Source organism: Neoarius graeffei, chromosome 25 (genome assembly GCF_027579695.1).
Source record: "Neoarius graeffei isolate fNeoGra1 chromosome 25, fNeoGra1.pri, whole genome shotgun sequence".
NCBI classification, from domain to species: Eukaryota; Metazoa; Chordata; class Actinopteri; order Siluriformes; family Ariidae; genus Neoarius; species Neoarius graeffei.
In genome coordinates this window covers 13,881,219-14,025,397 of record NC_083593.1, presented here as the reverse complement: position 1 = coordinate 14,025,397, position 144,179 = coordinate 13,881,219, and the positions used below count along the sequence as shown (strand labels likewise).

The 144,179-nt window shown below is 41.7% G+C and overlaps 4 protein-coding genes across 6 annotated transcripts in view; 2 read left to right on the top strand and 2 right to left on the bottom strand.

Annotated features, from left to right (window-relative positions):
- Positions 1–4,930: 4,930 nt before the first annotated feature.
- ankrd34ba (ankyrin repeat domain 34Ba) lies at positions 4,931–17,710 on the bottom strand. The gene is made up of 2 exons (XM_060908520.1): positions 17,685–17,710; positions 4,931–6,629 (listed from the first exon to the last, which is right to left on the bottom strand). The coding sequence occupies exon 2, from the start codon at positions 6,563–6,565 to the stop codon at positions 4,931–4,933; it is 1,635 nt and encodes a 544-aa protein (XP_060764503.1). The 5' UTR covers positions 6,566–6,629; positions 17,685–17,710.
- A 15,351-nt stretch (positions 17,711–33,061) lies between these two features.
- On the top strand, positions 33,062–104,371 carry rasgrf2a (Ras protein-specific guanine nucleotide-releasing factor 2a). Its single transcript, XM_060909263.1, has 27 exons — positions 33,062–33,340; positions 45,633–45,739; positions 47,139–47,286; positions 47,489–47,578; positions 53,276–53,529; positions 53,688–53,767; positions 55,939–56,132; positions 56,224–56,333; positions 57,901–58,019; positions 58,279–58,439; positions 58,801–58,867; positions 60,490–60,626; positions 62,275–62,357; positions 68,317–68,565; positions 70,519–70,922; positions 76,959–77,084; positions 77,281–77,370; positions 78,212–78,318; positions 83,901–84,013; positions 87,258–87,318; positions 87,629–87,732; positions 98,625–98,709; positions 98,804–99,001; positions 99,186–99,265; positions 99,366–99,483; positions 101,517–101,585; positions 104,240–104,371. Exons 1-27 carry the CDS (start codon positions 33,062–33,064, stop codon positions 104,336–104,338), a joined length of 3,732 nt encoding a protein of 1,243 aa, XP_060765246.1. The 3' UTR covers positions 104,339–104,371.
- A 12,122-nt stretch (positions 104,372–116,493) lies between these two features.
- Positions 116,494–122,942, bottom strand: ube2l3a (ubiquitin-conjugating enzyme E2L 3a). Of its 2 annotated transcripts, none has more exons than XM_060908186.1 (4): positions 122,858–122,942; positions 121,645–121,749; positions 120,792–120,978; positions 116,494–120,669 (listed from the first exon to the last, which is right to left on the bottom strand). In XM_060908186.1, the coding sequence occupies exons 1-4, from the start codon at positions 122,882–122,884 to the stop codon at positions 120,515–120,517; spliced, it is 474 nt and encodes a 157-aa protein (XP_060764169.1). In that variant the 5' UTR covers positions 122,885–122,942; the 3' UTR covers positions 116,494–120,514. The 2 variants fall into 2 exon arrangements, with proteins under 2 accessions (XP_060764169.1, XP_060764170.1); XM_060908187.1 differs by having other exon boundaries at positions 121,654–121,749.
- Positions 122,943–136,423: 13,481 nt separating this feature from the next.
- The window catches only part of hic2 (hypermethylated in cancer 2), a 12,079-nt gene continuing 4,323 nt past the window's right edge, over positions 136,424–144,179 (top strand). The window contains exon 1 of one of the 2 annotated variants that reach the window (XM_060909457.1): positions 136,424–136,490. The gene's annotated coding sequence lies outside the window, so the exon portion shown is untranslated. Of the gene's footprint in view, positions 136,491–136,626; positions 136,801–144,179 lie in introns of those variants that run through there. The other variant, XM_060909455.1, reaches the window with a different exon arrangement.

Sequence of the window (144,179 nt, the reverse complement as noted above, 5' to 3'; positions counted from 1 at the left end):
AGGCCGGTGTCAGTGCATCAAGAACCATCACCATCACGCACAGACGTCTTCAGGAAAGGGGCTACAACTGTAGCATTCCTAATATCAAGCCACTTCTGAACCAGAGACAACGTCAAAAGCGTCTTACTTGGGCTAAGGAGAGAAAGAACTGGACTGTTGCTCAGTGGTCCAAAGTCCTCTTTTCAGATGAAAGTAAATTTTGCATTTCATTTGGAATTCAAGGTCCTACAGTCCGGAGGAAGATTGGAGAGGCACAGAATCCAAGGTGTTTGAAGTCCAAGTGGAGTTTTAAATAAATGTATTTTAAAATTAATTATATTTTTTATTAAAATTAATCATTTTTATTTATTTATTATAAATTAATTATTTATACATTTATCCCAATTTATGTGGGATAAATAAATTTATTAGGGATAAAATTAGCTTATATGTTTGAAGTCTTTATTTTTCTGTGAAGCTGCTTTGTGACAATGTCTCTTGTTAAAACACTATCCAAATGAACTGACATGACTTTATCAAGTCCAAAGTCAATGCAGCCATCTATCAGGAGATTTTAGAGCACTTCATGCTTCCATCTGCTGACAAACTTTATGGAGATGCCGATTTCTTTTTCCAACAGGACTTAGCACCTGCCCACAGTGCCAAAACTACAACCAAATGGTTTGCTGACCATGATATTACTGTGTTTGATTGGCCAGCCAACTTGCCTGACCTGAACCCCATAGAGAATCTATGGGGTATTGTCAAGAGGAAGATGAGAAACACCCTACCCAAAAATACAGATGAGCTGAAGGCCGTTATCAAAGCAACCTGGGCTTCAATGACACCTCAGCAGTGCCACAGGCTAATTGCATCCATGCTATGCTGCATTGATGCAGTAATTTGTGGTGAAGGAGCCCCAACCAAGTACTGAGTGTATGTTCATATATACTGTATACTCATACAGCTCATCTGTATTTTTGGGTTGGGTGTTTCTCATCTTCCTCTTGACAATACCCCATAGATTCTGGTCTTATTGCAAGAGGATTGTGATAACCACAGCAGTAAGAGCAACAAGAGCAATAAGATCAGTTTGGATGGCAAAAACAGTGCTAGTAGTACCGTAAATTTAATTGGAATACAAAAATCTATTCAGCACACCAAAAGAGTAAAAAAAGAAAAAGCTCTGAGTAAGAAAAAGAAAGGTTCAATTCTGGCTTTACTGGCAGAGGGATACAGTGAGCGTCAGGTTGCTTCCATCCTCAAAATTTAAAAGACGGCAGTTTATAAGAACAAAGTCAAGCAGCAGAAATTGGGGACAATAAAGTTACAGACTGGCAGAAGGCAAAAATGACTCTCCATGGACCAGAATGATTGTCAACTCCTTCGAATCTCACTCAACAACCATAGGATGACATCAAGTGACTTACATAAAGAATGGCAAATGGCAGCTGGGGTTACGTGCACTGCAAGGACAGTTTGAAACTGGCTCCTCTGGGCAAGGTTGAAGTCATGCAAAGCTAGAAAAAGCCCTTCATCAATGAGAAGCAAAGAAGAGCCAGGCTGAGGTTTGCTAAAGACCATAAAGATTGGACCATAGAGGACTGGAGTAAAGTCATCTTCTCTGATGAGTCCAATTTTCAGATTTTCCCATCATCTGCTTGTCTCATGGTTAGACGGAGACATGGAGAGGCCTACAAGCCACAGTGTCTCACACTCATTGTGAAATTTGGTGAAGGATCAGTGATGATCTGGGGGTGTTTCAGCAAGGCTGGAATGGGGCAGATTTTTGTTTGAGAAAGACACATGAATCAAGCCATATACAAGGTTATCCTGGAAGAAAACTTGCTTCCTTCTACTCTGACAATGTTCCCTAACTCTGAGCATTGAGCTTTCTAGCAGGACAATGCTCCATGCCACACAACCAGGTCAATCAAGGTGTGGATGGAGGACCACAAGATCAAGACCCTGTCATGGCCGCCCAATCTCCAGACCTGAACCCCATTGAAATCCTCTGGAATGTGATCAAGAGGAAGCCGGATGGCCATAAGCCATCAAGCAAAGTTGAGCTGATTAAATTTTTGTGCCAGGAGTGGCATAAAGTCACCCAAGAGCAAGGTGAAAGACTGGTGGAGAGCATGCCATGATGCATGAAAGCTGTGATTAAATGTCAGGGTTATTCCACCAAATATTGATTTCTGAACTCATCCTAAGTTCAAATATTAGTAGTGTGTTGTTTAAAACTGAATATGATCTTGATTTCTATGCATTATTCAAGGTCTTTTTTGTTATTTTGACCAGTTGTCATTTTCTGCAATTAAATGCTCTAAGTGACAAGATTTTTATGTGGAATTTGGTGGAAATGTTGTCAGTAGTTTATGAAATAAAACAAAAATGTTCATGTTCCTCAAATACATACCTACTGTATAAATAGTAAAACCAGAGAAACTGATAATTTTGTAGTGGTCTCTTAATTTTTTTTTTTTCAGAGCTGTACTTTTCAGAAGTTGGACATTTCTGTATTGTAAATCCTTTTTTGATTGATCTCAGGAAATATTCTAATAATTTGAGAAACTGGATTTCTGATTTTCATGAGCTATAAGCCATAATCATCAACGTTAAAGCAAAAAAGGCTTGAAATATTTACATGTAATGAATATAGAATATATGAAAGTTTGCCTTTTTGAATTAAATTACAAAAAAAATTAACTTTTTCATGATATTCTAATTGTTTGAAATGCACTGGTATAAAAACGACAACATGTCAGTAAAAGTGTGTATGGTTAGTGGACCACTGTGACATTTTATGTTAGCTCCACTTTATCCATGGTTCAAACTTGAATTTACCCCAAGTTGTATATTGATTAATACTTAAACAGTAAGCATTGCTTTATTGAGCAATTTTCAAGAAAACTATGTATTACATACATTTAACAGCTAGAAGTATAGAGACAAAAATTCACTTTTGAATAGTAAAATGAAAAATGAAAATCTTACTTCCATTATCTTAAATGTATGGTGGACATGAAACTCCTACAAGTTTCCCCTCTTCCACATATCCCAATTTATTATGATACCTTAGTACTGTGCATACATTTTAAAAAAATCAAATGCCTGAACCTTTATGATGATTTCATATACAAACCCCATTTCCAGAAAAGTTGGGATCTCATCTCATCTCATTATCTCTAGCCGCTTTATCCTGTTCTACAGGGTCGCAGGCAAGCTGGAGCCTATTCCAGCTGACTACGGGTGAAAGGCGGGATACACCCTGGACAAGTCGCCAGGTCATCACAGGGCTGACACATAGACACAGACAACCATTCACACTCACATTCACACCTACGGTCAATTTAGAGTCACCAGTTAACCTAACCTGCATGTCTTTGGACTGTGGGGGAAACCGGAGCACCCGGAGGAAACCCACACGGTCACAGGGAGAACATGCAAACTCCACACAGAAAGGCCCTCGTCGGCCATGGGGCTCGAACCCGGACCTTCTTGCTGTGAGGCGACAGCACTAACCACTACACCACCGTGCCGCCCACCAACTTAATTATATTTTGCAAATATAAACAAAGTTAAAATTTGATGCCTGTAACACACTCAAAAAAAGTTGGGACAGAGGCAAAAAACATCTGAAAAGTTTCTAAGATATTCAAATAACACCATTTTGGAAGATTCCACAATAAGCAGCTTAGCTGGTAACAGCTGATTGGCTATAAAAGGAGTAGCGCCAAAGGCTCAGTCTTTGCAAGCAAGGATGGGTCGTGGCTCACTCCTTTGTGCCAAAATTCATGAGAGAATTGTTAGTCAATTCAGAAAGAACATTTCTCAATGCAAAATTGCAGAGAATTTAGGTCTTTCAAAATCTACAGTACATAACATTGTGAAAAGATTCAGGGAATTCTGAGACATCTGAGTGCATAAAGGGCAAGATTGGAAACCACTGTTGAATGTGTATAACCTTCAAGCCTTCAGGTGCCATCATGCTAATGTGACAAATATTGTCACAGGGGCTTGGGAGTACTTCAGAAAACTGATGCTTCTGCCACTGCATCCAGAAATGCAACCTGAAACTGTATTATGCAAGGAGGAAGCCATTCATCAATTCTATGCAGAAACACCACCAATTTCTCTGCACCTGAACTCATCTCAGATGGACCAAAAGACAGTGGAAACATGTGGTGTGGTCAGGTTTTCAGCTTGTTTTCGGGAAAACTGGACGTCGAGTTCTCCGTGCCAAAGGTGAACATGACCATCCAGTTTGTTATCAGAGAAAGGTTCAAAAACCAGCATCTGTGATGGCATGGGTGAGTTGCATGTGTGTGAAGGTACCATTGGCATGGAGGCATATAGGATTTTAAAGAGACACATGTTGCCATCAAGCTGATGTCTCTCCATGCTTATTTCATTAGGACAATGCCAGGCTTCATTCTGTACGGGCTATAGCAGTGTGGCTTCATAAACACAGAGTGTGTGTGCTTGACTGGCCTGCTGCCAGTCCAGATCTGTCTCCTATTGAGAATGTATGACACATCATGAAGAGGAGAATCAGACAACAGCGACCATGGACTGTTGAGCATGTCTTGTATGAAGCAAGAATGGACAAAAATTCCAACTGGAAAACTGCAACAATTAGTATCCTCAGTTCCTGTACAATTAACAAGCATTATTAAAAGGAAAGGTGATGTAACACAATGGTAATAATGCCTCTGTCCCAACTTTTTTTTGAGTGTGTTGCAGGTATCAAATTCTAACTTTGTGTATATGTTTGTCAGTAAAACTATTGAAAATATTTCTTTGTACTTTTGTCAGTTAAATAAAGGTTCGTGTGAATTAGTACATCACAAAATTTTGTTTTTATTGTATTTTTGAAAATATCCCAACTTTTCTGGAAACGGGGTTAGTATATGGTTTATATTCCCAATACACTGCATTTTCAACATCATTAGCCAAAGATCCCCTTAAAGTTACCTAGCTGTTTGGTTTGTTCAGGCTGCATGGAGTGCCTTCTCATCAGCATTCTTCTGGTCTTGAGATCCTTTGGCAAGCCAGCAGGAGCTGAAGGGAGATACTGTCTTATCCCTGTCACTAAACCACATGTTGGCTTGTTGCTGGAGCAGACAGCACTAGAACTGCTTGCTCCAGTAATTTGTGGGATTAAGGTGTTATGATTCAGTGGTGGTAGAAAGCCTGGCCGAGGGTTTAAAGGTAGATCTGCAAGAAGAGCCCCTGATCCCCTCCTCTCTAGGTTGCTTGGATGCCTCTTGTGTACATTTCCTAGTAAAGTGCTCTCAGTGGACTCTTGTGAGCTTATCAAAGTGGATGACCGCGAAGTCAGTAGTTGCCTATTGTCAAGTTGTTTTTTACCTTCTGCTGGGGAGTTCCCTGAGACTGAAAGCTGTGAATCAGAACTGTAATGATCCATTCCAAGCTTTCGATGCTGGATGATGTTGATGAGACTGGACACTGCCATGTTAGGGAAAAACTTTGAGTCATTCTCTGATGTTAAGGATTCACTGCTTTTGGAGTGAAGATCTGGGTGGGAGAGAGAGTATAGTGAAGATAAACCATTAAAGGATATGTTGTGAGGCAGTGCTCCCTCTGGTCTTAAATGTCCATGGTTACTTGTGTTGTTTTCTTGATGCTGAGACTGGCTCAAGCTTGTTGTTTCTTTGAGACCAGTACTGACCTGACATGAAAGAGGGTCAAAAGCCAGTCGTCTGTCAATGCTAAAAGCAAGTTCTTCCTCAGGTGTTATATCAGGCAGTTCTTCCATTTGAGAGTTACCTTTGGCTTGTTGTTGTGATAGAAAGGATTGAGGGATCTTCAGCCATGGTTCTGAGTGTAGTCTTTGCAGATGGTGGACCTTGTTCAGTATCTTATTGACTAAAGGGGGCTGCTGAGAAGGGGTTGTCTGAGAGTTGGCCGTGGTCTGTAGGTCCTGGAAAGAAAACTGGAGGCTGGAGGAATGTGTCTCCTGGGGAGATGTGCTGAGGTGAATCTCAGAAGGAGAAGCACAGGGCATCGAGGAGGAATCCAACTTATCCCACTGGTCTAGTTCTGGCAGTGAAGGAACTTTAAGATACTGTTTGACCATCTGCCTTCCACAAACAAGTCTGTCTGTGGTAATGATGATGACCTCTTTACCTTTGGCCTTGAAAGCATCCATTAGCAGCTTCAATGTTTCCTCATCACTGGAATTAATGGCATGGATCAGAGCAGATGAGCCTATGTGGTCCTCCAGACAGGGATCAGCCCCATTATCCAGGAGTAGGGATATCACCTCAGGTCCTGCTTGCTCTAGGCAGGCATGCATCAGTGCAGTCTTGCCACTTTTGTCCTGCATGTTTGGATCAGCACCACTCTCCAGAAGATATCCCACCATCTTTGCCTTTGGAACCCCCTGGGTGTCAGAGTATTTGCTTTTACAGGCAATCATCAGGGGTGTCTCCCCATGCTCATTGCTCTCATTTATGTAAGCCCCACCCTCTAGGAGGAGGCGTGTGAGGCGGAGACGGCCCAGATAGACTGCTTTGAGCAGAGAGTTACTGTCTGTGTAAACGCTCTGCACACCATTCATCCTTGCTTCTTTTACTGTTTTTATTTTCACCTGCCACCAAACAACAATGTTGCCATTGCAAAACCTGTGAGAAGATAGATAGTTTATTTACAGATATTTGCATTACTTCCATTTTCATCATTTGGTCCCAATACATTAATTTTGACCTGCAATTTTGTTACTAAATGAATGCAATTGTTTTCACCAATCCAGACTGACAGGAGCTTTCTACATTTGATTGGAGTTGAGTAATAGTTGCTGTTTTCTTCTGAAAGACCACATATACTGTAGATATGAAAGTTCATTTTTAATAAGCCAAGAAAAATAGCTACACTATGATGAAATCAGGGAGATTGTTGTTGTGGTTGTGATCGACTGGTGTCCAGTCTAGGGTAGGTTCTTGCCTGGAGCAGGACATGCACTAAAATATTTTATTTTTATTGGCTGCTTGGTGGTCAGTGAAATCTAATCTTCAGACTTCTGTATATGCTGGATAATAATTGCTGTTCTGATACCAGCCCTCTTCAGATCTTGCTCTATTCCAGCTGTGTTAGGGGGATATGTACAGAATGGCACTGTCCAGTTTATCACACTATATGCAGTAGGCTACAAGATAGTGGTTCTGTTCCATATTCATTACAGAAATTAAAAATGGGTGATTACGACCTGAACTGAGCAAATGTCAGTCCTGACTGCACAAAGAGCCTAACACAGAGACATCTAGACATTACTCTGATGTGTGAGTAAACGCAGGGAAAGCACCAGATTCTAATGATTTTTAGTACAGTTTTATAAGACAGAAACCTGACAAACATAGCCTTTAAACAGATTCAGCCTGATTTAGGACTGCTAATCCACATTTCTCTTTGAGTCCAGAAAGCATCTTTTCACTCTAAATCTATTGTGCTCGTTGGCCTTACAGTTACTCTCGCACGTCTGCATGCAGTGCTTGCATAACATCATGTTTAAGATCACCACAAATCATGTAGAAGGTGATGAATCTTTTGTCAAATTTGTAAAGGTGGTCATTAATTTGTGAATTAATCACAAAGTCTTAGCTATAACCATGTTGCAGAAAAGATACTATAATGAGATTCTTTGAGCGTTCCACAGAAATAGCCTTGATGAGAAATTTTTGAATTGCAATTAGGCATTGTTGAACAAATAGGAATTTAAATAAATGGAAATAGAGAAGAAGAATATAAAAAGCATGATTTGCAAATGTGTGAAAGGCTTCTCATGTGTACAACTATGCAACTCAAGCACCTGGTTCACCGCTTGGTCTGTTTCTAATGCCTATTTATAATAATAAAACAGCATATTGTCATGTTGTAATTGTCTGCTTGGTGAACATGGCCCTGCATTCTCATTACATGGGACCCATATTTTTGCCAGACAGGCTATTTCAGTTGTTTCACTATAATTTCACTATAATGAGCAGGCTTGTAGTACTCAAGTCCGACTCATGCACTAATTTTAAGGACTCGTGACTCGACTTGGACTTGAACATTGATGACTCAGACTTGGACTCAGACTTGTGTATTAACTGCATTCGGACATATATTGGAGACCAGGACTCAGATTTTTTTCTTTATTTTTTGTAACATGCCATAATAATTTGGCATATTTATACAGCGCCCTCCACAATTATTGGCACCCCTCGTTAAGATGTGTTCTTAGGCTTCTAATAAATTCTTTTTTTTTTTTAAATAATATAGGACAACAATGCAAAAAAAAGAGAAAAATCCAACCTTTAATTCAAGTGCATTTCTTCAGTGGGAAAAAAATCCCACATTAAGAAATAACTCCTTTACATGAAATCATGTGTGCCACAATTATTGGCACCCCTGATGTTAATACTTTGTACAACTCAAGTCAAGTCAAGTCAAGTTTGCTTGTATAGTGCTTTTAACAATAGACATTGTCCCAAAGCAGCTTTACAGAATCTGAATGACCCAAGACATGAGCCAATTTTATCCCTAATCTATCCCCAATGAGCAAACCCGTGGCAACGATGGCAAGGAAAAACTCCCTCAGATGACACGAGGAAGAAACCTCGAGAGGAACCAGACCCAAAAGGGAACCAATCCTCACCTGGACAACGACAGACAACATGACTATAACATTAACAGTTTTAACATGAAGTCAGTTTCACAACTCCCTTTTGCCAACAAGACAGCACTTAATATTCTCCTATAACATTTCACAAGATGGGAGAATACAGAGAGAGGGATATTCGACCATTCCTTTTTGCACAATCTCTCTAAATCATCCAGAGTCCTGGGTCCTCTCCTATGCACTGTCCTCTTCAGCTCACCCCACAGGTTTTCAATTGGGTTGAGGTCTGGGGACTGAGATGGCCATGGGAGGAGCTTGATTTTGTGTCTGGTGAACCATTTTTGTGTGGATTTGGCCACATGTTTAGGGTCATTATCTTGCTGAAAGACCCAGTGACGACCCTTCTTCAGCTTTTGAGCAGAGGCCAACAGATTTTGATTTAAAATGTCCTGGTATTTCAAAGAGTTCATGAAATACCAGGACATTTTAACCTAACAAGGTTCCCGGGGCCTTTGGAAGAGAAACAGGCCCACAGGATCACCGATCCTCCCCTATACCTCACAGTGGGCATGAGGTGCTTTTCCGCATACTCATCTTTTGTGATGTATTAGAGTGTTTGTTATCAAAAAGCTCTATCTTGGTCTCATCTGACCAAAGCACACAGTCCCAGTTGAAGTCCCAGTACTGCTTAGCGAACTCCAGACGTTTACGTTTATGCTTGTAAGTGAGAAAAGGTTTTTTCCATGCATGCCTCCCAAACAGCTTGTTGGCATGTAGATAGCACCTGATGGTTGTTATGGAGACTTTGTGACCCCAAGATGCTACTCTTTGATGCAATTCTCTAACAGTGAGATTTGGAGAACTTTTTACTTCTCTTACCATCCTCCTCACTGTGCGTGGTGGCAAGATAAACTTGCATCCTCGTCCAGGCTTGTTTGCCACTGTTCCAGTTGTTTTAAACGTCTTGATTCCTCTGACTGTAGATATGGCCAGGTGTAGGCGAGTGGCTATTTTCGACACACATCTGTCCTACTTGAATGGTGTGTTCTCTTGTCTTTCCCATGTTGAAGAGTGGATAAGAGAAATAGGCCTCTGTGTCACATCATATTTATACCCCAGGGAAACAGGATGTGATGAATTACTAATTAAAGGTTCCTAGATATTCTGATCAACTTTATAAACTACAGTAGAAATGACAGAAATGCTTCAATTGCATTTATTTTCTAGGAATTGTTACGCATGCCAATAATTGTGGAACAGGTGATTTTATGAAAAAGAATTATTTCTTAGTCAGGGATGTTTTTTTTTTTTTTTAATTCACTTGAGTTAAGGGTTACATTTTTCTACAATTTTCAGTGTGAGATTATGCTTCTGCAATAAAAATTGAATTTATTTTAAGGCTTTTAACACATCTTAACCAGGGGTGCCAATAATTGTGGAGGGCGCTGTATCTACATTAATTTTTGTACGAATTTCGTGCAAGAGTGTCACACCTGTGCACCTTGGCGCGTGCATCAGATAGATTCTCAGGCGCGCTCCAGACAGCATGCGCGCCAAGTGGACTCTCGCGCATGCACCATAAATGACTCGCGCCTGCACAGGATTAAGGCGCAATCAGCACGCCTATATAAAAACTGTGAAAACACACTTACTTTGCGAAGTATTGAGTTGCGTTGCTGACACATTACTGAGCCTTATTTCCTTGTTTGGTTTCCTGACCCCTGATCTCCTGTTTCTCGTCTTTGATTCTGCCAAGTTTATGACAGCCTGTTTGTACCTCACTCGACTTATTGCCTGTTTCACCATTTTACAATTTTGCCTGCTGTTCTGGATTGTTTATGTCTTCACTTGTATTAATAAACACATGTTCTGCACTTACATCTGTCTCCCAACCATCTCTGACAGAATACTTCACGCTCCCTGACAAAGAGAAGCACATTCACCTGTTCATACATCATGTTCAGGAACAAACTAATGTTAACGACGCTAAAACAGTCAGCGTCAAATGGCACGGTTGGAATCTTGGACTAGGACTCGGCTCGGATCAATAGTGGATTCGACTTGGACTCGACTTGATTTTTTTTTTTAATGACTTGGACTTGATTCGGATTTGAACACTGAGGACTCAAGACTGGACCTGGACTCAAGGTTTAGTGATAAAGACTAAAGTATAGAATAGAATAACAAAAAGGTATAACCTTATAGACCGTTTGCACTTACGTCACAAATCTATCATGATGCTCTCCGATTTTGTTGTGTCCGCCATCTTTGTGGGATGACCAAGGAGAGTACATTGGCGAACTGTAATTTTGCGCAAATATATCACGAATTGAGTAATAGTGACAAGGTCAGGTACAGGCAAAAGATAAACGAATGTTCAGGGGTGGATCCGTACAGCAATGTTGTAGAGTATGAAGATGATGTACGGATGTGGCTGAGTGTGAATTACACAGACATCGTGAATTGCCTGGTGTTGACTACAAGCTTCGTCACTGGGAAGCAGATGAAAGCATATAAAAGTTTAGTGCAAGCTTACTGTAAGGATCTAGTAGGTTCCTGATGTGGGCAAATGTTATACAAAACACAAACCAAAAAACAAAACCCTAATTATTGATGTCTTCTAAGGCAACATTTTACCAAGCTCAACTGCCTACATTTTACTGGGCCTTTGTGCTATGCATTTGTAACTGCAATATAAATTGGAGTAGCGCTTACATGTATATCACTTACAGTATGTTGCATATATTTTGTCTATGGTTCACATAAATAGTAGAAATATAAACTTACCCTTTACAAAATGATCTGCGCATACTTGGACATATTTGTAGCTGCTCTCTTTTATGTCCAATCTGTTCAGATTTGCAAGCCGCTGTCTCTGTCATCTACGGGTTAGCTCTTCCATTTGGGGTCTTTCTCGCATTAGTGGGTAAACTAAACAATCTGACTCCAGCCTTAGCAGAATTGTTTGAGCAGCCGATAACTGTGCAAATTTGCGGCATTTCATATTAAGGTAATTGTTGCTATGCATATGTTATTCCACGAAAATGGTGAACGCAGCTACAGTGGTGCTTGAAAGTTTGTGAACCCTTTAGAATTTTCTATATTTCTGCATAAATATGACCGAAAACATCATCAGATTTTCACACAAGTCCTAAAAGTAGATAAAGAGGACCCAGTTAAACAAATGAGACAAAAATATTATACTTGGTCATTTATTTATTGAGGAAAATGATCCAATATTACGTATCTGTGAGTGGCAAAAGTATGTGAACCTTTGCTTTCAGTATCTGGTGTGACCCCCTTGTGCATCAATAACTGCAACTAAACGTTTCTGGTAACTGTTGATCAGTCCTGCACACCGGCTTGGAGGAATTTTAGCCCATTCCTCCATACAGAACAGCTTCAACTCTGGGATGTTGGTGGGTTTCCTCACATGAACTGCTCGCTTCAGGTCCTTCCACAACATTTCGATTGGATTAAGGTCAGGACTTTGACTTGGGCCCTGTCCACACGGCAACGGATTCAGGTGACTCCGATACAATTGTTTATCGTTTAGGCCTGGCGTCCACACGGCACCGGCGTTTTGGGTGCCCAAAACGCAATCTTTTTGAGAACGGGTTCCAGAGTGGAAAGATCTGGCAACGTTGCCGTTGCGAAGTCATCTGGATGAGTAGAACGGATTTGTTTATGATGACGTCACAACCACATGACTGTGAGTGCTTCACACTGGGTAGAAGTGTAACAAACTCGATGCGAGTTGTCAACAAATCCTATAACTTGGTTCATGAAACGCGCTTACAAAATATTTTCACTGTGAATATTTATTGTGTAATGGTGCAAAGTGAGAGAGAGAGAGAGAGAGAGAGAGAGAGAGAGAGAGAGAGTGAATAACCCTTAGGGCAGAGTCAATCCCGCCAGCAAAAATAGGGAAAAAAAGGAGCGATCTCACCTCTTCAGATGTTGATTTAAGTCCTACAATACATTCCTCAAAAAGGGCGTAGAAGAGCAAATTAATCTATCAACGTGTAGCATTCAATTTATTCCGGACCATTAAAGACGCTGCCTTCCGCGTAGAATCATACGTCTTCCTCGCCGCCATATTGGATAGGTCAAAGCGGAGAATAAAGATTCATGTGCTGCATTTAACTGTACCAACAGGTTTACCGTCCAAACGAGATCACATGGGATTACCTTTCACAGGTGAGAAACAACAAATTAATCCATCAACGTGTAGCATTCAATTTATTCCGGACCATTAAAGACGCCGCCTTCCGCATAGAATCATACGTCATCCTCGCCGCCATATTGGATAGGTCAAAGCGGAGAATAAAGATTAGCTGCGTTTAACTGTACCAACAGGTTTGCCGTCCAAACGAGATCACATGGGATTACCTTTCACAGGTGAGACTGGAAAAATACTTTTCATTGTATTTGGTCGTTATAATGTAATTTTACAAACAGATTTTCCTGACTTTGTGGCTAATATGAAGTCTCGCGCATAATAGTTTATGCGCATGCGTCCTTACTTCTTCTATTGTTCTGGTGTCTCCGAAGGGACCGTCTTACAGCGCCCCTAGAGGTGTGGCATGTGTATTGCATCGTTTTCAGCAAGCGTTGCGTTGCCATATGGAGCTGATATTTTACTGATCATTGCCCATTTGGACGCGATATATTTTTAAATAACATCTCGTTGCCGTTGTCGTGTGGATGTAGCCTTGGCCATTGCAAAACATTAACTTTATTCTTCTTTAACCATTCTTTGGTAGAACGACTTGTGTGCTTAGGGTCGTTGTCTTGCTGCATGACCCACCTTCTCTTGAGATTCAGTTCATGGACAGATGTCCTGACATTTTCCTTTAGAATTCGCTGGTATAATTCAGAATTCGTTGTTCCAACAATGATGGCAAGCCGTCCTGGCCCAGATGCAGCAAAACAGGCCCAAATCATGATACTACCACCACCATGTTTCACAGATGGGATAAAGTTCTTAATGCTGGAATGCAGTGTTTTCCCTTCTCCAAACATAACACTTCTCATTTAAACCAAAAAGTTCTATTTTGGTCTCATCCGTCCCCAAAACATTTTTCCAGTAGCCTTCTGGCTTGTCCACATGATCTTTAGTAAACTGCAGATGAGCAGCAGTGTTCTTTTTGGAGAGCAGTGGCTTTCTCCTTGCAACCCTGCCATGCACACCATTGTTGTTCAGTGTTCTCCTGATGGTGGATTCATGAACATGAACATTAGCCAATGTGAGAGAGGCCTTCGATTGCTTAGAAGTTACCCTGGGGTCCTTTGTGACCTCACCAACTATTACACGCCTTGCTCTTGGAGTGATCTCTGTTGGTCGACCACTCCTGGGGAGGGTAACAATGGTCTTGAATTTCCTCCATTTGTACACAATCTGTCTGACTGTGGATTGGTGGTGTCCAAACTCTTTAGAGATGGTTTTGTAACCTTTTCCAGCCTGATGAGCATCAGCAACGGTTTTTCTAAGGTCCTTAGAAATCTCCTTTGTTCGTGCCATGATACACTTCCACGAACGTGTTGTGAAGATCAGACTTTGATAGATCCCTGTTCTTTAAATAAAACAGGGTGCCCACTCACACCTGATTGTCATCCCATTGATTGAAAACACCTGACTCTAATTTCACCTTCAAATTAACTGCTAATCCTAGAGGTTCACATACTTTTGCCACTCTCAGATATGTAATATTGGATCATTTTCCTCAATAAATAAATGACCAAGTATAATGTTTTTGTCTCATTTGTTTAACTGGGTTCTCTTTATCTACTTTTAGGACTTGTGTGAAAATATGATGATGTTTTAGGTCATATTTATGCAGAAATATAGAAAATTCTACAACCCCGATTCCAAAAAAAGTTGGGACAAAGTACAAATTGCAAATAAAAATGGAATGCAATGATGTGGAAGTTTCAAAATTCCATATTTTATTCAGAATAGAACATAGATGACATATCAAATGTTTAAACTGAGAAAATGTATCATTTAAAGAGAAAAATTAGGTGATTTTAAATTTCATGACAACAACACATCTCAAAAAAGTTGGGATAAGGCCATGTTTACCACTGTGAGACATCCCCTTTTCTCTTTACAACAGTCTGTAAACGTCTGGGGACTGAGGAGACAAGTTGCTCAAGTTTAGGGATAGGAATGTTAGCCCATTCTTGTCTAATGTAGGATTCTAGTTGCTCAACGGTCTTAGGTCTTACCTTGTCGTATCTTCCGTTTTATGATGCGCCAAATGTTTTCTCTGGGTGAAAGATCTGGACTGCAGGCTGGCCAGTTCAGTACCCGGACCCTTCTTCTACACAGCCATGATGCTGTAATTGATGCAGTATGTGGTTTGGCATTGTCATGTTGGAAAATGCAAGGTCTTCCCTGAAAGAGACGTCGTCTGGATGGGAGCATATGTTGCTCTAGAACCTGGATATACCTTTCAGCATTGATGGTGTCTTTCCAGATGTGTAAGCTGCCCATGCCACACGCACTAATGCAACCCCATACCATCAGAGATGCAGGCTTCTGAACTGAGCGCTGATAACAACTTGGGTCGTCCTTCTCCTCTTTAGTCTGAATGACACGGCGTCCTTGATTTCCATAAAGAACTTCAAATTTTGATTCGTCTGACCACAGAACAGTTTTCCACTTTGCCACAGTCCATTTTAAATGAGCCTTGGCCCAGAGAAGACGTCTGCGCTTCTGGATCATGTTTAGATACGGCTTCTTCTTTGAACTATAGAGTTTTAGCTGGCAACGGCAGATGGCATGGTGAATTGTGTTCACAGATAATGTTCTCTGGAAATATTCCTGAGCCCATTTTGTGATTTCCAATACAGAAGCATGCCTGTATGTGATGCAGTGCCGTATAAGGGCCCGAAGATCACGGGCACCCAGTATGGTTTTCCGGCCTTGACCCTTACGCACAGAGATTCTTCCAGATTCTCTGAATCTTTTGATGATATTATGCACTGTAGATGATGATATGTTCAAACTCTTTGCAATTTTACACTGTCAAACTCCTTTCTGATATTGCTCCACTATTTGTCGGCGCAGAATTAGGGGGATTGGTGATCCTCTTCCCATCTTTACTTCTGAGAGCCGCTGCCACTCCAAGATGCTCTTTTTATACCCAGTCATGTTAATGACCTATTGCCAATTGACCTAATGAGTTGCAATTTGGTCCTCCAGCTGTTCCTTTTTTGTACCTTTAACTTTTCCAGCCTCTTATTGCCCCGTCCCAACTTTTTTGAGATGTGTTGCTGTCATGAAATTTCAAATGAGCCAATATTTGGCATGAAATTTCAAAATGTCCCACTTTCGACATTTGATATGTTGTCTATGTTCTACTGTGAATACAATATCAGTTTTTCATCTCATCTCATCTCATTATCTCTAGCCGCTTTATCCTTCTACAGGGTCGCAGGCAAGCTGGAGCCCATCCCAGCTGACCACGGGCGAAAGGCAGGGCACACCCCGGACAAGTCGCCAGGTCATCACAGGGCTGACACATAGACACAGACAACCATTCACACTCACATTCACACCTACGGTCAATTTAGAGTCACCAGTTAACCTAACCTGCATGTCTTTGGACTGTGGGGGAAACCGGAGCACCCGGAGGAAACCCACGCGGACACGGGGAGAACATGCAAACTCCACACAGAAAGGCCCTCGCCGGCCACGGGGCTCGAACCCGGACCTTCTTGCTGTGAGGCGACAGCGCTAACCACTACACCACCATGCCGCCCCCTCAGTTTTTGAGATTTGTAAATTATTGCATTCTGTTTTTATTTACAATTTGTACTTTGTCCCAACTTTTTTGGAATCGGGGTTGTAAAGGGTTCACAAACTTTCAAGCACCACTGTAAATCAGAGAGGGTCATGGGACATGTGACATCATGTGCAAATGGTCTATTCTTTCTACACACATTCAAGCGTTGCTTCTTCTGTAAAGCAAGCTTAAGAAAGAAAGTGATGTTTCAGTCTTTTTCGTGCAGCTGCCCTTATCAAAGAAGCAGTAATGGCTGTCTTCTTTCACATGACAAACAGGGCTGAGGGCTTTTGTTGGTTTTCCTGCAACCAGCCTTAATTCAGGAAGAGGGATGTGTATAATCCCAGTGCATGATTATCCACTGAAAACAGTTTCCATGCTTGAGAATAATTTTCAACAATTTACTTTAAATAATCTGATTCTAACTCCAGGTTTACAAAAAACACTAAAGCCCTTTATTTTTAAGTGGGATTATCAAAGATTCAGTCATGAGATATATGAGAGGCATGCAGATGTAGAATATTAACGTACATACATTAGCATGTATGTATGTACGTTTGTACATAGAATATTTTGTATGTCGTTAGATAGAACAAGCAGTAAATTAGATGTGTGAAGTACTAAGTGGATAGCCATTCATGGTGTCACAAGATCCTATTATTGTGAAATGCAATGGAAAAGCAGGAGGCATGACAGCTATAGAAAAGCATTGCTGTTATCAGGGAGCGCACAGTTACCATGGAGCACATGTGTATTGCATGACTGTAGCAGCAACTTCTCCCCGTCAGCAATGTTCTGCTGTGCTCCAAGGGATAAGGCTTTGTTTGCAGGCTTCATTCTTGTGGGAAGTCGGAGAATCACGTAGGAAAGTGGTCCATGATTAAAGAGTCAAGTGGTGTTGTGCAACCCTCCCCAGTTGGAACAAATTTTCAGGTAGAATGTAAAGAATTTGGCAGCATCATGCTGTAGACAGGACGACAGTCCTCAGGCAAGACTGGATGTAGAGAAACATGTACTAGGTATTCATAATATGTTAAAAGCCATCATCGTTTTGCACTGGAGGTTCTGAAGAGGTTGTTGAGTGTTTCTATTCTCATCAAGTCACAGCTTTTCAAAATGCTCTCTCAACATGCTCAGCTAGAGGACAATTAACATGTTTGATTGCACAGAATGTTTTGTTTTTAATACAGTTTCTAACATTCTAAGAAGGAAAAAAGGGGGAAATATACTTCTGACAGAAAATTACAACAAATATGGGGGGGAAAGGCATGCAGTAGAGTAGCACTCACCCTGAAATCTTGTGAAGAAATGCAGTCCTGTTGATGCTGTATTAGTTGCGTTAATGTCAGTTAGCCAGGCTGGTTGTCTGACTGTCGAGTTAATGTAAGTGTGGGTGCGTAGATAGCAGGTGTGACGTTGGTCAGATCTGAGTGACAATGTAGAGATTACTCATAGAGAGGAGAACTGTTTGGGAGGGAGAGATGAAAAAGAACAGAGAAAGAAAGGACCATGATGCACAATTTTATGGATTAAATGTACAATTAATTTACCTGATGTTTTTCCTTTGTTGCATAGTTGTAAATATCATGTTCCTACACTCCCTCTAGAACATCCTGTTAAAATAATACATGCATTAGCTTAAAAAGACAATGTTGCTCTCGAATGCAATGTGGGATTAGCTTCGAAATTAGACTGAAAATTATTTCCCTGTCTCAGTAAGTAGCGTTCATAAGTGTGGGTGCTCTTCATAATGGTCTGGGTCCAAAAATATTATGGTAGCTCAGTCATTAAGATTCTGTGCTAGTTACTGAATGGCTGGGAGTTCAAATCCCAGGAGTACCAAAGAGCCAGAGAGCCCCTGCTGAGTCCTTCAACAAGGCACTTAACCCTCAACTACTCAGTTTTGCGCTTTGATTTTGTCTCATTTGCCATCTGTCACTTTGGATAAGAGTCTTCCAAATATAAGCATCCAAACATTCATGAACCAAACAGATAATAATACCATCAAATATAGGTTTGTGCACTGACTAAATAACAAAACACTATTTAGTTCTTTCTATTTATTTATTAATTATAATTTATGTGCCTTTATTTGTCTCAAAAAGGAAGGAATGGTTCACATTTATTCATCACACGCTGATGGGAAGGTGAGCTGTAGTTTTGATGAACTTTGCAATGCCATCACTATGACAACCACCCATAGCAATTCTGCTTTTTATTGTAGGTTGTGCACAAAGAACCCAGAGACATAATAAGACATAATCAACTAAATTTTAGAGCAGCGTTTGGTTTCAGGGCCATTTTAAAATAAGTTTCACTTATTATGAACGCAATACTTTCGTAGGGGACTGTACTGATCGATATATTCTTCATGAATGTATGAAGAAGAAGGAAAAAATAGATGATACAAATTTACAGCCGACACTAACAGTTTTAACAAAAAACATTACACCCTGAGTAGATTGCCAAGGTTTAAGGGTTTTTGTTTGTGGATGGTTGTATCAATGTAAATATGTCCATTTCTTTCAGAAAAACTTTAAAATTAGATTAGATTAGATGCAACTTTATTGTCATTGCACATGTCACAGGTACAAGGCAACGAAATGCAGGTTGCATCGAACCAGAAGTGCATAGCAGTAAATCACATAAGTGTAATATACAAATATAAATGTACAGGAATTACAGGGTATGGAATGATATAATATGATAGATATTTACAGTATGTACAAATGTGCAATATGAATGTACTATAGTGCAATGGTATGATATAGATATTTGCAGTATATACAAAAGACGGTATGAATAAACAGTAGTGCAAATGGTGATAGTGCAAAATTAGGTTTGCAAATTTGCATTGATGGATATAAAATATACTCAAGAATAGAATCAAATTTATAGACTTGGTTACTGACATTTTGTAACATGTGGCATTGACGCATGCATAGTACAGAGTGGGTGGCATCATCTTTATCCAATGTGCTGTGCCTGTGCAAAATTGGGCAGCAACAGCTCTCCTCACTGTTTTTGGCTCAAAATGCACTCTAATGTCATGCAATGGGATGTATACGTGAAGATGTAGATTAGCCAGTGCCATAAAATACCATTTAAAAAAAAAAAAAGTGTACATGTACAATGATGGTGCATGGTGGAAATTGGGAAGGGGACATTAATCAGATAGCAACAGTGAGTAGACCGGTGGCACAGATTGATGATGTGGGCATACTCGCCTTCGTGGTGGACAGAAGTCAACTGCAAAAGGAGAAAAGTACTGCAAAATAAAAGACCCAACTCGAGAAGAAACTTAAATAAATGCAAAAACGTGTAACACCTGACTGGAAATGGTAGAATGTGTCATACATCACATGCTTTCAGTAACCCCTTTAGCCTCATCAGGGTGGCAGTGGATCTGGAGCCCATCCAGGGAACACAGAGTTTGAGGCAAGAACATGCCCTGGGTGGGATGCCAGTCCATCACAGGGCACCATTTACACACGCATTTACAATCGGGGCAATTTACTGTAGTCAATACATGTACTAGGTAGGAGGAAACCAGAGAACCCTAAGGAAACCCAAGGTGACAAAGGAAGAACAAAGACAGAAACTACACACAAACAGCAACCTTAGCTCAGGATTGAACTGGGGACTCGTATATTAATCAAATATACCATGCACTGAGAGGCTCCGGTTGAAATTATGGATTGTCTGAGATGACTGGCATAGTACTATTTTCTGAGGGGTGCAGCCCGGAAGAAAATAGTTCTATGCCAGTCACTGAAGAGGATCCATAATTATCAGTGCCTCTCAGTGCATGGTATATTAGATTTATATCACTCGTCAAAAAATTCCAAACTAAAAGTGTTAAGATTGCATCTCGGCATAAACTCACTGGAGGCAGCCATGTTTGTTATTTACGGTGGAGTGACTTTCGACCTGTACATGTCCAACGTACCATACTATCGCCTGCCTTACTAGGCATGATCATGATGGGTAGATCTACACACAGAAATGCTCGCAGAGCCACAGATGTGACTTGAGTCAGCCGTATAGCTTGAAATTGTGACGTCAGTTCATTGTATATCCAGGATGTACCATGACTGACTCACACCATATCCTTTCTTTTTTTATTTTTGATGTCAGGAGATACATTGCTTAATCAATGGTGGAACTATTTTATGTCACGTGAGCCATCCTTGGCCAATCCCTCCACTGGAATATTTTGATGAGGGATATAAAGTCATAATATAGTTTTATTTATATTGAGATTTTATTGATTTTTATGCTGTCTGAATCACTGTCACAAGTGTTTAGGGTAGAGGAAGATTATTCTGTTTCAAGATGTACAATTAAAATGACACCATTCATTGATTCCTTTGTCATTTGCATGATCTACCAGAAGATGGCAGTGTATGACCATCCATCCATGTGCAACCATGTACATCCATGTGGGGGTTTAGCACTGTTGCCTCACAACAAGAAGGTTCTGGGTTCGAATCCAGTGGCTTTTCTGTGTGGAGTTTGCATATTCTCCCCGTGTCTGTGTGGGTTTCCTCCGGGTGCTCCGGTTTCCCCTACAGTCCAAAGACATGCAGGTTAGGCTAATTGGTGGCTCTAAATTGACTGTAGGTGTGAATGTGAGTGGTTGTTTGTCTCTATGTGTCGGCCCTGTGATGATCTGGCGGCTTGTCCAGGGTGTACCCCGCCTTTTGCCCATAGCTGGGATAGGCTCCAGCTTGCCCATGACCCTGTACAGGATAAGCGGTTACAGATAATGGATGGATGGACAGCTGGACTACAGTGACGTGGCCACTCTGGCAGTTTCAGCCATCAAAGTATTTAAGGAACATTACAGTAGTGGTTTCCCGTTGCCTTCTACTGGATTAGAATAGAGGTTTTCTCCTCTCAACCATGCACACCTATGGACAATTTAGAGCCACCAATTAGCCTAACCTTCATGTCTTTGGACTGTGGGGGAAACCAGTGCACCCGGGAGAACATGCAAACTCTACACAGAAAGGCCCCCATCAGCCGCTGGGCTTGAACCCAGAACCTTCTTGTTGTGAGGCAACAGTGCTAACCACTTACACCATCGTCAATTTGTCTTTGAAAGGAATTAAATAAGGAAAATGAAACAAAGCCTTTTTGCTCTATGTAAACCATAGTTCCCTTTCATACAATATCATTGAATTTCAGTTCACTGGAAGAGAAAAGAACTTTATATATTATGGTTAGAAATGGATTCAGCAGGGTCATAAGGTAAAAATTTAATTTGTGGCAAAATACTCAATTAGTGACAAAGAAAAACCTAGATGTTAGTTACATATTCATCTTTCAAAAAAGATGGACCGTTTCTTTCACCAGCAACAACAGACGCATGACTATGATTATGCACATTAGTGCATTTTCATAAGTTGCATATTGTTGCTAGTATGTTATGCTAACTAGTCCATTGCACAATTGTCCTCCTGTGGCCCCTCTCACCCCACTGGATCTGCCTGATTGATCCTAATGCTCTACTCCTCCCCTGTTCATTCTGCATTTGTGACTCATCTCATCTCATCTCATCATCTCTAGCCGCTTTATCCTGTTCTACAGGGTCGCAGGCAAGCTGGAGCCTATCCCAGCTGACTACGGGCGAAAGGCGGGGTACACCCTGGACAAGTCGTCAGGTCATCACAGGGCTGACACATAGACACAGACAACCATTCACACTCACATTCACACCTACGGTCAATTTAGAGTCACCAGTTAACCTAACCTGCATGTCTTTGGACTGTGGGGGAAACCAGAGCACCCGGAGGAAACCCACACAGACACGGGGAGAACATGCAAACTCCGCACAGAAAGGCCCTCGCCGGCCACGGGGCTAGAACCCGGACCTTCTTGCTGTGAGGCGACAGCGCTAACCACTACACCACCGTGCCGCCCATTTGTGACTCACTTCCTTTAAATTTGGATAATATCGCATGGATGCCCCCAAAGACTTGCACTTCCCAAAAACAGTTTCATAAACGCTGTCTTATATTCATCCCAAGACATCTATGAACAATATAATCATACACACATCAGGTATCCTTTTGATGCACCTGTGTACATGTGTATGATGAAATGATTTATAATCCCACTGTCTCGTGTCACCCAGACGAGGATGGGTTCCTTTTAAGTCTGGTTCCTTCTTTGGGATCGAGAGCTACATTTGGATTTCCGATAGGCCACAAACCTAACTGGTCTAATGTGGTGTACAGAACACTGCAACATCTGTAAAAGACAAAGTATCAACACAATAAACTATTAGCTAATAAGAATGCTACTTATCACTTATTACTTTAACATTTTAAAAAATAGCTAGCTACACAGAAATGCAGACTAGACTAATGCCACAATCAGGCTTGTAGTACTGGAGTCCAGGACTCGGACTCGAGTTTGACTCGTGCCCTAATTTTAAGGACTCGTGACTCGACTTGGACTTGAGCACTGATGACTTGGACTCATGCATTAACTGCATTCGGATTCGTAAACTGGAGACGAGGACTCGGATTATTTCTTTATTTTTGTAACATGCCATAATTTAGCATAAGATATTTATATCTACATTAATTTTTGGACTAATTTCGTGCAAGAGTGTCACACCTGCGCACCTTGGCACATGCATCAGATAGACTCTCGGGCGTGCTTCGGACAGCACGCGCGCCAAGTGGACTCTCGCGCGTGCACACCATAAATGACTCGCACCTGCACAGGATTAAGGCACAATCAGCGCACCTATATAAAAACTGTGAAAACACACTTACTTTGCAAAGTATTGAATTGCGTTACTGACACATTACCAAGCCTTATTTCCTTGTTTGGTTTCCTGATCCCTGATTTCCTGTTTCTCATCTTTGATTCTGCCGAGTCTACGATAGTCTGTGCGTCTCTCGACCTATTGCCTGTTTCACCGTTTTACGATTTTGCCTGCCATTCTGGATTGTTTACGTGTCTTCACTTGTATTAATAAACACACCTTCTGCACTTACATCTGTCTCCCAACCATCTCTGACAGAATACTTCACATTCCCTAATAAAGAGAATGCACATTCATCTGTTCATACATCATGTTCAGGAACAAAGTAATGTTAACGGCACTAAAACAGCCACTGTCAAATGGTGCGGTTGGAGACTTGTTCTCGGACTCAATTCGAAATTTTTTTTTAATGACTTGGGCTTGACTCGGACTTGAACACTGGGGACTCGAGACTGGACTCGGACACGAGGTTTAGTGACTCGACTATAACATTGGTCACAATTCCAAGAACTACACTGTGTGCAGTTCTTGGAGACTACATTGTGTGCGTTTCATGTTTATTTTTGTTTGTAAGGTGATTTTAAATGTTTACTCTTTAAAAAACTACTGCAATTCACTGTAATTTTACATACAATGTAACAGAATATAAATTCACAGCGACACCACATAAATTTCCCACAGTACAACACATATCATGATGACGTTGTGGTATTGTCATGCCAGTTAAATAGTTTGTAAGTGTATAAAATAGAGCAAGGGTTAACAGTGTAGTTATTTTTGGGATTGACAGACATTGCAGTAATCCACCATAATCCCCCTGGAACTGCTACTGCTTTCAGTACAAACACTTTCTAAAAGAGTGTTGCCACAGTTCTATTTTGTATTTTATATATATATTTATATACACACAAACACACACACGAAATATGACCTAAAACATCATCAGATTTTCACACAAGTCCTAAGAGTAGATGAAGAGAATCCACTTAACAAATGAGACAAAAATATTATACTTGGTCATTTATTTATTGAGGAAAATGATCCAATATTACATATCTGTGAGTGACAAAAGTATGTGAACCTCTAGGATTAGCAGTTAATTTGAAGGTGAAATTAGAGTCAGGTGTTTTCGATCAATGGGATGACAATCAGGTGTTAGGGTTAGCCTAACCCTAACCCTGTTTTATTTAAAGAACAGGGATCTATCAAAGTCTGATCTTCACAACACATGTTTGTGGAAGTGTATCATGGCACGAACAAAGGAGATTTCTGAGGACCTCAGAAAAAGCGTTGTTGATGCTCGTCAGGCTGGAAAAGGTTACAAAACCATCTGTAAAGAGTTTGGACTCCACCAATCCACAGTCAGACAGATTGTGTACAAATGGAGGAAATTCAAGACCATTGTTACCCTCCTCAGGAGTGGTTGACCAACAAAGATCACTCCAAGAGCAAGGCGTGTAATAGTCGGCGAGGTCACAAAGGACCCCAGGGTAACTTCTAAGCAACTGAAGGCCTCTCTCACATTGGCTAATGTTAATGTTCATGAGTCCACCATCAGGAGAACACTGAACAATGGTGTGCATGGCAGGGTTGCAAGGAAAAAGCCACTGCTGTCCAAAAAGAACATTGCTGCTCATTTGCAGTTTGCTAAAGATCACGTGGACAAGCCAGAAGGCTATTGGAAAAATGTTTTGTGGATGGATGAGACCAAAATAGAACTTTTTGGTTTAAATGAGAAGCGTTATATTTGGAGAAAGGAAAACACTGCATTCTGGCATAAGAACCTTATCCCATCTGTGAAACATGGTGGTGGTAGTATCATGGTTTTCATTTTGTCTCATTTCATTTTGTTTCGGAGATCATGAGAAAGGAATGCAGTTCCAAATCTAAAATATGATTATATCTACTATATAAACCACCCTGCAACATTTTACCCTTATTTGGTGGGTAATTCACTCAGTATAAGCTGTTTATATCCTGAATTTAGATTAATGTCTGGGTGGAGTTTCACATAGGGGAGAGCGGGGAGACTTGGTACAAGTTTTCAGCTTTGTGAAATTCTTTGCAGATAGTGTCACATTCATATTACATTAGAGAGTATTTACTATACTGTGGCAGCGGGGGCGTGGCCAAGCATTGGTCTGTGACAGGAGGGCGGAGTCAGGGAAGGTAAGTGGCAGAATCACTACACCTGATGTCAATTAACCTGTGTTTGTGTGTCTTCCCAGTGACCGCGCCCTGTATATAGAGAGAGAGAGCAGAGGAAGTGAGCTCTCTCCTGAACCAGATGACTTGTGTGTGTATGACTGGGAGATTTATTTTGTGTCTGAAAAGAACAAATAAACCAACAATTATGGAACTTTATTCTGGCCTGCCGTCTTTCTGTGCTCCTCCCCCTCCTACGAACTGCCACAGTGGTGCCGAAACCCAGGACGGAGCACAGGAAAAGAACAGCCCCATGGAGTCCTTCCCCTTCGTGGACCTGGTCCACGCCCTCGCCACGGCCCAGCAGAGCCAGCACCAGGCGCTAATCACCCTCCGGAAGGAGCAAGAGCCCAAGGTTCGAGGCCCTGGTGCTGGTGCAGCAGGAAGATCGTCAGGCGTTCCGGCACCTCCTCGCGTCGGCGGGGTCCACCAGCGCTCCCACCACGGGCCCGTCCCCCCTCACCCTAACCAAGATGGGCCCGCAGGATGACCCCGAGGCATTCATCACGCTCTTCGAGCAAGTCGCGGAGACCTTGGGGTGGCCGATGGAGCAGCGCGCGGCGCGCCTTCTCCCCCTGCTAATGGGAGAGGCGCAGCTGGCCGCGCTACAGCTCCCCGCCGACCACCGGCTGGCCTACGCAGACCTTCGCCGGGCCGTCCTCCAGCGGGTGGGGCGCACCCCCGAACAACAGCGACAGCGCTTCCGCGCTCTGCGGCTGGAGGAAGTCGGCCGGCCGTTCGCGTTTGGCCAGCAGCTCCTGGATGCCTGCTGGCGGTGGTTGAGGGCCAACAACCGCGACGCCGAGGGAATCCTCGATCAGGTGGTGGTGGAGCAGTTCATCGGCCACCTGCCAGAGGGAACTGCGGAGTGGGTCCAGTGCCACCGCCCGGTGTCGCTGGATCAGGCCATCGAGTTGGCGGAGGACCATTTGGCAGCTGTTCTGACGGCAGGACAGTGGACATCCTCTTCTCTCTCTCTCTCTCCCCCTCTCTCCTCCTGTGTCTCATCCTCGCCCCGTTCCCCCACCGTGGAGGCGGGGGCCGGCCCCACCCCAGCCGGCCCATCGCACCCGCGGTGTCCTCCCGTTTTTCCCTTCTGTGTCTGTCTCTTCCCCCCCTCAGGTGAGTGAGCCCCAGGGCACCGGCGCAGAGAGGAAGCCCGGGCCGGTTTGCTGGCGCTGCGGGGAGCCGGGCCACCTCCAACAGCAATGTTCGGCAATGGAAGTGGGCGCAGTGGTTCGGATCCCCGACGCGCCAGGAGCTGCCCTCGATCGGGCCAGAGCGTATCGCATACCGGTGAGTATCCAAGGGGATACATATCAGGCATTGGTGGATTCCGGTTGTAATCAGACCTCAATTCACCAAAGCCTGGTGCAAGACGAGGCATTGGGGGAGCACAGGGGGTGAAGGTGTTGTGTGTGCACGGGGATGTTCACAGCTACCCGTTGGTGTCGGTCCACATTTTGTTCCGAGGGGAAAAATTTATAGTAAAGGCGGCGGTCGATGGTCAAACGCTCCCGCCGAACGCCACCCCGTCCTTCCCCTATTTTTCTATTATGAAGGATAGATTATACCGAGTGACGCAGGACACTCAGACGAAAGAGCAAATCACCCAGCTTTTGATTCCAAAAAGCCGCCGGGAATTGGTGTTCCAGGCAGCTCACTTTAATCCCATGGCTGGACACTTAGGGCAGGATAAGACACTAGCCCGAATAATGGCCCGATTCTATTGGCTGGGGATTCGCGGCGATGTCCGTAGGTGGTGTACAGCGTGCCGCGAATGCCAGTTAGTAAATCCAGCGGCCATTCCAAAAGCGCCTTTGCACCCCCTACCATTAATCGAGACCCCGTTCGAAAGAATTGGGATGGATCTCGTCGGGCCATTAGATTGGTCAACACGAGGGTACCGCTTTATATTAGTTCTGGTGGACTATGCAATGCGATACCCGGAAGCGGTGCCTCTTCGCAATATCTCAGCACGCAGTATTGTGGAGGCACTCTTCCGCGTCATCTCCCGAGTTGGAATCCCGAAAGAGATTCTGACTGACCAAGGCACCTCGTTTATGTCACAAACACTGAGCGAACTGTATGGGCTATTAGGTATTAAACCGATCCGCACCAGCATTTATCACCCACAAACGGACAGTTTAGTTGAACGGTTCAATCGCACCCTCAAGAATATAATTAAAAAATTCATAAGTGAGGACGCACATAACTGGGATAAATGTCTCAAACCCTTGTTATTTGCAGTGCGAGAGGTCCCCCAAGCCTCCACGGGGTTCTCCCCGTTTGAATTGTTATACGGGTGTAAGCCGCGCAGCATTTTAGATGTGCTGCGAGAAAATTGGGACCTTCACCAAGTAAAAATGAAATTCAATACGTTATTGACCTGTGCGCGAAACTCCACACGCTCACACACCTAACCCAGGAGAATTTGCAGCAGGCCCAAGAACGGCAAACCCGCCTGTACAACAGGGGTACGCGCCTTAGGGAGTTCACACCAGGAGATAAAGTACTAGTACTGTTGCCCACATCGAGCTCCAAATTAATCGCCAGGTGGCAAGGACCCTTTGAGGTCACACGGCAAGTCGGGGACGTCAACTATGAGGTGAGGCGAACAGACAGGGGTGGGGTGCTACAGATTTACCACCTCAATCTACTCAAACTCTGGAATGAGGAGGTCCCTGTAGCGTTGGTGTCGGTGGTTCCGGAGAAGGCGGAGCTGAGGCCGGAGGTTCAAAAGAGCACATTGGCATTGCCTACCTCTCCGGTCCCCTGTGGAGACCACCTCTCCCCGACCCAACTCGCAGAGGTCGCCCAGTTGCAGACCGAGTTTTCGGACGTGTTCTCGCCCCTGCCCGGCCGCACCAACCTCATAGAGCACCACATTGAGACGCCCCCGGGGGTGGTAGTGCGTAGCCGCCCTTACAGGCTGCCCGAACACAAGAAAAAAGTGGTTCGGGAAGAACTCGAGGCCATGCTCGAGATGGGCATCGTCGAGGAGTCCCACAGTGACTGGAGCAGCCCAGTGGTCTTGGTTCCCAAGGCCGACAGGTCAGTCTGGTTCTGTGTGGACTACAGAAAAGTCAACGCGGTGTCTAAATTCGACGCGTACCCAATGCCTCGTATTGATGAGTTGCTCGATCGACTAGGCACGGCTTGCTTTTACTCGACACTGGATTTGACAAAGGGTTATTGGCAGATCCCCTTGACTCCATTATCCCGAGAAAAAATAGCCTTTTCCACACCGTTCGGCTTACACCAGTTTGGCACACTTCCTTTTGGGCTGTTTGGGGCGCCCGCTACGTTTCAGCGGCTGATGGACAGGGTCCTCCGCCCCCATGCCACCTATGCGGCCGCATACCTTGACGATATCATTATTTATAGTAATGACTGGCAGCGGCACTTACAACACCTGAGGGCCATCCTTAAGTCGCTGAGGCGAGCGGGTCTCACAGCCAACCCAAAGAAGTGTGCGATTGGGTAGGTGGAAGTACGGTATCTGGGCTTCCACTTGGGCAACGGGCAGGTGCGTCCCCAAATTAACAAGACAGCAGCAATTGCGGCCTGCCCGAGGCCCAAGACCAAAAAGGGGGTGAGACAGTTCCTGGGGCTGGCTGGCTACTATCGTAGGTTTATACCTAATTATTCAGACGTCACCAGCCCGCTGACTGATCTCACTAAAAAGGGGGCACCAGATCCGGTCCAGTGGACGGAGCAATGCCAGCGGGCTTTCTCTGAGGTAAAGGCTGCACTGTGCGGGGGGCCACTATTACACTCCCCTGACTTTTCTCTCCCTTTTATGTTATAGACAGATGCGTTGGACATAGGGCTGGGGGCCGTGTTGTCCCAGGAGGTGGAGGGGGAGGATCGTCCCGTGCTGTACATCAGCAGAAAGCTGTCGGTACGCGAGGGGCGCTACAGCATGATAGAAAAGGAGTGCCTCGCGATCAAGTGGGCAGTCCTCGCCCTCCGCTACTACCTGCTGGGACGCCCTTTCACCCTCTGTTCGGACCATGCGCCCCTCCAGTGGCTCCACCGCATGAAGGATGCCAACGCGCGGATCACCCGTTGGTATCTGGCGCTCCAACCCTTTAATTTCAAGGTGATCCACAAGCCGGGGGCACAGATGGTTGTGGCGGACTTTCTCTCCCGTCAAGGGGGGGGGAGTCGGCTGCAGGCCGGACGGCTGCCCGTCGCAGGCAAGCTGGAGCCTATCCCAGCTGACTACGGGCGAAAGGCGGGGTACACCCTGGACAAGTCGCCAGGTCATCACAGGGCTGACACATAGACACAGACAACCATTCACACTCACATTCACACCTACGGTCAATTTAGAGTCACCAGTTAACCTAACCTGCATGTCTTTGGACTGTGGGGGAAACTGGAGCACCCGGAGGAAACCCACACGGAGAACATGCAAACTCTGCACAGAAAGGCCCTCACCAGCCACAGGGCTCGAATCCGGACCTTCTTGCTGTGAGGCGACGGCACTAACCACTACACCAGCATGCCACCCCCAATAAGCTATGTATAAATACAAAAACTATTACGCAAGTAAGTGTCTCATCTCATCTCATTATCTCTAGCCGCTTTATCCTTCTACAGGGTCGCAGGCAAGCTGGAGCCTATCCCAGCTGACTATGGGCGAAAGGCGGGGTACACCCTGGACAAGTCGCCAGGTCATCACAGGGCTGACACATAGACACAGACAACCATTCACACTCACATTCACACCTACGGTCAATTTAGAGTCACCAGTTAACCTAACCTGCATGTCTTTGGACTGTGGGGGAAACTGGAGCACCCGGAGGAAACCCACGCGGAGAACATGCAAACTCTGCACAGAAAGGCCCTCACCAGCCACAGGGCTCGAATCCGGACCTTCTTGCTGTGAGGCGACAGCACTAACCACTACACCACCCAATAAGCTATGTATAAATACAAAAACTATTACGCAAGTAAGTGAAATACAGTAAATAAACTAGAAGGGTATTACAGGCATTTAACAGCTGCTCTTATCCAGAGTGATGTACAAAGTATCCAGAGCAGCCCAGGAGTTAAGTACCTTGCTCAAGGGTACTTTGGCCATTCCTGCTGGTCCAGGGAATCAAACTGGCAACCTTTTGGTCCCAAAGCTGCTTCTCTAACCATTAAGCCATGGCTTCCCCCTTGGTAAAGTGCATATCTCCACCAAGCCACATATTATTAACATCAAAATCAAATCATTGGAACCTAGGATAATACAGGGTGTTTAAAAAAATTGATATTATTTGAGATGTACTCGTAAATATCCCAGAAACTACATAGTCTAGGCAAATGAAACTGAACAGGCTTAACGTTGAGCAATATAAGATTTATTCTTCAAAATTTGAATGAGAAATTCAAAAGGCATGCGGATTCCATGAACGATTTCACAAATTTTAATATGCGTGCCGCCTGAGACAGACATACACAGACAGCCTTCCTCTTTGAACTTTTTGTGCCATGTCCAAATCTGCATTGCAGTTGGTGCATTTTTAGAGAATTCTCTCATGAATGCATGCTGCACAGTCTTGTTCGACTGTGTTCAAGTGTACTCTAACACATAGAATGGCATTTCTATACCTAAAAAAGATAAAAACAAAAAACATTAAACATACAAGTTTGACCTGTTTCCACATATGCTGTTAAAATTTGAGGTCAATTGAATGAGAATTGGCAAAGTTATTAGATTGTGAAACGATATCACATTTTTTGAAACACCCTGTATTAAAGCTGGACACCAAATTTCACCAAAATCCATACACTACTTTAAGTTACGTTGGGATCAGACCAAAAAATAAATAAATCTTTGATCTGCATACATATCTTTGCATCAAAATCTAATCAATTGTTCCTTGGTCTAGCTTTTCTCAAAATTTCATCAAAATCCATTCACTACTTTTTGAGTTACATTGGGAACAGACAAACAAAAACAGAGGCAAAAACATACATATCCTCCTCCAACAAAATTGGCAGAGGTTAAAAAAAACAATAGAAAATAGTCTCATGTGGTGTTGCTTGACATCATTAAAGGAGAACTGAAGGCAATTTTTTTTATCAAAATTCTCTCATTTTATTAAATACAGGAATGCATTTTTAATAGCTATTTTGTCGCTGCTATAGCAAGTTCTGAGTGTTTGAAATATGCTCTGTAATATATCAGTCCATATGTCAAAGCAATGGCTGTAAACGAGATTCATCGAGACCTGTGCGAGACATCGTAGGATGGAAATAAAACGTACAGCGGAAATCAAAGCGACCAACATCTGCCAACGTTGTCAAAAGACGTACGCGCCCTCTTTCGAATGCTGACATAATCAAGCTGGAAGTTTTGTTTGTTTTGATAGCAATCGGGAAAGTTTGATAAAAGTAGGCAGTAATCGTCATTTAAACTCGTTTCTGTGCAATATTTAATTTGGGAAACAGTTTTCAAAATGGCGGCACTGACACCTGGCTAACACTTGACGTTTCGAAGTCTCGCACAAGTCTTGTGAAGATCGTGCAGATAAGTGATGCCTCCCATGGACCAAACAAGCTAAATTCAACATGGCTAAAAACCAAATAGGCTGATAAGTATAATATTTAATTGCAATTAGTTGCCAATATGAGTCACGATATAAGGTTACTAAAACGGAAAACGTAATTGAAGAACACGTGAATTAAGAAATAAAGCAAGTTTAAAAATGACTTCAGTTCTCCTTTAATAACAAATTGTTATGTGTTAGTAAATCCAAGACCTGTCTTAAGGAAGCATTTCGGTATAACATTGTTTGAGATAGGGCGGCACGGTGGTGTAGTGGTTAGCACTGTCGCCTCACAGCAAGAAGGTCCTGGATTCCGACGAAGGCCTTTCTGTGCAGAGTTTGCATGTTCTCCCCGTGTCCGCGTGGGTTTCCTCCGGGTGCTCCGGTTTCCCCTACAGTCCAAAGACATGCAGGTTAGGTTAACATGGTGGCTCTAAATTGACCGTAGGTGTGAATGTGAAGGTGTGTGAACGGTTGTCTGTGTCTATGTGTCAGCCCTGTAATGACCTGGCGACTTGTCCAGGGTGTACCCCGCCTTTCGCCCGTAGTCAGCTGGGATAGGCTCCAGCTTGCCTGCGACCCTGTAGAACAGGATAAAGCGGCTAGAGATAATGGATGGATGGATGGATGGCTTGTTTGAGATATTGTTTACAGATATTAAGAGTGTTGTTGAGCCTTTGGCTTTCCACAGTCAAGCCCCTTTCACTGTCTCTGGGGATCCAGTAGTAGCTGCATCTTCAGCAGCGCCCAGGAAACAGAGCTGTGTCTCTTTAAGTTGTGGTTAAAGCCGATTAGAGTCGATTCTGTTTTTAGCGTCTGTTCATTCAATCTGTTTCTTGCTTGATTTTTTTTTTTTTTGTGTGTGTGTGCGCACTAGTCGACCAGGCGTTTCACGAGATCTTTGTGGACTTAAGTGGGCTCTTCTGTCGCAGGGGATTGACTGTTGTGTTTGTTTGTGCGTTTCTCACAAGATGTCTAGATTATCTTTTTTTAAAATCGCTTCACTTTTCTTACTTTATTATTATTATTATTATTATTATTATTAATTTTTTTCTTTTTTTTCTTTTTAGCTCCGTGTCTGAAGATGATGGGCTCCTGCAAAGCGGTGTGAGGAATAAAGTCGGGGTGGAAAATGCAGAAGAGTGTGCGCTACAATGAGGGCCACGCACTTTACCTCTCTGTGATCGCGCGGAAAGAGGGAACCAGACGGGGCTACTTGAGCAAGAAAGCGACCGAGAACAGTCGATGGAACGAGAAATACTTTGCTCTCTACCAAAACATCTTGTTTTACTTTGAGAATGAGCAGAGCAGCAGGCCCACGGGGATTTACTTACTGGAAGGCTGCAGCTGTGAGCGCGTTTCAGCACCCAAACTGCCCGCAGTCAGCCGAGACAGTGCGGATAAGCAGCAGGTACTCTCTCTCTCTCTCTCTCTCCCTCTCTGTTTATATACTACTGGGGACCAGATTTCCCCGCAAGGATAGTAAAATCTGACACTTTCGATCTTGTGGGGACATTTGGATGGTCCCCATAAGCAAATTGCTGTTGTTTTAAACAAAAATAATTAAATAAATAAGCCAAAAAGTTTCCTTTTCATTACTGAGGTTAAGGTTAGGGTTAGGTTGAGATGCAGGCACAGCATTAATCAACTGCAGTCATAATTATGTCAATGGAAGGGCCTCACAGGGATAGTGAAACAAACGTGTGTGTGTGTGTGTGTGTGTGTGTGTGTATATATATATATATACACACACACACTACTGGGGACCAGATTTCTCCACAAGGATAGTAAAATCTGCCAATTTCAATCTTGTGGGGACATTTGGATGGTCCCCATAAGGAAATTGCTGTTGTTGTTGTTTTAAACAAAAATAAATAAGCCAAAAAGTTTCCTTTTCATTACTGAGGTTAAGGTTAGGGTTAGGTTGAGATGCAGGCACAGCATTAATCAACTGCAGTCATAATTATGTCAATGGAAGGGCCTCACAGGGATAGTGAAACAAACGTGTGTCTGTGTGTGTATATATATATATATATATATACACACACACACACACTACTGGGGACCAGATTTCTCCACAAGGATAGTAAAATCTGCCAATTTCGATCTTGTGGGGACATTTGGATGGTCCCCATAAGGAAATTGCTGTTGTTGTTGTTTTAAACAAAAATAAATAAGCCAAAAATTTTCCTTTTCATTACTGTGGTTAAGGTTAGGGTTAGGTTGAGATGCGGGCACAGCTTTAATTAACTGCAGTAATAATTACGTCAATGGAAGGTCCTTACAGGGATAGTGAAACAAACGTGTGTGTGTGTGTGTGTGTGTGTGTGTACACTACTGGGAACCAGATTTCCCCACAAGGATAGTAAAATCTGACACTTTCGATCTTGTGGGGACATTTGGATGGTCCCTATAAGGAAATTGCTGTTGTTGTTGTTGTTGTTGTTATTTTAAACAAAAATAAATAAGCCAAAAAGTTTCCTTTTCATTACTGAGGTTAAGGTTAGGGTTAGGTTGAGATGCAGGCACAGCATTAATCAACTGCAGTAATAGTTACGTCAATGGAAGGTCCTCACAGGGATAGTGAAACAAAAGTGTGTGTGTGTGTGTGTACACTACTGGGGACCAGATTTCCCCACAAGGATAGTAAAATCTGACAATTTCGATCTTGTGGGGACATTTGGATGGTCCCCATAAGGAAATTGCTGTTGCTGTTTTAAACAAAAATAAAAAAATAAAAAAGCCAAAAAGTTTCCTCTTAATTACTGAGGTTAAGGTTAGGGTTAGGTTGAGATGCAGGCACAGCATTAATCAACTGCAGTAATAATTATGTCAATGGAAGGGCCTCACAGGGATAGTGAAACAAACGTGTGTGTCTGTGTGTGTATACACACTTGTACTTCTGTCTTTGTGGGGACACTCACTGACAATCCATTCCCTAGCCCCTTACCCTGCTCTTAATCATCATAACTAAACGCTTTTTGAAGAAGTGAGGACCAGTCAAAATGTCCTCACTTCCCAAAAAATGTCCTCATTCTATTGGTTAAAAATGTGTTTCAGTCCTCAGTGTGTACTTGTACTTGCTCATACAGTGGGGCAAAAAAGTATTTAGTCAGTCACCAATTGTGCAAGTTCTCCCACTTAAAAAGATGAGAGAGGCCTGTAATTTTCATCATCGGTACACTTCAACTATGCGAGACAGAATGAGAAAAAAAAATCCAGAAAATCACATTGATTTTTAAAGAATTTATTTGCAAATTATGGTGGAAAATAAGTATTTGGTTAATAACAAAAGTTCATCTCAATACTTTATTATATACCCTTTGTTGGCAATGACAGAGGTCAAACGTTTTCTGTAAGTCTTCACAAGGTTTTCACACACTGTTGCTGATATTTTGGCCCATTCCTCCATGCAGATCTCCTCTAGAGCAGTGATGTTTTGGGGCTGTCGCTGGGCAACACGGACTTTCAACTCCCTCCAAAGATTTTCTATGGGGTTGAGATCTGGAGACTGGCTAGGCCACTCCAGGACCTTGAAATGCTTCTTACGAAGCCACTCCTTCGTTGCCCGGGCGGTGTGTTTGGGATCATTGTCATGCTGAAAGACCCAGCCACGTTTCATCTTCAATGCCCTTGCTGATGGAAGGAGGTTTTCACTCAAAATCTCACGATACATGGCCCCATTCATTCTTTCCTTTACATGGATCAGTCGTCCTGGTCCCTTTGCAGAAAAACAGCCCCAAAGCATGATGTTTCCACCCCCATGCTTCACAGTAGGTATGGTGTTCTTTGGATGCAACTCAGCATTCTTTCTCCTCCAAACACGACAAGTTGAGTTTTTACCAAAAAGTCCTATTTTGGTTTCATCTGACCATATGACATTCTCCCAATCCTCTTCTGGATCATCCAAATGCTCTCTAGCAAACTTCAGACGGGCCTGGACATGTACTGGCAGGAATGCAACACTGGATACCCAAAAGAAGAAGGAAAAGAAGATAAACCTGCGCATGCGCACACTGGACTTCCTTTGTCTGCTTGACTGCGCGAAGTGAGCGATTTTATGCATGTTATTTGCTCGGGAATCCCCTCAAATTAAATCACTTCTCAGCCACAGAATGGGCTTTTTTTTTTGAGATATTGCAGAAATAAACATATATCACAATGACCAAATTTCAGAGGGAACTACGTAAATTTCACCGATTTTATGAAATCGAAAGGCCGTATAGCTTTAACCAACAGAATGAGGACATTTTGGCTGGTTCTCACTTCTTTAAAGGACTGTTTGAGGGTTAAGACTTATTTTTGGGTGGTAAGAGTAGATATTAGTTAGGTATTTAGTTGTGATGGTCAAGGTTAGAGTAAGGGGTAGGGAATGCATTATGTCAGTGAGTGTCCCCACAATGATAGAAGTACGAGAATGTGTGTGTCACGTGGAGTGGTTAGGGTGACCATAGTATCACAATAATCATAATTAAATAGGAAAACTGAAATTTAAAAAAATAAATAAAATAAATATGAGGACACTGGCACTGAGTATAGTATTCTGATCTGCAGTTGTTGTTTAGTATTCCACTACAGACCTGTAAGTCCTCGTCTGACTGGAGCAGTGGTGTTTAACCTGCAGCCCGCAACACGCAATTCAATAGCTATCTTAATATTAAATATAGGTAAACACTTGCTTTATGACTAAGCAAAAACATTTCTGAGTACGACTGCTGTATCTGCATCACCGCACTGCCCGACCATCACTCACCCTCTGACCAACTCTGAGATTATTCACTGCGGATTGTATTGAGCAGAGTACTGTCTGTCAGGTTTGTACTGATCACAGTTGATACAGTTATTGCATGCTTCTTCCTTCCCAAATACTAGAGGACTTTGCTTAATAAAACCATATAAAAGTCACCTTTTGGTCTGATTTAGCACAGTGTCATTTTATTCATCCTAAAACTGCTCAAAATGACCTCTTGGACCTGTGTATGCTGGATGACTGTATCTTATCATCTCTCAACTGCCTATATGGAGTTGCTCTTTTTTTTTCATGTGACTTTAAAGTGGGCGGCACGGTGGTGTAGTGGTTAGCGCTGTCGCCTCACAGCAAGAAGGTCCGGGTTCGAGCCCCGTGGCCGGCGAGGGCCTTTCTGTGTGGAGTTTGCATGTTCTCCCCGTGTCCACGTGGGTTTCCTCCGGGTGCTCCGGTTTCCCCCACAGTCCAAAGACATGCAGGTTAGGTTAACTGGTGACTCTAAATTGACCGTAGGTGTGAATGTGAGTGTGAATGGTTGTCTGTGTCTATGTGTCAGCCCTGTGATGACCTGGCGACTTGTCCAGGGTGTACCCTGCCTTTCGCCCGTAGTCAGCTGGGATAGGCTCCAGCTTGCCTGCGACCCTGTAGAACAGGATAAAGCGGCTAGAGATAATGAGATGAGATGAGAGACTTTAAAGTGCTTGAATCTATGTCATGATTAATGTTGGCCTGCCCCACCAAAATATATAGTCACAAACAGTGTTGTAGTCAAGTCACTAAACCTCGAGTCCGAGTCCAGTCTTGAGTCCCCAGTGTTCAAGTCCAAGTCATTAAAAAAAATTTTGAGTCGAGTCCGAGAACAAGACTCCAACTGCACCATTTGACGGTGGCTGTTTCAGCACCATTAACATTAGTTTGTTCCTGAACATGACGTATGAACAGGTGAATGTGCATTTTCTTTGTCAGGGAGTGCAAAGTATTCTGTCAGAGATGGTTGGGAGACGGATGTAAGTGCAGAAGGTGTGTTTATTAATACAAGTGAAGACACGTAAACAATCCAGAATGGCAGGCAAAATCGTAAAACGGTGAAACAGGCAATAGGTCGAGTGATGCACAAACAGGCTATTGTAGACTCGGCAGAATCAAAGACGAGAAACAGAAAATCAGGGATCAGGAACCCAAACAAGGAAATAAGGCTTGGTAATGTGTCAGCAACGCAACTCAATACTTCGCAAAGCAAGTGTGTTTTCACAGTTTTTATATAGGCACACTTTTTGCACCATAATCCTGTGCAGGTGTGAGTCGTTTACGGCGTGTGCACTTGAGTCCACTTGGCATGTGCACTGTCCAGAGCGCCCGAGAGTCTATCTGATGGACACGCCAAGGCATGCAGGTGTGACACTCTTGCACGAAATTAGTACAAAAATGAATGTAGACATAAATATCTTATACCAAATTATTATGGCATACTACAAAAAAAAGAAAAAATCCAAGTCCTCGCCTCCAGTTTATGAATCTGAATGCAGTTAATGCATGATTCCGAGTCCAAGTCCGAGTCATCAGTGCTCAAGTCCAAGTCAAGTCACGAGTCCTTCAAATTAGGGCACGAGTCGGACTCGAGTACTACAAGCCTGCTATCAGGACTGAAACTCGGTGTGGTCTTCTGCTGTTGTCTGCCATTTACCCAAAGGTTTGATGTTTCATGCATTCTGAGAGCAGCAGTTTCTGAACTGTTCAAATCAGTTAGATTTGTATCTGTAGGATTTTATGCATTGCACTACTGCAGTATGATTGGCTGATAGGATAATAAACAAGAGTACAGGAGTTCTTGTTAAAGGAGAACTGAAGTCATTTTTAAACTTGCTTTATTTCTTAATTAACGCGTTATTCAATTACGTTTTCGGTTTTAGTAACCTTATATCGTGACTCGTATTGGCAACTAATTGCAATTAAATATTATACTTATCGGCCTATTCGGTTTTCAGCCATGTTGAATTTAGTTCGTTTGGTCCACGGGAGGTGTCAATTATCCACGTGATCTTCATGAGACTTGTGCGAGACTTCGAAACATCAAGTGTCAACCAGGTGTCAGCGCCGCCATTTTGAAAACTGTTTTCCAAACGAAGTATTGCACAAAAACGAGTTTAAATGACGATTACTGCCTACTTTTTTTCAAACTTTCCTGATTGCTATCAACACAAACAAAACTTCCGGCTTGATTACATCAGCATTCAAAAGAGGGCACGCGCGTCTTTTGACAACGTTGGCAGATGTTGGTCGCTTTGATTTCCGCTGTACATTTTACTTCCATCCTACAATGTCTCGCACAGGTCTCAACGAATCTCGTTTACGGCCATTGCTTTGACATATGGACTGATATATTACAGAGCATATTTCAAACACTCATAACTTGCTATAGCAGAGACAAAATAGCTATCAAAAATGCATTCCTATATTTAATAAAATGAGATAAATAGAATTTTGATAATAAAAAATTTGCCTTCAGTTCTCCTTTAAAGTGACAGGTGAGTGGATGTGTTCGAATCAAATCCATAGAATTTCTGCATGTTTTTACAGCAATAGAGACTCGACGGGCATTGTAATTAATACACAGACATAGGCTGTCTTTTCACCACCAAAAAAAAAAACTTGCTCATGAATGTATATATCAACCTTTGATAAAGAATAGTTATGACTATGAAGAGGAGTAATACCAGCCAGAAAATCAATACCACAACTGTCTTGATGATGTAGGGACAACCAAATAGCTTTCTATTTGCTGAATAGCTGATTAAGATTGTCATCATAGGCAGGAATAATAGTTTAATGCTTTTATACTGATATGGAAGTGCAAGAGACTTGTAGGCATGTCTTAAGGCATTTATGTGACCTCTTTACTGGTCCAATCTAAGGTCTCAAATACTTGTATGTGTAGAGGAGTTAATAATCAGAAATTAAATATTCTCATAGTGAACTGGGGCCAACTGTAAGCTGTATTGGCTCATTCACACTGAGCTGCTTTCTAGATATTTACAGAAATTGGTGATTCAAGGAGGGTGGCATGGTGGTGTAGTAGTTAGCACTGTTGCCTTACAGCAAGAAGGTTCTGGATTCGAGCCCAGTGGCCAATGGGGGCCTTTCTGTATGGAGTTTGCATGTTCTCCCCTTGTCCGCGTGGGTTTCCTCCGGGTGCTCCGGTTTCCCCCACAGTCCAAAGACATGCAGGTTAGGTTAACTGGTGGCTCTAAATTGACCGTAGGTGTGAATGTGAGTGTAAATGGTTGCTCGTCTCTATGTGTCAGCCCTGCGATGACCTGGCGACTTGTCCAGGGTGTACCCTGCCTCTCGCCCATAGTCAGCTGGGATAGGCTCCAGCTTGCCCGCAACCTGCACAGGATAAGCGGTTATGGATAATGGAAGGATGGATGGATGATGATTCAAGGAAATGTGTACTGGTCTTGAGATTGGTTAGAGCTTCATGCTGTTCCTAAATGTATAGAAGGACTAACTAACAGAAGAAATGGCCATGACATTGAACTATTCCTGATATCTGCAATTGTTTTCTGCCATAGAAAGCAGGAAGAAGATTCTGCAGAGTGGAGTGCAGTCCAATGGAACAAATGGTGGAAAATGTAAACTAAAATTTATCAAGGCCATCGTGACCCCTCTGTTAACCTTTAATAAAGCAGAAGGATTGGTGGGCGGTCATTGACTGACCTTTTCCTTTCCTGAAGAAAACTGAGATTTATTGACATATTTGAGTCCACCTAGCATGAGGTGTTCGTGTCTGCATGGTAGTACTTTTTATGGAGAATTTTTCATTCTAACCGATAGGCAGAGTAATCTTTCACTACTTTCATTGCTGTCTGGAAAATGGTCAAACTCTGATCAAAAGAGAGAAAGCGCTTGTAGAATGGAGCTTCTGTTTCCTGATAGCAGTTGTCAATTCTAATGCCCTTCCAGTGAGTAGTAAGATGTTGAAAAACCTCAGTGCTCATCTGTCCATCCATCCATTCATTCATCCATCCATTATCTATACTATCACTTATGCGTCAGGGTAGTGGGGGAAGCTGGAGCCAATCCCAGCTGACTTCAGGCGAGATTCGGGGTACACCCTTGGGAGGTCACCAATCTATCTCGGGGCTAATACAGACATGAACAACCAATTTAGAGTAGACAGTTGACCTAATCCACATGTCTTTGGACTGTGAGAGGAAACCAGAGCCCCTGAAGGAAACTCACCTGCAACATGCAAACTCAATATAGAAAGTCAAGGTTCAACCCAGAACCTTCTTGCTGTGAGGCAACAGTGCTAACCACTGCATTATGTACCGCCCCCTCAGTGCTCAAGGTGTGAGAAAAATATTCACTTGTTTGCTTTCATCACTCCTTCCAGCTTGTCCCACTTATATACTGTATGTGGGGTCACTGCCATGTGAACCCTGTTGATCCACATGTCATATTAATTGGAGCATAGTTTTATGCCTGATGCTCTTCCTGCCACAACCCTCCCATTTCCAGGCTTGGGAAACAACCATTCACACCTATGGACAATTTAGAGTAGTCAGTTAACCTAACTGCATGTCTTTGGACTGTGGGGTGAACTGGAGCACCACAGACACGGGGAGATCATGCAGACTCCACACAGAAAGGCCCCTGCCGGCCACTGGGCTCGAACCCAGAACCTTCTTGCTGTCAGGCACCAGTGCACCACCGTGCCGCTCACTTGTCTTGTCTCATCTCATTATCTCTAGCTGCTTTATCCTGTTCTACAGGGTCGCAGGCAACCTGGAGCCTATCCCAGCTGACCACGGGCAAAAGGCGGGGTACACCCTGGACAAGTCGCCAGGTCATCACAGGGCTGACACATAGACAACCATTCACACTCACATCTATGGTCAATTTAGAGTCACCAGTTAACCTAACCTGCATGTCTTTGGACTGTGGGGGAAATCGGAGCACCCAGAGGAAACCCACGCGGACAACATGCAAACTCCACACAGAAAGGCCCTCGCGGCCACGGGGCTCGAACCCAGACCTTCTTGCTGTGAGGTGACAGCGCTAACCACTACACCACCATGCTGCCCCGCTCACTAGTTTGCTTTCATAATTATTTTTTTTTAAAAAAGTCAAAGTCCCTACTGTGCCAGGACCTGATCTTCCCAGATAGTCTTCTGTTACAGTACTAACCAGGTATTAGTGCATTGGGCAGCGCTGCTGTCCATTTCTATAGCCCTTGACCTCTCACCTATTAGGTAGCTGGGGTTACAGTATAGAGGCCAGTCCTCTGATAACCACGAGAGTTTGACTCCCTGCTTGCATCTGTATTGTGGCATACCTCGCCAGATGGCAGTAGGTACCATTTTGATAATGGTCTTTGGTATGACCTGACCGTGAGTAGATTCATAATTATTCAGTATAACTAAACGGGTATCACATTAGGATATACTTGGGGATGCTAGTGTGGTTGATTGGCATACTGGTTAAATAGAAACCTTCATGGTGGGGGATGCCACTGTGAATGTGGCATGTATAGAGTGAAATAATTGCTGTGGAAGGCTAATGACCACCACTACCATAGGAGCTCTCACATGACAGTGTTGTAGTCGAGTCACTAAACCTTGAGTCTGAGTCCAGTCTCGAGTCCCCGGTGCTCAAGTCCGAGTCAAGTCCAAGTCATTAAAGAAATTTTTAAGTCCAGTCTGGGAACAAGACTCCAACCGCACCATTTGATGGTGGCTGTTGCTGCCTTTATGTGAAACCGTCTCTACTACTGTGTTGGACTAACATTCCTGCTTGACTGCCCCATTTTAGTTAATAGGCTACAGATAAAAAGCTTGTTCATCGCTCAACAAGCCCCGCCCATTATCAACAGGGCAAATAACATGAGAGAGGGTTAACACTAGCTAGTTCATCGCTCAGCAAGCAAGCCCCGCTATCAACAGAGCAATGAACATAGCGTGTCACTTACTTCTCTGGGTGGAGTCTTACCAAATGACGATTGAAGTTCAACGTTGTCCCCGTCGTCTCCACGATAGCAGTGCATTTTTTCCCACTGCATGAGAAGTCTGTATAAGCAAAGCGGACAATCCTAGGGGCTTCTCTCCAGGCATTTTAGCACCATTAACAGTAGTTTGTTCCTGAACATGACGTATGAACAGGTGAATGTGCATTCTCTTGCACGAAATTAGTATAAAAATTAATGTAGGTATAAATATCTTATGCCAAATTATTATGGCATGTGACAAAAAATAAAGAAAAAAATCAGTGCTCAAGTCCGAGTCAAGTCACGAGTCCTTAAAATTAGGGCACGAGTCGGACTCGAGTACTACAAGCCTGTCACATGAGCAAGTTTGTGTTTACTTTCTCCAACTGTGCAATATTGGCTTGATACTGTTACTTGCATTGATTTCGTGGTTCCTTTGGAATTTCTAGTTTTATTCATTTGAATGACAAAACTCTCTGTTCCAAACACAAAAAACGGCTACATTACATACATACATCCACATTAACGTTCAATTGCATTGTCAGAAACACGTGAATGATTAAAATATCAGTGAGTGTTCAAGTGATCCAAAAGGCAGAAACAGGAAAATGGACAAAAGGCTTGTGATGGTAGAAAGTAAGATGGAAACCTCAGCCAGAAGGTGAGATACTGTAAATTGGATATGACAGTAGTAAACATGTGACGCATCATCTTTATGGAAAATTATAAATGCCATTACATTGCACCCTATTTAACAAAGATCTCTGATACCCCTTTTCCATCAAATCAGTTCCAGGGCTGGTCCGGGGCCAGTGCTGGTGCTGGTTCACAACTCGTTCAACTTGCGAGCCAGCTGAGAACCAGTTTGCTTTTCCATAGCTCGCGGTGCTAAGGGAAGCCACGTCATTACGTCGCTGTATACGTCAGTTACGTCGCTACGTTTGCATAAACCTTGGCGCGAATATCGAACCAAAAACAACACGGAAGAAGCAGCAGCAGCAACAACAACAACAATAATAATAATGGATGACTTCGCGTTTGTACAGCTGCTATTTCTCGTCGCTTAAAAATGGCGATCATTCGTGGTCTTGTTATTGTTGTTGATCTTAACAACTCCGCCCCCCTGCTGACGTAAGCGGTTCTTTCCTCTGGCCCAGCAAAGAGTTGGTGCTAGCCTGGAACCGTTTTTTCTGGCCCCAGAGCCAGTTCTTTGTCAGTGGAAACAGAAAACCCGGTTCCAAACTAAGCACTGGCCCTGAACCAGCCCTGGAACTACTTTGGTGGAAAAGGGGCATGAGTGGACCAATCCAATTCACATTTTCCTCAACTGCATGTCTGCAATGAAGCTCCAAACTACTACAAAAGAACAGAGCTTCAAAGTAATCCGAGGCAGTCTAAAAGCAAATGGCTCATTGTAATCTGTTTTGTTGGCCAGCTGGAGCGAGGAGGCCTTTGATATGTGCGAACCGTTCTGCATATTCAAAGAACAGTTGTTTGCGGAGTCATTATAAGATTCATTATGGAGTCCATCAAGCTAGCATTATTCATTTGGAATACAAAAATCAGATCAGTGTATCTTGGGAGCATAGCTGACACGTTTTTACTTCCAAATGGAACTGATTAGAGCTTTTGATGACAAAAAATATATATATATCCCTGTTAAGCTTTTAGGGTGGTAGATCTGACCAAATCACAACTATGGTGGTCAGTTATTAAGACAGTTTATCTCTTTGGTTGTACCTGCTAAAGATTTAGATTTCAAATGAAACGTACTTGACAGAACGGCAAACAAGTGAAATGTCTCAGGTTACCATGGAAATCGGGTTTCGTGTGATGCTGAAGTGGTACTGTATTATTATTCCTGAAGCACTCGCCACAAAATGTTACACAAGATATCCTACCCCCCACCCCCACCCCATCCCACTAGTGAACTCTGGCCTCGGATGATAAATTATTTGCGTAGCGTTTGCATTAGATTGTTCTGTATCAGTTTGTTGATTCTAAGGACACAGCCCTCTGAAAATAAGGCTCCTTTACACAACGTTACAGCCTACTAAGCTCGAAGAGACAAGTGCACATGCAAATATATCCCTGCTACACAATGCGCCACTCGCTTACAAATAATAGAAGCCTCCCTGGTCGTATGTTGCTCTTGAGCACAGCCATTTTAATTTCTATAGATATAAGGTCTGTGTGCATTGTATATATTTATACATGCACAGGAAATACGAATATTAGTTCCCTCTTTCAGTGAGTATACAGTGGTAGTGAATATAATGAAGTAAGTTGATATAATTTAGTTAGGTTTACACACAAATAAGTGCTATCAGGAAACATGATGAGTTGGAATGGTGGATGTGAGGCAGATTGAGACGTGTGTGGAAGGAAACGGTGGTTCTATTGTTATCTTTCAGCTTAAACAAGGCCTGGGGCTGAGGAGAGTGCATTAAAAGCAGAGATGAGAAGCAAAGGCTGTTACATAAGTGCAGATATGTGTGTGTGTGTGTGTGTGTGTGTATGCTCACACACACACACACACACACACACACACACACACACACACACACACACACACACACCAGTGAGAGAAGACAAAAAGCCCTTAAGCTTAAGTCCTATAACATGCATGTGTACACACACACTCACACATTCACCCTCGACCTGTTGCATTAACACCCTTCTGGGTTTTTGGATTGCAAATCCTCTGCTGGAAAAGAAAATTCGAAATTAAACCTCTCCTGGTTTCATTCACCTGTGCTGCAAGTTTAGCATCACTTCCTTCAAACAACAATTCTACAGTACTTGGAGGGGGGGGGACCGTGAACAGTGGGCCGCCGCATGAACAGCATTAAAATATCTCAGTTTATGACATTTTATTGCCATTATAGTAAATACCACCTGCACAATCCTCATTGTATGACCAATGTGTCTTGCGATTACTGATGACTTCATTGTCTGTCCCTTATTAAGCACCATTTCCTGGTCATTTTCGGCCACGATGCGCAGAAACCTCTGGAGCTGCGGGCCGAAGAGGATACAGATTGTACTGAGTGGGTGGAAGCCATTCAGCAAGCCAGGTACGGCAGCGAACGAAGGCATTTAACTGATTTTTGTGAGAAAGAAGCACCTTCAGCTTATGTAAGTTGCAGGGGCTGAACGCAATAGTATATCAGATGTACTGCAGCAGTATCAGGAAAAGCTGAATGTTACCATCAAATGATGCGTCATTTCTGCAGTTGCGTAAAAAAAGAACAAACTTCAAGCTGTAAAATTTAAAAGCACAAAAAAAAAGAAAAAAGAAGCTTTGCTCAGGAGAGGCTATTTGATTCATACAAATCCCTGCTTTTTTGTCCATTTACCCAATTTTATCACCATGCAGACAGTGGTTCACTCTCAGTTCACCCATCAACACCCTCCATGTTTAATAGTCTGTATAGATGAATCCAGTGTTGTAGTCGAGTCACTAAACCTCGAGGCCGAGTCCAGTCTAGAATCCTCAGTGTTCAATTCCGAGCCAAGTCCAAGTCATTCAAAAAGTTTTCAAGTCGAGTCCACTATTGATCTGAGTCGAATCCGAGAACAAGACTCCAACCGCACCATTTGACGGTGGCTGTTTCAGCGCCGTTAACATTAGTTTGTTCCTGAACATGACGTATGAACAGGTGAATGTGCTTCTCTTTATCAGGGAGTGCGAAGTATTCTGTCAGAGATGGTTGGGAGACGGATGTAAATCCAGAAGGTGTGCTTATTAATACAAGTGAAGACACGTGAACAATCCAGAACGGCAGGCAAAATCGTAAAACGGTGAAACAGGCAATAGGTCGAGTGATGCACAAACAGGCTATCGTAGACTCGGCAGAATCAAAGACGAGAAACAGGAAATCAGGGATCAGGAACCCAAACAAGGAAATAAGGCTTGGTAATGTGTCAGCAACGCAACTCAATACTTCGCAAAGCAAGCGTGTTTTTATATAGGCACACTGATTGCACCATAATCCTGTGCAGATGTGAGTCATTTACGGCGTCCGCACTTGAGTCCACTTGGCACGTGCGCTGTCCAGAGCGCCCGAGAGTCTATCTGATGGATGCGCCAAGGCATGCAGGTGTGACACTCTTGCACGAAATTAGTACAAAAATGAATGTAGATATAAATATCTTGCACCAAATTATTATGGCATGTTAGAAAAAAATAAAGAAAAAATTTGAATCCTCGTCTCCAAATTACAAGTCCGAATGCAGTTAATGCACGAGTCCAAGTCCGAGTCATCAGTGCTCAAGTCCAAGTCAAGTCCTTAAACTTAGGGCACGAATCGGACTCGAGTCTGAGCCCTGGACTCGAATACTACAAGCCTGGATGAATCATTCATTTGTAATATTCAGTTGTAATGAAATGCTCACAACAAAGAAATAGCAGACTCGTGCTGTAGTTTGAATCACTGCTTTGTCTTCATCTCTCTCTCAACATCCCTTCTTCAGCTACTCTGAACTAATCATCGAGCGTGAGGTGCTCATGCAAAAGTACATCCACCTGGTGCAGATAACGGAGACGGAGAAGGTGGCTGCCAATCAGCTCCGCACACAGCTTGAAGACCAGGACACGGAGATCGAAAGGCTCAAGACTGAGGTCAAAATCAACATTATATTAACACATACTGTATAATGCATAAGTATTCACCCCTTCAAACCTTTTTTGTTGCCATCTGGAACTGAACTGGACTTTATTGGGATTATACAAACACCATCCGTTTTGATATTACTTCTGTATAAGCCAATTATTTTATCGCCCCTTATTTTAGTCTGTTGCGCTTGCTTGCATTTCACCTTAGGTTGTGGCCCTGAACAAAGCAAAGGAGAAAATGTTACCTTGTCATTCCAATCAAGAAGACGATGACCCTGATATAAAGAAAATAAAGAAGGTAAGTAGTTTGTATTCTCTGGAGATTTTATGACTGCACTACGGATCTATAATCAGTTAGTAGATGTAATTTTCATTTGGTGAACCTCGTATTAATGCTGCCACGAGTGAAATCCAAGTCCGAGACAACTCTATTGTCATTCTGCATATTGCACAACAAAATGAGGTAGTGAGCCTTTTCAGTGCTTAATAATAAAGAGACGCTTAAAATAAAACAAGGTACCTGAAAAATCTGGAAACATAAAGAAGAAAAAACCCAAATACAAACATTCAAAAGGACCATGATACACTAGTGCAAATGTCTTAAGGTGCAGAAAGCGGAAACATGCAAAGACTTACCCTGTGTCCGAAATCGTTCACTACTCCCTACTCCCTATATGGGGAATTACTATATAGAGGACTATGTAGTGAGCTCATTGGTAAAATGAAAAAAACGCGTTTAGACACTAGCCTGGGTGGCACGGTGGTGTAGTGGTTAGCACTGTCGCCTCACAGCAAGAAGGTCCTGGGTTCGAGCCCAGCGGCCGGCGAGGGCCTTTCTATGTGGAGTTTGCATGTTCTCCCCGTGTCTGCGTAGGTTTCCTCCAGGTACTCCTGTTTCCCCCACAGTCCAAAGACATTCAGGTTAGGCTAATTAGTGGCTCTAAATTGACCATGAGTCTGAATGGTTGTTTGTTTCTGTGTCAGCCCTGCAATAACCTGGCGACTTTTCCAGGGTGTACCCCACCTCTCGCTCATAGTTAGCTGGGATAGGCTCCAGCTTGCCTGCAACCCTGTAGAGCAGGATAAGCAGCTGCATAACGGATGGATGGACACTACTCTGTCGTGCTGGTATTTACGTCATTACTGTCGCACAATTAAAACGTGCCAGATCAGTCGGCTGGTGGGTTTTCAAAATAATAAATACATGCATGTATTTTTGTGATAAATCCATATTATACTGAACGTATTTCCCGTAAAGTACCTGCATCTTTCAGGGTTTTTTTTTTAATCAAGGCTGAATACTTTCTTCTTTGCCGCTGCCTTTTATTAAATCAAATTTGAGACTTTTAATTTGATTACTTTCAGCGTAACCACAATGCATGATGGGATATATTGCTTTGGTTAGTGACCATCGGTTGTACACTACTTTTCATGATGCATTGTGGGATACTTTGAGTGCACTATATAGGGTGTAAATAATCCTCACTAAGGTTTCGGACAGCACTACGAAATGGCGTCCCCACTATATAGCGCCCTATATAGTGAGTAGGGAGCGATTTCGGACACAGGGTTAGTTTCTGCTAGATGCAAAATTAAAAAGATTTATTTAGGTGCTGGTAATATTACTAAGCCATTTGTGCTTTTAAGAGATGTTTTCTGCTAGTGTGGGTGAACAGTGAACAATGCTAGTCTGACAATCAATGACTACACAATGACAACACAGTTAATAATGAAAGAAAATGAATAAAGTTAGCTATTTATGTCATACTAGGTTCTTTTTTTAGCCATTTAACCCTCCTCCCCCTCAATTTATTACAATTTTAATTTGAATTGAGTAAAGTTTATCATTACAGTTATTTGGAATGAAACCAGAAATAATGCTTAATAGTTGTTATTTACCTCAGAATAGCATCAGAGAGGTTAGGTATGAGAATAGCAGCGCTCCTCCTGGGTTCTGAAAAATATTCTCCACTTTTTTCCTTGAAAAATCATGTCAAACAAGTATTCTTTACTTTTTCTTATTTTTTTCTTCAATTACGCTGCATTTTTTCTTAGTTACTGACTTATCAAAGTGAACTTAATACAGGTTTATACCAACCAAACTGGCACAATTCAAATATTTGTACAGATACAGCTAGGTCTCTCCATTACATATAAAATTTGGGCTCCACTTCAGCATCTGATAAGGAAGACTTGATTTTGGGCTCCCTGTGAACCATCAAGCTACAGTGGTGCTTGAAAGTTTGTGAACCCTTTAGAATTTTCTATATTTCTGCATAAATATGACCTAAAACATCATCAGATTTTCACACAAGTCCTAAAGGTAGATAAAGAGAACCCAGTTAAACAAATGAGACAAAAATATTATACTTGGTCATTTATTTATTGAGGAAAATGATCCAATATTACATATCTGTGAGTGGCAAAAGTATGTGAACCTTTGCTTTCAGTATCTGGTGTGACCCCCTTGTGCAGCAATAACTGCAACTAAACGTTTCCGGTAACTGTTGATCAGTCCTGCACACCGGCTTGGAGGAATTTTAGCCCATTCCTCTCTGGGATGTTGGTGGGTTTCCTCACATGAACTGCTCGCTTCAGGTCCTTCCACAACATTTCGATTGGATTAAGGTCAGGACTTTGACTTGGCCATTCCAAAACATTAACTTTATTCTTCTTTAACCATTCTTTGGTAGAACAACTTGTGTGCTTAGGGTCGTTGTCTTGCTGCATGACCCACCTTCTCTTGAGATTCAGTTCATGGACAGATGTCCTGACATTTTCCTTTAGAATTTGCTGGTATAATTCAGAATTCATTGTTCCATCAATGATGGCAAGCCGTCCTGGCCCAGATGCAGCAAAACAGGCCCAAACCATGATACTACCACCACCATGTTTCACAGATGGGATAAGGTTCTTAATGCAGTGTTTTCCTTTCTCGAAACATAACGCTTCTCATTTAAACCAAAAGTTCTATTTTGGTCTCATCGGTCCAAAAAACATTTTTCCAATAGCCTTCTGGCTTGTCCACATGATTTTTAGCAAACTGCAGACGAGCAGCAATGTTCTTTTTGGAGAGCAGTGGCTTTTTCCTTGCAACCCTCCCATGCACACCGTTGTTGTTCAGTGTTCTCCTGATGGTGGACTCATGAACATTAACCAATGTGAGAGAGGCCTTCAGTTGCTTAGAATTTACCCTGGGGTCCTTTGTGACTTCGTCGATTATGACAGGCCTTGTTCTTGGAGTGATCTTTGTTGGTCGACCACTCCTGGGGAGGGTAACAATGGTCTTGAATTTCCTCCATTTGTACACAATCTGTCTGACTGTGGATTGGTGGAGTCCAAACTCTTTAGAGATGGTTTTGTAATCTTTTCCACCCTGATGAGCATCAACAACGCTTTTTCTAAGGTCCTCAGAAATCTCCTTTGTTCGTGCCATGATACACTTCCACAAACATGTGTTGTGAAGATCAGACTTTGATAGATCCCTGTTCTTTAAATAAAACAGGGTGCCCACTCACACCTGACTGTCATCCCATTGATTGAAAACACCTGACTGTAATAACACCTTCAAATTAACTGCTAATCCTCGAGGTTCACATACTTTTGCCACTCTCAGATATGTAATATTGGATCAATTTCCTCAATAAATAAATGACCAAGTAGAATATTTTTGTCTCATTTGTTTAACTGGGTTCTCTTTATCTACTTTTAGGACTTGTGTGAAAATCTGATGTTGTTTTAGGTCATATTTATACAGAAATATAGAAAATTCTAAAGGGTTCACAAACTTTCAAGCACCACTGTAAAGTAAACCTCTTTAGCTTGAGCTTACTGAAGGTTATTTTGGCAGGGAATTATTCAAAAGAGGTATTAGAACTCCCTTTAGCCTTTACTTCAACACAAAACTTGATTTACAATTGAACAAAGTCAAGAAGAGTCTTGGACCAACCAACAGTGAAGGAATCCGATTTCCCCGTCTGCCGCGGGGACTCAATACGCCCAGCCCATGAAACGTAGAGCCCTTCAGTCGCTTGCTGGCTGACAGCACTTTCACGTTGGCTTTTTTACCTCACCTGCTACGGAGTAAGCGGGGTGCGGTGTTGTTTTTGGTCAGGTTTCTTTGTTTTTTTGTGAGCAACATTACAGGAAAATGACTGGACCAATCTTCATGAAACCTTCAGGATAGATGGGCATTGGTCTCAAATAAAACCTCCAACATTTTGAGGGTCATCCAGTCAAGGTTAAGGTCACGGTGACCAAAAAGGTTAAAAAAAAAACTCTGAGCTCAGACTGCAGGAGCACTGCCTCGGAAAGACTCCCCCCACAAACACATTGATTAGATCACTACCTGCCTCATTTGCATACACTGTGCTGTCATTGGATGGTTTCTTGGTTCGTTTACATTCGCAAAGGAAGGGGTTTTGGCCACACCCACTTTTAAACCCCACTGATAAAAACTTCCCCACTCTGTTGATTTATTATTATTACCTCGCCCGCTACGGACTAGACTAAAGAAATGGCTTTCAGACATGTTTATGCTTATTACAGAGGAAAAGTGCGTTCCACTGAGCTCTAGCACCGGGCCATTTCCCGGAAATAAGAGCTTCAGTCATGGCGACAGCGTGTGTATGTCAGCCTCAGTTCGGAGGGTTCAGTTTCAAAAACTGTAAGAGGTAAGAGTAGAATAATATAAAAGTACAGGCACTTGGTATATTTTACTTCTATGATTTTTACATTGTTCATTTTTGGATTACGCTTCATTTTTGTAGCTACTGCCTCATAGAGTAAATATGCTATATTTACTGTATGGACATGGTATCAGAAAACAGTTTTATTTGTAAGCAGTAGCCACATGGACCCATAGGGTACCTATTTTTTTCATGATATCTCATCTCATTATCTCTAGCCACTTTATCCTGTTCTACAGGGTCGCAGGCAAGCTGGAGCCTATCCCAGCTGACTACGGGCGAAAGGCAGGGTACACCCTGGACAAGTCGCCAGGTCATCACAGGGCTGACACATAGACACAGACAACCATTCACACTCACATTCACACCTACGGTCAATTTAGAGTCACCAGTTAACCTAACCTGCATGTCTTTGGACTGTGGGGGAAACCGGAGCACCCGGAGGAAACCCATGCGGACACGGGGAGAACATGCAAACTCCGCACAGAAAGGCCCTCGCTGGCCACGGGGCTTGAACCCGGACCTTCTTGCTATGAGGCGACAGCGCTAACCACTACACCGCCGTGCTGCCCCTTTTTGCGATATCTTCCTTCATATTCATCATAAGCGCTATCGGGTGAGGTTTGTTTTGCCTGGCAACACTTGTTTGGTTTTTTTACACCAACTCCTGTATTACTGACACTCCGATGTGCTTGGGGACGGTCGGGGCTCTGAGTGTGCCTCTCCTGTGGCTGTTTCAGCCCTTAAATCATCTTCAGTGCTTGAAGAAGCTCAACCAAAAAAAACTTTGTCAGCTTAGACTGCGCCATTGTTTGGTTCACGCAAACAATTACACCACCACATCGGGCTGATTAAGACGCAGCGCGATTGGTCAAAAGCTTGGTGTTCATTTGGTCATCATGTGTTGTCGATTTTTATTGGTCACAAGCACGTGCTCATTGTTTACACTTGGCCTTCCCGCTGTCTCTTCACTGCGGTTGGATTTTGGCAAACGGAGGGATTTGTGGAGGGATTTCTATAAAAGATGACTTATGATAAATATGACAAATACATTCATCACTGTGACGACTGCTAGTAATTTTTTCTTCGTCACTGATGGATTGTATTCGTCACTGACGAGCATGACGAGCGCCAGCGAGAACTCTGGAATAGCATTCAGTTTTGGTGAAGAATTTCACTTTGATGAAATGTAGTATAGTTTAGTATAATATAGTAAATATTCATTATAGTGAGTCGAGTTTTAATTCATAATGAATTTAAGAGAGAATTAAGTTCATGGTGCTTAATGAAGTTTATGGTGCTTATAGATACAAAGCTTCATGCGTGGCTGGCTTTGCCGGAGAAAGTGGAAGATCATTGTTCAAGACTACATCTGCTCACCCCACGCTGAAAGCATGAGGAAGAGGAACCAGATTGTCTTCAACATGTTGGAGGCTGAGACCGAATATGTGCTCCAGCTGTCCATCCTGGTGAACTGCTTTCTGCGGCCACTCAGGATGGCCGCCAGTTCCAAAAAACCTCCAATCGGCCATGATGATGTTAGCAGCATTTTCCTCAATAGGTATATTTTATATATCTCCCCATCCACAATATATTGTATAGGTGTCCACAACCCAGCCATGGTAAAAATGATATTGTTCTTCCATTTATCAGAAGACACTGTTGACGGTTGATGTTCCTCTAAAACAACATTCTCATCTAACCTTTTTTCCCTCCAAGTGAAACTATAATGTTTCTTCATGAGATATTTCACCAAGGCCTAAAAGCAAGACTTGCCAACTGGCCGAGATTAGTTTTAGGTAAGTGCCATTTGCTACTTATTGATCTTTTTGCAGCCCAACACAACATTGAATGTTCACTACAGGCCAAAAGAATTAAAGCAAATTAAAAGTAACCATGAAATTAATGTTTTAAAGAGGACATATTATGGAAAAACTCACTATTTCAGTGATTGTGCACATACATTTGGGTATCTGGAGTCCTTACCAATTCATAAACTCTGAAATAAGACACCCAGTCAGTTTCTTTTGAGTTGCCTATTTCAGAAAACATGAGCTTCAACAAGCCGTTCAGATTTGCATCTCCTTTCTAAGTCACAAGGAACTGATTAGAATTATGCCGCCCCTCATCATGACCGAAATCGATCCCTACTCACTATATAGGGCACTATATAGTGAGGACGCCATTTTGTAGTGCTGTCCGAAACGATAGTGAGGATTATTTACACCCTATATAGTGCATTCAAAGTATCCCACAATGCATCACGAAAAGTAGTGTACAACCGATGGTCACTAACCAAAGCAATATATCCCATCATGCATTGTGGTCACACTGAAAGAAATCAAATTAAAAGTCTCAAATTTGATTTAATAAAAGGCAGCGACAAAGAAGAAAGTATTCAGCCTTGATTTTTTTTAAAAACTGAAAGATGCAGGTACTTTGTATTGATTAATGTGGGAAATGCGCTCAGTATAATATGTATTTATCACCAAAATACATGCATGTATTTATTATTTTGAAAACCCACCAGCCAACTGATCTGGCACATTTTAATTGTGTGACAGTAATGACGTAAATACCAGCACGACAGAGTAGTGTCCAAAAGCGTTTTTTTTTTTCATTTTACCAATGAGCTCACTATATAGTCCTCTATATAGTAATTCCCTATATAGGGAGTAGTGAATGAGTGAGTGATTTCAGACACAGGGTGAGTATCTCCACTCACTGTAGAACTGTCTTTCGCAATGAATATTCATGAGGAAAGTGCAACCTGTTTGGCTGACAGAAAAGGGGGTGGGGTGAGCAGTGTCTCATTATCATTTAAAGAAACAGGCACTCAGATTGGTCGTTTTGAACAAAGCTGTTTAGACAGGGTGAGAAGGGAGCTGTGGTGCTTTAACCTTGTGGTAATTTGACCAAAGCATTTACATTTCATTCAGACCTCAGGGAACCATGTCAATTTGTGGAAAATGGGTGTCACCTTTAAAAGATCAGTCATATTTTTATTGATATAGAGTAAATATGTTTAAAATCTAAGTTTTTTTTAATTGGTTAAAGGAGAACTGAAGTCATATTTAAACTTGCTTTATTTCTTAATTAACGTGTTATTCAATTACATTTTCCGTTTTAGTAACCTTATATCGTGACTCGTATTGGCAACTAATTGTAATTAAGTATTATACTTATTGGCCTATTCGGTTTTTAGCCATGTTGAATTTAGTTCGTTTGGTCCACAGCAGGCGTCACTTATCCGCGTGATCTTCACGAGACTTCGAAACATGAAGTGTCAGCCAGGTGTCAGTGCCGCCATTTTGAAAACTGTTTTCCAAACGAAGTATTGCACAAAAACAAGTTTAAATGACGATTACTGCCTACTTTTTCCAAACTTTCCTGATTGCTATCAAAACAAACAAAACTTCCGGCTTGGTTACATCAGCATTCGAAAGAGGGCGCGCGCGTCTTTTGACAACGTTGGCAGATGTTGGTCACTTTGATTTCCGCTGTACATTTTACTTCCGTCCTACGATGTCTTGCACAGGTCTCAACGAATCTCGTTTACGCCCATTGCTTTGACATATGGACTGATATATTACAGAGCATATTTCAAACACTCATAACTTGCTATAGCAGTGACGAAATAGCTATCAAAAATGCATTTCTATATTTAATAACATGAGATAAATAGAATTTTGATAATAAAAAATTTGCCTTCAGTTCTCCTTTAAGGGGCTGTTATGAAAAAAGACTTTCAACTTCCTTGCTACAATACATAAAAGTAAGAGCACATAATATTTTGGGCAAACTAATTTATTTAATCTAGATACTAAACATTTTTTGGCTGTTGGCAAATATATGCACTACAGCAATTCTATGAGCTATTACATTCATTAGTGAATGAACGTAATTTAGGATTCATGAAAATTTAATGTTAATATGTATATCTCTATTCATAATCTTTGTCACTTTTTAGCTGACCTCTTTGATATATTGCTGCCGATGTTAAACATCTACCAAGAATATGTGCGGAACCACCAGTACAGTCTTCAGGTTCTAGCTAACTGCAAGCAGAACCGGGACTTTGACAAGCTACTGAAGCAGTATGAGTCCAATGCTGCCTGTGAGGGCCGAATGCTGGAGACGTTTCTGACCTACCCAATGTTTCAGGTGCACATCATTGGAAGCATTTGACTTGGTTTTTTTTTAGTTTTTTTTTTTTACATTCTAAACTTAACGATTAAATCTCACTGTGTTCCAGATTCCTCGATATATCATCACGCTGCATGAACTGCTTGCCCATACTCCCCATGAGCATGTAGAACGCAAGAGTTTGGATTTTGCCAAGTCAAAACTGGAGGAGCTGTCCAAGTACGCAAAATTTTATTTCAGCATGATGGCTAAGCTCTTAATAAGTATGTAGTGTAAAATTACAGATTTATCAATTCTGCTTTGCTGAAATCAAATTGATCCTGGTTGAGATTCAATCTTGTATCATATACTCTCATGTACCATATGCCAAAGTGCATTTTCTGAGGAATTATTTTGCAAAAGATATGGTTTGGGTTACGCATGTCACTCTGGCTTTTAACCAGTCACTTCCTTTTAGTCTTAAAGCTAGACGGCCTTTCGATTTCATAAAATCGGTGAAATTTATTTCCCTCTGAAATTTGGTCATTGTGATATGTTTATTTCTGTAATATCTCAACAACAGGCGGCATGGTGGTGTAGTGGTTAGCGCTGTCGCCTCACCGCGAGAAGGTCTGGGTTCGAGCCCCGTGGCCGGCGAGGGCCTTTCTGTGCGGAGTTTGCATGTTCTCTGTGTGGGTTTCCTCCGGGTGCTCCGGTTTCCCCCACAATCCAAAGACATGCAGGTTAGGTTAACTGGTGACTCTAAATTGACCGTAGGTGTGAATGTGAGTGTGAACGGTTGTCTGTGTCTATGTGTCAGCCCTGTGATGACCTGGCAACTTGTCCAGGGTGTACCCTGCTTTTCGGCCGTAGTCAGCTGGGATAGGCTCCAGCTTGCCTGCGACCCTGTAGAACAGGATGAAGCGGCTAGAGATAATGAGATGAGATGAGATCTCAACAACAACAAAAAAACAACCCCAGGCCATTCTGTGGCTAGGAAATTATTTAATTTGAGCATATTCCCTAGCAAATAATGTGCATAAAATCTCTTGCTTCGCACAGTCAAGCAGACAGAGGAAGTCCGTGTGTGCATGCACAGGTTTACCTGCTTCTTCTTCTTCTTTTGGGTTTTACAGCAGCTGGCAACCACAGTGTTGCATTACTGCCATCTACAGGTTTGCCTTGACCGTGCACTGACAGTTCTATCATTCTGTCACTAAACGAACAGCTGATCACACCGAGGTGCTCGCTGACCGCCCATATTTATTAGTTTGGTTTACAACTGCGTTTCCTTTCCTTCGCAACATAACGTCTTTTCTTCTCGCTTTCCATTACTGTAGTCGGTCTTTCACATTTCATTCGCGTCCTCCATTTTCCTCTCCTGTTTCAAATTTGTATCCCACAATGCCTTGCGCGAACAGGGAAAGCCCACCACGTGATGCATGACGTACTATCTTGAATTGGGTCACGGTGAAGCAGGAAAAAATAGTTAATTTAAGGCCATGTGGCCTTAAATTCATTAATTGTTCTATTTTTTTAAAAAATGAATAAAATTGGAAGTCTGTGATTCGAATTTAGTAGCTTTCGGTCCACTAAATAAAAATAATTGGGTGTCAGGAAAATTTGTTTTATGACCTAAACTTGAAAAATCTGAAAGGCAGTCTACCTTTAACTAGAATTTTGAATGCTGATACTGGCAATTAGAAATATTTGGGGTTATTTTGTTTGTTTTTTTAATCACAAGGTGTAAGTCTCTAGTTAATATGTAGTATATTGTTCAATGTGTAGTATTTTGGTTCATATTCAGAATGATGCATGATGAAGTGAGTGACACTGAAAACATCCGTAAGAATCTCGCCATTGAGCGCATGATTGTGGAGGGCTGTGACATCCTCTTAGACACCAGCCAGACCTTTGTACGGCAAGGTGAGTCACTCTTTTTCCTGCGATCTCTTCTCCAAAGGTTCTACTGCCTTTGCATGTCAGTGCATGGGCCATGATTACCTCCAAGTGTATATGCCTCGTTATTATTTTTTCTGATGCCAATCTCATAGTGTCTTCTAATGAGACTAATTGGATTGAGTCCCTTGAGTCTCCCTCATCAGGAAAGTGTCATCCTATTTTAATTAGATTAGATTTTATTCATTTTCCTCCTTCTCCTCAACGAGCTGGCCTCCTCTTTCAGGCTCTTTGATCCAGCTGCCTTCAGTGGAAAGAGGCAAACTGAGCAAAGTGCGCTTGGGCACACTGTCGCTGCGCAAAGAGGGTGAGCGCCAGTGTTTCCTCTTCACGAAACACCTCCTGATCTGTACACGCACCTCCAGCGGCAAGCTGCATCTGCTCAAAGTGAGTTACACGTCCTCATACGTATGCAACCGGGTTATTGGAAGTTTTTTCCCTAAAGTTCTTTTTTTTCCCATAAGATATTTATATTTGTTTACACTTGAATATTTTCAAATGCTAAATAATATTAAATGTGGAAAAAGGTCTGGTATAGTTTATTTTGGTTTGATTTTTTTTTTAATCATAGAAACTTGCAATGTTAACAGGGGTGTGTAGACTTTTTACAGACACTGTATTTAGTTAGAATACTAAGGAATGTAAGCCTGGACAGGTTGAAGGGTCTGTCCTGGGAGTTTAAGGGTTTAAAAGCATTGTATGTGTTGCAGTATAATGACACAGCACTCACTGTTTTCTCAACTTATAGCAAGGAGGCACTCTGTCTCTGATAGAGTGCACCCTCATTGAAGAATTAGATGCCAATGATGAAGACTGTAAGTACTCAGCTTTAATCTAATATTAATTTAAGCATTGTTGAAGAGAACGCTTTAGCTATTTTATTTTGGGGGATTTTTTTTTAAATACATGTGCATTGTAGGGCGGCACGGTAGTGTAGTGGTTAGCGCTGTCGCCTCACAGCAAGAAGGTCTGGGTTCGAGCCCCGTGGCCGGCGAGGGCTTTTCTGTGTGAAGTTTGCATGTTCTCCCCGTGTCTGCGTGGGTTTCCTCCGGGTGCTCCGGTTTCCCCCACAGTCCAAAGACATGCAGGTTAGGTTAACTGGTGGCTCTAAATTGACCGTAGGTGTGAATGTGAGTGTGAATGGTTGTCTGTGTCTATGTGTCAGCCCTGTGATGACCTGGCGACTTGTCCAGGGTGTACCCCGCCTTTCGCCCGTAGTCAGCTGGGATAGGCTCCAGCTTGCCTGCGACCCTGTAGAACAGGATAAAGCGGCTAGAGATAATGAGATGAGATGTGCATTGTAGAAGGCTTATAATGAAGGCTGACAGTATAAGCGCAGATTTCAATAAAGATGTAAAACCTAAAAATAAAGCTAACTAAGGATTGCAGTGTCATGTGATTGTAGTGTGAAATGTATTGAGAGTTCGTTTTATAATATTCCTTTTCCAGCGTTACTGAGAGAAGTTCTAGTTTTCTTCATCACCTCGCTCATTGCAATCATTATATAGAGGATTGTATACAGTATGCAAAAAATATTTATATCACATTTCACTGTTATTTTAGAACAAGAAGCAGATACTTCCAAGTAAAAAGGAAAAAAAACATAAATCTGCTGTTGTAGGAGATAATCAGTGATGGGGTGGTGCGATGCATCCTGTTATAGTGGAAATTGATCTTGATCTTATTACAGCACACCCTGAAGTGTTTTTATTCCTTTTACATTACAGCAATTTGCAGATAATTTTTTTAGCTATTAATGAACGATATCATACATTTCAACAATGTATAGTTATGATTAATGTTGAAAACAAGCTCGTTCCTGATAACAGCTATAAACAGTAGTTCCCTCACTTCTTCCTCTTGAAATTAATCCATCCATCCATCCATCCATTATACATAACTGCTTATCCTGTGCAGGGTCGCAGGCAAGCTGGATCCTATCCCAGCTGACTATGGGCGAGAGGCGGGTACACCCTGGACAAGTCACCAGGTCATCGCAGGGTTGACACAGAAACAAACAACCATTCACACTCACATTCACACCTACGGTCAATTTAGAGCCACCAATTAGCCTAACCTGTATGTCTTTGGACTGTGGAGGAAACCGGAGCACCCGGAGGAAACCCACACAGACACAGGGAGAACATGCAAACTCCACATAGAAAGGCCCCCGTTGGCCGCTGGGCTCGAACCCAGAACCTTCTTGCTGTGAAGTGACAGTGCTAAACACTACATCACCGTACCGCCATAGAGAATTCAACAGTGCTAAAATAACATTCAAAATGACTTTGTAACAAAAGAGAGCATCATGTTTTGTGAAACTCCCATTTGGCACTCAAGTTCCATTGTAAGCCTTCTTGGGGAATACTGAATAGAAAAGTACGAAAAAAAAAGCTGTTAATAAATGCTTGAATTAACGAATTCTTTGCCCTTTTAGATACCGCTGCAGGTCACGGCTTTAGTCATTTAGAGTTTAAGCTGTTGGTCGAGCCAGCCGACGGGCCATCCTTCTCAGTAGTCCTGCTGGCACCATCTCGCCAGGAGAAAGCTGTCTGGACCAGTGACATCAGCCAGGTAGGCCTCCATGTGTGCTGCTTTGGTTAACTTTGAGATCAAAAAACGCATCACAAGGCAACTGTTGCCAAATAGAAACCACAAAAAAAGATCAGCTGTGAGCTACTGCTCACTTACGTATCCCCCCTGCTCTTGCTTATATCAGAATGCAAGCAATCGAAGGAATAGGACACTTATTATGAATGTTGACTTCAACAAATAATTAACCCTGAAACAAGTAAGTAAAGAGCAGTGTCTCTCCCCAGGGATTTCAAATAGCATCCTGGTAAACTGCCATTGTGAAATAGCATTTTGCTTCTTGAAATAGCATCAAAATCCACCCTGTATGTTGTTTCGTAAATACATTCAATCGGTAAAAAGAAGGCGATGTGCAACAGACGTATACACAGTATAGAACCCCAAGCTGAAGTTTGGTACCAAGTGGCTATGATTTGTGGTTGCTGAGAAAAAGGGTGTTTGACAGATGGAGATACGGACAGCGGTAGACCAGTATACCTCCCCCCTCCTTCGGAGCAGGGGTATAAAAAAAATCACCTTTAAATGAGTTGAAGTCTTGCTTTTTTTTCTAGATAATGCTTATCATTTGAAACCCTGTGGCGTGTACACAAATACAGAAAAAGGCTCATGTAAATCTTCTCAAAACTGAGCACCAAAGTCATAAGCAGGTGGATCTCTAGAGTGCTGGGTGTTTTTGAAGTGCAGGCGAGGTTAAAGCTCTGGGGAGCCCAAGCTGCTTGTTTTGTTGTGGGCTTGAGGATGTTTCCAGCTCCTCCCTTCAGCTGCAGTATTCCCACCGGGCCCACAACACTCTGGTTTTGCAGCTTTCTCAGCCATACTAATATACCACATATAGGACGTAGCAAAAAGAAAAGTATATATAGATGGAACTGTTGGCATGGCAAACCACTACTGTGGTGAACTGCCTTTATATTTTAACTCATTGCTCCTGGTTAGCTTCTTTTTCTCATCTCATCTCATTATCTCTAGCCGCTTTATCCTTCTACAGGGTCGCAGGCAAGCTGGAGCCTATCCCAGCTGACTACGGGCGAAAGGCGGGGTACACCCTGGACAAGTCGCCAGGTCATCACAGGGCCGACACATAGACACAGACAACCATTCACACTCACATTCACACCTACGGTCAATTTAGAGTCACCAGTTAACCTAACCTGCATGTCTTTGGGGGAAACCGGAGCACCCGGAGGAAACCCACGCGGACACGGGGAGAACATGCAAACTCCACACAGAAAGGCCCTCGCCGGCCCCGGGGCTCGAACCCAGGACCTTCTTGCTGTGAGGCGACAGCGCTAACCACTACACCACCGTGCCGCCTAGCTTCTTTTTTTTTTAATAAATAAATAACTTTGTAAATTCTTGAAAAATCTCAATCAAAAAAAGCCGTCAAAAGAATGCTGGTGTAGTGACCGCAAGTTTGAATTCTGTCACACATGACATTGTTTTCTGTCGTACTAATCTTGCATTACAGTGAACAGTTTTACAGTGTTCTGTTTTCGAACTTTATATTTAAGAATTACAGCATTGTTTCTTTTTTCAGTAAGGCTTTTTTTTAATTTTGGAATTTGGTAAGTAGGAAGTGAAAATGTTAAGTTAAATATAGTTTTTCTTCCTCTTTTTTGGGTTCTCACAGTGCATTGATAATATTCGCTGCAATGGCCTTATGACCAGCGTTTTTGAAGAGAACTCCAAGGTCACTGTGCCTCACATGCTCAAGTAAGAATTTTAAAAAATCCATTACAGTGCAATGACATTCTTTTCAGGAAATTATAACATGGTGAGTGAATGAAGGCTTAAGAGCAGGGGTCATCAAACTACGGCCCGTGGGCCGACTCCGGCCCGCCACCCCCCTTTGACTGGCCCCCCAGCCCCCCACCACTTGAACCGGCCCTATGAGTCAATCCCCAAAAGTGGTCATGGCCTATTTTTTTAAATTGCTTTTTGGCAAATAATAACATGTCTGCATCTTGTATTTTGTTGATTTTATCAATTAAAATTGATATTTAGTTATGAAATGAACTATTCATATTTTCCGAATTTTCGTCATATGCTCACGATCAAGCAGTGACAGGCAGTGCACGCGCAGAGAACTGTCAGTGTTCAGGGCAGCAAAATGGCTAGCGGTCAGCAAAAAGTTGACAGAGAGTGCAGAGTTTTTAAAGAACAGTGGACCACCGATTATTTTTTTCGTTCAATGTAAGGACCGTGCAGTTTGTCTTGTATGTAAAGAAAGTGTGTCGGTTTTCAAAGAATATAATCTGCGTCGTCACTACAAAACCCGCCACAAAGAGTATGGTAGTTTGCGAGGGCAAACAAGAGAAGACAGGATTCGGAGGATGAAATGCGAACTGGCTGCACAACAGAATGTATTCCTTCGCCAAACCCAGATCAACCAGGCTGTTGTCCAAGCTAGCTATAAGGTAGCTCACCTACTAGCTACCCATGGAAAGCCGTTTACTGATGGGGACTTTGTTAAAGTATGCATGCTTGCTGTGGCCGAGGAGGTGTGTCCCGACAAGAAGGATGCGCTCAACATGGTGAGTCTCTCCGCACCTACTATGACCAGGCGAACCGAAGATTTGGGGGACAACGTGTATGACCAGCTGAATAAGAAAGCGTCAGAATTCGAGTTTTTTACTTTGGCCATGGATGAGAGCAATGACGTGCAGGACACAGCACAACTGCTGTGATCTATTGATCTATTGCTCATATTATAATTTCACTGTTTTTTTTAAATGTATTTATTTTATAGGCCTATTTATTTGACCTTTATTAAGTGCTGCACACAATTATTATTAATAATATCAACAGGCCTACCTACAATTTATAATTTTCCACTCCCCTTTGCCAGTGTCAATCACCTCAACTAGGCAGATGTTTCTTACCTTGACAGCTTTTATGTTATTTTTATTAGAAAATAAATAAATGGAAAATCTGTGGTATTTCAAATTAAAACAAAGTGTGAAGACTCAATTACTACTTTTGCAAACCACGAGTAAAGATAAACAAATATGTGCCAGGAATCAAGTGTTGATATAGTAGTGTGGGTATAGGAGTGGGGATGGCTGTGCCAGGCTAGTAATCTCTACTACACAATGAGGCCTGCTGGTGGTCATATTTGTCTGGGTCATACAATTCTATGTTATATAGCTGACCCGACCCCGGCCCCCCCATCACAGTCAAGAACAACAATATGGGGGGCGTCGTGGCTCGGGTGGATGGGGCGCCATGCCATGGGTCCGGGGACCCTGGTTCGGTTCCGGCCCGAGGTCGTTTCCCGATCCCTCCCCCCCTCTCTCTCTCCCGCTCGTTTCCTGTCTCTGCGCTGTCCTATCCAATAATAAAGGTGAAAAAAGCCCCCCAAAAAAAAAAAAAAAGAACGACAATGTGGCCCCCAGAGAAAAAAGTTTGGTGACCCCTGCTTAAGAGTATCAGTCAAAGCTGCATAATTGTTAACTGATATTTCATTAAATATTAGTAATGTGTTTGCATGACATGAAAGGAATAAAACAAGACATGGCATACTGTTATAGGAAAATAATTAGCACTTTGTTTCCTATCATACTGATGTTTTCTATACAGTCGTGAAAAAAAATAAGTACTGTACATCCCATAGGAATTGTAGACTTCTCTCAACATATTTAAACAAGCAAACATTTCACCCTTTTGATAGTGCCTCCAGATAAAGGTGAACAAAATAAGGAAATTAGCTCCTTCAATAATTTATTCAACAGAAATGTCAATATTCATCTGTGGAGAAAGTAAGTACACCTTTGGCTTCAGAAGCTAGTATTGCCCCTTAAACAGAAATAAGTCAAGTCAAATTTATTTGTATAGCGCTTTTAACAATGTCGCAAAGCAGCTTACCAGAAAATTAAAGACTTTAAATATGAGCTAATTTTATCCCTAATTTATCCCCAGTGAGCAAGCCTGTGGCAACAATGGCAAGGAAAAACTCCCTCAGATGACAAGAAACCTTGAGAGGAACCAGACTCAAAAGGGAACCCATCCTCATTTGAGTGATAACAGATAGTGCGATTATAAATAACTCGCTTCTATAACTGTGTCCTATATAGTCACAAAGTACAACTGCGTAATCAGGAAATTCATTATAGTTTTAACATGAAGTCTGTTTTGTTGAAGTTATAAACTGTTCATTGATGGATATTTGCGTGCAAAACTGTTCATGACAACTGCAATCCTAAAGTTAGCAAGTCAACTGTAGTCCTCAGGCATAAATGTATTACTGTAAGTGTTCAGAGCTGTCTTCCAAGTGCAACTTTCTACTGCCCATATGGGGTCGTCCTCCACAGGAGTGATGAGATGAGACTCCAGTAAGATGTAGGGCATCAGGATGGATCAGGCGAGTCCGAGGAGCAGAAGAGGTCAGCATCTTACTGGTGTCTCAGGATCAACATGTAACTCAGAGAGGGAAGAGATGGGGGGCACAAGCTGTTAGGTATGCCCAATGTCACCTAGAGTAAGAACAAGATACATTTTGCATGGAGTACAAACAGGGACTCCAGCAGGACTAACTATGACGACACAAATAAAAGGTGAGAACCCAAAGGTAACAGACATGAGGGAGCTCTGGGACATAAAGCAGCCAGCCACAACACCGTCAACAAACCCAAGTGAATGGGGGGGGGGGACAGCATCCATACATCCCAGTTTACCAAAACACTATGCCTGAAGACCCTCTAGATTTACTCCTTTACTTCAAAAACTATTAACAAAAAGCTTGACTAAACATATGTTTTCAGCCTAGACTTAAATGCAGAGACTTTGTTAGAGTCCCAAACACTACTTGGAAGGCTGTTCCATAACTGTGGTGCTTTGTAAGAAAAGGTTTTGTCCCCTGATGTAGCCTTTACTATATGAAGTACCAGCAGATAGCCTGCACCTTTTGATCCAAGTAGGCGTGGTGGGTCATAAAGGACCAGAAGTTCGCTCAGGTACTGTGGTGCAAGACCATTCAGTGCTTTAAAGGTCAATAGTAGTATTTTATTATCAATATGAAATTTGATTGGGAGCCAATGCAATGTGAATAAGATGGGCTGATGTGGTCATATCTTCTAGTTCTAGTAAGGACTCTTGCTGCTGAATTTTGAACTAAGTGGAGCTTGTTTATGCACTTATTGGAACATCCAGACAGCAAGGCATTACAATAATCCAACCTAGAGGTAACAAAAGCATGAACTAGTTTTTCTGTCATGTCGTGACATTACATTTCTTATCTTAGCAATATTTCTGGGATGAAAGAAAGCTATCTGGGTAATGTTATCAATACAAGTTTCAAACGAAAGACTGGAGTGAATGATCACACCAAGGTCTTTTACTGCTGCATGTAAAGAAACAAAGGCCATCCAGAGTTACTGTGTAATCAAAAAACCTACATCTAGCTGCATGTGGTACAAGTACTTCTGTCTTGTCCGAGGTAAGTAGATGGAAGTTAATAAGTGTCCAGTATCTAAAGTCCTGTAAACATTCCTCAATTTTATTAAGGTGGTGTCTCATCTGGCTATGCAGAAGCGTACAACTGTGTGTCATCAGCATAACAGTAAAAACTAATACCATCCTTACGAATATCATCACCCAGAGGTAACGTGTATAAAGAAAAAAAAAGCAGTGGGCCTAAGACAGAACCTTGTGGAACACCAAACTTTACCACAGTATGTCTAGAAAAGTCACCATTTACATCAAACTGATAGTGATCAGTTAAATAAGACCTGAGCCAGAAGAGGGCTGTTCCTTTAACTCCAACATTTTCTAGTCTATCCAGGAGAATGGAATGATCAGTGGTGTCAAAGGCAGCACTAAGGTCAAGCAATAAAAGCAGGGAGACACAGCCCTGATCAGATGCCAACAGTAGGTCATTTACTACTTTAGCCAGTGCTGTCTCTGTGCTATGATGAGGTTTAACTCCTGACTGATGCATTTCATGGATGTTATTGCTATGTAGATCTGAGCATAACTGCTGTGCCACAGCTTTTTCTAGGATTTTAGAGATAAAGGGGAGGTTTGATATTGACCTATAATTGGACAGCTGACAGGGGTCAAGGTCAGGTTTTTTTAATCGGGGTTTGATAACGGCTGGTTGAAAGGATTTGGGTACATGGCCGATTCTAAGGGAAGAATTTATTATTTTTGGAAGCGGTTTATTTGCTTCTGGTATTCTCTGTTGAAGAGTCATGTAGGTAAGGGATCTTGTACAAAAGTTGAAGATTTTGATGTGGCGATTAAGGAAACTAGTTTGATTTCTCTAAGGGGAGTAAAATATTCTAATTGCTGATCTGATAGTTCTATTGTTAACTACAGGGTTACTTAAATTGTCTGGCTTTAAATTTGTAGTTTGAATTTTTTTTGGTCATATTTTCAATTTTGTCACTGAAATATTGTCCAATCTCTGATTGTAGCTGTATGCACTTTTGCGCCAACAGTTGCAAGACTTAATTTCATGACTGGATCTGAAGTTTTGGGGTTCTTGGAGACTTCTTTTAGCATCAAACGGTCTGCTCTTAGGCTAAATTTGCTGGGGCAGCCAGTCCTGGAAAAATTGGCAATTGTTTGAAATCTACACCAATTGTAGATGATTTTCTTTCTAGTGGAATAATTTAATTATAATAATTTGCAGATCTTTTTAAATCTCTTGCGAGATTCATAGGCATCCACAACCTTTTTTCTGAGGTCCTTAGAGAGCTCTTTAGATCTTGGCATGATGACACCAGACACTTCAGTTGCAAAGAAAACACCATACCCTAGATATCAGGTTTAAATAAGACGGGTTCCACCTGCACCTCCACCTGCAGGAGGTTCTAATCAATGGCACCTAATCTGGAACACCTGATTCTAATTTCATGGACTTGAAAGTGTGATAAATGTAAGGGTGTACTTACTTTTTCCAGGGTGTTCTTGCATTTTTGACTGAATTTTTTTTATTTAAATTATGAAAATGGCTACAAAATATCACTTTCATGTGTCCGTTTTTTGGAGTACATTACCTTTATCTGTAGGCATTGTATCAAAGAGAGTGAAATGTTTGTTTAAATATTTTCAGAAAAGTCTACAATTTCCATGGGATGTACTTATTTTTTTCATATGACTGTATAGCACATCCTGTTCATTCCTTTTATACCACAGCAATTTCACAACAATGATATTTTTTATTAATATACTAATGAATTTAAATTAACGATTGACACATCATGCTTTTTACTTATAGTTATATTTAATGTTTTGGAACGTCTGTGATAAAGCCTGGTGATATACACTGTACTTTTAATTGCACATAATATACAATTATCCTAGAAGTTGAGTGCATGATAATATAATCTAATAGCAGTATGTACACATAAAACAGGAAGGGTCTAAGTATCAATCCCTGAGGAACCCCATGAACAATATTATTCCCTTTTGATACATGGTCACCCAGGCAAATTCTTCCACAGGAATATGATGTAAATCACTGTTCCACATAGACCAAGTGACATTTCAAGAGAATTTTCTGTACATTCAGGAATATATTGTGCTCTATGCTGTTGAAATCTGCACATTGATTTTGACTACTGTGTATAGCTTTCTGTCATTATTAACCTTTTTGCATGGCTTAGCACTTTAACTTGATCTGCTGCATAAAGCAAAATTGTGAAACACAAAAATCAATATTCCCCTACAGGTCAGACACACGGTTGCACAATGATGATGTGGATATTTGCTTCAGCAAGACACTGAACTCATGCAAGGTGCCGCAGATCCGCTATGCCAGTGTTGACCGTCTGCTGGAACGGCTAACTGACCTGCGCTTCCTCTCCATTGACTTCCTCAACACGTTCCTGCACACATACCGCATCTTTACCACTGCAGCTGTGGTCATGGACAAGTTGAATGACATCTACAAGAGGCCTTTCACCTCCATCCCTGTCAGGTCAGGCCTCACAAATGGCGAGGTTTTTTGAGAACCTAAATATTAACAATATATTGTAATAGATATTTTAGGGGTTTCCCTGTGCTTTCACACACTTGATTCAACTTGTTAGGTAATTACCACACATTGCATAAGCAGAATCATGTGGTTGATGGTGCATGTTTTCACCAGGACTGGAAGTTTTCCAAGGATATCAGTGCTTGCCCTCCCACCTTGTTCTAATAATCCCGTCTGGGATTTTAATAGTGTTGAGACAGGACGTCATGCTGTGGACTCCTGTGCCACCCAGAGGACACTGGGAGAAATTAATGTTTCCTTTCCTTCGCCAACTTTTCTCCATCCATCATCTGTAGCCGCTTATCCTATTCTACAGGGTCGCAGGCAAGCTGGAGCCTATCCCAGCTGACTATGGGCGAGAGGCGGGGTAAACCCTGGACAAGTCGCCAGGTCATCGCAGGGCTGACACAGAGACAAACAACCATTCACACTCACATTCACACCTACGGTCAATTTAGAGCCACCAGTTAACCTAACCTACATGTCTTTGGACTGTAGGGGAAACCGGAGCACCCGGAGGAAACCCACGCAAACACGGGGAGAACATGCAAACGCAGAGCAGCATTAAATCCATTATTAAAATATGAAAAGAACATGACACAATCATGATTCTGCCTAGAGGAGGATGTTCATCAAAGGTCAGTGACTGGGTAATGAGGGCATTAGTGAGAGATGCAAGCAAGAGTCCAAGGGTAACTCTGAAAGAACTGGGGATATCCATACCTCAGATCAGAGAAGCTGTTCAAAGGATAACTATCGCCCAGAAACTCCACAAGGCTGAGTAGTGAGCCATATGAAATCTAATTTGAAGTTATGGTGGAGAGTCAGAAAACATTTGGAAAACATATTTGGCTTTGGCACAAAGTCCTACATTTGACAGAAATCCAACACTGCTCATCACCCTAAGAACACCATCCGTACAGTGAAGTATGGTGGTGGTAGCATCATGTTGACAGTTACCCTTGACTTTTCACTTGCTTCTCTGTTTAATGCTCTCTTTACCCAGTCACTGAGTTTTGGTGGACAGCCTCCTTTAGGCAGAGTCATTGTTGTTCTATAACATTTCCATTTTTAGAAGGATTCAATTGTACTCGGTGGGATGTTCAATCTTTGGGATATTTTTATAACCAAACTGCTTGAATTGTAATAGTAGTGTGTACAGTGAATTGAGCTGTAATCCAAACCGTATCGCTTCCTTCCTGCTCCATTATCACTACCATTTACAGGATTCAGTACCACTCATCTGACCGTTTGTCCATCTCCTCCGTCTGTCCAGACTACAGCCTGAAGATTGCAAAGCTTGCACTGGACCAGTCTAAGTAAATCTGTCATGCCTTTTCTTTCTCCATCTTCTCTTGTCTCTCATCCTATCCTCATCCTCTTATTTCACACTTCTGTATCTTCTTGTACATCATAGCTAATGACCTCAGTCTCTTAATTATATATTAGTTTTGCTGCTGTATACAGTGGTGTTTGAAAGTTTGTGAACCCTTTAGACTTTTCTATATTTCTGCATAAATATGACCTAAACCTAAATAAATGACCAAGTATAATATTTTTGTCTCATTTCTTTAACTGGGTTATTTTTATCTACTTTTAGGACTTGTGTGAAAATCTGATGATGTTTTAGGTTATATTTATGCAGAAATATAGAAAATTCTAAAGGGTTCACAAACTTTCAAGCACCACTGTATGTCTTGTATCATCACAGTAACCATAACGCCTGGTGTTAAACTTCTAGGGATTCAGTGGCCTTGTCACAGTCATTTTGAATGCTGTTTTTGAAGTAAATCCGCCATGCTTCTTGCTTCAGTGAAAACAGTATTGCTATGTATTTATTCATCTGTCTGCTTTTCTCCTTCCCTTTGTCTCTCTGCACCTCTTCTGGTCTCCTAGGTCTCTAGAGCTCTTTTTTGCCACTAACCAGGGCCCATGGGGCAGTGAGCTCCTGAACAACAAGTCCCCCCGACTATCACGCAAATTCTCTATACCTCCTCCACTCTCAATTCCTTCCCGGACATCATCACCCATGCATTACCGTAAACTGTCGCTCAGCTCACCTGTGAGTGGTGGCAAAGCTATAGCTCTGGATCTTTCGGCTTCATCCTTGGCGGTCAGTAGTCCCACATCTACCTACAACCCTATGGTCTCTTCTCCACCCCACAACTGTACCAAGGCTCCACTGGACCTGAGCAAGGGCCCCAGTTCACCAGAGCTAGGCCCCACCACACCAGAGGAAGGTGGGGAACTCCCACGTATTGATGCATTCTCTGGCAAGCTGAGGAGGAGCGTTAGGCGGAGTAAGTAATGTGGATATACGCTCATTAGTAGATACTTTTTTCACTGCCCATTCAAAAACAAGAATTGATCCAAAAAGGAACATACTGACTTTAGGGTTATTAGTTTTATAGTTTCATTTTTCACCAAATTTTACAGGAATAGTCATTGTAAAAGTGACTGCATCACCACACTATCAGCATAGAAGTAGTACTTGGATTAACTTTGTCCTTATCTTCTTATTTAATTGGCCATTTGGTTATCCAACCTGCACTAAAGATTAATGTCTGGGTCGCCTCATTAGCCCCATAACCTCCATTTTCAAATAATACTAACCACAATAAAAATCCATAATCAAAATCTTCTGAAATCTTCTGTTTAACAATTGCATGCATGGTAGAATTACAACCCCAAATCAAAAAAAGTTGGGATGGTGTGTTGAAATTGAAATGAAACCTGAAAACATCGATATGTAAATAATCTTTGACCTGTATTGCACTCAAAACAATACAACAGCACATTATATGATGTTTTACCTCATGAATTTGATTATTTTGAAAAAAACAAATACTTATTTCAATTTTGATTCTTGTAACACGTCAAAAAAGTTGGGATAGTAAAGCATACACCACTTTGTAATGTTGCCATTCCTTCTCACAACACTTAAAAGATGTTTAGGGACTGAAGACACTAAGGCGCCCTCTTCCGCAGCCATGCCTTTGTAATGTGTGTAGAATGTGGTTTTGCATTGTCTTGTTGAAATATCCCTCGAAAAGATGTCGTATTGAAGGCAGCATATGTTGCTCCAAAATCTTGATGTACTTTTCTGCATTAATGCTGCCATCATGGAAGTGTAAGTTACCTTTGCTAAGGCCACTGACACAACCCCATACCATGACAGACCCTGGCTTTTGGGCTTGTTGCTGGTAATAGTCTGGATGGTCATTTTTCTCTTTGGTCCAGATCACACAGTGTCCATTTCATCCAAAAATGACCTGGAATATTTATTTATTTATTTATTTATTTTATTTTAGCACAGTTAAAATTACATAAAAAATAAAGATAACAAAATAATATAAAGTGCAGGGAGAGGCAAAAAACCCGAATGGGCTTATTTAAAAGCCTCCACCTATCGTTAAAGGACCCATGGCATGGTGGTTTGTTGATGCTTTAAACGGGCTCGTGGAGGTTTCCGGATGTTATATCCGCAGCCTTTCTCGAAATGAACCCTCGGTACGTAGATATAGCCTCCTGGGAGAAAGCCCCATTTCAGCGCTTTTCCCAGTGCGTCGTTTTGCTAATGAGAAGCAGGAGGCGGGGAAGGGTAGACGGTGGGGGCGTGCCAGGGGGGGAGGGGGAGGGGCTGCCGTCTGCCTCCCAAGCCGGCCGAGAGCACTCCTCGTCGGGCACGGCCAGGCGGGCGAATGCCCTGGTCCGTCCGCCCTGTCTAAAAAAATGGTACAACTCGAGCCCATGGTAAAACTGGGACTTTGTCATTTTTTCCCGCCTGAGGCCCATGGTAAAACTGCACTTCCAGGAGGGGCTGCCGTCTGCCTCCCAAGCCGGCCGAGAGCTCTCCTCGTCGGGCACGGCCAGGAGGGCGAATGCCCTGGTCTGTCCGCCCTGTCTAAAAAAAATGGTACAACTCGAGCCCATGTACCTGGCTAACTGCAGGAAGCGGTTAGCTGCACAGCTAATGTAGCCATTGCTAGGCTAACGCACCGATTTTAAAACACGGCAAAACGACCAGTTATACACTTACTTGTTCGGTGTTTGTTGCTGATGCGGCAGGGATGCTTGGCACAGACCCAGGCTTCAGTGACAGTTGATGTGCAAAACCTGCCCTACTGTCCCAAGTTGTGGAAACATTCATCAGGAAAATGCTTCTGACAAACATACACCGTCTTAGGTAGACTCGACGGCGTATTATTGAAGTAAATAAAATTAAGCCACTGCGTCTTCAGGGGCTCTCCCGTCGGCAGTAAAAACAGACTCCTTTCTGTGTTGTCACATCCATGTACAGCGCAATTTCCATGTTGTGTCTTCTATGGGCTCCTCACTACAAAATGTAGTCATGTGTTCTGCGCATGCGCAGTAGGCTTCGCGCATGTGCAGTAGGCTTGGTAGGACAAACAGCAACTTTTGAGTTGGGCGGGCAATCCATACAGTGGGTGGGAATCCAGAGGGGGGGCGTGGGGATCATCTCCCTTGCTGACGTAGGCAAGGGAAGAGTTTATCAACGCGCCGTTTTGACGCGCCATTCTCAAATGTTGGGCATAGTTTGGTTTACACATTATGAAATTTCTAGCCACTGGGGTGACTTAAGAAGGTCAGAGGAACTCATTTTAACGTTAAAAAACCTCAGAAATTGAAAATTTCATGCCATGGGACCTTTAAAATTTCATAATTATAAAGAATAAAAAATTAACATACAAAGAAATATTATAACTACATAAAATAATAATGAACTAATAGTAAAAAAAACGTAAAAATCAACAAGAAGTTATAATGACAGTAACAAAAATAGTAATAAAAAAATATGAACAATGATGTAAAACTTTATTATCATGCATGAATTAGAATTTCAAAACAGCAGTTAAATGGGCTTTTAAACATCTTTTGAAACATTTTATAGAGAAGCAGTTCTTTGCCAAATGGGAAAAACTATTCCATAATTTGGAACCCCTAAATTTGATAGTAAATACTGAGTTGTCTGACCACAATACACGTTACCACTGAGTGATGGTCCATCCCAAATGCCTCTGGGCCCAGAAAAATCAATGGCGCTTCTGGACACAGTTAACATAACACTTCCTTTTTGCGCAGTAAAGTTTTAACCTGCATTTGTGGATGTAACTCTGTATTGTAATGCTTGACAAAGGTTTGCCAAAGTAATCCTGAGTCCATGTGGTTATATCAGCTATAGATGAATGATGGTTCTGGATGCAGTGCCGTCTGAGGGATCAGAGATCATGGGTGTTCAGCTTAGGCTTGTGCCCTTGGCCTTTACACACCGAAATTCCTCCAGATTCCTTGAATTGTTTAATGATATTTTGCACTGTAGAGGGTGAAATATCTAAATCCCTTCCTATCTTTCTTTGAGGAACATTCTTTTTAAACATTTTAATAATCTTCTTACCCATTTGTTGACAAATTGGAGATCCTCATCCCATTTTTGCTCCTCAAAGATGAGGCCTTTCTTGGTCACTGATTTTCGTACCAAATCATTCTTTATTTGCATTTTCCATACCGTTCCAACTTTTTCTGATTTGGGGTTGTACATCTGTATATACAGACTATACCTGAAAGACAACCATCTGGTGCTTTTAACATCATCACTCTCTTAGCATAATCATTTCAAAGCAAAGTTGCACATAGTGTATGCCTGAGACTGTTAATACTTCCAATACTGTTTGCATGTAATCGCTGAAAAAAAAAAGTGCAAATAACAAAGTGGATTTAAGAGCAGCACAGTGGTGTAGTGGTTAGCAGTGTTGCCTCACAGCAAGAAGGTTCTGGGTTCAAGTCCAGTGGCCGACTGGGGCCTTTCTGTGTGGAGTTTGCATGTTCTCCCTGTGTTTGCGTGGGTTTCTTTCAGGTGCTACGGTTTCCCCCAAAGACATGCAGGTTAGGCTAATTGGTGGCTGTAAATTGACCGTAGGTGTGAATGTGAGTATGAATGATTGTTTGTCTCTGTGTGTCAGCCCTGCGATGACCTGGCGACTTGTCCAGGGTGTACCCCGCCTCTCACCCATAGTCAGCTGGGATAGGCTCCAGTTTGCCTGCGACCCTGCACAGGATAAGCGGTTATGGATAATGGATGGATGGAAAGTGGAGTTATATGGCAGCAATGAACACGGCAATATTCAGAGAGAGAGTATAAAAGACTTCTTACGAAAGGGCTTTTCTGCTGTCTAACATGGTGTAAGGACTGAGGTTCCTCTTTGTTCATTATCTCATCTCATTATCTCTAGCTGCTTTTATCCTGATCTACAGGGTCGCAGGCAAGCTGGAGCCTATCCCAGCTGACTACGGGCGAAAGGCGGGGTACACCCTGGACAAGTCGCCAGGTCATCACAGGGCTGACACATAGACACAGACAACCATTCACACTCACGTTCACACCTACAGTCAATTTAGAGTCACCAGTTAACCTAACCTGCATGTCTTTGGACTGTGGGGGAAACCGGAACACCCGGAGGAAACCCACGCGGACACGGGGAGAACATGCAAACTCCACACAGAAAGGCCCTCGCCGGCCACGGGGCTTGAACCCGGACCTTCTTGCTGTGAGGCGACAGCGCTAACCACTACACCACCGTGCCACCCACCCTTATAAATTAAAATTTGGAAGTATTTGCTATCTAGTACTCTCTAGGGCGTAATTTTGGGTAGGGACGCTAGGGACATGTCCCTACCAATATTCAGCCGCTACTGTGTAATCACGATCAATAAAACCGATGTCCTAACCTGAGCAATAATTATATGGCACACAAAGGGTTAAATGTATGACACTGCTAATAATCCCCCCTCTAACGTAGATATCATTCTCTGATTAGCTACCTGTTTCTCGCTAACTTACATGGTTGGCTATCCCAGCTGTCACTCCATCTGCTGTAAAAGCAGCACACTTCCCACAGCAGCCGTGACTACCTGCCCATCAACCCCCCGTATCTCACACGTACACACCTGACCTACCCCACGCACCCCCCACTCTCTGTCAGCCTACAAATTGAGCTGGACTTCGATGTCCATGCATGCTTGCCCTACGACTCGCATGCTGACTTGAGTATCATGGATGACGGCCCCCCTCCCAAGAAACGAGACATTCGTTCATTCTTCTTCAAAGTCAAGAATGTAAGTGCAGGGTTTCCGTCGAGCTTTAAAAACTCAACAAAATCCTTTTGATGTATGGAAACCCTTCATAAAAGTGTTGCTGCGGCTCTTTAGGCAGGTTTAGCAACGTGACAGGAAGCACCAGAGCTAGGCTACTGCATAGCTGCAGAGAAAAGGAATGCTGGAGCAATGTAACTTGGTGTTAGATAATATCCTCGATGAATGAATGTTAAATTTATAGACCTAATGGTTTTACAGAATGTAAGTAGTCAGATGTAGGCTACTGCATGGCCATGCAGATGTGCGACTTGCATTTCAGAATCAACAGCGTGACAGCTGCTGAGTCTGCTGCTGAGTCTGCTGCATTCACCGTTTTACAGAGACCTCTTTCTACTACTACTAGGCTAGGCTAGATACAACAAATCCATGGTCCTTTACTGCCACCTACAGACGAATATTGGTAACTGCAGCATGAACATAAAAGAAGTCACAAGCACATCTGCAGTGAAAATCATAACACGCGTTACGAACACAGAAACAGGCAACAAAAAGACATAATATGGAAAATGGAGGGGCAACAAAAAGACAAAAAAATGGGGGGTATACTACAAATGCAATACTAATGTAAGCATAATCATGCTATAATAGGCAATCACTAAATTATATATCCAAATATCATTTTAACTAAATTTGAGCTTAATTACAGAATAGAAAATGCCACCAGTAGCACCTATTTATGAGTGTCTCAATAAGGCAGTCAGTGAATTTTGAGACACCCCCCTCCAATGTCAAACAATACAGATATTGAATTAAAAAAAAACAATATTTAATGCTAAAAATGCTTAAAGTTTTTAATTCTTATTTTCATGTATTTCTGTGGAAGAGACAGAACGATTGCTTAAACACAAATTAGGAATTGTGTGGTGTAAAAGTAATAAATCACCAGATTCTAGCAACATTGACATGACATGAAATTATGATTGCTAATGGAAAAAAACCCCACCTTTCGGAAGCTCTGCCTTGGATCACTTTTGTGTCCCCACCAATGTCAAAATCAAAGTTACTCCCTTGAGTACTCTTATGAACCATTTCATAAAAAATGTACATTTTGGTGAAATGTTTCAGCAATCTAGCCTGCCTATGTTCAATGTGTCATACTTAGTTAGGCTTTAATAACACAGAAAAGCGATTTAAATACATAAGGTTATTTTGTGTCCTGACAGATTTCTTAGAGTCTTTGTCATTTGACAAGTTCATCCCAGAAACACCTACCTCTGTTGAGTCAGGAGACTTATCTCTGTGCAGCTTGCCCTCTACCCCACGACACCCCCGTTACAGACAGCCAGGAGGTAAAAGGCTTAGCATTTCTCCATAATATTTTATATCTGAGATGCTTTAATAGTGAAGTTTTCAGTGCATGTACACACACAATTATTCAGTTTGACACCAGTGATAAATTCAGCGGCAGCACCAAGCCATGCACAGCATGATTATTTGTTTTTTGCTGTTTAATGACAACCTCCATCCCCTGCTGGGATCTGACAGGTCAGTCCGTGGAGAATTTGCGCTATACAGTGTCTCCTGCCTCCGCCTTTGCCATCGCCACGGCAGCAGCTGGACATAGTGGCCCTCAAGGTCAGACAGTACTTATGAGCTATGACAGCTCCATTACAAATCTCTCACTGGGCCATGTCCAACATGACAAGGTCCCAAAGGGCAGCTGGTGTTGGTCTAAAAACCTTTTTTTTATATATATTCTTTATATTTACCTAAGAAACTATTCTGATACTTTAAAGAAAATACTGCAAATTATCTGTCCAGGATTTCACTAATCCAGGTCATTTTGAATGCCTTGTAGTGATCAGGTAATGCGAGGAAATTCTGAAAATGCTTCCTAGAGCATCTCAGATTCATGGTGAAATTAAGCTATATGGCTAAAAGTATGTGGACATCAGACCATCACATTCCCCAAACTGTTGCCACAAAGATGGAAGCACAATATTGTATAGGATGTTTTTATATGCTGTAGCATTACAATTTCCTTTCACTGGAAATAAGGGGCCCAAACCTTTTCCAGCATGACAGTATCCTTTTGCACCTAACAAGTTTCATGAAGACATGGTTTGCCAAGGTTAATGTAGAAGAACTCAAGTAGTCTGCACAGAGCCCTGACCTCAACCCCACTGAACATCTTTGGGATGAACTGGAATGCAGTCTGCATCCACAGGCCTCGCTGATTTCACTAATGCTGTTGTGCCTGAATGGGAAAAGCCCAACAGCTACACTCCAAAATTTAATGGAAAGCCATCCCAGAAGAGTTAAGGGGGAATAATCTGGAATTGGATGTTCAAAAAGCATGAGTGGGTGGTCAGGTTTCCACAGACATTTGGCCAAATAATGTATCTTTAACGTAATAGTCATTATGTTCAGTCATAGCCTAATACTGGAAAAAAAAATTGCTACTCACTCTCACTAGGTTTCACCAGCCCAGAGAAGTCATATGACAAGGAGTTTCTCATCCGCCGGGCTGCCACAAACAGGGTGCTCAATGTCCTGCGGCACTGGGTTTCCAAGCACTCACAGGTCAGCTCCGTATTTGCCTCTATTGCTTATACGTTTTGTAGAAGAAGACAAGTTTGAAGTTACACCATGATGAAACCACTAAATACAGTGTCTTGCAAAAGTATTCATCCCCCTTGGTGTTTGTCCTGTTTTGTCGCATTACAAGCTGGGATTAAAATGGATTTTTGGGGGGTTAGCACCATTTGATTTACACAACATGCCTCCCACTTTAAAGGTGCAAATTGTTGTTTTATTGTGACACAAACAATAATTAAGATGAAAAAAAAACAGAAATCTGGGGTGTACATAGGTATTCACCCCCCAAAGTCAATACTTTGTACTGTAGAGCCACCTTTTGCTGCAATTACAGCTGTATGTCTCTATTAGCTTAGCACATCTAGCCACTGGGATTTTTGCCCATTCCTGAAGGCAAAACTGCTTCAACTCCTTCAAGTTAGATGGGTTGCGTTGGTGTACAGCAATCTTCAAGTTATGCCACAGATTCTCAGTTGGATTGAGGTCTAATCATTCATGAAGTTGTGAATGAATTATGACTGGGACATACATAGATCTTGTCTCTCAGGCACTTGTGATGCATCTGGCGGGGGGTGTCACGATGTGTGAGATCAAGGTCTCGGAATCAGGAATAAGGGGTCTGTTGGTATTCTTGGTCAGTAAAGCAATAAAACTGGAGTTGGTTTAAAAACAGCCCTAGAAGCTTGACACAGGTTAAATAGATTTGATCAAATCTGACATACTCAAAGATTTTTTAATTACTCAGGACAATAAATGAGTGCTTAACCCCTCTATCCAGTCACATCATTCCTCTAAAACAGATTTTATTGCCAGCAACAGTTTCTTGAGACTATGGTAGTCAATGCAAGGTCACAAACCTCTGTTAATTTTTCCCCCTTTTTTTTCTTACACCCCTATGTGTTGCCTTATGTGGAAGTATGGAACCAAATGCATTGTAACTGAAGATCATGTACACCTTTTTCTTTTAGTAATTTCTTTCTTAAAAGAGAGAGGGAAAGATTCCTCCTGTAACCCTTATGGATATGGGGAATTGTTCTTCATGTTTGTCTTCGGTTTGTTAATAGATCAGAGATTCTCAAACTGTGGTACGCTTACCACTCCATTCTAGTGGTACGCCAAAGAATCACTTAATTAAATATAAATTTAAAAAAAAGTGAAATACTATCCATAATATCTGAATGGATGAAAATATCTTATCAACCGATGACAAGAAAATGAAAGGAAATACAAATTAAGTTAATAATTTTAAAAAGTTTGCAAGTGCTTCTGGGTAGCCATACGTCGCGTACGTACGCATTCCCGCCGGTTCCGCTGACAGACGGTTATCCGCCATTGGTAGACTAGGCTGTGATGGGAAAAGGTGGAGGTGGCTTTGCTAATTATGACGAGTACGACAAAATTACTGTCGTGGCTTAAATCCGCGAATGGGAGCGTGGATCAGGAGAGAGGGAGAACTGAAGAGGACGTGTGTGAGCCGAGCACAGACGCTAACGACAGTGGCAAAACCAGCCCCAGAACTGCTAGCAAACGGCAGAAACCAGTAAGGAGGAAGTATGACGAAAAATACATAAAACTGGGATTCATTTGGAGCGGGACAGAGGAGCTGCCCAGGCCGCAGTGTGTTGTATGCGGGGACGTTCTGAGCAATGAGTCCATGAAACCATCGCATCACAAACGGCATCTTACAACCAAACACACAGCACTAAAGGACAAACCAATGGATTTTTTTTTACGAAAACGTGATGAACTGAAGCAGTCCAAGTCCACCATTCTGTCCTATGGTACACCCGTAGCCAAAGCACAGGAAGCTTCATATCGTGCCAGCCTCCTGATCGCCAGAGCCGGTAAACCGCACACAATCAGGGAACTGCTGTGTTTGCCATTAGCCAAAGAGATGACACGTATCATGTGTGGAGAGAAACCTGCCAGAGAGTTAAACTTGGTGCCGCTTTCAAATGACACCGTGTCAAGGAGAATAAACGACATGGCTGACGATGTTAAAAAGACACTGAGTGCATTAAGAACAGTAGATATTTTACCATACAGCTTGATGAGACTACAGATGTTGCAGATTTGGCCAATTTATTGGTTTATGTGAGATATGAATATTTAAGTACAGTACAGTTATTTAACTTTTAAGTACATTTTCATTTAATCTTTAAGAACTGTCTTTTAATATTTATTTTAGTACAATGTTTATTTCACTTTTATGTGCAATTAATTTTATTTGATTCATTATTTAAGTACAGTGTTTTATTTTCCTATATTTAAACACAGTGTTACTGTTCAAAGTACTGTGTGTAATGTTACAGTGGCCAACAATATTAAATATACTTGTTAAATAAAACCTCCGCCTTGTTTTTAATGAATACTTAGGCCAACTACGCTACTGTATTTTAATGTTGGTCATTATGGTGGTACTTGGAGAGCCAAGTATTTTCTGAGGTGGTACTTGGTGAAAAAAGTTTGAGAACCACTGTAATAGATCATTTCACTTTAAATTCATGCTTTGAAATGTTATCTCTGAAAAGCCAAAAAACACCACTTTTTATCCCCCGCTGGCCAAAAGGCCTGAAAGGGGATTACGTCGTGGCGAAGTCCGTCTGTCTGTCCGTCCGTCCGTCCCAGAAAGGGTTCTCACCTTCTGAAATCAACTCTCATAATTTTTGGAGGAATTTCACAAAACTTGGCAAAAGGCTTTGTTATAGGACAGTAATACGCATATTGCAATTTCGTTTGCAATATATTGTAGCGGGGGATATTGTGCTCTCAGAGCACTATTGTTTAAAAAGCGAATTTTTAAAAATTTGCTCAGCTCCGACTATTCAGAAGCAAAAACAAGACCAAAAGGTGGCTGAAAACAATGTGCACAGACTGTACAGTCCAGGTAATGAGCCATAAGTGTGCAGGGAATGAAGGCCAGAGTGAACAGGAAGTCCACTGCATATCTGAAGAGAGTGAGGTTGGTGTGTGCGTGTGTGTGTGTGTGTATATATATATATATATATATATATATATATATATATACACACACACACACACACCCGATTCCAAAAAAGTTGGGACAAAGTACAAATTGTAAATAAAAATGGAATGCAATAATTTACAAATCTCAAAAACTGATATTGTATTCACAATAGAACATAGACAACATATCAAATGTCGAAAGTGAAACATTTTGAAATTTCATGCCAAATATTGGCTCATTTGAAATTTCATGACAGCAACACATCTCAAAAAAGTTGGGACAGGGGCAATAAGAGGCTGGAAAAGTTAAAGGTACAAAAAAGGAACAGCTGGAGGACCAAATTGCAACTCATTAGGTCAATTGGCAATAGGTCATTAACATGACTGGGTATAAAAAGAGCATCTTGGAATGGCAGCGGCTCTCAGAAGTAAAGATGGGAAGAGGATCACCAATCCCCCTAATTCTGCGCCGACTAATAGTTGAGCAATATCAGAAAGGAGTTCGACAGTGTAAAATTGCAGAGAGTTTGAACATATCATCATCTACAGTGCATAATATCATCAAAAGATTCAGAGAATCTGGAAAAATCTCTGTGCGTAAGGGTCAAGGCCGGAAAACCATACTGGGTGCCCGTGATCTTCGGGCCCTTAGACGGCACTGCATCACATACAGGCATGCTTCTGTATTGTAAATCACAAAATGGGCTCAGGAATATTTCCAGAGAACATTATCTGTGAACACAATTCACCGTGCCATCCGCCGTTGCCCGCTAAAACTCTATGGTTCAAAGAAGAAGCCGTATCTAAACACGATCCAGAAGCGCAGACGTCTTCTCTGGGCCAAGGCTCATTTAAAATGGACTGTGGCAAAGTGGAAAACTGTTCTGTGGTCAGACGAATCAAAATTTGAAGTTCTTTATGGAAATCAGGGATGCCGTGTCATTCGGACTAAAGAGGAGAAGGACGACCCAAGTTGTTATCAGCGCTCAGTTCAGAAGCCTGCATCTCTGATGGTATGGGGTTGCATTAGTGCGTGTGGCATGGGCAGCTTACACATCTGGAAAGACACCATCAATGCTAAAAGGTATATCCAGGTTCTAGAGCAACATATGCTCCCATCCAGACGACGTCTCTTTCAGGGAAGACCTTGCATTTTCCAACATGACAATGCCAAACCACATACTGCATCAATTACAGCATCATGGCTGTGAAGAAGAAGGGTCCGGGTACTGAAGTGGCCAGCCTGCAGTCCAAATCTTTCACCCATAGAAAACATTTGGTGCATCATAAAATGGAAGATACGACAAAAAAGACCTAAGACAGTTGAGCAACTAGAATCCTACATTAGACAAGAATGGGTTAACATTCCTATCCCTAAACTTGAGCAACTTGTCTCCTCAGTCCCCAGACGTTTACAGACTGTTGTAAAGAGAAAAGGGGATGTCTCACAGTGGTAAACATGGCCTTGTCCCAACTTTTTTGAGGTGTGTTGTTGTCATGAAATTTAAAATCACCTAATTTTTCTCTTTAAATGATACATTTTCTCAGTTTAAACATTTGTCATCTATGTTCTATTCTGAATAAAATATGGAATTTTGAAACTTCTACATCATTGCATTCCATTTTTATTTACAATTTGTACTTTGTCCCAACTTTTTTTGGAATCGGGGTTGTATGGCAGCACGGTGATGTAGTGTTTAGCACTGTCACCTCACAGCAAGAAGGTTCTGGGGTCAAGCCCAGTGGCCAATGGGGGCCTTTCTGTGCGGAGTTTGCATGTTCTCCCCATGTCTCCGTGGGTTTCCTCCAGGTGCTCCGGTTTCCCCCACAGTCCAAAGACATGCAGGTTAGGCTAATTGGTGTCTCTATATTGACCGTAGGTGTGAATGTGAGTGTGAATGGTTGTTTGTCTCTATGTATCAGCCCTGCGATGACCTGGCGACTTGTCCAGGGTGTACCCCGCCTCTCACCCATAGTCAGCTGGGATAGGCTCCAGCTTGCCCACGACCCTGCACAGGATAAGCGGTTACGGATAATGGATATATAGGTCATAGACTTTTGCCTGTCATTCAAACAATATACCTTTCAAGATTCCTGCAAATCTGTTCAAGCAGTTTGAGTTGTCTGTTTCACGTTGTATGCTGTTCTAAACATATATACTATTATTACTATTATTATGGTGACGTTACTCCCTGGATTCTTCTGTCTCATTCCTCCGTTAGAGCTGCTCTGTTCATCACCCTTATTCTACACATGGTAATGATTGCAGTGAAATGTCAACAGGCCCCCTACAGCTCTGCACTGCTACCTCTGCTCTCTATATGTGTCAGAGCCAAGAAAGGACACGACACTTTTTGTTTTTATCAAAACATCCAGCTTGGTGTTGCCATAAAGGATGGGGTTTTTCACTATTAGACAAAAAATATTTTGGCCATGATGTAATGCGTGTACTGTGATAGACTGGCATCCCATCCAGGGTGTATTCCTGCCTTATGCTCAATGTTTCTGGGATAGGCTCCACCGCAACCCTGAAAAGATTAAAGAGCTTACTGAAGATGAATGAATGAATGAATGAATGTGTGTGTGTGTGCGCTACACAGGACTTTGAGATGAACAGTGAACTGAAGGTGGGAGTGATCATTCTGCTCGAGGAAGTACTGAGGGATCCTGACCTGCTACCTCAGGAAAGAAAAGCCACAACAAACATACTAAGGTTGTGCCAGAAGTTACATCACGGACATTACCTTTATATAGGCCATATCAACATGTATTTATTTTGTAGCCTCCATGTCATGTTTCCTGTTATTTGATATTGTAAAATTCAAAACAAATCTAAATTCTTAAAATTACTAGGTTTGACCTTGGGGCATTAACGCCTCACGAGACCTTATTCTGTATCTACAGATTGACGCAAATTGACGCCACTCAGAAATCTTTCCTTTTTAAAGCTTTTCTTAAGATTGCAGTTCTTTTGTAATGTGTCTGAGAATGAAGCTTGTGTGCTTTTTTTGCTCCTTTGGGCCTTGTGTGTTGCTGGGTTTCAGGGCTTCACGGCTCCCTGCCTTCATATGTCATCACCACTGTCACATTAGACTAATAAACTAAGACACTAATAAAATAAGACATAACTCGCTTTATGTTCAACTGATACTTAATATGTTAGTGTTTTATTTATATAATTTGTGTGTGTCTTGAGCGAGCAATTTAATGCTGTTGATAACTATTAAAGCTATAATAATAGTAAATCATTATATACAGTATACACCAATCATACTGAATTACACTGATTTATGTTATAATGGCACCTGTCAAGTTGTGGGCAGGGCCGGAGTGGGCCCTGTTTTCAGTCCGGGAGTTTAATTCACATTCAGGCCACTTTGAAATGGAGGAGGAATTTGAGTACATTAAAAAAGATAAAACAAATAACTGTTCTTTCACAATGCTTTTTATTTGGTTTAAATTCAGGTAAACTTCACTTCACTTTAACAATATAGGTTCTCGCGTGCATTTGAACCAATGCTTGTGCATTACATGCCGCATACGCCTCGAAAATAATGGCAAATCAACAATGCTGGGTACTCAGCAACCGTCAGATAAAGCGTGAGGGCGCATTAGGCAACTCAAAAATGGTTAAATGAAATGTAGGCTAAAGCAAGTGTTCGATTCTGCTTAGAATATTGGCATACGCATACACCTCTTCTAAGTTATATATTTAACAACAATTATTTAACATCAAATATGACTTCTAGGCCTGTGTGTTCATAACCACAATGTGCACACGCCTGTGGAAATGCACGGTGTGACAGCGAGATGAAATAGGCTGGATGAGGAAATAACGCGCAACAGCACATTTGGGACCTGTTCATCTAAAATTGTTAATAACTGGGATGTAAAGCAATGTCCGGTTCTTCTTAGAATTAAGACATACACCACATCTATACCGTGTAAATTGCGAGATTTCACATGACAGCAAAAAGCTGAATTGACATTGCAAACTATCGACACATTATAGGCCTAGCATAGACTGATAAAATCGACAAACAGGGTTATCATACTCCATATCTTTCGTAACCTACCAGCTGGTCTTGAGAACATATCTGTCAATTTGGCACATTTTGCTGCCACCTCCTTCCTTTTTTTTAAGCTTCGCCCTTTCGGTTCCACCTGGCCTCTTTCTGCCCTCCATCACTGACGCGACGCGCGCTGTTTCGCGCCAATGTTGTTTAAGTTCCCCGCAATACAGAGGAGGAGTCTTGGACCAAACCAACTGCAATAGAGGGGAGGGGAGAATTTCCTTATTTGGTAGCGCCTATTTAATCTGCTGCGATGCTGTCGGCGTCTGGGCTGCCATGTGAAAATGCAGAGTGCAGTTGAATTGATGATTAATGCAAGAATAAGATCAGTGACCAAAATTAGTGAAAATTATTTTCCCCATGCTCCAAGCAGGCCACCATTGATGGTTTGGGCCGGGGATGGTCCCGGCTAAATATAGGGCCACCCCGGCATTGGTTGTGGGATATATTAGACAGCAAGAGAACAGTCAGTTCTTGAAGTTGATGTGTTGGAAGCAGGAAAAATGAGCCAGTGTAAGGATATGAGGGACTTTAACAAGGGCCAAATTGTGATGGTTAGATGACTGGGTCTGAGCATGTCCAAAATGGTACATCTTGTGGGGTGTTCCCAGTATGTAACGGTTAGTTCCGACCAAAAGCGGTCCTAGGAAGGACAACCAGTGAATCGGCGACAGGGTCACGGGTGTCGAAGGCTCATTGATTCGCATGGGGCGCGAAGGCTAGCCCATATGCTGCAGTCCTACAGAAGAGCTACTGTAGCACAAACTGCTGAAAAAGTTTCCATTTTAGCCAGCATTAACTTTTTCAGCAGGGTTAAAGGCAGAGAAAGAATTTCACTGTGCTGTAATATACATATGACAAATAAAGGATTCTAATTCTAAAAACCTAATCAGAAATTTTCCGTAATCATGTGATTTTTACTGGCAACAAAATACACGAATCAACAGACTTCACGTTTATGGAGTTTAAATCTCACTTGGCGAGATCGCTCATACGCAGTACTGACAGACACTAGCAAACAATCCTGTTGTCATAGCAACACGATTGTTGCCATCTAAAAAGATCGCTTTTCTCAGTGAATAAAAACAAATAAAAGTATATCACATAAAAATACAAGGAGAAGTTTAATTTTTTGGGAAAAAAAACAAACAAAAAAAAAAAACACTGAGTGGCCAGTGATGGAGTGTTTATAGGCAGCAAAAGGGCGTGTTCACTGCTTCAGCGATCGGGCTTATTTTTACACCCAAACGCTTGCCACTGGAGCATCTTCAGGGTTGTTTACAGCAATTTAGAAGTGATATCTATCCACTAGATCTCAGCCTCGGTAAGTCATGTAGCATGTAAGTGATGTCACAATCTCAGATTATCTCGTGTAAGTTGTACTCAGAGTGCGATATTTGAACCTCAGAGAGTGTAAGATGTCAGCGCCCAGGGACGTTGTTGTTTTTTTAATAAAATGTGTACACAGTATACAGGTACAAATATGAACAACTGAACACTCAAACATGTCGTGTATGGATATTATGTCAGTATAAGGAGTTTTTTTTTTTTTTTTTTTAACTCCTGCATGAACGCCCTTATGAAAATAAAAAAGCACACATTCTCCAAGCTTCTCATGTGAAAGTGGTTAGTTTTGAGGTGTCTGTGATCCTGACATCCAAATGCTGCACATTTGTAGCAGCATATTTGGAAAAATCTTTCTGCGCTCTGCATGAAGTGAAACTCAATAGACAAAACACAGGTATTTGCAACACAGCCCAAAGTGACATCTAAATTTCCCATACCGAGAGCTACACTGCTATTAAAGACATTTGTTCCGAGGAAGTATATAATCTGCAGAAAATAAAGACTAATGTCCATTTAACATGCTTTTTTCTACTTTAGTGCCCTTTCTCAAGAAGAACCAGATGACACGCAGCTTAAAATCAAAGATATTCTCCAAACAGTGAGCACTTCACTCTGAATTATGTGTATTTATTGTTTATAGTGAAATATTGAGCTTTGGTTCTCGTCAGCCAAGCCACAATCAGATAATCAGTGCTAGATCCTCCCCGCTGTTTCTTCTATAAGTAGCTACATTAGCTCCGACAGATAAATTATATAATAATTGTTGAACAGGCTTTCTAGGCATAATAGCTTATATTATAGCCTAATAGCTGAATTAGTACAAGTAGTTCGCTGTAAATCAAGACCAACATATTGTACATGCACTGCTATATACTGTATGTTTTTGTTGATGTCTTTGTGTTTCTTAGGCTGAATACCCCAAAATGGAGTGTTTTGAGTCTCTGTCTGCCATGGAGCTGGCTGAGCAAATCACCTTACTGGACCACATTGTGTTTAGAAGTATTCCTTATGAGTGAGTATCTTTCAATAGATCCTGCTAAGCAGTAGTAAATGCGAAGTACATAGGAAATCTAGATATTTAGGCACTGCCTCAAAGCGGAGCTCCTGATGAGTGTATGAGGAAAATATTTGCAAGGGCACAAAATCAACCTGACTAGAATAATAATAGTTAAATAATATTGGCTGTTTTTTCATGGTATATCAGATATATTCCATTCAGCTAGCATGATATTGAATGAGTCGAAGAAGAGTAGCTGAATGGAATATATCTGATATACCATGAAAAAACAGCCAATATTATCTCATCTCATTATCTCTAGCCGCTTTATCCTTCTACAGGGTCGCAGGCAAGCTGGAGCCTATCCCAGCTGACTACGGGCAAAAGGCGGGGTACACCCTGGACAAGTCGCCAGGTCATCACAGGGCTGACACATAGACACAGACAACCATTCACACTCACATTCACACCTACGGTCAATTTAGAGTCACCAGTTAACCTAACCTGCATGTCTTTGGACTGTGGGGGAAACCGGAGCACCCGGAGGAAACCCACGCGGACACGGGGAGAACATGCAAACTCCGCACAGAAAGGCCCTCGCCGGCCCCGGGGCTCGAACCCAGGACCTTCTTGCTGTGAGGCGACAGCGCTAACCACTACACCACCGTGCCGCCCGCCAATATTATTATTATTATTATAATATAAATACATTAAATGGAACAATTATAGATTTTACAAAAAGTTAAGAACAGGAGGGTAACTTACCAATATTGAATGCTGATTCTGATCGAATGTAATTCAGTGTTCTGTCAATCCAATGTACTGTACAAAATCATAGTTCTAACAATAAAAATGGTACAAGTCCAAAAAGTCTGAACAACAACCCAACTTATATACAAGTCAAGTCAAGTCAACTTTGTCAAATATGCTATACATGCTCGACATACAGCACAGATGAAATATCAGTCCTCTCTGACCCACGGTGCAAACTGGCAATGCAATAAATAAAAATAGAATAACTGAAAAAACAAACAATATAAACAGTATAAACACTCTAGATAGGAACTAGACATAGACTAAACACTCAAACAATATAAACAGTATAAATAAACAGTATAAACACTAGATAAGAACAAGACAGACTAAACACTCAAACAGACAATATAAACAGTATAAACACTCTAGATATGAACTAGACTAAACACTCATATACACACACACACACACATAAATTGGTACAAATAACCAAACAGTCAAGGGCACTTGAGGTATAGCAAGTAAACATGAAATAAACAGTATAAACAAACTAGCAGCTGTTAAGGTGAGGTAGTGCGGAATAGTGCAAATGAGTGAGGTAAAGTGAGATGTGTGGTCCCTGAGTTCAGTGCGTTAATGAACGAGGTAAAGTGAGATGTGCGGTCCCTGAGTTCAGTGTGTTAATGAACGATGAGATGTATGTATGTATGTATGTATGTATGTATGTATGTGTGTGTGTGTGTGTGTGTGTGTGTGTGTGTGTGTGTGTGTTGGGGGGAAACTGTGAGGGTGACATGTCAGATGCTGAAGGGGAGGCAGGGGGGTGTGCGAGCAGAATCTGTGGCAGGGGGCAGAGGGGGGAGGAGGGGCAGAACAGGGAGGGAGTTGAGCCTCCTGACCGCCTGGTGAAAGAAACTGTTCTTGAGCCTGCTGGTTTTGGCCCGGAGACTCCGCAGTCTCCTCCCTGACGGCAGCAGGTTGAAGAGGTTGTGAGATGGGTGGGTGGGGTCACCTGCGATCCTGATGGCTTTGCGGGTGAGGCGGGAGTTATAAATATCCATAAGAGAAGGGAGAGAGACACCAGTGATCCTCTCAGCTGCTCTCACGATGCGCTGTAGAGTCTTGCAGCAGGACACGGTGCAGGCGCCGTACCACATGGTGATGCAGCTGGTCAGGATGTTCTCGATGGTGCCTCTGTAGAATGTGTGCATGATGGGGGCCGGGGCTCTTGCTCTCCTCAGTTTGCGGAGGAAGTACAGACGCTGTTGGGCTTTTTTGGCCAGTGATGCGGTGTTGTTGTTCCAGGACAGGTCTTCAGAGATGTGCACACCCAGAAACTTGGTGCTGCTCACCCTCTCCACTACAGCACCGTCGATAGTTAGTGGAGCATGCTGGGTGTGCTCTCTCCTGAAGTCCACAACAATCTCCTTCGTCTTATCCACGTTCAGACGGAGATTGTTGTCCTTGCACCACATGGCCAAGCGGCTCACCTCACTCCTGTAGATTGTCTCATCGCCATTGTTGATGAGACCCACCACAGTCGTGTCATCCGCAAACTTAATGAAGAGATTTGAGCTGGATGTTGGTGTGCAGTCGTGGGTCAGCAAAGTGAAGAGGAGGGGGCTTAGCACACATCCTTGGGGGGCCCCCATGTTTAGTGTGATGGTGCTGGAGGAGTTGCTGCCGACCCGTACAGACTGTGGTCTCCCCGTCAGGAAGTCCAGCAGCCAGTTGCACAGGGAGGTGTTGAGTCCCAGCTGGTCCAGTTTGTGAATGAGCTGCTGAGGAATGATTGTGTTGAATGCTGAGCTAAAGTCTATGAACAGCATTCTGACATACGAGTCTTTTGTCTCCAGGTGGGTGAGGTCTGAGGGGAGGGCAGTGGAGATGGCATCATCGGTCGAACGGTTGGACTGATATGCAAACTGGAAAGGATCCGGGGGGGGGGCAGACTTGATATGCCTCATGACTAGCCGCTCGAAGCACTTCATGAGGATGTGAGTGAGTGCGACAGGGCGGTAGTCATTGAAGCAGGAGGGAGACGGCTTCTTCGGGACTGGGATGATGGTAGTGGTTTTGAGGCATGTGGGGACAACAGCCTGGCTCAACGAGATGTTGAAGATGTCTGTAAAGACATCTGTGAGCTCCTCGGCACAGTCTCTCAGGACACGACCAGGAATGTTATCAGGACCCGGGGCTTTCCGTGCATTTGTCGTCCTGAGAGCTCTCCTCACGCTGTCTGGGGACAGCGTCAACACCTGGTCGCCGGGAGGTGGTGGGGTCTTCTGTGCCGTGGTGCTGTTGTCTGCCTCAAAGCGAGCAAAGAAGTCGTTCAACTGATTCAGCAGAGACGTGGAGTTGTCAGAGGTCTGTGGCGAGGGCTTGTAGTCTGTGATGGTCTGAATCCCCCGCCACAGGTTCCTGGTGTCTCTGCTGCTGTTGAAATGGTCAGCAATGTGCCTGGAATACTGTCTCTTGGCCACCCTGATGCCTCGTGACAGGTTGGCCCTAGCTGTCCTCAGGCCCACCTCGTCCCCAGCTCTGAAGGCAGCGTTCCGAGCCCACAGAAGCCTATAGACTTCCCCTGTCAGCTATATACAATATACAAGCTATATACAGGCTGACAGTCCAAAGTTACTTTTGGTCGTAGTTAATTGTTCCATTGCAGTTGTTCAAAACAAAAGGGCTTTGCTGAGGGAAGTCCACGAGTGAAGTCCTCTTGTAAAAGTCTCCGTCACTTTTCCTCACCTCCAAGTAGAACTTTGACAACATTTCCACTATTGCTGTCTTTTCCAGTTTTTTGATGTCCGTTGGTATGTTTTTCTCTTGTAAATATGCGTGAAGAATATCCAGTGAAGTTTTGGTAGCCTTTCAGGTGTTCAGCGCGTCCTTCTCTTTCAAAATTCTCTCTAAATCTTCTGCTTTTAATGAAGCAAACCTCACGGCCGTGGTTGTTTACAAACTGTCACTCGCTAGCACAGAAGTTTTACATCTCCGACATGTCTCTCTTCCAGTTTTTCGATGTCCGTTGGTATGTTTTTCTCTTGTAACTATGCGTGAAGAATATCTAATGAAGTTTTGGTGGCCTTTCGGGTGTTCTGCGCGTCTTTAGCTTCAGTTTATTTATTTAGTGCTCAAACCTAGCACTGGATTAGTCTTGTCTTCTGTCCTTCCCGGCTGACAAAGAAATGATTGTGTGCAGGCACAGCAGAAAAGTTTTGTCATTTGATCTTTGCATGAGCTCCAATGTGTGACGTCATGTTGTCTTGACAACGTGTGATATTATAACAATATTGCATGCTCATTCTCCATTGGGGAGAGTGGTGTAATACATGGAGGATAATCGATATGATAAGAATATTACATACCATCAATAAACTCACTAGAAGGGAATAGAATACATGTTTTTATTCCATGGAAAAAGTGTCCCGTATGTATAATAATATAGCATATGAACTAGCAAATTGTGTAGTGTAGTTTATTTCGTGTCAGTAAATTGCTGCATTGTCTTGTGACCGTGATGCCAGTAATGAGATACACATTGCAGTTATGAATAAATATTTATTCCTTTCTTTGACATCGCATGCCCTGCACCAGAAACAACACCACGACATTTATTATGGTGTGACTCTCCTGGGTGCCTGGTGGACAGAAATGAACCAGCACTTTCACTTTACATCATTACTATATAGTTATGATCAAATATCAAGCTTGATATGTCAGACAGTTGTCTGGTTACATCTTTCACGTCCTCACGCTTTGGAGCTCGGAGCACGCAGCTGCAGATTGCAAAGCGCGCACACACACACAATCAGGACTAATGACCATGCACCTGTTCCTGATTAAAGCGCAATCACAGCACATACATATAAGGACTCTCAGTAACATACAGACTTTGCAAAAGCCTTGTATTTTGGATTGCTTTTCTGGTTATGTTTTTGGACTGTGAGTATTGTATTACCGCTGATATCCTGTCTGGGCCTCAATTGACCATGGCCTGGTTTTTTGACTCCACCTTTGTCTACATTTTGGATCTGTTTGCTAGCATGCTTTCAATAAAACTCTTCCTGCGATTACATCCGTCTTCTGCACTTATATGACAGAAACTGTCAACTGTCCAACAAGCTAATAAGATTGGAATAATAAAACTGTTTTAACTAGTTTTATATGAAACTGTCGCAAATATTTTCCATAAAATGTGTTAGTAAATAATCCTATGGTACTTTTTTTTAAAGCAAATTAAAAATAACCGCTGGATAAAAACCCATCTGTCTTATGTAAATGAATATACAAAGTTTGTTGTCAAGTGTTTGAGATGTCTTGCTCTTACAGTCAGGTACCCCATGGTGGTACGGACATCATACGGACAAAGCCATCAAAAATCAGGTCAATGTGTTACCATGTTCTCTTAAGTATGGGGCTCTGCTCCACTATAGGGTTTCACACTGACACCAGTTTAACATTTCATGAAAATACAGAGTGTGTTTATGTACAAACCTTACCAGGCAGTGTTAAAAAAATGCATCTGTAGCTGCATCTCATTTTACAGAAATTTCATTTTACAGTACTTCTGAAAGCACTATGTAGATAATTCAGATCCATTATGTTCTATCCTATATAGGGTGCAAAGAAAGTGAATAGGAAGTCATTTTATATTTGCCTGAGAATATGACAGATTTTATTTGCCTAGCAGGAATGAAATATAAGATCAGGCTAAATAGAGATAAGAAAGTTTACTGTGGGTGAATAAATACAAATGAAACCTTAAATTCTTGTTTAAAACTGTGATGTTGCCTCTTAAATCTACCCCCAAAAAAGGACTTTTGGAAAAGAGAAATTTGTCACAGTCACTACTATGAGTAATTACGTAGGGCCATAGTAATTTATACAAATACATTTATTCTTAATGAACAGACAAAGTTAATGTCTGTTAAAATAGTTTTCTCAGCAGATTCAGGTACGAATAGTAGACATGCGATTGTTTTTTTTTTTTAACCTTGTCAAAAGTTTACAGGGCTTCTGGTTGAGTCGAGAGATGTGCATTAGGAGAGGAAGGTTTTTATTTTCATGATGGCATGAGAACATGGTCAGATATGAAGCTTACAGGTCAAGCAAAGACTACCGGTATGTTCATCAACGTGAACACAATGCATTGACAGCATTCATTCATTCATCCTTAGTAACTGCCCGTTCAAGGTCACAGCAGTTTAAAAGCGTTTTGTTAATATTTCAGGAAACGGATCCACCAAAATTGATCAGAAAATTTTGTTAATAAACAAAAATAATAACTGCCCAAGTGGGATTACAAAAAAGTCTGAAGGACATTTCTATTTGAGAAAAATTGAGTGTTGTGAATGTGATGTGGCTGAGGCTGAGTTTCTAACTAAGAAAGAAAGAGGGAGGGAGGGAGAAGAAGAAAGAGAGAGAAACAGTGAGAAAGAGAGAAACAGAAAGAAAGTGAGAGAGACAGAAAAAGAGAGAGAGAACGAAAGAAAAAGGGAGAGGAAAAGAAAGAAAGAAAGAAAGAAAGAAAGAAAGAAAGAAAGAAAGAAAGAAAGAAAGAAAGAAAGAGGAAGAGAGAGAAACAGAGAGAGAGAACAAAAGAAAAAGGTAGAAGAAGAAGAAAGTGATAGAAAGAAAAAGAAAGAAAGAAAGAGGGAGAGAAAGTGGGAGAGAAAGAAAGAAAGAAAGAAAGAGGGAGAGAGAGAAAGTGGGAGAGAAAGAAAGAAAGAGGGAGAGAAACAGAGAGAGAGAACAAAAGAAAAAGGTAGAAGAGAAGAAGAAAGTGATAGAAAGAAAAAGAAAGAAAGAAAGAAAGAAAGAAAGAAAGAAAGAGGGAGAGAGAGAAAGTGGGAGAGAAAGAAAGAGAAACAGAGAGAGAGAACAAAAGAAAAAGGTAGAAGAGAAGAAGAAAGTGATAGAAAGAAAAAGAAAGAAAGAAAGAAAGAAAGAAAGAAAGAAAGAAAGAAAGAAAGAGGGAGAGAAAGTGGGAGAGAAAGAAAGAAAGAGGGAGAGAGAGAAAGTGGGAGAGAGAGAAAGAAAGAAAGAAAGAAAGAAAGAAAGAAAGAAAGAGGAAGAGAGAGAAACAGAGAGAGAGAACAAAAGAAAAAGGTAGAAGAGAAGAAGAAAGTGATAGAAAGAAAAAGAAAGAAAGAAAGAAAGAAAGAAAGAAAGAAAGAAAGAAAGAAAGAGAAAGTGGGAGAGAAAGAAAGAAAGAAAGAAAGAAAGAAGGGAGAGAAAGTGGGAGAGAAAGAAAGAAAGAAAGAAAGAAAGAAAGAGGGAGAGAGAGAAAGTGGGAGAGAAAGAAAGAAAGAAAGAAAGAAAGAGGGAGAGAGAGAAAGTGGGAGAGAAAGAAAGAAAGAAAGAAAGAAAGAGGGAGAGAGAGAAAGTGGGAGAGAAAGAAAGAAAGAAAGAAAGAAAGAAAGAAAGAAAGAAAGAAAGAAAGAAAGAAAGAGGGAGAGAGAGAAAGTGGGAGAGAAAGAAAGAAAGAAAGAAAGAAAGAAAGAAAGAAAGAGGGAGAGAGAAAAAGTGGGAGAGAAAGAAAGAAAGAAAGAGGGAGAGAAAGTGGGAGAGAAAGAAAGAAAGAAAGAAAGAAAGAAAGAAAGAGAGGGAGAGAGAGAGAGAAAGTGGGAGAGAAAGAAAGAAAGAAAGAAAGAAAGAAAGAAAGAAAGAAAGAGAGAGAAAGTGGGAGAGAAAGAAAGAAAAAGAAAGAAAGAAAGAAAGAAAGAAAGAAAGAAAGAAAAAGAGGGAGAGAAAGAAAGAAAGAAAGAAAGAAAGAAAGAAAGAAAAAGAGGGAGAGAAAGAAAGAAAGAAAGAAAGAAAGAAAGAAAGAGGGAGAGAGAAAGAAAGAAAGAAAGAAAGAAAGAAAGAAAGAGGGAGAGAAAGAAAGAAAGAAAGAAAGAAAGAAAGAAAGAAAGAAAGAAAGAAAGAAAGAAAGAAAGAAAGAAAGAAAGAAAGAAAGAAAGAAAGAAAGAGGGAGAGAAAGAAAGAGGGAGAGAAAGAAAGAAAGAAAGAAAGAAAGAAAAAGAGGGAGAGAAAGAAAGAGAAAGAAAAAGAAAGAAAGAAAGAAAGAAAGAAAAAGAGGGAGAGAAAGAAAGAGAAAGAAAAAGAAAGAAAGAAAGAAAAAGAGGGAGAGAGAAAGAAAGAAAGAAAGAAAGAGGGAGAGAGAGAAACAGAGAGAGAGAACAAAAGAAAAAGGTAGAAGAGAAGAAGAAAGTGATAGAAAGAAAAAGAAAGAAAGAAAGAAAGAAAGAAAGAAAGAAAGAAAGAGAAAGTGGGAGAGAAAGAAAGAAAGAAAGAAAGAAAGAAGGGAGAGAAAGTGGGAGAGAAAGAAAGAAAGAAAGAAAGAAAGAAAGAGGGAGAGAGAGAAAGTGGGAGAGAAAGAAAGAAAGAAAGAAAGAAAGAGGGAGAGAGAGAAAGTGGGAGAGAAAGAAAGAAAGAAAGAAAGAAAGAAAGAAAGAAAGAAAGAAAGAAAGAAAGAGGGAGAGAGAGAAAGTGGGAGAGAAAGAAAGAAAGAAAGAAAGAAAGAAAGAAAGAGGGAGAGAGAAAAAGTGGGAGAGAAAGAAAGAAAGAAAGAGGGAGAGAGAGAAAGTGGGAGAGAGAGAAAGAAAGAAAGAAAGAAAGAAAGAAAGAGGAAGAGAGAGAAACAGAGAGAGAGAACAAAAGAAAAAGGTAGAAGAGAAGAAGAAAGTGATAGAAAGAAAAAGAAAGAAAGAAAGAAAGAAAGAAAGAAAGAAAGAAAGAAAGAAAGAAAGAGAAAGTGGGAGAGAAAGAAAGAAAGAAAGAAAGAAAGAAGGGAGAGAAAGTGGGAGAGAAAGAAAGAAAGAAAGAAAGAAAGAAAGAGGGAGAGAGAGAAAGTGGGAGAGAAAGAAAGAAAGAAAGAAAGAAAGAGGGAGAGAGAGAAAGTGGGAGAGAAAGAAAGAAAGAAAGAAAGAAAGAGGGAGAGAGAGAAAGTGGGAGAGAAAGAAAGAAAGAAAGAAAGAAAGAAAGAAAGAAAGAAAGAAAGAGGGAGAGAGAGAAAGTGGGAGAGAAAGAAAGAAAGAAAGAAAGAAAGAAAGAAAGAGGGAGAGAGAAAAAGTGGGAGAGAAAGAAAGAAAGAAAGAGGGAGAGAAAGTGGGAGAGAAAGAAAGAAAGAAAGAAAGAAAGAAAGAAAGAGAGGGAGAGAGAGAGAGAAAGTGGGAGAGAAAGAAAGAAAGAAAGAAAGAAAGAAAGAAAGAAAGAAAGAAAGAGAGAGAAAGTGGGAGAGAAAGAAAGAAAAAGAAAGAAAGAAAGAAAGAAAGAAAGAAAGAAAGAAAAAGAGGGAGAGAAAGAAAGAAAGAAAGAAAGAAAGAAAGAAAAAGAGGGAGAGAAAGAAAGAAAGAAAGAAAGAAAGAAAGAAAGAGGGAGAGAGAAAGAAAGAAAGAAAGAAAGAAAGAAAGAGGGAGAGAAAGAAAGAAAAAGAAAGAAAGAAAGAAAGAAAGAAAGAAAGAAAGAAAGAGGGAGAGAAAGAAAGAGGGAGAGAAAGAAAGAAAGAAAGAAAGAAAGAAAAAGAGGGAGAGAAAGAAAGAGAAAGAAAAAGAAAGAAAGAAAGAAAGAAAGAAAAAGAGGGAGAGAAAGAAAGAGAAAGAAAAAGAAAGAAAGAAAGAAAAAGAGGGAGAGAGAAAGAAAGAAAGAAAGAAAGAGGGAGAGAGAGAAAGTGGGAGAGAAAGAAAGAAAGAAAGAAAGAGGGAGAGAGAGAAAGTGGGAGAGAAAGAAAGAAAGAAAGAAAGAAAGAAAGAGGGAGAGAGAGAAAGTGGGAGAGAAAGAAAGAAAGAAAGAAAGAAAGAAAGAAAGAGGGAGAGAGAAAAAGTGGGAGAGAAAGAAAGAAAGAAAGAGGGAGAGAAAGTGGGAGAGAAAGAAAGAAAGAAAGAGAGGGAGAGAGAGAGAGAAAGTGGGAGAGAAAGAAAGAAAAAGAAAGAAAGAAAGAAAGAAAGAAAGAAAGAAAGAAAGAAAGAGAGAGAAAGTGGGAGAGAAAGAAAGAAAAAGAAAGAAAGAAAGAAAGAAAGAAAGAAAAAGAGGGAGAGAAAGAAAGAAAGAAAGAAAGAAAGAAAGAAAGAAAAAGAGGGAGAGAAAGAAAGAAAGAAAGAAAGAAAGAAAGAGGGAGAGAGAAAGAAAGAAAGGGAGAGAGAAAGAAAGAAAGAAAGAAAGAAAGAAAGAAAGAGGGAGAGAGAGAAAGTGGGAGAGAAAGAAAGAAAAAGAAAGAAAGAAAGAAAGAAAGAGGGAGAGAAAGAAAGAAAGAAAGAAAGAAAGAAAGAAAAAGAGGGAGAGAAAGAAAGAGAAAGAAAAAGAAAGAAAGAAAGAAAAAGAGGGAGAGAAAGAAAGAAAGAAAGAAAGAAAGAAAGAAAGAAAAAGAGGGAGAGAAAGAAAGAGAAAGAAAAAGAAAGAAAGAAAGAAAGAAAAAGAGGGAGAGAGAAAGAAAGAAAGAAAGAAAGAAAGAAAGAAAAAGAGGGAGAGAAAGAAAGAAAGAAAGAAAGAAAGAAAGAAAAAGAAAGAAAGAAAGAAAGAAAGAAAGAAAGAAAGAAAGAAAGAAAAAGAGGGAGAGAGAAAGAAAGAAAGAAAGAAAGAAAGAAAAAGAAAGAAAGAAAGAAAGAAAGAAAGAAAGAAAAAGAGGGAGAGAGAAAGAAAGAAAGAAAGAAAGAGGGAGAGAGAGAAAGTGGGAGAGAAAGAAAAAGAAAGAAAGAAAGAAAGAAAGAAAGAAAGAGAAAGAAAAAGGGAGAGAGAGGGAGAGAGAGAGAAAGAAAGTGAGAAAGAAAGATCCTTTGGTTTAGGTCATACCCACTCTGGGTTAAATGTGAATACAGATATGAATAAAGATTGCTTTCTACACCTCCCTCTCATACTGTATAACATTTATGGGTTTCAAAAATTCATGGGGATTCAAGAAAGAAACAGGTTCCCAGCCCTGCTCTTGGAGAATACCCCGTTCTGCACATTTTTATGTTTTTGCTAATCTAATACACCAACTTAAACTCAGGAAGAGCTGTTGATTCGCTGATTAGCTGATGTGGGTGTGTTTGAGCAGAGAAAGCACTAACGTGTGCTGCACAGTGGTACTCCAGGACCAGGTTTGGGAACCTGTGAACCACTGTGACCTCTCACTTGGCCTGTTATAATATGCCTGTTGCTTCCATCAGGGAATTTCTTGGCCAAGGATGGATGAAAGTGGACAAAATTGAAAGAACTCCGTACGTCATGAAGACTAGTCAGCACTTTAACGATGTAAGCAAGCACAGAAAATAAATCAAAGATTTAAAACGCGCAAACAAGTTTGATTGTCTTCTTTCAGCTAATATTCATTCTCTCTCTCTCTCAGATGAGTAATCTGGTGGCATCTGAGATCATGTCCCACACAGAGGTGAGCTCCAGGGCCAACTCAATTGAGAAATGGTTGGCAGTTGCAGATATCTGTCGCTGCCTCAACAACTATAACGGAGTGCTGGAGATCACATCTGCTCTCAATCGCAGTGCCATATACAGGCTGAAAAAGACCTGGGCTAAAGTCTGCAAGCAGGTATACTGGCATGCAAAAGTTCAATATCATCATTTGAAATACTCTTAGCATCTGAAAATCTAACCAAGGAATAGGTATAGGAAATATTTGTTAATAAATGTTTAGTTAATCCTGAAAGAATGTGGACTTAATATGGACATAAGTTGGTAAAGTTGGTTGGTTAATTGCATTTTGCCCTCATTAGACCAAAGCAATAATGGACAGGCTGCAGAAAACAGTGTCTTCTGAAGGAAGATTTAAAAATCTAAGGGAAACCCTGAAAAAGTAAGCTTGTAATTTATACCGAGTTGGGGTTTTTGTACAAGCTGTGATATTTCCAGAATAATATCTAATTCTTGTTTGTTTGTTTGTTTATCACCTTTAGTTGCAACCCTCCGTGCGTGCCATATTTGGGCATGTATCTAACAGACTTGGCATTTATTGAGGAAGGTACACCAAATTTCACAGAAGAGGGACTGGTCAATTTCTCCAAAATGAGAATGGTGGGTCTAAAGCATGCTTTTTCCAAACATTTCTGTCAGGTTTGTATGCTAATCACCCCTGTTATCTTTGTGTGTGTTTCACTGGGAAAACATGCTACCAGTAGGGATTCCAGTTTTATACCATGCTGTGCTAGTTTTGGACCAATGTAATGTTTTTGATTGTTTCGGTGCAGGATGCTTGTTTGTGATCATGATGCCATCACTAAAACTGGTAACTCTTGAAACTAGTGTCTGCTGTGAAATTACAGACGTACTTTCAGCGGTCGCTAAGCTGGCTACCTGACTAAGACTACGTTCAGACTGCACCCTGAAACGACCCATATCCGATTTTTTTGCCCATATGCGACCTGTATCCAATTTGTTATTGACAATCTGAACGACACAGATCCGATTTTTTCACATGCGACCCAGGCCGCTTGGATATGTGGTCCTAAATCCGATATTTTCACATGCGACTGCAGTCTGACCGGACAGGTCGCATTCATGCGACCTACACGTCATCAACAAGAGACAAACGTCACTATTCTGCGTTGGCTAATCCCGCCTCTTTGGTGGAAAACAACAACATTTATACAGTTTTCAGAATTTAAACAGACTTTTATAGAATTGATCAAGCTAATGGTGGATTTGGTAGGGACCTGGATGTTGATCTGTTAGCCTGATTAAATAAAACAGTTTCTATAACTGATTTATAACTTAAACCATCCTGTATTACAAGATTATAAGATTGTTCTGGAAATTTCCAGTAATTGGGCAGCATGGTGGTGTAGGTGGTTAGCACTGTCGCCTCACAGCAAGAAGGTCCGGGTTCGAGCCCTGTGGCCGGTGAGGGCCTTTCTGTGCGGAGTTTGCATGTTCTCCCCGTGTCCGCGTGGGTTTCCTCCGGGTGCTCCGGTTTCCCCCACAGTCCAAAGACATGCAGGTTAGGTTAACTGGTGACTCTAAATTGAGCGTAGGTGTGAATGTGAGTGTGAATGGTTGTCTGTGTCTATGTGTCAGCCCTGTGATGACCTGGTGACTTGTCCAGGGTGTACCCCGCCTTTCGCCCATAGTCAGCTGGGATAGGCTCCAGCTTGCCTGCGACCCTGTAGGACAGGATAAAGCGGCTAGAGATAATGAGATGAGATTTCCAGTAATTTGACACCTTCGGTCTCATTAATCTGCTGCCCACATTAATCAGATTATTGTGTGAGTTCCGCCGCTGCCACAAAAACCACATCGCCAGGTCTCGCCTCATCTCCATAGCAAACTGCACTGGTGTTTCTGCACCTTGAGCCAGCGCTGAGAGAAGTTGCAGAATTCAGCTGGCTATAAACAATCTAAATAAATATTTATAAAAATGTAGAAAAAGTTTATTAATATGATGAAATAAATATGTGCAAATTATTAAGCCTGAATTAAGAGTTTGGTAATACAGCGGCCGTATCCCAAATGACTGCCTACTGAAGCTCGAGTGCACTATATAGAGTTTAAAAATCCATTACTTCCTAGTAACATGTAGTGCACTTATATAGAAATTAGAGAGACATTTAGGAGTCAACCCTTGTTACCAGGCTACACGTTTTCATTTCAGTTCAGAAACAAAAACACACGAGACCTCACACTTTAACACTAACCAGATAATTAAACAAACAAACAAAAAAGAAATCATTAAACATGAAAAGTGCGCTTTTTTTTGTTTACGTATTACGTAGATGTGCTTATTACGTGCCAATTTGCGCATGCGGGACACTTTTGGGTCGTTTTCCGTTCATATTGGAGATCGTATACAAGTCTCATATAATTGGTAATGTGAACGGCCTAACAAAAAAATCGGATTTCACAACAAATCGGATATGGGTCGTTTCAGGTTGCAGTCTGAACGTAGTGTTGGTAGACAGTACTACAGGCACTACCTACCGTTACATTTTCCTACTTATATAGATGGTATTTTATATGTTGGGAGTGAGAGAAGTAATGGTTTTTTTTTTTTTAATTTAAAAGTCAACCCTTTTTTACAACATTCTGTATTTTTCCCTGTTTGTAATCTGCAGATTTCTCACATCATAAGAGAGATACGACAGTTTCAGCAAGCCCCTTACAGGATAGAACATCAACCCAAGGTATGTTAACTACTGAGCACTGGAGCAGTATATTACCCCATTCCCGCTCAGAATCAAAACGTTAAATTTTCCGTTATTATGCTGTAATGGTGTTCTGTGAGAATGGGAGCAAAACAGCAAAATTGAAACATTAATCCACCCCCCGGCAATGTAGTAACATTTACGGAAATCTTTTGTTACAGCTCCAGTGAGAAATCAGAACCATCAGATTTACATGTTGTGATCGGTCATGACATTGCTGGCGCTGACGTAGTGATATTGCGATGGCACTACTCATACTGCCTCAGTGTAAAACAACAAGCAAAGAAAACATCGGCAGATACAGTGGGACCACCGTATCCGGAGGGGATACGTTCCAAGATCTAAACCACTAGCCGAAACCACTGATAGAAGCGAACCATATATAAAGCTTGTTTTTCATGTAGCTTATCTATAGCTATCATAAAGTTTCATTTATAAACTACACAAAACAGTAACTAATATAAAATGAAGCAATATACTGTAATAAAAGTTATGTGACTGTAGTGTCTCTCTCTCAAACGAATGGGATTCTAACTTTTCCACTTAATATTTTTATCATGATTGAGGCTCGGAGACTAATGCAAGTGTGGAAACCTTTAATTTCCACAGAATAGTCAAAGCAACAAAAAACACCGGGCATGAAATAACAAGAGAAGAAGTGAGGAACACAACAAGCATAGAAAATAAAAGCAAACGCAAGACAAACTAACAGAAGCCAGGGTTTAAATAAGGTGCATAATAAGTGAAAAAAGTGCAAGCAGGTGTACGCACTTAAAGGAACAGTCCACCGTACTTCCATAATGAAATATGCTCTTATCTGAATTGAGACGAGCTGCTCCGTACCTCTCCGAGCTTTGCGCGACCTCCCAGTCAGTCAGACGCGCTGTCACTCCTGTTAGCAATGTAGCTAGGCTCAGCATGGCCAATGGTATTTTTTGGGGCTGTAGTTAGATGCGACCAAACTCTTCCACGTTTTTCCTGTTTACATAGGTTTATATGACCAGTGATATGAAACAAGTTCAGTTACACAAATTGAAACGTTGCGATTTTCTATGCTATGGAAAGTCCGCACTATAATGACAGGCGTACTAACACCTTCTGCGCGCTTCAACAGCGCATTGATATCTGAGCTCCGTATCAATGCGCTGCCCAAGCGCGCAGAAGGTGTTAGTACACCTGTCATTATAGTGCGGACTTTCCATAGCATAGAAAATCGCTACGTTTCAATTTGTGTAACTGAACTTGTTTCATATCACTGGTCATATAAACCTATGTAAACAGGAAAAACGTGGAAGAGTTTGGTCGCATCTAACTACAGCCCCAAAAAATACCATTGGCCATGCTGAGCCTAGCTACATTGCTAACAGGAGTGACAGCGCGTCTGACTGCGTCTGGCTGACTGGGAGGTCGTGCAAAGCTCGGAGAGGTACGGAGTAGCTCGTCTCAATTCAGATAAGAGCATATTTCATTATGGAAGTACGGTGGACTGTTCCTTTAATGCTGTCTATAGAGAACGGGCAACTACGTCATGGCACATTGCATTCTGGGTGTGTAGTTTGAGGGGTAACACTTGTATGCTTGAGCATTATTACACCCTATATAGTGGACTCATAGTATCCCACAATGCACAGTGAAAAGTAGATGGTCACTAACCAAGCAATATATACAATCATGTATTGCCGTCATGCTGAAGGGGAGTGTGTTGGGGGTAAATGGACAGAGGAAGAAACGCATTATAAATGGACATTCAAGTACAATTAAAAATAGTAAGAGAATAGAAAATAAGCTAAAATAGAATAAGACACACAAAATACAAGAGTGCAGAGCGAGGAATTAATCAAAAGCCTCAAATTTGATTTAATAAAAGGCAGCGGCAAAGAAGAAAGTATTCAGCCTTGACTTAAAAGTACTCTGTATTTATTAATGTGGGAAATGCGCTCAGTATAATATGCATTTATCACAAAAATACATGCATGTATTTATTATTTTGAAAACCCACCAGCCGACTAATCTGGCACATTTTAATTGCGCGACGGTAATGACGTAAATAACGGAGTAGTGTCCGAAAGTGGGGTGGGGTTTTTTTGTTTTTTCATTTTACCAATGAGCTCACTATACTATATAGTCCTCCATATAAAATTCCCTAGATAGTGAGTAGGGAGTAGTGAATGAGTGAGTGATTTCGGACACAGCTAATGTCTCATCTCGGGATTTTCACAACAATGGACTTCCCGCCTCATGAATTATACGTCATATGCGGTCTCGCATGGTTCAAATGTCGCACAGAGGTTCACACGCCATAGCATTCTGTTAAATACAATCAGGCGGGAATACATGATATCCATAAATTTTCCGTTATGGAAGACTGCTTGGGAATGAAAATGCATCTATTCCGTGTACTCATACAATAACAGATTTCGTATGTGAAAGGGACTCATGTTAGAGAAGCAGACAATAACCTTAATCAAAAAGCAGCTTGTGTGAGTTTATCCCAGCCAATCAATAACCTGTCCGATTCAGCTATTTAAAGTTTCAGCTTTTAAAAACTGTTTAAGCAATTGTATTAAAAATTGTTTGTTTTGTAGAATTTCTGAATTTTTTTTAAATTTACACTCTTCCTCCTTCCTGACCAGGTGACACAGTTCCTACTTGACAAAACACTCGTGATGGATGATGACACTCTGTATGAACTGTCTCTGAGGCTTGAACCAAGACTCGCAACTGCCAACTAAAGTCATGTTTTAGCACTTGTGCTTGGCCATACTGGAACTAGCATATGAACATAAAAATACTTCCTACTTTGACAACTGGCTGGGGAATACATGGGCGAATGTGTAAATAATGAAAGATCCTGATTATCTCGCCGATATGTTCAAGAAGTCAGCAAACGACTTACACAGTTCAGGCCAAAATTTAAATACACCTAGGCTAAAGATATTAATTTATATAATGTGTGTGTGAGGGCGGCACGGTGGTGTAGTGGTTAGCGCTGTCGCCTCACAGCAAGAAGGTCCGAGTTCGAGCCCCGTGGCCAGCGAGGGCCTTTCTGTGCGGAGTTTGCATGTTCTCCCCGTGTCCGCGTGGGTTTCCTCCGGGTGCTCCGGTTTCCCCCACAGTCCAAAGACATGCAGGTTAGGTTAACTGGTGACTCTAAATTGACCGTAGGTGTGAATGGTTGTCTGTGTCTATGTGTCAGCCCTGTGATGACCTGGCGACTTGTCCAGGGTGTACCCCGCCTTTCACCCGTAGTCAGCTGGGATAGGCTCCAGCTTGCCTGCGACCCTGCAGAACAGGATAAAGCAGCTAGAGATAATGAGATGAGATGAGATAATGTGTGTGTACACATTTCATGTTACTATACGTTTCTTTTCACAATTAGAACATCTACTTTATTCATGCCAGAGGTCATTTTAAAACAATTGATGAGACAGAGAATTCCATTTGATCAGAAGTTTACATACACCAAACTGAGTGTCTTTTTAAACAGTCTAGAAGATTCCAGAAATCGATGTAATGAAATTTAGACGACATTTCTGATGGGCCAACTGTCGTAATAATTAACCTGAATTCAGTTTCCCTGAACTGAAAAAGCGTGAGCAAGGAGTTCTTCAAACCTGACTGAGTTACACCAGTTCTGTCAGGACAAATTGGCAAATATTCCAGCGAAGTATTGGGAGAAGCTTGCAGACGGTATACGTCAAGAGTTTGATTCAAGTTCAAGCAATTGCTAGTTTATGATATAAACTAGATGCCCTAATGGCTTTAACACAGGAAACGTATACTAACATGATGTATGGAGTTGAGAAAGTTGGAGTTTGAATGTTTTTATCCTGGGTGTATGGAACTTTTTGGCCTCAAATGTACAGCGACACATCAATGTCATAATACTATTACTGTTATCTTTCTTATAAGGAAATATTTATCTGAAATTTAAAATGTTAGCTATAATAGAATTTTTTTTCTATTTTGAATACTCAGGTACTGAGAATACTGTGCCTTTTTTCTGAATATAAACTGTCCAATTAAAAAAAAAAAAAGTCCATTTCATACAAATGTTTGCCACTGAAACAGGATAATCATTAAGAGATACTGAAGCACAATGCCAGAGTGAAATAAGGTACTGATGGTATGACAGACCTAAATTTTATAAACAAGGTCAGATTTCAAGACTTGTTTTGTCTGTTCATTTTTAAATGGCTCTGAAGTTGTTCAATGTGGTGTATGACAGTTACAATGGCGCCACCTACAGGAGGACAATGAAACATCATGCAATGGCAGGGTTTAACCCTGCAAAACACCTTGAGTTTTTTGTTTGTTTGTTTTTGTAAATTAATACTAGCGATGATAGAAAAGAAAAAGAACTGCTGCTTTATTGTAATAATTTACTTGATTTCCACAATTGGTAGTTTACTGAATACAGATCACTTTTGTGTGATAGCAGACTGAAAGAACACAGATGTCTGATGTATGAGGTATTTAATAGTTTTGCACATGTTGATTTAATGCCATGTATTTATATTAAATGCATTATCCTCTGCTATTCAGAAATGCTAAACTAACACGGGTAAGGATTTGATTTTTTTCCCCCCAAGGATACTTCCGAGTTACTAAAATGTTTGTAGCATTTGCTGTCAAAGAGAAACGAAAATATTTGAATGGATTTCTTAATACTTGAATGTTCTTATGAAGTACATTTGCTTTTTTTTTCTTTTGTGAAGCATTTATTTTTGTATTTTTTTATAAGTTTAAATAATTTAACAGTTGTTAACAAATTCATTTGAATGAACTAAGCCCTTTGCTTATTTAAAATGTTACTGTGCAATGTAATTGCTTCCATTTTGTACAGTGCATAGAGTTGTGATCCAGTGCACTCAGCATATGAATTTTTTTTTTTAACTTTTATACATTAGTCTGTGTTGCTAGTTTCAAATAGTCATCTACAAACATTTATATCCCTTCACAAAGTAAGCATTGTATATGGAATAAAAGTATACACCGACTGACTACTTTATTAGGAACACCTGTACCCCTGCTTATTCCTGTAATTATTTAATCAGCCAATCATGTGACAGCAGCGTTTACACAAAATGGTGCAGAAAACAAAAAACATTCTGTGGGTGGAAAAGCTTTGACTAGAGGTCGAGCTGTTTAGAGCTGGCGGGAAGTCATTGTTAACTCCAATCACTAATGATGGTAAGCAGAAAAGCATCTCAAAACACACGGCACATCGAACTTTGAGGCCAACAGGCTGCAACAGTAGAAGGCCACATCGGGTTCTACTCCTTTAAAGTGCCATTCCACCATTGGATGTATTTTTTTGGCATAAAATACAATATATTTTATGACAACATGACTAGACAGAGAAATCTTTTAGCTTCAAAATGATATATCAAACATAATTTGACAACGACAAGTATATTAATTTTGCGACCAAAGTCACCTACCCTTTTAATTTCCGCGCGGTAGTGAAACGTGATGTCATCGGCAGGTTCCCCTTTTTGTGTACCACGTCACGTGTGACGTGGCACAGATTATCAGCAATGGCGGATAGAACGCGATTGTCAGCTTCGGAAAAGAAGCGAAGGAAAATAGCAAGTGATGCCCAAAGGAGACAGTCGATGGTGAATATCGGCACAGCAATCGACAAGTGGAAATCGCGTTCGATCCGCCATTGCTGATAATCTGTGCCACGTCACACGTGACGTGGTACACAAGAAGGGGAACCTGCCGATGACATCACGTTTCACTACCGCGCGGAAATTAAAAGGGTAGGTGACTTTGGTCGCAAAATTAATATACTTGTCGTTGTCAAAAAATTATGTTTGATATATCATTTTGAAGCTAAAAGATTTCTCTGTCTAGTCATGTTGTCATAAAATATATTGTATTTTATGCCAAAGAATACATCCAATGGTGGAATGGCACTTTAAGCCAGGAACAGGAATCTAAGATGACAGTGAGCACAGGTTCACTGAAACAGGACAATTGAAGATTGGAAAAATGTTGTCTGTGACCACTGTAGCTGCAAAACTGTTACTGAGTGGAGTTTTTTTTTTTTGCACCATTACGCGTAGACTTTATAGACTTGTGTGCAAATCCCAGGACAGCAGCAGTTTCTGAAATACTCAAACCAGCCCACTGGCACCAACATCCATACCACAGTCGGAGTCACTGAGATCACATTTTCCCCCATTCTGATGTTTGATGTGAACAATAACTGAAGCGCTTGACCTATTTTTTTATGCATTGTGCTGCTGCCACATGAATGAGCAGATGTAAAGGTGTTCCAAATAAAAAGGTTGATGACAACATTAGTATTTAATACAAATAAATGATTACAAAGTGATTCACTGCCATTCATCTAGGATAGCAGTTCTCAAACTTTTTAGTCTAAGGCCCACTTTGTGGCTAGTGTCATAGCAGAACTTGAAGGCGTTTAGCACAGACGCCAGCCACACATCCACTGTGGTGTACTTCCGGTGTCTACTTCTGGTTCTCTAAACTTGAAAATATATTGTTCTCCCCATGTGTGACTGTGTTGATAAAACAAGCATGTGGTCTATTTTTCCTGTAGCGCAATTGGCGCTGCCAACACAGAGCACAAAAGAGCAACAAACTTACTGTTTTTCAAATTGATCATCTTATTGTGAATTACTGAACTTTGTTTTTTTACAACTTCAGAGTTGGATGGCGAGCTGTTTGTTCTGCCAGGCCACAATGGAGTTAATAATAAATAATGAACAGTGCCCAAATTGCCCTAACTGCAACATAATGCTGATACCGCTGCTGAGGCCTCGATGAAAAAAAGGCTAAGCTCCTTTGGTGCATTGTTGCGGCAGGAACAGAAATGGGCAGGAGGCTTGTCTTCTCAGCCTCATGGAATGGGAAGAGTACACACCGTCACTATTAAAATGCAGGGTAGAGCTGGAAATGGGTGTGAGCCAAATGCAAACATCAGCAGCAATGCAATAGCGCAGTAAAATGAAGTGCAGAACTTAGAAGAGCTTAGCACAGCTAAAGAGATAGACCCTGAGTGGCTGCCAGCTGCAAAGCCTGATACACAAGTACTAGGGTTTCAATCAATGCCTCTGGCAAAAGCACTGTTAGCTTCATTAATAGTATATTGGCTGATTAATTAATGTAATTCAAATATCATTGTGCACAGGCCCAGGAGGCACTAGATTGTCATCTAAAACACAAACTTGTGGCAACAGGCTCTCTTTATACACCCATGTCTGCCGTCACACTATTCCCACAAAGTGTGGGTCCAGTTGGTGCCATTGTATCAGCTCAGAACAAAAAAAAAAAAAAATTCAGGACATGACTACACTTCCAAGGCATGATATCCTGGAAGTGCCAGAGCATCCCAGCATTGTTTTGGAATTACGCATTCAACTGTGTGCTGGTTTTCCTCTCTGCGAGTGAAATATTGGAGTGCGATATCATCAGATCAGTGGCTACTGAGGACACTGTCTACTGGGTATCGTTTACAGTTTCACCAGGTATAAGGTGTCAGACCCAAGTCATTTGGCAATACAGACCGCAGAAGTGCAGTCGCTACAACAGAAAGAGGCAATAAAGGTTGGGCCAGAATATCTGGTCAGATTCCCAAAAAAAAGGAGACATAACCTGTCCCATTCTGGATCTAACTCATCTCATCTCATTATCTTTAGCCGCTTTATCCTTCTACAGGGTCGCAGGCAAGCTGGAGCCTATCCCAGCTGACTATGGGCGAAAGGCGGGGTACACCCTGGACAAGTCGCCAGGTCATCACAGGGCTGACGCATAGACACAGACAACCATTCACACTCACATTCACACCTACGGTCAATTTTAGTCACCAGTTAACCTAACCTGCATGTCTTTGGACTGTGGGGGAAACCAGAGCACCCGGAGGAAACCCACGCGGACACAGGGAGAACATGCAAACTCTACACAGAGAGGCCCTCGCCGGCCCCGGGGCTCGAACCCAGGACCTTCTTGCTGTGAGGCGACAGCGCTAACCACTACACCACCGTGCCGCCTCTGGATCTAACTATATAAGCAAAAAGAGTTACCAGTCTGGTTTCCTTCTCTTTGGGTTAAGTGTTCACAAAGTGAGAATCAAGTTGCTTTCGAGCCCCTGCAATGTCTGGATCTCTGCATGCTCACTTATCTAGACAATTGGCTGCTGTTTGTACATTCCTAGGTGCAGGTGATGAGCATGACAAAGCATCTGATTTAATATGTGGAAGCTCTGGGTTTAAAAGTTAACCACATTCAATCTAAATCAATATGTCTCCTCTATCTATCCATCCATCCATTATCCATAACCACTTATCCTGTGCAGGGTCACGGGCAAGCTGGATCCTGTCCCAGCTGACTATGGGCGAGAGGCGGGGTACACCCTGGACAAGTCACCAGGTCATCGCAGGGCTGACACACAGAGACGAACAACAGTTCACACTCACGGTCAATTTAGAGCCACCAATTAGCCTAACATGTCTTTGGACTGTGGGGGAAACCGGAGGAAACCCATGCAGACATGGGAAGAACATGCAAACTCCACACAGAAAGGCCCCTTCGGCCACTGGGCTCGAACCAAGAACCTTCTTGCTGTGAGGCGACAGTGCTAACCACTACACCACCATGCCGCCAGGTCAGGCATCGTGGTCCATCTTATTGTACATTGTCTGCTCTCTCATGAGTGAATGAAGTGCACAAATAATGAAAACAGGACTAACAATTGTGGAGAATTTACCTTCGTGTCATGTTGTTTTTATACGAGTCAGCTGACCCTGGTTTATGATGACAAGCTCTTTTCATAGTTTCATGATATTTTCCTAGTTTATCTGCACTCGTTCTTTTCAGACTAGAAAAAAGTTCAAAAGTCAATTAAATGATATACATTTCTTCTTTGAACTATACTGCTTGTATATTGTTACAATACTGCTTGTGAAAATTCACCCAGCGTTTAAAAGTAGTCCAACTCCAAGGAAGCACCAAACTCTTCTTTCTTCTACTGCAGATAAAGTTGAAGCCCAGTCAGAATTTACCACTCCATCACCGACAGTGGTGTCTTTCTAAACATATGTGCTGCAATCAAGAACGACAAGCTATTTTATGTTGTCTGCCAATAGTGCTGACTTCCCTGACTTAAAAAATCAACTTTACAGCCAGTGCTCGGACTCCAGCCATGTATTCCAGGCTGAGAGACAAGAGAACACCAAACAATTGGTTTCTTAACCAGCGCATCTAAACCATTGTGGACATCCCTGGTCACCCCCTTCATCAAGACAATTGGTATGGTCGATGGTGATTCAGAGAGCTAGGAGTTAAACTAGGGGGCAGAAAAATACATCAATATATCTACAATACACCTGAGCACAAGTCAGAAGAAAATCTCAGTGATGCTGATTAGTCCTGCGCTTCTGCAGTTTGCAAATATTTTTCAACATTATTGCAGGTACTTGCTGATTTTTTTGATCCTGTACTCAAGGACAGACATGATGACTATGACTCAAGGACCATGAAGCATTCCACTGACTTGAATGCCTACAACGTTTCTTCATTTTCTTGTTTTTTTTTTCCCCATGTTGAAGGTTTCTTCTATAAATTCAAGCATGTTTTTCCCCACTTGCTCCCTGTAGCTCACCTTGGGTTTGATAACCACTACGTCCTGTCTTCCCATGTACAGATGGCATAAGGGGTCTAAGACTGCCTTGTTTTTGTTCATGCTCGGAACAGGTTGGATAGACGGATAGTGGTCCAGGCCCTGTCTGGTCTGAAGGGAGACCTGAGTGGGTGCTAATACAGCCTGCGCAAAACGACTGAGGAAGAGCATTCAGAGACTTACTGATGTGTGGATGCTCCAAGATTCCATTGGCATAACTAGACGTCAACGGTGTTGGAAATAGATGGTCCATAGAGTGCTAGGTCACAGGAGTACCAGATCTACCACATCAGTTCTTAATTCCATCATCTTTTAAGGTTGGAATAGCCACTTTGAGGTACAAATTCTAATGGATTCAGTGTATTTGGGTTGCCTTTGTACCATGGGCGATTGCTCTAAGACAACGAGGGAGGCTCAGCCTCCTCTAAAAATGACGAACATCGTGTAGGATGAATTGCGCTAGGCTTATGTTATAGCCGACCTTATAACATTGCTATTTCAGATCCAGAATCATAGAAATATATGTGCTCAACCCAACTACAGTGCGAAAATCATTCCATTATAACTTTCCCCAGTTCGCCTAATGTGCGCGTGAGTTTTTCCCCCTCGTGACAGCGCGATGCAGCCCAGCCTCAGTGGACTTCAATGGCATTTGGGAGCTCTGCGCTTTTCAATCTCAAAATGCAAGACGGTTATTGGACAAATACTGCGAAAATGCCCGCCTACGGACTCCGAGCCTCACAGTGGGAGGGACATGGCAGTTTCCGCAAGGAGACTGGTGATTGGTGAAAGCGGCCAGATATTTTCTTTGATTGACAGCTCGTTTCAAATATAAACAGGCAGCGGTGAATTTCAGTTCAGTTCCATGCGGATTCGCAAGTGCTGTGGTGTATTGTAAGAGATCAGCTTACATTTCGATTTCATTCATTACATACGGTTTCTACCAGCTTTTTTAGTTTGTATATATTTTCATTGTAAATAAAGTGTAAATATAGTGTTGTCAAGTTTGCTATCTTAGTTCCAGAAATTTCATTTATTTGAGTGACTGAACTTGCACTCGAGGGGGCTAGTCAGCTAGCAAGAAAGCTGCGCATGGATGCCAAGCATTGTTGATTTAATTTTGGCGAAGCCATTTGCCAGTCTTCCTTTCGAGGAAAAAATTAAAATTAAAGAGCAGGGTAGACCAACGCCTCAAATTGACTTGGTGAAAAAGGTAGGGAATAATACTCGTTCCTTTCAGCTCTCCTGGTACGAGAAAGTGAATTGGCTAACAGCAAGTGACCCACATCAACAACAGTAAATAGGCTACTTTAGTAATATGTCATGGATGGACCAAAAATATAGAATCTATTTAAAATGTTTATGCTGAGTATATTATATTGGAATATATATTTCTCTGGATATGAATTAAACACAGCTACAATTTGGAAAACATTTTTAAACAAAAACACAGCCGAGAACATTTCACACTACAGACCTGGATTAAAAGTGAAGGGTTATCAAAATTGTCAATAAAACATTTCTCAGTCAAAATAAGTAAAATATAGGGAAAGTGTCATTGAATGAAATGTGTGGCACCCAGCTCTATGTTTGGCTCCCCAAGGTCAGTGCTTGTGCCTATTCCAGAACACTCTGCTGTTACTGCTGAGGTTCCTGACAAAGAGCTGCTTTCAATAATGATCAATTTTTAAACAACATGCCACAATTTTAAAATATAAAATGTTAAAATATACCCCCCACCATCATGTATACAGTAGGCTAATGGGCCAAAAGAACCTGTTATTTCACAGTTTGTGACCCTGCCAACAATCAGCCAGATCAGAGGCAAGAGTATGGGCAAAATTGATGTGTTTTTTCTTTTTTCTTTTAAAATCTGGAAATATCGTAACCGACCAGCCTCCCCTGTTTGAAAGACTACCAGCCGCCACTGCTTTGTACATAATGATTACCAAATCATTATGTGGCTCAGAAGTACAGTGGTGCTTGAAAGTTTGTGAACCTTGTCGAATTTTCTATATTTCTGCATAAATATGACCTAAAACATCAGATTTTCACACAAGTCCTAAAAGTAGATAAAGAGAATCCAGTTAAACAAAGAAGACAAAAATATTATACTTGGTCTTTTATTTATTGAGGAAAATGATCCAATATTACATATCTGTGAGTGGCAAAAGTATGGGAACCTCTAGGATTAGCAGTTCATTTGAAGGTGAAATTAGAGTCAGGTGTTTTCTATCAATGGGATGACAATCAGGTGTGAGTGGGCACCCTGTTTTATTTAAAGAACAGGGATCTATCAGAGTCTGATCTTCACAACACGTTTGTGGAAGTGTATCATGGCACGAACAAAAGAGATTTCTGAGGACCTCAGAAAAAGCATTGTTGTTGATGTTCATCAGGCTGGAAAAGGTTACAAAACCATCTCTAAAGAGTTTGGACTCCACCAATCCACAGTCAGACAGATTGTGTACAAGTGGAGGAAATTCAAGACCATTGTTACCCTCCCCAGGAGTGGGCGACCAACAAAGATCACTCCAAGAGCAAGGCATATAATAGTTGGCAAGGTCACAAAGGACTCCAGGGTAACTTCTAAGCAACTGAAGGCCTCTCTCACATCTTAGTGTTCATGAGTCCACCATCAGGAGAACACTGAACAACAATGGTGTGCATGGCAGGGTTGCAAGGAGGAAGCCACTGCTCTTCAAAAAGAACGTTGCTGATCATCTGCAGTTTGCTAAAGATCATGTGGACAAGCCAGAAGGCTATTGGAAAAATGCTTTGTGGATGGATGAGACCAAAATAGCACTTTTTGGTTTAAATGAGAAGCGTTATGTTTGGAGAAAGGGAAGCACTGCATTCCAGCATAAGAACCTTATCCCATCTGTGAAACATGGTGGTGGTAGTATCATGGTTTGGGCCTGTTTTGCTGCATCTGGGCCAGGATGGCTTGCCATCATTGATGGAACAATGAATTCTGAATTATACCAGCAAATTCTAAAGGAAAATGTCAAGACATTTGTCCATGAACTGAATCTCAAGAGAAGGTGGGTCATGCAGCAAGACAACGACCCTAAGCACACAAGTCATTCTACCAAAGAATGGTTAAAGAAGAATAAAGTTAATGTTTTGGAATGGCCAAGTCAAAGTCCTGACCTTAATCCAATCAAAATGTTGTGGAAGGACCTGAAGCGAGCAGTTCATGTGAGGAAACCCACCAATATCCCAGAGTTGAAGCTGTTCTCTATGGAGGAATGGGCTAAAATTCCTCCAAGCCGGTGTGCAGGACTGATCAACAGTTACCGCAAACGTTTAGTTGCAGTTATTGCTGCACAAGGGCGTCACACCAGATACTGAAAGCAAATGTTCACATACTTTTGCCACTCACAGATAGGTAATATTGGATCATTTTCCTCAATAAATAAATGACCAAGTATAATATTTTTGTCTCATTTTTTTAACTGGGTTCTCTTTAACTACTTTTAGGATTTGTGTGAAAATCTGATGTTTTAGGTCATACTTATGCAGAAATATAGAAAATTCCAAAGGGTTCACAAACTTTCAAGCACCACTGTACTTCTTGTTTGACAAACCAGTATGGGTCAGACTCATTACAGCAGGGATGGCCAAGAACTGGTCTGATGCTCATAGGTTCTGGTAAAGCGAAGAGCAGAGAGATTACAGTATTAGATCTTTCAAAATGTATCCACTTCAGTGGCAATGTTCTAATCTTTTACATTCACTTACCAAAGCTTAGCAAGGTGACCACCATCAACAACAGTGCCAACAACTGTGGGCATAGTCACCATGCTGTTGCACTGTTAACAGCTTAAAACAATGACTGTCAAATGTGAGGTAGGTTCACGAAAGAAATTTGACAAAAGCCATAGGAAAACATCCTTTCTTGAGAATGGTTAAAGATGAACCATGCAGATGGTTACTGGGAAGTGTAAGATGAGACCATAGAGAGGTCAGGGCATCAAGGTGCCTCATCAGGCAGGCTGGTCAGGCGCACACAACCACCATCATCACATCCAAACAGAAGTGGTAAATAAACCTGAAGGTCAGTCAGGCAGTAAGTAAGTAAAGTAATCAATCAATCAAAACTACAACTATGTTTTGTTTTTCAGTGAAAAAAATGTGGCGGCACAGTGGTGTAGTGGTTAGCGCTGTCGCCTCACAGCAAGAAGGTCCAGGTTCGAGCCCCGTGGCCAGCGAGGGCCTTTCTGTGCGGAGTTTGCATGTTCTCCCCGTGTCCGCGTGGGTTTCCTCCGGGTGCTCCGGTTTCCCCCACAGTCCAAAGACATGCAGGTTAGGTTAACTGGTGACTCTAAATTGACCGTAGGTGTGAATGTGAGCGTGAATGGTTGTCTGTGTCTATGTGTCAGCCCTGTGATGACCTGGCGACTTGTCCAGGGTGTACCCCGCCTTTCGCCCGTAGTCAGCTGGGATAGGCTCCAGCTTGCCTGCGACCCTGTAGAACAGGATAAAGCGGCTAGAGATGATGAGATGAGTGAAAAAACGTTAATGTTGTTTGTGCATATTTTATCTAAAATTTGAAAGCGCATAAGTGAAATCTGCAGTAGTCAGAGTTTTACAGGGCCCTTCATGGTATTAACACCAGAATGCTACTCAGTCCTCTTGATTGCAGTTTACACTCTGAAGGCTTTACATTAGTGACCACATCTAAGCTCCTAAGAGACAAAATGCCTCATCCACAGCCTCCATTTTATTCTGACCAGTCGCAATATAAAAGCTACTCTGTCCAAATGGGAAGCCAATATTTTTACATAATTGCCTCTATAAACAGCATTGCAATCTGTGTTAAAATACTTTATTGATCATTTAATATTTTCAACATAGTCATTTTTAAGATCTTGCCAGCTGTCACCCTTAAATACAACATGATACAGGTTTAATCCCAAAATATGTTCAAACTAAGTGTTTCTGATGAGAACCAGTCTTTATAGACCAGAACACTGTCTCCTTGACATACGTGTTGACAGATTAATCCAGTGGACCCAATTTCTTTTCCTAGAACTGCTTAGTGACGTACATCACATAATGCTAATCTTTGTTCCATAAAACACTTGGGTTACAATTTTGCCTGAGGCTTCTGGCTGTCCCACACTGTGTCTGTGTATGGGAGCAATACGTGTACGTATAAAGGTACGTTGTATTTTTAGAGTGACATATCAACGTATACAATTTCAAAAAGCAAATAGAAACAGAGTGATGTATTCTTATACATATATTTATTCTTTCAAACAAGACTTCCTATACACCCTTCCCCTAAAACATTATGCAGGTAATACAGTACGATAACATTTTAGATGAATGAGTGGACTTTGTTTTAACTGTATAAGGATATACTAATGCATCTCAAAAAATTAGAATATCATGAAAGTTCATTTTTTTCATAATTTACTTCAAAAAGATAATCTTTCATATATTCTATATTACATATAAAGTGAAGTATTTCATGGCTTTTTTTAATTTTATTTTGATTATGGCTTATAGCTTATGAAAATCAGAAAACCAGTATGTCTAGATATTAGAATATTTCATTTAAAGTTTGAGTAAAACAGTATAAATACTGTATCTCTCAGTCCAGTACACGCAACCACAGTCAGGGGGAAGACTGCTGACCTGACAGTTGTCCAATAGATGATCATAGATACCCTCCACAAGGAGGGTAAGCCACAAAAGGTCATTGCTGAAAGGCTGGCTGGAAAAGGTGCACAAGCAACAGGGATAACTGCAGCCTTGACAGGATTCTAAAAAAAGTCAATCCAAGAACTCGGGAGAGCTTCACATGGAGTGGACTGAAGCTAGTGTCAGTGCATCAAGAGTCACCACATACAGATGTCTTCAGGAAAAGAGCTGCAACTGTCACATTCCTAATATCAAGCCACTCCTGAACCAGTGACAATGTCAGAAGCATCTTACCTGGGCTAAGGAGAGAAAGAACTGTGCCGGGTTTCCCAAAAGCATCGTAGCACAAAGATCATTGTTAAATGTTCGAGTGAACAGCACAATGAACGCTCTCTCTTCTAGTTAAAATGCTCTTAGCGTTAAGACGGTTTTAGGAAACCCACCGCTGGACTGTTGCTCAGTGGTCCAAAGTCCTCTTTGCAGGTGAAAGTAAATGTTACATTTCATTTGTAAATTAAGGTCCTAGAGTCTGGAGAGGCAGAGAATCCAAGGTGTTTTAAGTCCAGTGTGAAGTTTCCACAGCCTGTGATGATTTGGGGTGCCATGTAATCACTGGTGTCGGTCCACTGTGTTTCATCAAGTCCAGTGTCAATGCAGCCGTCTACCAGGAGATTTTCAAGTCCTTCATGCTTCCATCTGCTGGCAACCTTCATGAAGATGCTGATTTCCTTTTCCAGCAGGACTTAGCACCTGCCCACAGTGCCAAAACTACTACCAAATGGTTGGCTGACCATGATATTAGTGCTTGATTGGCCAGCCAACTCGCCTGACCCAAATCCTGTAGAGAATCTATGGGGTGTTATCAAGAGGAAGATGAGAGACACCCGACCCAAAAACACAGAGCTGAAAGCTGCTATCAAAGCAACCTGGGCTTCAGTAACACCTTAGCAGTGCCACAGGCTGACCATCTTCATGCCACACCGCATCAATACAGTCATTCATGGTAAAGAAGCCCCAACCAACTACTGAGCGTATAAATGAATATACTTTTCATAAGTTGGACATTTCTGTATTGTAAATCGTTGTATGCTATAAGCCATAATCATAAAAAAGCTTGAAATGTTTCACTTTTAATGAATATAGAATACATTAAAGTTTACCTTTTTGAATTAAATTACAAAAAAAAAAAAAAAATCTAATTCTCTGAACTGCAACCTGGTACTCAATATCACAGGTTTACTGTCGGATGTTGTAGCATTACTCTCATATACACTCACCAAATACATGTTATTAGGAACACCTGTACTCATTCATGCAATTATCTAATTATCCAATCATCTTGCAGTAGTGCAATGCATAAAAGCATGAAGATACAGATCACCAGTTTCGAGCAATGTTCACATCAGCTATCAGAAGCAGGAAAAATTTGACTGTTGGCGCCAGCCAGGCTGGTATGAGTTTACCGCTGGTCTCCTGGGATTTTCACACACACAACAATCTCTAGAGTTTACTCAGAATGGTGCAACAAGGAAAAACATCTAGCAAGAGGCAGTTCCGCAGATGGAAATGCCTTTTTGATGAGGGAGGTCAATGAAAAATAATCAGTCTGGTTCAAGCTGACAAAGACTACAGTAACTCCGATAACCACTCTGGACAATTGTGGTGAGCAGAAAAGCATCTCGGAATGCACAACAGCAGAAAACCAGGTCAGATTCCACTTCTGTCAACCAAGAACAGAAAGCTGAGGCTGAAATGGACACAGGCTCAACAAAACCAGACAGTTGAAAACTGGTCTTATGAATACTGACTTCTGCTGAGGCGCACACAGATGGTCGGGTCAGAATTTGGCACCAACAGCACAATTCTATGAACCGAGCCTGCCTTGTGTCAACAGTACAGGCTGGTGGAGGTGGTGTAATGGTGTGAGGAATGTTTTCTTGGTACACGTTGGACCTTTTAATACCAATCATTCATTGTTTGAATGTTAGTCTATTTGAGTATTGTTGCTGACCATGTGCATTCCTTCATGGTGACAATTTACTCATCTAAATGTCAAAGCAAAAATAGTCTCAAACTAGTTTCATGAACATGACAATAAGTTCAAATGTTCTTCCGTGACCTTCCCAGTCACCAGATCCGAATCCAACAGGACACCTTTGGGATGTAGTAGAACAGGAGATACACAGCATGAAAAGTGCACCTGAAAAATCTACAGGAATTATGTGATGCAATCATGTTAACGTCTACCAGAAACTCAAAGGAAATTTGACATCTTGTAGAATCCATGCCACAAAAAAAAAAAAAGAGGCTCATTTGAAAGCAAAAGGAGGCCCTACCCAGTAATAGTATAATGTTCCTAATAAATTTACCCCTGTATGTCCTGATAAGATCCTGAAACACTATAGTTTTATGCTGTACTGTTTGAACAAAGGCCCATAAGGCCAATAAATCCCTGGGCTCTCTCCGTTGATCTACATGCAATCAGTACAATTTGTATGGCATCTGAAAAAGTCAGCACTTGATATTGCTCAGTCAAGTACTGTCAATACATTATTAGGTGTCTGCTAAAAAGTTCCATTTCAGAAAACTAGATTACAATGCATAGCCTGACTAAACCAGAAGGTGGGTTTGTGCTGGTTTCAAACACCTTATACAAATAAATTAGTTCCACTGGTTGACAAGATAATAAACCGGACTTACCGTAATCTGCCGAGTTAATCCCCCCCCCCCAAAAAAAAAATAAAATAAAATTATTTAGCTTGTGTTGATCTTAAATAATCCAGTTGCAATTTAGGGTGTAATAAGTAACTTTGTTTAGTGATGCCATTTCTTCCAGGATAAAGTGCATCTCTATTAAATTACTTTTAAAGGATTCTTAAAATCAGACACAAATGGTTGGTTGGGTTTTTGTTTTTTATAACATCATAAACATTATATTGCTAACAGTGACTAAGCTGAAATTTTGAATATTGGATGAATTACAGAGGTTATGAAGAACATAACACTTCATTCCACAGAATACAGTGCAACCTAAGCAGAAACAAAAGAAAAAAAAAAAAAGTAAAAGAAGTGTATGCCACACACATTTAGAAACTTGATACATTAGGTGTCACCTACCATTTAGTTAATGGACTTTTGTCTGAACAAAGACATATGTGGTACAGAAAGACTGAAAAGACATAACAAAATTCACTGTAGTAATCTGCTCTGGAGGGGGGAGAAAAAAAAAAAGTCATGATTCATTGCACAGCAGGTTTTATGACAAGTACACAACTCTGTGCAAATTAAGAACAAATTAAAAGGAACAGCATTTCCCCCCACCCTCACCACCCAAATCTTGCCATTTTTCTCCATATTTCCATGTACACATGTATTTGGATCTCATTTGCTTTATACACTATAGAAAAAAACAGCCATCCAGTTGGCACCCAGCGGGCAAGTAGAACTGAGTCATAAAAGTTCTGTAGCGAGGTTGAAATGCTTTTGGGATGCTCTGCTCCAAGTTCGGAGTGGATGCTGGGAGCTTGGGTGGGAGGGTACAGGTAGAAGCAGAGGTTTAAAGATCTGGAGAAGTGGGCAAAGGAGAGAGTGGGAGTCACACTCATTAGTCCACCGGCCGTTTTTCACCGTGTTTCTTTGTAAACTCTTCTGCATTCTTAAAGAATTTTTTACGGTCTTTCGAGTATTCCTCTGCTAGGTCTGCCCTCAGTGGGTGCTCTGGCTGAGGGTCATTGACAAGGGCGATGAGAGACTGGATTACTAATTTGTGGGAGGGAAAAAGAAAGAAAAAAAAATTGCTGGATGAGAAAAGACGACACCTGCATATACTGGCTGAATATTTACTAAAGCCTACATCGTTTCTTAATGCTGAGACACCTTACCTTGATCAGCTTTGGTTGCAGGTTTCCAGTTTTCAGCACTTATGACTGGCAAGCACACCTGACCTTTCTCATCTATGTTCGGGTGGTAGATCTTTGTTTTGAATGTGATCTTGGGTGGCTTAAATGGATACTCAGCAGGGAAAATGATCTCAATCCGGAATGCACCTTTATCGTATGGAGGGTTGTCCTGAAATGAATGAACATCCGTTTTAATTTTTTTTTTTTTAACCCAATCTGTGTGATCTCACCATTCTGGGAGTGAACACACTCCATATAGTTCACCTTAAGCATGGGAAACGTTCCAGGGTTTTTTTTTTTAAGTACTAACCAACACTGCAAAATGTCTGAATTAAAGTAATTATTGCTTTGTTAACTAGATGCTTGACTAAATCTCGATCACTGCATTATAGTTTTTTTTAAAGCAGTCTTTTGAGCTTTTGGGATGGGTGTACTGTAAATGCAGGTCATTACTTTGTGCGCAAACAGCAGTGTTATTCAAACACCACCACCACTGCATGACCATGAGTTAAATTCACCTTGCTCTCTGCGCGTCACCTCCAAGCCAAGGCTAGATTCTTGGCACGTTGGACTGGAAGTCCATTTCTAATTCATTAAAAGATCTCCGAGTTCAATTTTCGGCTTTACTGTATTCGAGCAGCACAAAATTTAACATGTTCACTGCTTCCTCCAGATTTATTTGCGTTTTAGATAAATTTGGTGAAATTTAAATTTTAGACATTCAAGTTTAAACGAGCATTTCATTACCCAACTTGCAGCAGTTTCCACCTAACATATTGCGATAAAGGTTTGTCTTTATTATTTATTTAAGGTAATAACGAAACAGTACCATTACCATACTTACAGGAACGATAAGCCCTTGCCAAGTCAAAATGTTTGACTCGTCAACTTGGATGTTACGGAAGTTTTTCATTCCAGATTTGCGGATTTCATCAAGTTCCTGGAAAACAAAATTGCACAGATCCAAGATATATGATTGTCAGAGCGGTCAGTTCGAACACCTGAAACTAAGGCTCTGGTGTTTAGCTCATTATAGATATTTACATGACAAACAAAAGCCCGATCAACACGTTTTTGTGTGATTATGACGTAAGAAACTTCATATGCATTAAATGTATAACTCGTATGGATGGAGCCATGTTTCCATTACCAGTTTCGAACAAGAGCTAATGAGGAAAGGTCACAACTTCACTACTGTCGTCACAATTTTTAAATTACAAGTCTATTGTGAATTAGTAAAGGGGCAGGGATAAGTTAAGTTAAGGAGTGATCTCATGTTTAATATTTTACAATAACAGAAGACAGGTCTCGAGATTGTCAAAGACGAGCATCTCATGTACTGTACTGTGAAATTTAACTACTCAAAGTCAAAGCTGCACCCATTCAACACCTCACTCACTTCCTGCTTCTGTCCAACTTACATTTCTGAGTGTAAATCGGTGGTGCTTAATGCTGTAAACTAATGGCACTGGGGAAAAGTGTTATATGGTGAATAAATCATTGTCCTGTTAGAGCTACATTGGTGTAATATTAGTTAGCTAGTTATCATTTAACCCAACAGTACCGTTACTAAGTTACCAAGCAATCACACAGCTAGCTAATTTGCTCTTAGGCCATCTGAGTGCTCGGCTAGCTGACTTGATCTCTATCTAACCCAGCAGTTTTCCTCAAAACCATTTCACACAACTGACACCAACCTAACAATCCGGTTCTTTACCTTTGATTAAAACACGACGCCCATGAGACGTATGAGACACTTGAGCTCAAATTACATTCGGTTCTTTCTGCCAACGGCCTTCGCAAGCGAACATGTTCATTCGCGATTCCACCGTTTTCTCTAGCTAACAGGCTAATTGCTTAGCTAGCCTGTTGGCTAGCTTGTTAGCTTCTCCATTATCATATTTCTCAGTCATAAGACAGAAGCAAAGGAAATATTTCATTTTTAATTTACACCACCTTCTTACAGGCACTATACATAGCCGACTAGGCAGAACGCGGAATAAATCTTAAAATAAAACAAATAATTAAGGATTACTCAAGGTATTTACCTTATGCAGCCTCTTGCTTGCCGCCATCTTGGATTTGCTGACTAACTACCCACAATCCACCGCGACACATATAACTATTCTTCTGGAAAACCCCCCCTTAGCATTATCATCATAAATTTCACTTTAAATAAACAATATGAAACTATAGAATAGCAAGTTGTATAACAAATTTAAATTGATTACTATACATTTATAAAGTTTTTTTTTGTGTGTGTGTGTGTGTGTGTCCATGTTTTTATTGAAAACACAATCTGTGAGTCATCATAATAGTTTAGTGTAGAGTCATCTTTTAAATTAACCCCAGGTTGCTCTAAAAAAAAAAAAAAAAGGACTATTTATATAAAATATCAGCAAAGAAAAAGGTACAGTAGTTCATATGCTCAAGCTTTCTGTTAGGAGACGTTTCTTTAACATTTTTGTAAGAAGTCTGCAGTGAATAGGTTTTCCTTCACAGTAGATGTTTCAGGACAGAAGAGTTCTGCTTTCTCTGTTACATGACAAGCTGCATTTGGTTTGTTATTAACTTAAAGGGGAAAAAAGAGGGGGGAAACAATCTGCTGAGGAAATGACAGATTATTATCACTATACACTACCGTTCAAAAGTTTGGGGTCACCCAGACAATTTTGTGTTTTCCATGAAAAGTCACACTTTTATTTACCACCATAAGTTGTAAAATGAATAGAAAATATAGTCAAGACATTTTTCTGGCCATTTTGAGCATTTAATCGAGCCCACAAATGTGATGCTCCAGAAACTCAATCTGCTCAAAGGAAGGTCAGTTTTATAGCTTCTCTAAAGAGCTCAACTGTTTTCAGCGGTGCTAACATGATTGTACAAGGGTTTTCTAATCATCCATTAGCCTTCTGAGGCAATGAGCAAACACATTGTACCATTAGAACACTGGAGTGAGAGTTGCTGGAAATGGGCCTCTATACACCTATGGAGATATTGCACCGAAAACCAGCTAGAATAGTCATTTACCACATTAGCAATGTATAGAGTGGATTTCTGATTAGTTTAAAGTGATCTTCATTGAAAAGAACAGTGCTTTTCTTTCAAAAATAAGGACATTTCAAAGTGACCCCAAACTTTTGAACGGTAGTGTAAGTGATAAGAGAAATTTATCTCACAGTAAATGGAGCTTAAAATGGTTAAAACACAACGTGTAGTTCATTAATATATGAATCTAATAATCTCATCTCATTATCTCTAGCCGCTTTATCCTTCTACAGGGTCGCAGGCAAGCTGGAGCCTATCCCAGCTGACTATGGGCGAAAGGCAGGGTACACCCTGGACAAGTCGCCAGGTCATCACAGGGCTGACACATAGACACAGACAACCATTCACATTCACGGTCAATTTAGAGTCACCAGTTAACCTAACCTGCATGTCTTTGGACTGTGGGAGAAACTGGAGCACCCGGAGGAAACCCACACGGACACAGGGAGACCATGCAAACTCCACACAGAAAGGCCGTCGCCGGCCCCGGGGCTCAAACCCAGGACCTTCTTGCTGTGAGGTGACAGCGCTAACCACTACACCACCATGCCGCCCAATCTAATAATCGAGTCTGATAATATATGAATATATTTCATCAATGACAAATTGCTGTGGTATAAAGAATCGAAACTTGCTGTTATAGGAAAATAATCAGCTGGAACAGTGGGGCCACATCACACCACCCCATCGTTGATTAGTTTCCTATAACAGCACAGCAATATCATACATCATCATCATTGTTATTATTGTTATTATTGAGTGGTATAGTGGTTAGCACTGTCGCCTCACAGCGAGAAGGTTCTGGGTTCGAGCCCAGCGGCTGGCAAGGGCCCTTCTGTGTGGAGTTTGCTTGTTTTCTGCGCGGGTTTCCTCCGGGTGCTCCGGTTTCCCCCACAGTCCAAAGGCATGTAGGTTAGGCTAATCGGTGGCTCTAAATTGACCATAAGTGTGAATGGTTGTTTGTCTCTGTGTGTCAGCCCTGTGATGATCTGGTGACTTGTCCAGGGTGTACCCCGCCTCTCGCCCATAGTCAGCTGGAATAGGCTCCAGCTTCCCTGCTACCCTATAGGACAGGATAAACGGCTACAGATAATGGATTATTATTACATACATGCAGTATTCAGGTTTGGATTATTTTTATGCTGTGTACAAGTCTACTCCACAATTAATACTGGAGCTGAAATTAATTAGAATCACACCCTTACACCACAAAAAAAATGATATCTCAGCAAGTGAAAATATCCTGAAAATAGTTGAAACGATCTAGCATTTCTTATTAGAAGAATACAAGACACCAATTCTGAGATTATTAAACCTAGTTCTAGATTACAACCAACTTATTCTAAGATGTCTTATCAAATAAAAATATCTGTCCATGCAGCAAGATAGTTTCAAGAGTATTAAGTGATTTTCTCCTCAAATTCAGTTTTCAATTTTTTGTAGTGTAGCATCTGATGTAATTGAACACTAAACAGTTTTACCACACCTTCAAAATATTTACTTCATTACTTTCTAAATCTCTAAATGGTACAATTATGGTAGAATTAAGAAAGTGACATTGGAATTGGAATTGGAATTAGAAGAAGAAGAAGAAAATGAAACGAACAAGGAATTGAAAATAGTATTAATCTTAATAATAAGGCTTATTTATAACTGTGATTTAGATTAGACCAATTCAATTCCACTCAGGAGACAAATCACATTGTTACCGAGAGAAAAAGAGAGAGAGAGAGAGAAATGAGCCAGGTGAGAAAATTATTGTTTTATACAGTGCCCTCCACAATTATCGGCACCCCTTTTAACGATTATGAAAAAGGGTTAGAAAAACTCCACCTTTTGGTGAAGTCGCTTCATCTCACGCTGAAAAAATGAGAAAAATCCAAGCTTTAAAGGTCCCATGGCATGAAATTTTCACTTTCTGAGGTTTTTTAACGTTAAAATGAGTTCCTCTGACCTTCTTAAGTCACCCCAGTGGCTAGAAATTTCATAATGTGTAAACCAAACTATGCCCAACATTTGAGAATGGCGCGTCAAAATGGCGCGTTGATAAGCTCTTCCCTTTACTACGTCAGCAAGGGAGATGATCCCCACGTCTCCCCTCTGGATTTCCACCCACTGTATGGACTGCCCCACCCAGTTGTAGTGAGGAGACCATAGAGGACACAACAACATGGCATCACCTAAGCGAGCGAAACATGGAAATTGCGCTGTACATGGATGTGACAACACAGAAAAGAGTCTGTTTTTACTGCCGACGGGAGAGCCCCTGAAGACGCAGTGGCTTAATTTTATTTACTTCAATAATACGCCGTCGAGTCTACCTAAGACGGTGTATGTTTGTCGGAAGCATTTTCCTGAGGAATGTTTCCACAACTTGGGACAGTACAGGGCAGGTTTTGCACATCAACTGTCACTGAAGCCTGGGTCCGTACCAAGCATCCCTGCCGCATCAGCAACAAACACCGAACAAGTAAGTGTATAACTGGTCGTTTTGCCGTGTTTTAAAATCGGTGCATTAGCCTAGCAATGGCTACATTAGCTGTGCAGCTAACCGCTTCCTGCAGTTAGCCAGGTAATCTGCGCTACAAAACTAAAGAGCATGCAGCATGCTCTGTTAAACTGAGTTTAGTCTGGAAATTGACTGTAACTTATGAGTTTATGTTTGACTATTGCTCCGCAATGCATGTCTTCTGTTGGATAAGCGATATGTTGCTGTAGTTGCTGCTTCTATCCTCTTTGGTTATGGAGTGCGTGTTCAAGCCTAGGGTATTATACGTTCGTAAACTACCACTCCGAACACTCTCACTCTCTGTTCTCTGTGTCACGTTGAGTTTACGAAAGGAGTCCGAGGGAGAACGGGGTTTTGTCTTAACAGCGTGGCTACAGGCGCTGATAGCAGCGAGTATGTGTGTGCGCAGCTTGGTCAAGCCCCTCCCCCCCCCCCCCCCCCATGGCCTGCCCCCACCCTCTACCCTTCCCCGCCTCCTGCTTCTCATTAGCAAAACGACGCACTGGGAAAAGCGCTGAAATGGGGCTTTCTCCCAGGAGGCTATATTTACGTGCCGAGGGTTCATTTTGAGAAAGGCTGCGGATATAACATCCGGAAGCCTCCATGAGCCCGTTTAAAGCATCAGCAAACCACCATGCCATGGGACCTTTAATTGAAATAAATTTATTCAGCGAAAAATAAATCTGTCATTAAGAAATCATTATTTTCAACAAAACTGCATATTCCACAAATTGGTACCCCTGTACAACTTCCATTTGCCAATAAAACAGCACTGAGTCTTCTCCTATAGCATTCCTCTTTACACAATCTCTCCAGATCATCTAGGGTCCTCAGCACTCTCTTGTGCTCTTTCCTCTTCAGCTTACCATGGGGTTCAGGCCAGGGGACTGAGATGGCCATGGCTAATAATTTTTGTGTTGATTTGAACATATGCCTCAGATCATTGTCCTGCTGGTAGATCCAGTAAAGACCCAGTTTTAGTTTCCTAGCAGAGGCGGACAGATTTTGATTTAAAATGTCCTGGTATTTCATGGAGTCCATGATACCATGTACCCTAACAAGGTTTCCTGGGCCTTTGGAGGAAAAACAGCCTCACAACATCACAGAACCTCCACCAAATCTTAAAGTTGGGATTGGACTATTTTCATTATAGCCATCGTTCTTTTTATACCAAGCCCATTTTGAGTGTTTATTGTAAAAACTCCGTTTTTGTTACATCAGACCACTGAACACGGTTCCAGTCAAAGTTGTACAGTAGTAGTGTTTTGCAAACTTCAGGTGCTTACATTTGTTGTTAACTGACAGAAAAGGCTTTTTTCTAATATATCTTCCAAATATTCTGTTGTCCTGGAGGTGGAGTCTGATGGTGGTTTTGGAGGCTTGGAAACCCCAAGATTTTACTTTTTCTTGTAATTCACCAACAGTCATCCTTGGGGATTTTTCTCTCTCTCTTACTATCCACCACACTGTATCTCATCTCATCTCATTATCTGTAGCCGCTTTATCCTGTTCTACAGGGTCGCAGGCAAGCTGGAGCTTATCCCAGCTGACTATGGGCGAAAGGCGGGGTACACCCTGGACAAGTCGCCAGGTCATCACAGGGCTGACACATAGACACAGACAACCATTCACACTCACATTCACACCTATGGTCAATTTAGAGTCACCAGTTAACCTAACCTGCATGTCTTTGGACTGTGGGGGAAACCGGAGCACCCGGAGGAAACCCACGCAGGCACGGGGAGAACATGCAAACTCCACACAGAAAGGCCCTCGACGGCCACAGGGCTCGAACCCGGACCACCACACTGTATGTGGGGGCAAAATAAACTTGGGTTGTCTTCCAGGCAAGTTTGTAATAGTTCCAATTAGTGTCTGTCTGTCAGTCAATCAATCAATCAATCAATCAATGCCCTAACAGTAGAAATTGACATTTTCAGGCAGGTAGCTACTTTTTTTTTAATAACCATTCCCTGACTTATGAAGGTCAACACACTTCTCCCTCATTTGGTTTGTGTGTTCACTTATCTTTCCCATGTTGATGGATGACTAAGGGGATTTGGCCTCTGTCACCTCATATTTATTCCCCCAGTTTGTCCCTGGAAGTCATGGATTATCATTTCCAGGGGTGTCAATAATTGTGACACATGTGGGGGTTTTTTGGTGAAAATAATTATTTCTGAATGAGGGATTTGTTTTCCTTTGAATAAGTTTATTTCAATTAAAGGTTGGATTTTTCTCATTTTTTCAGTGTGAGATGAAGCGACTTCACTAAAAGGTGGATTTTTTTTCTAACCGTTTTACTAGTCTTTACAAAGGGTGCCAATAATTGTGGAGGGTAACAGGGATGAATTTTCTTAACAGACATTCCATAACATTATAAACAGTTTAAAAATATAAATGCCATATTACTTTTTAAAAATAAAATGTGTGGTTAATGTAAATTATTGTGGTATAAATGGAATAGAATAATAAAAAAAAACACTTAATCACACAACACTATCATTTTATTCCTTACTTAAATTATACAGACATGGAAGAGTCATTCACATCCCCAGAGGCGCATAACCTCACAAAACTTTCAATATTATCATGATGCCTGTTATGAAACTTTGCACTTGATACTTTATATATTTCTCACATGTTCTATTCCATAGTCATATTTTATTTTAAATTTGATGAAAACCAAAAAAGTCATCACTGGGTCATGCTATAGGTAGTAATAACAACAATGTTGCTACATTACAGGCATTTAGCAGATGCTCTTATCCAGAGTGATGTACAACACACCCAGAGCAGCCTGGGGTTAGGTGCCTTGCTCAAGGGCACTTCAGCCATTCCTGCTGGTTCAGGGAATCAAACTTGCAACCTTTTCATCCCAAAGCCACTTCTCTAACCATTAGGCCATGGCTTCCCCCCACATGTTATATGTGAGGATGTAAAAATAAGTATTTCTAGGTTCAGTGAAACCTATCAAATGCATCCCACCCGTTGTGCTACGTTATTTTAATAATAATAATAATAAAGTCAGGGCAGCATGGTGGTATAGTGGTTAGCACTGTCGCCTCACAGCAAGAAGGTCTGGGTTCGAGCCCAGTGGCCGGCAAGGGCCTTTCTGTATGGAGTTTGCATGCTCTCCCCGTGTCCACGTGGGTTTCCTCTGGGTGCTCCGGTTTCCCCCACAGTTCAAAGACATGCAGGTTAGGCTAATTGGTGTCTCTAAATTGACCGTAGGTGTGAATGTGAGTGTGAATGGTTGTTTGTCTCTGTGTCAGCCCTGCGATGACCTGGCAACTTGTCCAGGGTGTACCCCGCCTTTCGCCCATAGTCAGCTGGGATAGGCTCCAGCTTGCCTACGACCCTGTAGAACAGGATAAGCGGCTACAGATGATGGATGAAGAAAAGTTGGCGAAGGAAAGGAAACATTAATTTCTCCCAGTGTCCTCTGGGTGGCACAGGAGTCCACAGCATGACGTCCTGTCTCAATCCCCAGACGGGATTATTAGAACAAGGTGGGAGGGCAAGCACTGATATCCTTGGAAAACTTCCAGTCCTGGTGAAAACATGCACCATCAACCACATGATTCTGCTTATGCAATGTGTGGTAATTACCTAACAAGTTGAATCAAGTGTGTGAAAGCACAGGGAAACCCCTAAAATATCTATTACACTGCAGTACAGTATAGAGGAAAAACTAATTTATATTTAAAGAAAGAAAGCACAACTTTATTCATCACACACTGGTGAAATTTCCTCTCTGCATTTAACCCATCTGCAGTAGTGAACACACATGCGAGCAATGAGTACACACACACACACACACACCCAGAGCAGTGGGCAGCCATGCTAACAGTGCCTGGGGAGCAGCTGGGAATTAGGTGCCTCGCTCAAGGGCACCTCAGCCCAAGGCCATCCCATCTTAACCTAACCGCATGTCTTTGGACTGTGGGGGGAAACCGGAGCACCCGGAGGAAACCCACATGGACACGGGGAGAACATGCAAACTCCACACAGAAAGGCCCTCGTCAGCCGCTGGGTTCAAACCCAGAACCTTCTTGCTGTGAGGCGACCATGCTAACCACTACACCACCGTGCCGCCCCCAATTTTGCCCTGTCACCATAAATTCTCCACTGAGTTTTAAATTTAAAGCTCTCTCATTCATATTCATATATACAACAGTATAAGAATGAGTGATAAATACCACTTAAAGTGTTTTCGCAAGGAACCGGGCCATCACAAGGTGCCAGAACAGCTTCGGTGCACCTTGGCATTGATTTTACTGGAACTGTACTGGATGAACTAACAACATTCCTCCAAAAGATATTCCCTCAACTTATGTTTTGTTCATAATGGTAGAGAGCACTTATCTTGGGTGCTCTGTTGGGTCAAGATCTTGTGATTGTAAAACCCGTAGCATATGATTTACATACTCTTCATATTCATACTCAAAAATGACAAAATACTGGACAATAAAATACCAAGTACCAAAGTAAACAATGGCATGTGTAGCCAAGGGAGTAACTTTGATTTTGACATTGGTGGGGACACAAAAGTGATCCAAGGCAGAGCTTCCGAAAGGTGTTTTTTTTTTCCATTTGCAGTCATAATTTCATGTCATGCAGATCTGTTAGGCTAACAAGAGTAGCCATGGCCTAATGGTTAGGGAGTTGGTCTTTGGATCCCAGGGTTGCAGGTTCAAATCCCACCCTTACATCTCCATCCATGGCTGTGTGAGATATGGGGGGTTGATGGGTGGGTAGTCATGGCTGTTGTGGGAAGTGTGCTGCTTTTACAGCAGATGGAGTGACAGCTGGGATAGCCAACCATGTAAGTTAGCGAGAAACAGGTAGCTAATCAGAGAATGATATCTACGTTAGAGGGGGGGTTTATTAGCAGTGTCATACATTTAACCCTTTGTGTGCCATATAATCATTGCTCAGGTTAGGATATCGGTTTTATTGATCGTGATTACACAGTAGTGGCTGAATATTGGTAGGGACACGTCCCTAGCGTCCCTACCCAAAATTACGCCCTAGTGTGTAGCAGAACAATATGTGTAACATTCATTCTTATAGTTAAATGTACAACCTCAAACCAGAAAAAGTCAGGACGATATGTTGAAATTGAAGTTAAAACTGAAAACATTAATTTATAAATAATTTTCGACCTGCATTGCACTCAAAACAATACAACAGCACATGATTTGATATTTTACCTCGTGAATTTTTTTTTGAATAAACACTTCATTTTGATTCCTGCAACACATATCAAAAAACGTTGGGATGATAAAGCATTTACCACTTTATAATGTTGCCATTCCTTCTCACAACACTTAAAATATTTTAGGGACTGAAGACACCAAGTGATGAAGTGTTTCAGGTGTTATTTTGTCCCATTCTTCCTGCAAACAGGTCTTAAGGTGTGCAACAGTACAGGGTTGTCACTGACATTTTACATTTTAAAATTCGTCACACATTCTCTATTGGGGACAGAGATGACAGGCACCCTCTTCTTCCACAGCCATGCCTTTGTACTGTGTGCAGAATGTAGTTTTGCATTGTCTTGTTGAAATATCTCTGGAAAAGATGTCGTCTTGAAGGCATAATATGTTGCTCCAAAATCTCAATGGGGGGTGGCACGGTGGTGTAGTGGTTAGCGCTGTCGCCTCACGGCAAGAAGGTCCGGGTTCGAGCCCCGTGGCCGGCGAGGGCCTTTCTGTGTGGAGTTTGCATGTTCTCCCCGTGTCTGCGTGGGTTTCCTCCGGGTGCTCCGGTTTCCCCCACAGTCCAAAGACATGCAGGTTAGGTTAACTGGTGACTCTAAATTGACCGTAGGTGTGAATGTGAGTGTGAATGGTTGTCTGTGTCTATGTGTCAGCCCTGCAATGAGCTGGCGACTTGTCCAGGGTGTACCCCGCCTTTCGCCCGTAGTCAGCTGAGATAGGCTCCAGCTTGCCTGCGACCCTGTAGAACAGGATAAAGCGGCTACAGATAATGAGATGAGATGAGATGAAAATCTCAATGGACTTTTCTGCATTAATGCTCCATCACAGAAGTCTAAGTTACTTTTGACAAGCTTACTAACACAACCCCATACCATGATAGATCCTGACTTTTGGACTTGTTGTTGGTAACAATCTGGATGGTCCTTTTCAGCTTTGGTCCAGAGCGCACGGCATCTGTTTCTTCCAAAAATGACCTGGAATACTGATTCCTCTGACCACAATACACATTTTCGATGTGTGATGGTCCATCCTGGATGTCTCTGAGCCCAGAGAAGTCAATGGTGCTTCTGAACACAGTTAAAATAAGGCTTGCTTTTTGCCCAGTAAAGTTTTAAATAGCAGTTGCGGATATACCTCTTTGTTCTGCTTGACAAAGGTTTGCCAAAGTAATCCCAAGCCCATGTGGTTATATCAGCTATATCAGGTAAATGATGCACTACTGCCTGAGAGAACGGAGATCATGGGCGTTCAGCTTAGGCTTGTACCCTTGCCCTTTATGCACCAAAATTCTTTCAGATTCCTTGAATCATTTAATGATAGTACGCATTGCAGAGGGTCAAATATCCAAAACCCTTCATATTTTTCTTTGAGAAACATTATTTTTCAACATTTCAAAAATTTTCTCATGCATTTGTTGACAAAGTGGTGATCCTCAGTCCATCTTTGCTCCTCAGAGACTAGGCCTTTCCTGGATACTGCTTTTGTATCAAATCATGATTACAATCACCTGTTGACATCACTGCTTTCAAATCACATCGTTGTTTAATCATTTTACCTTATTACTAGCCTTAAACTGCCTCATCCCAACTTTTTTTGGAATGTGTTGCAGGCCTGAAACACAGGAATGGATGTACAGTAGCAGTCAAAAGTTTGGACACACTTACTGATTCATAGGTTTTTCTGTATTTTTGACTATTTTCTTCAGTGTAGAACAATACTGTAGACATCAAATCTATGAAATAACATACATACATACATACATACATACATTATCTGTAGCCACTTATCCTGTTCTACAGGGTCACAAGCAAGCTGGAGCCTATCCCAGCTGACTACGGGCGAAAGGCGGGGTACACCCTGGACAAGTCGCCAGGTCATCGCAGGGCTGACACATAGAGACAAACAACCATTGACACTCACATTCACACCTACGGTCAATTTAGAGCCACCAATTAGCCTAATCTGCATGTCTTTGGACTGTGGGGGAAACCGGAGCACTTGGAGGAAACCCACGCAGACACGGGGAGAACATGCAAACTCCACACAGAAGGGCCCTCACTGGCCGCTGGGCTCAAACCCAGGACCTTCTTGCTGTGAGGCGACAGTGCTAACCACTACACCACCGTGCCGCTCACAAGTTAATCAAAAGAATTTTAATTTTGAACCAGTTTGCCATTTTGACAACGCGCGTCAATTCAGTGGGAAAACACGGGGAGTGACGTCATCAGAGTGAAATATCGGAAAATATGTCACTCAGATCAGCGATGTATTTCATGGGAAAAATGGCAGTTTTTCAACATGAGAAGATAAACTCCATATCTTCAAGCCAACGTGTCATGTTCTTTTTATTATATAGGCACATTCACAAACAAAAAGTACCCAAATTTATCAAAACAATTAATCAATTTCCTCATGAGTGACATATAGAGATTTATGTCAAAGTTTTGGATCTCCATGTCCCAGATGTAGCTCGTATGAAAAACATTCGTGTCCGTATAATATATGGAATTATATGGGAAACAAAAAAGTGTTAAAAAAACAAAATATGTTTTATATTTTAGATTCTTCAGTGAGCCCTGTGATGACCTGGTGACTTGTCCAGGACATACCCCGCCTTTCGCCCGTAGTCAGCTGGGATAGGCTCCAGCTTGCCTGCGACCCTGTAGAACAGGATAAAGCGGCTACAGATAATGAGATGAGATGTTTTATATTTTAGATTCTTCAGTGAGCCCTGTGATGACCTGGCGACTTGTCCAGGACATACCCCGCCTTTCTCCCGTAGTCAGCTGGGATAGGCTCCAGCTTGCCTGCGACCCTGTAGAACAGGATAAAGCAGCTAGAGAGAATGAGATGAGATGAGATTCTTCAGTGTAGCCAGCGTTTACCTTGAGTACGCTTTGCACACTATTGGGGTTATCTTAACCAGCTTCATGATGTAGTCACCTGGAGTGCTTTTCAATTAACAGGTGCCTCATCAAAAGTTAATTAGTTAAATTTATTGCCTTCTTAATGCATTTGAGATCAAATTGTAAATAATAAATATTAAAAATACAGTAAATAGCCCTATTCCACAACTATAGTAATCCATATTATGTCAAAAACTGCTCAGCTAAGTAAAGAGAAACGACATCCATAATTACTTTAAGACCTGAAGTGTCTTTTAATGTTGTTTTATCTGTAACCGCTTATCCCGTGTAGGGTCGTGGGGGGCAAGCTGGAGCCTATCCCAGCTGACCATGGACGAGAGGCAGGGTACACCCTGGACAAGTTGCCTGGGCTGACACACACATAGAGACACAAACAACCATTCACACTCAATTTAGAGCCACCAATTAACCCAACCTGCATATCTTTGGACTGTGGGATAAATGGGAAGAACATGCAAACTCCACACAGAAAGGCCCTCATCGGCCACTGGGTTTGAACCCAGAACCTTCTTGCTGTGAGGCGACAGTGCTAACCACTACACCACCGTGCTGCAATGTGTCTTTTAATAAATTAAAATAAAGAAAAAACATTGAATTAGAAGGTGTGTGGGCAGCACGATGGTTAGCACTGTTGCCTCACAGCAAGAAGTTTCCTGGGTTTGCGGCCGGCGAAGGCCTTTCTGTGTAGAGTTTGCATGTTCCCCCCGTGTCTGCGTGCTCTGGTTTCCCCCACAGTCCAAAGATATGCAGGTTAGGCTAATTGATGGCTCTAAATTGACCTTGGGTGTGAGTGTTAATGGTTGTTTGTCTCTATGTGTCAGCCCTGCGATGACCTGGCGACTTGTCCAGAGTGTACCCCGCCTCTCGCCCATAGTCAGCTGGGATAGGCTCCAGCTTGCCTGCGACCCTGTAGAGCAGGATAAGTGGCTACAGATAATGTATGTATGTTATTTCATAGATTTGATGTCTACAGTATTGTTTGTTCTACACTGAAGAAAATAGTCAAAATACAGAAAAACCTAGGAATCAGTGTGTCCAAACTTTTGAAAAGGGAGAAAGAAAGAAAAAGATTGAGAGGAAAAAAGAAAGCGAGAGAGAGAAAGCGGCATGGTGGTGTAGTGGTTAGCACTGTCGCCTCATGGCAAGAAGGTCCTGGGTTCGAGCCCAGTGGCCAACATTGGGGCCTTTCTGTATGGAGTTCGCATGTTCTGTCTGTGTGGGTTCGCTCCGGTTTCCCCCACAGTCCAAAGACATGCAGGTTAGGCTAATTGATGGCTCTAAATCGACCATGAGTATGAATGGTTGTTTGTCTCTCAGCCCTGGTGACTTGTCCAGGGTGTACCTCGCCCATCGTCAGCTAGGATAGGCTCCAGCTTGCCTGTAGAACAGGATCATCGGCTACAGATAATGGATGGATGGATGGATGGCTAGAAGGTGTGTCCAAACTTTTGACTGCTACTGTATAGTAGTGGGTTTCCCTAAAAGCCTCTTAACACTAAGTAGGAGAGTTATTATGCAGCTTGCTCTACGATGATCTTTGTGCTACGATGCTTTCGACATAGATCAGACAAGATCTATTGCAAAAAGTGTAGCTTAGCCAGTTTAACAAGCCGCACAACATAGATTACATAAAGACTGCATCGACTATACTTAGGCGTTTTCTTTAGTTTGTAATTGCTGCATTATTTCTGTTCAGTGTGAGGAGGAGGAGGTGCAGTAGTACCCTGGATGATGAATGTGAATATACCCAAATGCCTCTGGCACTGAAGCGAATTGGTGACTCCCTCTGGGTTTTTTTTCCCCCCCTCCTCCTCTTCTCCCTTTCTCACCCCCTCTCCTCCTCCTGCCTTTTATTCAAATTTGGGTCAGGGGTGAGGATTCTTCACGTCACAAGCTTGCAAGATGGCGCTCGCAGGGCTGTGAGCTGAGAAAACAGGATGGCTGTGTGAAGAGCTTCGGTCGGTTTATTCGGGTAAATTCTTTTAAAATGCGCTTTTTCTGTTGGTACAAGGTCGGGGATGCGTTTCACACGAACAGGTTCGGAAAGCACAGGCTGCTGCAGCCATATTCAGCACTGAGTGAGTGAGTGAGTGAGAGAGAGAGAGAGAGAGAGAGAGAAAGAGACTGCGACTGCGTCTCTGCGCGCGCGTGCAAGAGAGAGTGAGCGAGTGCGCCTGCGCCCGTAGGGGTTTCTCTTGTTTAGCGCTTTACACCACAACGCCAGTGTGAGCTGGGCAAGCTGGGGGCAATGTGCTTTATTCACTGGATGTGTTTGCTTTTAGGTAAAACACACTTCTTCTTTCATTGCTGTAATAATATTTTATTATAATAATAATAATAATTATTATTATTATTGTGTTCAGCCGCTGTGGTTGAAGCATTGTGTATTTTATTTGACTGTTATAATATTGTTTGTTCAGGGCTGTGTACTTTGGCAAAATAGCGACTTGTGGTTTTACCTGCGCAAATTTCCAGAATGAAAGTGTGTGTGTGTGGTGTTGTGGGTTTTAATAAGCTTTGTGTGTGAGAGTCCCAGGTAAGAGCTTTTATTTTGCTGTAAATGTAAAACTGTTGTTTTGCTTGTTGTAGCTACTATACCATAGTTTTGGGTTGTGCACGCGCTCGAGCCCAGCAGCCTCTCTCTATCTCTCTCTATTTCTCTTTTCACCAGTTTTACAAAAACAAAAGTCCCACCAATATTTTCAGTAGTTTTTTTTTTTTTAAATTATCATTACTATTATCTAATCCACTTTCTACAAGAAGACGTGTTGAGACATTTACAGTAACTTCTTCTTCTTTTTTTTTTCTCCCGTGCTAAACATGATTGGATTTCTTAACTGAACCTTTCATCTCCTCTATTTTAATGCCTGGGGGAAGGGGGTGTTGTTTTACAGTGGTCTTCCTGCACAGGAGTAGTCCTCATGTGTATGACAGTTTCCCCTGAACTGAATGAGCGCAATCCCAAGGGCTTTTATCCCACCCATGCACTTACATTAATGTATAAGGTTTCCTGTCAAGGAGACGCGCACACTGTCATTGATTACAATGGAATAAAAGATTGCGCGCTAAATGTTTTGATTTCAGATTCAATGCAGGCCTTTGAGAGTGTGTTTTGTAACACCGATATGTGTTCTTGAAAAGCAGGAACTGTGTTTGCTTTAAGGCAGTGTCTGAAATCTTGCCTGGCATGTTTGTGTTGTAAGATTTCAACAATTTCTTGTTGCAGATTTGTGGGAGGGGGGAGAAAGCTGCTTTGGTGCAGCACGGTGGTGTAGTGGTTAGCGCTGTCGCCTCAGAGCAAGAAGGTCCGGGTTCGAGTCCCGTGGCCGGTGAGGGCCTTTCTGTGTGGAGTTTGCATGTTCTCCCTGTGTCTGCATGGGTTTCCTCCACAGTCCAAAGACATGCAGGTTAGGTTAACTGGTGACACTAAATTGACTGTAGATGTGAATGGTTGTCCGTGTGTCAGCCCTGTGATGACCTGGCGACTTGTCCAGGGTGTACCCCGCCTTTCACCTGTAGTCAGCTGGGATAGGCTCCAGCTTGCCTGTGACCCTGTAGAACAGGATAAAGCGGCTAGAGATAATGAGATGTTGAGTTATTGGTTGGTTTTGTCTGCAATGGAAACAAATTCCAGCACGGTGGTGTAGTGGTTAGCACTGTTGCCTCACAGCACAAAGGTTCTGGGTTCGAGTCCAGTGGCCGACGGGGGCCTTTCTGTGTAGTTTGCATATTGTCTGCGTGGGTTTCCTTCACAGTCCAAAGACATGCAGGTTAAGCTAATTGGTGGCTCTAAATTGACCGTAGGTGTGAATGAGTGTGAATGGTTGTTTGTGTCTGTGTGTCAGCCCTGTGATGATCTGGCGACTTGTCCACAGTGTACTCCGCCTCTCGCCCATAGTCAGCTGGGATAGGCTCCAGCTTGTCCGCAACCCTACACAGGATAAGCAGCTACAGATAATGGATGGATGGAAACAAATTCCTTCTGAAATTCTTACTTTTTTGCCGTCGTGGTGGTGCAGATGATGATGATGATCATCATCACCACCAACAGCCAGCTTTCAAAATGACTCAAGGGTTTAATTTCCTTCCTAATGTTAGGCACACATTTCAAAATGATGGTCGTATATGAGGTCAAGGTAAACGGTTGTGTTTAACAGTTTTAAATCATTTAAAAAATAGAGATGTAATTTGCGTCATCTCTAGTATATTTTTTTTAAATGATTTGACTTCATTCTTGGCCTCAGCTGGGTCGCTGGACAATCATCATGGTCATCAATGAGATTTAACAACTGAGAACCGTGCTTATAACAACCTGTTGACGCAATGTTTTGTAGGCCCTCTCCTGTATAGGTATAGATGAGCCGAATTTACTGAACACTTCAAGACCCTCGTGATTAGGTTCGACAAAAACAAGGTTTCTCTCTCATAGGGAATGAAAATGGGTTTGGACAGTGAAAGGAGAATGTCTTGCATTCTTGAGATAACATGCTCTTGGATCTAACTGGCATTTTGATTAAATTAGTGTTCTTGAAATGAGTAAAGACCACTGTCTTTTAAGTGCTTAACAGATTATGAAAAAAAAAAATTCTCCTATTTACAGACCTAACATTTATTTGAAGCTAGATATTTCTGAAATGAAACTATATTAGATTGGACTTTTTGAATACACAAGTCGAGTTTGTTTTTGGTTAAGGTAGTTTTCACTATTTGGGTCAAGGGAAGGAAACTTGCTTTTCCTTCTTTTGAATATGCTTGATACATTATTAGTAGTAACAAAGGTCTCCCATATATTGCATTTATTCTTGAAAAAGGCCATTTATTATATTTCTCATGACAGTAAATATATCGGCTGTATTTCTAGCCAGCTTAATCTTTCATAACCTTTGCCGAAGTGCGTTTTCTTTTCTTTTTTTACACAATAAAAACAGTTCACAGTAGTTTGTGGCTTTGCATAAAGTCGCTTACGTGGCCAATCACATGACGCAGACAACCCCCCACCCGGTAGCAATCTCTCTGATTAGGGCAGTCGTTTCATCTCTGTCCTGGCGCAGGTCTGCTCATGGATAAGAATGTCTGTCTACAGAGCAATAAAAAGGGTCAGCAGCTCCTTATCAATCTGTGTGTGAAAGAGAAATTCTTACACAATGCTTTTGTACGTTTCTAAAGAACATTGGTTGGTTTCAGTCAGGGTCTGTTGAACTAACTCTGGGGAAACAAATGGTCGGGTCTGATGTTATTGAACCAATCACACCTTGGATGTGGCGGTGTTGCTCCATCATTAAGTATGTATGGTCTCTTTTTTTTTTTTTTATACTGTTACGAATAACAAGGATCTAACATACAGTACCAGCCAAAAGTTTGGACACACCTTCTCACTACGGACCTAGTTCGTAGGTTTTTCTGTATTTTGACTTTGTAGAAATAACAAAACGACAAACTACGAAATGACGTATGGAGTTATGTGGTTTAAAGTATTCAACAAAATGTTTCATATTTTAGATTCTTCAAAATAGCCAGCGTTTACCTTGACACTTTCACACCACTTTCATACCATGATCTTCACCAGCTTCATGAGGTAGTCACCTGGAATGCCGGGTGTGCCTCGTCAAAAGGTAATTGGTGCAATTTCTTGCCTTCTTGATGCGTTTGAGATTAAACGGTAAATACGTAGTAATAAATAGCTTTATTCCACAACTGTAATAATCATGTCAAGAACCGCTCAAGAAACGACATCCATCATTACTTTAAGACCCGAAGTGTCTTCTGATTCATAAAAAAAAAAAAATTAAAGAAAAACCACTGAATTAGGAGGGGTGTCCACACTTTTAACTCGTACTTGTATTGATCCATCATTAAGTATGTATGGTCTCTTTTTTTTTTTTTTTTTAATTTTTTATACTGTTACGAATAACAAGGATCTAACGTACAGTACCAGCCAAAAGTTTGGACACACCTTCTCACTACGGACCTAGTTCGTATGTTTTTCTGTATTTTGACTTTGTAGAAATAACAAAACGACAAACTATGAAATGACGTATGGAGTTATGTGGTTTAAAGTATTCAACAAAATGTTTCATATTTTAGATTCTTCAAAATAGCCAGCGTTTACCTTGACACTTTCACACTATTGGCATGATCTTCACCAGCTTCATGAGGTAGTCACCTGGAATGCTTTTCACTTAACGGGTGTGCCTCGTCAAAAGGTAATTGGTGCAATTTCTTGCCTTCTTGATGCGTTTGAGATTAAACGGTAAATACGTAGTAATAAATAGCTTTATTCCACAACTGTAATAATCATGTCAAGAACCGCTCAAGAAACGACATCCATCATTACTTTAAGACCCGAAGTGTCTTCTGATTCATTAAAAAAAAAAAAAAATTAAAGAAAAACCACTGAATTAGGAGGGGTGTCCAAACTTTTAACTCGTACTTATATTGATCTTGTTCTTGCCAAATTCGGCAATGTGGTGTAGTGGTTAGCACTGTCGCCTCACAGCAAGGAGGTTCTGGGTTCGAGCCCAGTGGCCGACAGGGGCCTGTCTGTGTGGAGTTTGCATGTTCTCACGGTGTCTTCATGGGTTTTCCCCACAGTCCAAAGACATGTGATTAGGTTAACATGGGGCAGCCTTGGGCTGAAGTGCCCTTGAGCAAGGTACCTAACCCCTGACTGCTCCCCGGGCGCTGTAGTATGGCTGCCTACTGCTCTGGATCTGGATGTGTGTGCGCGTGTGTTCACTGCTTCAGATGGGTTAAATGCAGAGGATGAATTTCACTGTGCGCTTGAGCCCATGTTTACATTAGACCGTATCAGCGGATCATCAGATTAACGTTTTTAAAACGATTAGTGTGCACACAGCAACGCCAATACACGGATACGCTCGGCTCCGCAGGCATCCTGCGCTCCAAATCACTCCGCCCTGAACAGCGAGTGCCCTCTGGAGGGTGCGCACTCCGGCCCTGCGCAGCTCACAGAGCGCGCGAGTGAAGTGCACAAGCCACGATTCGGGACTGAGCCGCTGTGCGTGTGATCCCAGCGCATATCACTTACTACTTGCAAGTGGAAGGATGGCAAGCTTAAAGACAATCATAACTACACAGTGGGCAGTATTTGCATCAGTATTTGCAGTATTTTCATACTTTTATACTCTTTAATGAAAGGTGATACAAGGCGGAAGTCCGCGCCGTTTTTCAGCAGTCGCGTCACATGACCAACGCCAGCGAATCAGGAAGGTGGATGTCACAGTGACGTTGTCCAATGAGACGCTAGCTAGAGCTCAGCACAGCGTATCCGCGTATTCTGAATGTTTACACAGCACCGGAGCTGACACGATTTGGATTGAATACGTGGACGCTGGCGGATTCCCGTTTCCCGGCGTTTCCAGGCGGTTTAATGTAAACGGACAGTGCATCCGCGAAGAAAACGAGACAGATACGGTCTAATGTAAACGTAGCCTGAGTGTGCATGTGACAAATAAAGGCTGCTTCTTCTTCCCTAGTTATGCAGAGGGCAATAAACTTTGTTGTGTGAGAGTAAATATATTGAATGCATTTCTAGTCGATAAGAGCTGCACAAATAATTTATAACCAACCCAAAATGAAGTTCTCTCTAAGGTTTGTGGTATTGGATGAAATTGTTCACATGGCTAATCATATTTGTTGCCAAACAAGGTTATCCATTGAACAGCTGGTCTTTTTTTTTTGCAGGTAGCAATCTAGCTGATTAGGGCAGTTGTTTTATCTCCGTGCTGGTGCAGGTCTGTTCATGGATAGGAATGTCTACAGAGCAATAAAAAGTGTCAGCAGCAACTTATCAACCTGTGTGCGCAATTCAGATAAATTCTTTTCTAATTACCTTTGCTTTCTGCTTATTTTCCTGCCAGTGGGTCGTTTTTGTGGGCTGCAAGCTTGCCGTGTTGGTCAGACAGATGTGGGCTGCTGTTGTTCTAATAATCCTTAAATTGTACTTTTGTACCGCAGGCCTGTAAACTGTCTTTTGAGAGATGGTAGCATCCGAATAGATTTAGTGTTAAGGCTGGCTTTGATGTTGGAGGTAGGCTAATTACAAAAACGATCACGTAAGCTGTTAATAAGTTATTTCTGCAGAATAATGTTGCAAGCGGTAATCTACAGCGTGTCTCGTCTCAGACATTGACAAAGTTCTCATCCCTGAAACTTGCCTGGATGTTTTTGTCTAGTAAATCTTAGATTTGTTACAGATACAGTGAGGTGAAAGTGGTAAATCGGTCTATTACCTGTTGGGGAAATTAGATTTTTGGTAAAGTAAAAAGTCTCACTCACTGAGCTCAGAGATACCAGGTGTTTCAGACTGCAGTCCTGGAAGTCCAAAGCCTCCAGGACTGCATTCTGAAAAAGATTCAACTCATGAAGTCCTTAGGAGCTGATGAGTCGAATCAGTTTTCTTAAGTCAGACGCTTGAGATTTATACAAACTTAAATGGTGATGCTGTTAAAAGTATCAGCTCCGTTCACACGATCCACGCAAATGAGGTTGGCCGCCTAATGATAACAACAAGGATGTACTCGTTAGCCTTGTAGTAGGCGGATCAGACGCTTGCTGGCCGTGTTGTGAAAATTGTGCATGCAGACACTTATCCAAGTATCCAAATCTGTCATTGCTTAACTCTTGAATATTTTCTATCATGGATAGTATCATTAAAAAGCTTATCTCTGCTTTCCAAATTTTATCTCGTTAAGATCTGTTCAGTACTTTGGGAGTAACAGCAGGTTGAAGTTGGTACAACGGAGTTCACGCTCTGCTCGCGTGACGTCAGGAAACTGCCGGTGTTTTTTGAGTCGCGGGAAAGCGGTCAGGCTCTCCTGATTGGTTTCCGACTGGATTACTCGTGAATATCAATCAGAACTTTTATAGAGATGTTCTCTTGCTCTCACTGTTTCTGATGAAGTATTCAGCAAAATTTTCCCTCTGTTAGTTTTGATGTTATGCTTCACAGGAGACTTTTGAAGTGAGTTTTTATAGCTTTACCTACTTATTTTTTCAAATCAAACTGATCCGTGTAAACGACTATTTTAGAATATAACTGTAGTTGTTTTTGATGAAAAATATTGAGATCTTGGTGGTCGGAATGATATATTTTTAAAAAAACCAGAAGTCAGAAATGCGAGTGTCCATTTCGATTCAGTTAATTGGAATTGTTTGTTGGATGTGGATCAGACTTTTTTTTTTTTTAGGTTAGCCTTGAAAGCTTAGCTTGGCAAGCCAGACTAAATGTGAATATTTAGTCTGGTCTCGGTCGTAGACATTTCCGAAGGGTGTGGGTAGGAACAACCCGTTGTCTTTCAAACTGTCTCTGTGCGTATAGGCCAACGCTCTGACCAATCAGCGCAACGGTGACTGTGACGTAGTCAGAGCGACAGAAAGCAGTGGGGGAGCCAGCTGGTAGATCAGACTTTTGCCATAGCCGGTCGGCAAAACAGCGAAAACGTCCTTCTTGAAAAGGAATGAGCAGAGAGCCTCTTCCTGCTCATGTTTCAACGAAAACTCCAAGCCTAATTCTTCTAAAACTGATTCCAAAGCGGAGTCAAACGAGCGCTGTTCAATAGCCGTAGCCATCTTTCCTGTTGTGCTTTCTCCAGCGTCGCGCAGCCTTGTCGTCACTCCTGCAAAAGCCCGCCCAAAGAAT

Excerpts from the sequence above, each read along its gene's own strand:
- ube2l3a (XM_060908186.1), bottom strand. The coding sequence starts at position 122,884 with ATGGCGGCAAGCAAGAGGCTGCATAAG. Across the intron at positions 121,750-122,857 it reads CAAGCAAGAGGCTGCATAAG|GAACTTGATGAAATCCGCAA; the intron begins GTAAATACCTTG and ends TTTGTTTTCCAG. Across the intron at positions 120,979-121,644 it reads TTATCGTTCCTGTAAGTATG|GACAACCCTCCATACGATAA; the intron begins GTAATGGTACTG and ends CATTCATTTCAG.
- ankrd34ba (XM_060908520.1), bottom strand. The coding sequence starts at position 6,565 with ATGAATGGTGTGCAGAGCGTTTACACAGACAGTAACTCTCTGCTCAAA.
- rasgrf2a (XM_060909263.1), top strand. The coding sequence starts at position 33,062 with ATGCAGAAGAGTGTGCGCTACAATGAGGGCCACGCACTTTACCTCTCT. Across the intron at positions 47,287-47,488 it reads TCGAAAGGCTCAAGACTGAG|GTTGTGGCCCTGAACAAAGC; the intron begins GTCAAAATCAAC and ends ATTTCACCTTAG. Across the intron at positions 87,319-87,628 it reads TCAAAGATATTCTCCAAACA|GCTGAATACCCCAAAATGGA; the intron begins GTGAGCACTTCA and ends TGTGTTTCTTAG.